General features: G+C 36.1%; 1 pseudogene; it reads left to right on the forward strand.

Annotated features, from left to right (window-relative positions):
* Positions 1–90,558: 90,558 nt before the first annotated feature.
* Positions 90,559–90,816, forward strand: LOC149167062 (uncharacterized; annotated as a pseudogene).
* The last annotated feature ends 53,363 nt before the right edge of the window (positions 90,817–144,179 follow it).

Below are 144,179 nucleotides of genomic sequence, written 5' to 3' on the forward strand. Positions count from 1 at the left end.
TCCAAAGATTGGTTTGTGGTTACCTCGGCCGTATCCTTTAAGGAGCTTTAAGGACAACCTGAGTGATAACACCATATTGGCTAAGGATCCAAGGGATGAGAGCAAGAAAATTGACTAATTATAACAGATTAAATATAGTGCATGATGTTGTAAAGTTTTTCATTATTTTATTTTGTTTGACACGATTGATCCAAAATATAGGTTTAATATTTAACAACCAATTATGTTTTTCTAATTTAGATAATTTCTTAAACACAATACAATGTGATGAAATTTAAGAGAGAGTTGGGGAGGGGGTGGAGAGAGGGAGTGAGACAGTGAAAAAGTTGGAGGACAGAGAGAGAGAAAGAGAGAGTGATGGGGAGGAGAGAGAGTGAGGTGGGAGAGAGGGAGTGAGAGGAAGGAAGAGAGAGGAGAGAGAGAGAGAGAGATGGAGTTGGAGTGGGAGAGAGAGGGAGGAAAGAACAAAGACATAGATAGATAGAGGTGGAGAGAGAGAGGAGTGAGAAGGGAGATATGGAGAGAGAGGGAGGGAGAGGAGAGGAGGGAAGAGAAAGAAGAGGAGAGGATAGAGATATGGAGAGAAGGGGAAGGGAGAGAGATGGAGAAGGACAGGAAGGGGGGGAGATAGTGATAGAGTTGGACGGAAGAGAGAGAGAGACAGGGAGAGTGATTTGGGGGGAGATATAGAGGGAGGTGGGAGATAAGGGATAGAGAGGAAGGAAGAGAGAGATGAGGAGAGAGAGATGGGGTAGGAGAGGGAGGGAACAAGAAAAACATAGAGGGAGAAATGTGGAGAGAGAAGGGGTGACAAGGGAGTGATGGAGAGAGAGTGAGGGAGAGAGGAGAGCGGGAGGGAATAGATAGAGAGGGAGAGAAGGGGAAGAGAGAGATAGACAAAGAAGGGGAAGAGAGAGATAGACAAAGAAGGGGAAGAGAGGGAGAGAGTGTGTGTGTATGTTTGGGGGGTGAGATAGAGAGAGCGAATAAAAAAGAGACAAAAATACAAATATAAATATTATATAATATTATATAGATAACCTAGATCCATATTAACCCTATAACTATCAAGTGCCAAGAGGGACCCAATCTCTCGAGGTGAAAACAATTCCTCAAGTTTTGCACTAGAAAAAAAAGTTTGCACCTTGAGAGTTTGGACCCCTCTCAGCACTTGATAGATCCGGGGTTAAGATGGATGTAGGTCAGTTAAAATGAAATTAAAGTAGTTTTTATTTGATATTATATTATTAAAAAATAATTTTTCCCTTTAAATTAATTTCAAATTGGAACTACATCCAATTAGATTCAATGAACAGATTTTTAAAAAATACATAAAATAATTTGTTTTATTAAAAAATATGTTTTTAAAATTACAAATTATTAGCGATACATAATGCAAAGTTGGCTCACCTATACACCATGTGAGGATGAATAATTGTTTAACGAAGGATAACCTTTCAACCAATCTTTAACAACCTTTCAATCCCCTACCACTTGTCAGTTTAGATTGCTTGACACAATTAAGATGACTAACATAAAAAATTGATTCATATTATTGTAGTACTTGTTAGATAGTTGTATTTTTGTTCTTAGACTAAATTAGTCATTCATGTTAGTCATTTTTAGTTGTATTACTTATTATCTAGTCACATATTTTAACCCATGACTAAATTAGTGATTTATGTTAGTTGTTTTTAGTTCGGTCACTTAAGATTGCTCATTTTTGGTAGTATTTCACTTGGAAAATATGTGATGACTAACCCTTTTAGTCACCTAGTCACTAATTGCTCATTTTCTACTAGTGAAATCTCAAAGTAGAACTTTGAGTTTTGGAGTTAGTAACTTTCTTAAATCTATCCTTTAGGCCATAAAGATCTTCCATCTTAACTACATACCTCAGGATTGGGTTTTGATTCTGATCATTTTTCATTTGCAGATCATGCTCTTGTTCATCTATGATTTGTTCCTCATAGGACCCTTTAGATGTAAGGAAATTAACTATATCTGCATCGGTATTGAATACTCTCCAATTTATTACATTATCGGGAATAGATGGCCTAAATATTAACTCTATTGAGAATCTGTTTGGACTGAAATCTTTCGAGGGTATAATCTTGGATGCTACATTAGCAAGTAAGTTAGCATTTGTGTTTTGCGGTCTTGGAAATGAAGAAATGTTAAAAGAAGAGAAATGAGGAGTTAGGTTTTGGGCTAATGATTGATAGCATTTAAGGTGCTCAGAGACACAATGAATTGTATTTCTTGCCTGCTTCACAATTATTTTAGAATTAGCATAGACTCGCAAATATTTCACATTAAGTCCAATGGCTTTATATAGTCCTTGGATCAATGGTTCATATTTAGCAATATCATTGGTGCACTGAAATTCAAGTCTACGGGATAACATAGTTTTCTCCCCTTGTGGATTGATCAAAATGCATCCTGTGCTTGCTCCGTCTTCATATTTAGAACCATCAAAATAGAGAGTCCAAAACAAAGAATTATTTGAAATTTTATCTACTAAATTTACACACTTGGAAGAATCTGTTTCTGAAATTTTTCCTATTTGAGACACTATGACATTATCTAGAAAGGGATACCTCTGAGCATTAAAGGATCCCAAAAATGGCTCAGCCGAGTAATTTCCAATGATTTTATTGGTGAAGGCAATAGGATCATTACTTCCCTCAAGGTCAGTGACTGTATATTTCATGAACGTTTCTCAGTCTACCATGATTTGGTTTGGTTTACCATTATGTGGCAACCAGATATGAGACCAATCAATTGCGAAGTAATAATGCAATTTTTCAGACCAATACCTACTTAGGATTAAACCATAAAATTCAGGGATATGACCCACTAAAATATTAATTATTTTGGGAAAATTTTGGATTAGAGGAAAGCCTAATTGAGATTGATGTTATTTCTCCAAGTACCTCTACTTTCGTCCTGTCCAATTGAGCTATGTTTACTGTAGATTTTTGAGGTGTAATGTTCAATTTAGTGCACACAACCCTTGGCATAATATTTGAAGAGGCTCCTGAATCAACTAGGCAGTTATGAACATTCCTGTTGAAAATTTTGTAAGTGAGCAAAAATGGAGGAATATGAGAAATAGACCTATCACCAATTAGAACTAAATCTGAAGGATCTACTTTGTTGGAAGATGATGGAGGCTTTCCCATATCGTAGGTAGCTTGAGTAACTATAGCAGATGGCAGAGGAGATACAGGAATTGCTTTTAATTCTCTTAATAAAATTTTCTGTTGTTGTTTGAGTTTAGTGAGTTCATGCAATGAGATGTTTTCTCTAGTCTTTTTCATGTCTTCGACTATGTTGTATTCCACTGTATCTGAGATTACCAATGTTTTGGAAGTATTTGGGGGATCTGGAGGAATAGGATCTATTTGACTAGTCTTAGATTTCTTAGTTATTGTTTTCTCCTTTACAGGAGTAGCAGTTTTTTGTTTCTGATTTGTGATAGACATGTCAGGAGAGTTTTTACTTCTAGTAGTCACTGGTATAACTTGTGCCTCTTCTTAATTTGGGAGAATGAAATCCCAAATTCCATTTAATTCACCTTCTTCTTATGTTTTGTCTTCCTCTTCGGTTTTTGAATCTTCTTCTTCTTATTGATCAAACTCAGCATTTGAAATGGTGTTCGGGGGTTGAGATGCAGAAGGATGATTTCTTTAAACAAGCGGAAAGGTTTCTTGGGGGCAGAGGATTCTGTGATTTGCTTCTTGATTTTGACCATTTCATTAGACATCATTTTTAACACTTTTTGAAGGCCTTCCAGATCGAAATGGTCCTTTGAAGCTTTCTTTTTAGAATCATCTTTAAAGGTTACTTTCTTTGACTTCCTCTCATCTTTTTATGATCTCTTTTCCAAAGTTATAATCCTTGTTTTTACAAATACGGCTTCTTTAATGTTTTCTACAAGGGTAGCCTTATTGGATCTATCTACAAAGATTGTAATATTAGAAGGAAGAGATGATATGTACCATTCTATTTGTACATCTACTACAAGTTTTGAGGCAGCTGGGATTTTAATTAACAACTTGTTAAATCTAGAGTTGAAGTCTTTGATCTTTTCATCTAAATTAGCTTTTAAGTTAGAAATATCATTGATCAAGGATGATATGGTCCTGTCATCACCAAATTTTGCAAGAAATGCTTCCTGAAAAGTATCCCAGTTCCTTATTGAACCTGCTGGAAGGGAAAAATACCAAGATCCAACAGATCCTTGGAAGGTATAAGGGAACAGTCTGATTACAACATCTTCATGTGCAACTCCATTAAGATTCATGGCTAACATAAAGTTATTTAGATGTTCTTCAGTCGGGAGAGCATCGTTAGGATTGTACTTAGGCAACCATTTTTCTGGGTTTGCTGGGAGTGCATTTGGATTTTCAACCAAGACAATGCCAGGATTTGTCCAAGGTTGAGCGAGTTGATTGGGCATAACTTGAGTTGAGGACTGAGAAGATGGGAAGGCCAGTCCAGAGGTAGGTATAGATGGAGAAGAACTTACTACTGGGTTAGTACTGCTAGTAGCACTACTAATTAGAGAAGCGGATAGCTAAGAAGTCGTGGATTGAGTAGAAGTGAATGGATAGAGAGGTCATGTGATCTCACTGGTATCTAATTCAGACCTTGGTGAGGTAACTTTCCTACGTCGTGAAGGGATGGGGAAATTGAAAGGGGTTACTCCATGCCTTTCACTTTGCAATCTAGTCAATACACTGGTTTGTTGTAATAAGGAAGAAACACTTTCTTCAGAAACTTTGGGCCCCTGTGGCTTCTCAACAGAAATGGATATATGTTCCAATTTCTGTATCAAAGAATGGACTTCGGGAGACTCGAGAGTGTAATCTGGGTAAGGTGGTTGTCTTATTACTTCAAGAGATGAGGGAGATGTTTCTACAACTTCATATTTCTGATCAGGAGATTTTGAACAAGACCTAGGGGGTGTGGAAGTTGTGGAGGGGTTTTGACTCTTATGAATGCCTTTTGATTGATCTTTACATTTATATGCCATTCATAGTCGGATGGCCCTCCTTCTAGCGCCAAAATGTTACGGCTTCATATTTCTGCTGCCCCAACATGGGGGATAACCACCTGGTCTAGACCTTAAGACAACTCGTTTTCCGTTTAAAGTGGTGGCTCCGACTGGGGATAATGGGACTAGTTTCCCATTGTGGGTTTTAAGATGAGAGTGGGTGGGTCATGAGTGATTGAAATCAAATAATGATAATCTCAATGATCTATTCTATTATGCAAATCTCTCACTAACTTATTATAAACTAGGGCATTTCTATATGGTATGCGATCTACAAAGATATCTTCTTAACATGTGATAATAAAGATCAATCACGCATAAACAGAGATGGTAACGTATAAGATAATTTCTTTGACTAAATAGTTAGCCAAAGAAATTTATAAAACATATCGCATATATGATGAATTATATATGAAAATCAACAATTTTATTTAGGCATCATATAATAGTACAATTAATGCTTAATCAAAAAGGATAAATCTCACATACAAGTCATGAAAGTGAAGAGTTGTCACTAATTAAATAAAAACAAAATCAATCATACAAGATAATAGTACCATATGTGTGAAGTTCTGCTCATTTGAATAATGACATGGATCAACTTCTTTCTTCAAATCAAATTGTATCACAAGAACACAATAATACATCAACAAAGGAAAGTAGTCGGATATCTAAAAGAAATGATCATGTTCCATAATTTCACCAAAGCCTTCAGAAACTTACAATAGTGCATTTTTTGCAAATGTTTTTGATAAAATTTTGGACCCTTCTCTAAATGCATGGAAGGGTATAAATACTATTCTAACTAATGTGCAAAAATAGATTATACAAAATTTTAGGAGGTTTCAAAAAACCTTCTTCCTAACTAGTTAACTAACTCTAAAAATAAACAATGGCTTGATGAGCAGAACTAAGAAGATGATTTACTATTCTCCAGCTTGTCCTTCAGATCACATATATTGGTCATTGGTTTGAGTTGAGGAGGTGTCTCGAAATGTGTCCTGAGTTTTCTTGCGAAAATCACATTGCTGAGAGGTGGCAACATCTGCTGAGTCGAATGAATTGAGAAGTTAAGGGTCATCATTTGGCTATGCGACTTCACGAGGTATTGCCAATATGAATCCCAATCGGTCTTTGTCAATTTTACGATTGTTTGTTTTTAAGACTCTGCCTTTTCCTGCCAGCGTTTATGCAAAGCACCTAAATCGGGCATTTCTTTTAGATTGCTTTCCTTTACCAGGTTGGTGGCAAACAGAATATGGTTCACTGCCTTGATTATATTCTTTGATATGTCGACTGCCCTTGCCACCACTAGCTCAGCTTTCTTGATTCTTGCGTCCCAATCCATGAAGAGAATGTCTTTGTGTGTCTCCTCTATCTTAGGCAGATTGGATTTCCTTCCATCCTTTGTCTCCTGCCATTCGATGAACTCTGAGATTCTGGTGTTTAGATCAGTGAACTCGGTTCTCTGGTCGATTGCCTTGTCTGTTAGTTGATCGCTAGTAGCCAGATAAGGAGTAATACGTGACATCTTTTGGCAGAAGTGTTCTTGCTGTTTCATCAGGAGGGAATTCAGTTCCAACGCCTCTTTAATGAACTCCTCAGTAGTAGGGACATCCTTATATCTTTCCATGGCTTGCTGTAATTCTTGGAGTTTCATGTTTTTAGTCGATATATTGGCTTCATGGCTTATTTTCAGGACCTCCATGCTCTGTTGCAATTGGGAAAGCTGCTCAGCTGCTTGCCTATTCACACTTTCCTTCTCTACTTCGAGCTGTTGCTCGAGCTATGCAATCCTCTCCTCCTTTTCCCTCAACAAAGTAGAGACTTCAGTAGCTTTGTCCATGGTGGTCGTTGCATATGCTCTTATGAACTGTGACAATCTAGTCAAGTTCTCAACTGGGTCGAAAGGAATGTCCCTCCAAACTATATCCATTGGCTCATTTCCAGGTGGGAGCTCTGGTGTTTCTACCCTTTTCCTTTTCCTTTGTCTTCTTACCACAACCTTGTGGAGCGGGCTGTAGAACACATCAAGTGGCAGAATTTTGGTCACCTTCAAGACAATCTCTGATGTGGGCAGAGCAGGGATAATCTCAGTCTGCTGGGATGTTGTTGCCTACTCATCCATAGGCTGGGACTGCTCGTCCATGGGCTTGGACTGTTCGTCCATAGACTTGGGCTCTGTATCCTCCTGAACATGCAGAGGAGTTTTACACTCCACTGTTTCTTGGGTATTTTTCATTTTGGGAGTGTCTTGTAGTTTCTGATTAAACTGATCCCACTCCTGCTCCAAACTACTACCTTTGACCTCTGAACTAATTTCTTTAGACGGGGTGCTCATAACCTGTTTCTTAGCTGACATCCTGCTGGACTCAGCTATATTATCTGTGTCTCAGGCCTTCCCTGTATCTGGTGTTTTATCAGTATTTATCTGAGAATCTACCCGAGAACTAGGTCCTTCACTATTAACAGTCACACTGGGTGTGGGCTTATCTTCAATTTGAAAGAAGCGCATTTGGATTACTTCAAGCCGTTCATTTCTGAATTTCTGAAATTTATCAAAACCTTTAGGACTCAGGTTCACTCTAGCCCATTCGAACACTTGTTCGAAGGATCCGGCCGACTGTAACAAGTCTTCAAAATTGTTATCATCATGGTTGTATGGCTTGAGCTTTACTACAGTAGTGATGTTATATGCCACCTTGTCTGGATCAAATTTCCTTTTCGGCAATGTATGAAGCCTGAGGGCTTCCATGTTTGCTGACTCCTTAGTAGCATGAACAAAATTTGCTAAAGAAAAAGAACCACACTTGACAGGAAAAGAGGGCCATAATAACTTCTTGTTGTCTTTGATAAATTTAGTTAGGCCTTTTCCCACAGTCTGGTAGGAAATCTCTCTTGCTAATAATTTATCAGAAACATATAAAGGAAGGACATGTGGATCGGCTATGCTGCCAAAAACCCTAATGTAGGTGAACCATTCTTCAATAAAATATTTTCCGACAGCTAGCAGGTCTATTGTGACTTCTTAGGAAACCCTAGGGGATTTCTTATTGAAAATTATTTGATGCAAGGGCAAAACAACAACATCACATATTTTATAGAAGTGGGGTATATAATGCAATTCCCATATTTTCTTATGACTGAGATGGATTGGGTAGGGCTCCTGTAAGGTCCATTTCCAACCCATGGTTGGAAATGTCATGCAAAAACATATGGCATCCATAATGTAGGCACTAAAATAGAACAGAGGAAGGTTGTTTGGAGAGGAGGCTCTCTTCTGTCGATATTTGGTAATGGTGGTGGCTAGGTTATCATGTAGGATGGAGGCCCAATTCATGATGTGGGAATTAACGCAGGCATCAATCAAAGGGATCCATTATATGGAAAACATAGTATTATTGGGTAACCCATATAATCTACATAACATAGTTATGGCATAGTTGTAAGGGTTTGCTAAAGAGGCTATAGGATACATACCCAACTTTTCATATTTGAATTTGATGTTGATCCAGGTATGGGTTTGACAAAGGACCCTTCTAAGACCTTTTACTTTCGTGATGTGTTAAATTGCATTTTTAAAAGAACATAAATGAATACATCTGCATGCTGTAAAGAAGAGGAGCATGACAATCATGAGCACATGAAAACATAAGTCATTGATAACAGAGTTTGTCCAGGAGGGACTACGTCTCTGGGTCCTGGTGTCAAGATGGTGTAGGATACTTCATTAAGTGCTGTCAATAGTGATGATGTACATAAGAGGTGATGTCGCTATCATACAAGGAAAATGCCCTTACATAGGAGTGGCTCCAAGAGATGTTCTGCTACAGAAACTCTCAGTAAAAAAGGACTCCTATCAGTATGACACAAACTCATGCATGATGACCACCTCGCCAACATGGTAGAAAAGGGATCTCAATGCAAACATACATGGTGACAACATGAGTATCCCATCAACATGACAACAAATGGATCTCGAACAAAACATGATGAATCATGACAGCTGTTATAGACATTTTTGTGCCTTACAGCTATAAGCATGAAATGTCCATAATTCAAGGGATCCAAAGTCCCTAAAGATGTTGTTATAGCTCCTAAAGGAACAAGGCCAACCAATGACAGCTTCTTCCAGAAGTTCTCCACCAAAAACAACTCAGAAATAGTCAATTCAGGATCAATTCAGAGGCTCCACTAGCTGCCTGCGTTGAAATACAGAGACTACACTGGCTAGGTGCACTGCAACGTAGGTGGAAGCACTACCAGGGTGCGCTGAGCAGGAAATGACAAATGGCAAGCTCATTCAACGAGGTGGAAAGACCCTGGAAGCTTCCAGAATCTTCTCCAATGACACTTGCCTCAATGAATTCGACTAGTGATGAGTAAGAGGCTCTCAACCTCCAAGTGGAAGCAAGAACTGACAGAGAGAAGCCACAAGTCAAAACATAAGCTGACTCATCCTCTCTGCTTACATCTATATATGGATCTCTCACCCAGAGGTTCAGGGGGCTGGAATTTTGTACTTTGCAGAGAATTGCTGTTGGTTTGAGATTAAGATTAGTATATTGGGTGATTTATGCTTTGTTGGAGGAGAGGAAGGGATTCCTTTGATGGGAGGTAGATGTTGGATCGGAACTCACTTGGTTGTATCTCCTCTTGGACTTTATTATCATATCAATAAACTATTTGAGTTTCTCCTACATGTTGTGTACCAATGATGTTTTGTTATGCTTACATGTTTAGCTTAATCTGATCTTGAGCTTTCTATGAATGTATATCTGTATCTTCATGTAGTTTCTCTCTCTTGTGATCTTGCAGGAATTCAGTGAAGCTGGGCTAGTGAAGGAGCAAGGAGCTGAGAGCCACTGAAGAGAGGAGTGATTGGATCGACAAACTAGTGGAAGACACAGGTTAGTTACATCCTTCTTCCTCATTTACATTCCATAAAGAAGAATATTCAATTAGTTTACCTTGTTTGTTGCTAAGGCACTATCACACCTTAGAGTGGGATAGGGGCATTCCGAATTGGATACTTTTCCCAACAACAAATTGGCGACTCCGCTGGGGATCGTATCTTGTTAGTTTATTTGTGTTTCCATTGTTGTTCTTCTCATAAACTCAGGTGTGCCGAATCGAACTGCATTTGCCATCTTCAAATGCAAAGTAGAGATCTACTGCTCTAGTCCATTCGCTGGGCCTGTTTATGATCTGAACAGCTGATCCACAAGTGCTCTAACAGCCCTTTGTGATAGATCTTAGTCCTCCTTTAAATCATCCCTCTAATTGTACCTAATTGATAGCTTTTATCCAGCCAAAAACTGTAGATTAAACTGCAAACCGTGACCCAAAACCCAGAAACAACTCTCGTTTCTGCTTTAGCGCAGACTCTGTGAAGAGGTTCTGCATTTCAACGCAGGTCCCGTGAAGGATACCTGCGCTGAAGTTCAGTTTCTCTGTGTTGAGGGTGCGCTGATCAGCCCTTGCCTTGTGCAGCTGTGGTTCCCTGCTTCCTTTTGCTCAGTTTTATCTCTGTTCTTGCAGCCTGTTATCAGTCAGTGTACCTATCTGAAACCCCTTTTCTTTGCCTCAATTCCGCTTCAGTTGTATAAAGAAACTGTATTTGTTCTTTGTGTATTTGTTACATCATCTGCAGTTTCCCATTACAAAAGTAAACTAGTCATACTGTCGCCCTTAGATCTGGACCTGTCATAAGTGTCATTTTGATCTTAGGAGTGAGTTTGTTTGCTGTTCACAATTGATTAAGCTTTTACTTTTGTCGTTTGGTTTGAATTTATGCATTTCTAGTGTCGAAACAAGTAAATCATAAAGTGTCGTAATCGTCTTTTTGATTTCGAAAAAGGAACTTGTTTATGTTTTCACTTGAAATCGAATTCAAATTTGTACAACAGCTTTCTTTTTAGGCATCAATATTAAGAAAGTGAAAACAAATACATGCATATGTGCATTTGCATTTTGATAGTTTGCATGCTTTGATTTAGGAAAAGTGCATTTACAGTGTGCTCTATGCTCTTTGAGAAAAGATTGTGTCTTTCTTTTCCCCTTGTAGCTAGGATTTTCATTGTTGAAAAGATATAAAAGCTTACTTATCATCTTTAGACTGCATTTAGGAATTGTACCATACATCTCGTGGTGATCCAAAAAGGCAAACTTCTAAGAAAGATCAACCTAAAATAAATTGAATGAACTTAACAACGCTTTGTAACTTAACGCACAACATAGAGGTCTAGGCTAGAGACGTGTTCTGGCGTCGTAAAACCTGGTCATTGGTCGCCTCACTGATGGTTGGGTGATTCCTCCTGAGAGACGATAAGTGCCAGTACGGATTGTGCTCCCACGTACCGTCGCGTATATATTGGGAGACCCCTATAGGAATAAAACCTTTATCCTTAGGAAGCCGTGTCGGCCGCCCTACTGATCGCAATGCACTGAACACAACATTCGGGAAGATTGACCGCCCGTACCTTAAAAAGTATTCTGCGGTTTTGCGAAAAGTTTGGCACACCCTCTACCTAGAACTCCAGAGCAGTTCCTTTTGGCCTTTTTCAGACTCTATAACGGAAAAAGTCCATCCGAGCATTTGTCACTTCAGGCTCGTTAAAACATCGAAGGCGACTAGAGTCATCTTTTGCTTTTTCTCGACTCTTTAAAATTGAAAAAGCAAGTTGTGTCCAAAGCGTCTAAAATTCATTTAATTCGGAAACACTTTTCCCCTTTTGTATTTTAGTTGATCGAGTAATCCGCAATCGTGGAAGAAAGTCAATTGAAACCCCGTCATTCGCGGAGGCTTACGAGTCAACCGTCTTTGTCTCCGGAATCGAAAACAGTACGGACAAAATGAATTCGTTTAACTGGTTTGAAATCTCCTATCAAAGTTAGAACAAGTGTTCCAACAACATCTGAGATTCTGGTTACTCCAAACATTTCTGGAACCCCTGCCTCTACAGAAGAAGTTCAACAGCCGCGGAGGGACAGTGATACTGATCCTAGTCTGAGAGCAAACACTTGTGTTACTGAACCAGTTCCATCTGTAACCGGTTCGGAGAGTCTTGCTCCTCAAACATCTGTCGCTGTCGATTCAACCCCTTCTTCGGCACCAGAAATATTTTACGGACCTGACGGTCTTCCCCTTCCACCTGGTTTGATTGCGATAGAGGAAATTGTAGAAGATCTGCAAGCAAGTACTCCAACACATTTTGGAGTCGGGGTCACTCTATTTCCTTCGACATCAGAAGTTAGTCTACCACCAGTGGAAGTTCCTGTAGAATCGCTAGGTAATCTTTTGGATAGACTCAAAATGTCTGAAAAACCGTCAACATCTAGGACTGTGTCAAATGATGCAGCGACAACAGAACTCCCTGCCGTCACTCCGACAATGTTTGCCGGCGTACCATCTGTCCTGACTAGCTCACAACCGCTAGAAGGAGTCCATCCAGGGACTATTTCGACAGTGTGGTCCGTTCCTGTTTGTTCCTCCGGAATAATATCCGGCAACTCTTATGTTGAAATTCGACAAATTGATCCATTTGGAGGTCAATTTGGGCAATCCAGTCCCCAAGGGCAAACAATCCCCTTGAGTTCCGGGCTACCACCGTATGGGGGGCAGTATGCCCTTTCATTACCCCCTCCGGGAGGATATCCATACGGGAGTTCTCAACAGTATTCAGGTTATACTGGAGTTACGACAAGTGGTTGGGTACCTATACTACCCCAACAACCAAGAGTTGTGTATTCTATGCAACAATGTGTACCTATGTCGAACATCCCTACAACACCAGCTATTGTAACAGTGTCACAAGTTCAAACGATGCCTGTTGTATGTCAACCTCAGATTTCTCAAGTTGTAATGCAACAGCCCCTTGACCCTGTGACTCAGCCACAATCGCCAACTGGTGGGGCGGCACAGGTCCAAACGGGTACAATTACCCCACATCTTGGTCCAACAGTTAGTATAGCGCAACAGAACATGGCTTCACAACCGTGGCTGGTGCAATACCAACAACCACAATTCCAACAAGTATACCAAAGTTCTGAGCAGCAGATCTTTGCAAACAGTGGACAGCCGTACATTCAAAACGGTAAAATCAACCACTTTACAGTGGCCATGTCCACCAACCGTATCAGTCGTACCAGCATCAACTACATAATGCTGGTATGCAAAGGCCAACTGCTCAGGCAATTCCATCGTACCCTGGGTATTCTTCACCTAACCTGAATCAACAGTTACCATTCGTGGCAACTTTAGAGTTACCTGATTTACACCGGTTAACAAACGATCCAATTGCTTACGCCCCTTGGTGGCCAGCGATTCCTCACAAACTTCCATCAGATATTCCTAAATTTAATGGAAATCCAGGTGAAGACCCGTCGAATCACGTGATGACATTTCATCTATGGTGTTCATCAAACACCCTAAATGATGATTCGATAAGACTTCGCCTTTTTCAGAGGACGTTAACGGGTCCAGCGGCAAAATGGTATATTGAATTTCCTAGAGCTTCGTTCGACAATTTCAGCACCTTAGCCACAACTTTCTTAACCCATTTTCAGTTACCGATAAGGTATGAAACGGGAACGGAAATCTTAACCAACTTCAAACAGACAACGGCCACTCACATATCTGATCATATACATGAGTGGCGACGTCATCGTAGGATGGTAAAAACATACGTTCCTGATCAGCTATTAGCTGAATGGTTTATCAAGTCGTTACTTCCTGCCATAACGGAAGATGTGGCAAAGGGGGGAGTCGTAACGGAAGAGCAAGTTATCGCTCGTGTGCAATATCTAGACTTGGTCTATACTCAGTCTGGCACGCTCTACGACAAAATACCTGACGCCCCTAGACCGGAATTCTCAATTCCTCCTCCTCCTAAATCAAACAATGACTCTCATGCCGGCGATGGCGTGATTGGCACGACAAACGCGAAATCGACAAAGGCCAACTCCAAGAAGGCCCGTAAGATTTCAGATCAAAATGCAAAAGACGAAATTCTTGCTTCGGAAGTAAATGCCGTATCAGCAGATAAGGGCAAAGAAACCAAACAACCAGGAAGCAAGAAGAAGCAAAGCAAAGGGAAGAAGAAGAAACAGGGTGAATCATCTCCTGAAAAAACTTCTTCAAACCCCCCTGGAGATAGGAAACCAAAATATCCATGTCAGATATGTGATGAGGATCATTGGACGAAAGAATGTCCATACAAAGCTGAGCTTAAAAGATTCTTCAAAAGTTCGAAAACCTCAGCAGTGTTGACTGATCCGTTTCCAAATCCAGGGACAAATCTGGTTGATAGTGGAAATGCTTCCCCGTTGCAAGTGCTAATGTTGTCGATTTCGAACCAGCAAAATGATGCTTTGATCTCGACAAGGAACAAAGATTACGGGAATCCGCAGCTGTCGAACGATAAAGGTAAAGATCAACCGAGTAGTTCGACAACAACTTCGACAGAAGTTGTACCACCCATCATTCCTGAATTAACAATAAAACCGCCAAAGGGAGTAGTACACAAGTCGACATTTAATCCTTGCGCCAGAGCAGCGCAGCATTATAACATAGTGGAAGATTTGGCCCAATCGCCATCCGCTATGTCGACTCTTGAAGTACTACAAAATTGTCCATCCCAAAGGCAGGCTTTGTTATCGGCCATTGGTGGGGTTGACCCTAAGGATTCCAATCTTGTATCCTTCGATCACAAAGGATACGATCCTCAGTTACCAGCTCAACTAGCTTTCCTTATCCAAGTGAAAGCCCTCAACAAAACTGTTCATCGAACAATTATTGACGAGGGGGCATCTACATGTATTATGTCGATGAATTACTGGAAAACTTTAGGATCTCCAACCTTGTCGCGATCTTCGACGACATTAAAAGCATTCGACAGAAGGACATATACCCCATATGGTATCCTAAATAACTTGAAGGTTGAACTAGGGGGTAAAACAGTAGAAATAGATGTTGAAGTCATCGATGGGAATCTTGATTACAACATCCTACTAGGAAGACCGTGGATATATGCCATGGCAGCTGTTGTGTCGACCTATTTTAGAAAGATTGCATTTCCCTTTCAAGGGGGGATTACGATCGTCGACCAACAAAACTTCCTCCCCAATGGTTCACAAGTTACAGGAAACATTCCCATGATCCATGGAAGCCCCCATTCGCTTCAGAATATTGGAGTAGGCCTACTAAAAGATCCTATACTAATGGGAACTTTCGCTTTTCCACCTCCAATTGATTTGGCGGAAGTAACGTCGATAGGTACCTGCAATATGATATCTTCCACGAAGATCTCAGAAGACGATATCAACATGGATCATGTAATGGTTTTGTCCCCAAGCCCAATAGAAATATTGTAGCAATCAATGTTTCTAGCATGGGAGGCAAACCCAAATCAACGCTCGTCAAGCGTTTGGATAGATAGGTCTAGAGAATATGGAACCCCTTTAGATCCTTGGTCGCGAGTGCATGGAACCGACGAAGGAATTCTACAATCAATGATGGTTGAAGGGGCCCCATGGAATGATCACCACCATCGTTCCCTTCTTCCTGATTATGAAGAAGATACTCGAGATGACCTTTATCATCCTTCAGTTTTTAAATTCCTATCAAATACTGTAAATACGGTGGATTCCGAGCGAAACTTATCCAATATTGAAGAGACTATAGCCATAAATATCTCGACTAAAACGAATGTTGTAGAGAATATTTATGTCGGCAAAGGTTGTTCTCCTTCAGAACTGGAAATATATAACGCTCTTTTTCGCGAGTTCAGAGATGTCTTTGCTTGGTCATATGATGAAATGCCAGGCATTGACTCGAGTATCGTTGAACACGAAATTAAGATGTATCCAGATGTCAAACCAGTACGACAACGGCTCAGGCAGGTGCACCCCAAGAAAGTCGCTGCCATTAAGGCAGAAGTTGAAAAACTTCTCCATGCTGGTTTCATCTACCCGGTTCCTCTAACCGATTGGGTATCGAATATTGTCCCTGTTATGAAGAAATAAGGGACAATTAGAGTGTGTGTCGATTATAAGGATGTAAACCAAGCTTGTCCAAAAGACAACTACCCTACACCCTTCATCGACCAGATAATTGATGAATGCGCCGGATGTGAAATCTTTTCATTCATGGATGGATTTTCCGGGTATAATCAAATAAATATCCGCCCATAGGACCAGTCAAAGACTGCATTCATTTGTCCGTGGGGCACATTCGCATATCGAAAATTACCCTTTGGTTTAAAGAACGCAGGGGCGACGTTTCAGAGGGCAATGAATTATGCCTTCCATGACATCAAGAACATCGTTCAACCATACCTCGACGACCTTCCGGCTCATTCGCGAAAGCGGACTGATCATCCGCAACATTTAAGAGCGATATTTCTACGTTGCCGACACTACAAGATACGACTCAATCCGCACAAATGTGTATTTTGCGTCAGTTCTGGTCGTTTGCTTGGCTTTGTAGTCTCCAAGGATGGGATTCGTCTCGATCCTTGCAAGGTTCAGGCAATCATCAATTTGCCTCCACCTTCAAATTTGCTTCAGATTCAGAAACTCCAAGGGAAAGAAAACTTTCTGAGGAGGTTCATTCCAAATTACGCAGAACTTGCTAAAGGTTATACACGTCTTTTGAAAAAGGAGGTACCCTTTGTCTGGGATCAGGTTGCGCAAGCTTCCTTTGATGCTTTAAAGGATTCCTTAATAAAAGCATCATTAATGTACGCACCCGATTATCAAAGAGACTTTAACCTGTATCTGGCTGCAGCAGATACAACCATCGCAATGGTTTTAGTTCAAGAAGTCGATGGAATTGAACACCCTATATATTATTTAAGTAGAAACTTAAATGATACAGAAAGTAAATATTCTTATGTTGAAAAACTAGCGCTTGCAGCTGTTCAAGCGATACAAAGGTTTCGACACTATGTCCTCTTTCGGAAAACTACCATTTTGTCTGATTGCAACCCCATGACTTATATATTGTCGCGACAGTTGCTGGGGGGCAAATATTCAAAATGGATAGCAATCCTTCAAGAGTTTGATCTGGAATTTGTAAAATCCAAATCAAAGAAAGCTCTAGTTTTCGCAGAATTATTGTGCGATCTCCCATCGTCGTCCAACGATGAAACATCCGAAGAATCAATCGTGGATGAGAATTTGTTTCTGATATCTACAAGCAATGAGTGGTATGGAGATATAATAATTTATCTCCAAACCCAAAAGTTCAGGCCTAACACCTCTCACTCTGAACAAAAACGTATACGATACCAAGCAAAAGACTACATGATCGTCGGTGATACGCTTTACCGTCGTGGTATCGATACAGTTCTGAGGAGGTGCCTCACCCATGAGGAGGCCGAAAAAGCCCTGAATGAGTGTCATTCAGGCGCGTGTGGGGGGCATCAATCTGGATATGCTACAGCACAAAAAATCTTACGAGCAGGATACTTCTGGCCAACCATGTTCAAAGATTGCATAACCGCAGTCAGAAGTTGCCATGCTTGTCAAATTTTTGATAGCAAAACCAGAAGACCACCCGCACCTTTACAGCCGATAGTTGCTGTTGGGCCTTTCGCCAAATGGGGCATTGATTTCATGACATGTAACCCCACCTCGACCGGGGGGCATGGGTATATTATAGTTGCCGTTGACTATTTTACCAAATGGGCCGAGGCGATGCCTACATTAAATAACACTAGTGAAACAGCTGCCCTTTTCTTTTTCAATCATGTAGTCGCTAGATTCGGCATACCACGGGCTATAGTTACAGATCATGGATCGCACTTTCGCAATCACATGATGGTTGAATTAGCTGCCAAGCTAGGGCTATCTCACGACAGCTCTACTCCGTATTATCCGCAAGCCAACAGACAAGTTGAAGCGATCAACAAGGTCCTGAAGCGTATGTTGCAAAGGATGATCGGAGTTCACAAAATAAGGTGGCACCTAATCTTGTACTCAGCCCTGTGGGCTTATCGAACATCGGTAAGGAATGCGACCGGGTTCACACCTTTCCAACTGGTGTATGGCCTAGAAGCAGTCTTACCAGTCCAGTGCGAAATCTCGTCTCTTAAACTCGCAATTGATCTCCTCCCCGGAACTTCAGAAGAAGAGGCCCGTTTCTTGGAATTAATCCAATTGGATGAAACCCATCGTGATGCCGCTTTGGCTAACGAAGCCCATAAGAAACGAGTCAAGGCGCAGTTCGACAAAAATGTCAAACCCCGTGTCTTCTCAGAAGGTGACTTGGTCTTGCTTTACGACCAAGAATCTGATAAATTGGGAGCAGGTAAATTTAATTCTTTATGGATGGGCCCCTATATTGTTAAACGAGTGTTAGCGAAAGGAGCCTATGAGTTAATGGATTATGACGGAATTCCACTGGCGCAACCCCGTAATGGGTTGTACCTCAAGCGTTACTATGCTTAAATAGTAACCAGTATGCTTTTGTTGTATTTTGTTTTCGCTGAAGTGTTTGTTTTGGTCGAGTAATCCACCTTTTTACATTTATTGCAGATGTCAAACCTTTTGGAGACATGTGTTGGATATGCCGACGGAGCGAGTCGTAGTTCGCGGAACCTGTCCTCCGCAGCCTGGGCCATTTTTGATCCAAGCGGCGAGTTAGTAAGTTTCAGAGGTGTATGTATCGGTCGATCAACGAATAACATCGCTGAGTATAGCGCGTTGATAGAACTACTCTCTGATGCCATCACCCATGGTATATGCCGACTAATCGTCAGGCTAGACTCACAACTCGTAATACTACAACTCAATGGTATATATTCCGTCCGAAATCCAGCCATTTATCGCATGTTTCTAAGGGTTAAGATTTTGGAAAGACAGTTTGATTTAATTCAATACCAGCATATTTCCAGAAACTTAAACAAATTAACTGACTCATTAGCAAACTATGTGTTAGATAGACATTTGCGACATTTATAAAAGAAACACATCATCAATGTTGTACATGTGGATCACATAACTCAACCAGAATAAAACCCCAAAAATCAAAAAATATATATAAGATGTTTATGGTTTACATATAATGTTCTGTAACCAAGACAAAATCGGTCACATGACCCAAAAACTCAAAATGCTAGGGGGCACCCTAGTCTAGTGATGCTCGTGATAGCACGTCACAGCCTGTGCGATCATGTGTAAGAGACGAGTCCATCATCTAGGCACACCAGTAGTATGCCGCTGCAACTGTAAAGGTAACTCGTCGATCCTCACATTTGGAATACCGAGAGTAAGGCTCTCAACCTGCTCCTACATAGCTGTAAGGGTCTCGGCCACGTCAAGGTCATGAAGGATAACCCTCCCGGCGGCCTCTCCTGCTGGGGTAGCATCTGGCACTCTCAGGCGAACTACTGGATGAACAGGACCAACATCTGCATGCACACATGAGTTTGATTAAAGTCTTGATAGAATAAAGCACAAGGACATTATAAATAAAAACAGTAAACAATGATATGGTCGAAGATTTTACCAATAGCACCCCACTGCTCGCCGTCCGGCAGTACTAAATCCGGATCACCCCGGAAGTCCATGCCAACATATGGATACTCGGAATAGACCATCTCCTGACGCTCAAACCACCTGAAGAATATATCGGAAAAAGAAATTTGAGATTGACCAGCATGCCTAGACATGTGGTCAACCCATCTCTGCATGCGTGGCTCGGTAGGAGAAGGCAAGTCGAGTGCAATGTACTGTGGCTGCATCAGTGGTATCTTCTCCAAAGCAAAGGCGGTCAAAATAGAACCGAACCCAAAGTTCTTCAGCCTCCCGTCCTTTACCTTGGTCAACTGAATTTTCATCTGAAGAAGTACTGCATCACACCAGTTGAATATTTTCGGTTGGAGGCACTCCAAGGCATGCTGCATATAAGATCTGTTGGCTACATGAAGAGACGCACTACCGGCCATCCTGCCAATAGTGTACAGGATAGACCTAAGGGACCTGTCAGCAACCTCACGGATAACGATCTTGCCGTCTTTACTCGGCTGAGATCCTTCCCTGCAATACTGGCGGACATAATCTCTCACAGAGTCACTCCCTCGGGCTGAACCTGACAAAGAGATGGGGGCACCCCGCCTCGACAAGCCAGTCAAGAAGTAAATGTCTACTGCGGTCAAGGGGATAGATTTGCCCCTAATCTGGAAAACTTGGTTGATAGGATCCCAAGCATCGAGCAAATACTGCAGTAGGTTGATCTGCTGTCTCATGCTAGAGATGCGGAAGAACTTCAGCAGACCACAGTTCCGCAGCGCGTTCACCGTAACCAGATCATGTAGGGCAATCATGTCCTCTTCTTCATGTTCTCGTTCTCGCCATGTAAGGGTCATTTTGCTCCAATATCTCTGAAAAACAAACATGAGATGAGTTAGATCCTGGTTTTGATGAGAAACAGGCAAAAATTTTCATCAAAAACTGTGCAACAAAATCCTTTTCTGCGCCCAGTGAATCTGCAGAGTGGTCCACCTGCGTTGAAGGTCAAACTGCCTTCATACTGCTTGACATTCAGCACAGGTTTCAAGTGCCCAAGGTGCGCTGATGGCAGAGCGACCCCATCAAACCCCAGGGGCTCAGAAAAACAGGAAATAAAGCACAGAATGCAGAAAGGAAACCATGAAATGAAAGAGCTCAGGTTTAGCTCCTACCTGGTCCAGACGGCACCAAGAATCGTCCACAGAATCTCCCGAAATCAGCTGATGAAAATCAAGGGGGAAGAGGCACCTCCAAAGCTCCAACAAGCCAAGTTCAAATGAAATGGTAAAATGAGAGGTAAAAACACTTTTTAATTGCTTTTACGTAGTTCAAAGTGAAATATTAGTGTTTTAATCTCATTTTCAAGCAAATGTTATTCATTTCTAACTAGTTTGATGCAGCAATTGAAGGTACAGTACTATCTTTGAAAAGGGCAAAGCTATTTATGGTAAAAAATCAAAACTAGACCAGGTTAATCGAGCAGTTTTAGCACATAGTTCATGCTCGTTAAAAAATAAACATAAGACTGAGCAGTGTTTTTCCGCGTTTAAGCTCGTTAAAAAATGAACTACCCTCCAGTAAATAACAACCGTGAATGTAACATTATCAGCCATTAAAGCCTTGGTCGTGTTTGCACCGTCACCTCCACTTTTCCATTGGCCGATCATTCACCTCCATATTGATTGTTTACCCATTTTGAGGAACAGCTGCGAAGAGTGATTTCACTAGCCATCCTTGTGACACTGCCATGATTGGAAAATACCAACCCTTACCTGGAATCAGCTGCTAACCCGCTTTATCACTCGTTCCTCAAAAGACGAGTCTTCTTTAAGCTCTTTTCATTTGACTCGTAAAATATGAAAAGATTGCCGAGTTTTGGCCTTCCAGCTCGTTAAAGTGACCGGAAGTGCTATCCCTCCTATAGATTTTAATCTTTTTGGACCTGAGGGATTATTGCACAAAAAGATCGAGCGCTTGTTTTATTCGGCTCGTTAAAACTATCGAAAATTCATCCCTTCTGTATTATTTTATACTTTTTCGGACTTAAGGGATTAGATGACGAAAAAGGAATTTCGGAGTTAACTTTACGTACCTTTTCAGACTCTCTAAAAATGAAAAGGACCGAGTTATCTTTGTCGTTAGACTCGTTAAAAACATTAATAGCGACAAACTTGTCTTTAGACGAGAACGAGCTTCACTATCGCTAGGCTCGTTAAAACATAGCGATGGGTTTGCCCGAAGGGAAAATTATAGAACAAGCATATGTTATCCTCCTCAAGATTGACAAAAATAAAGAGGTACTGGTCAGCAATGACTGGGGAAAAATTGGGAAGAAACTCAAACAACTTTATTGGTAGCAAGTCGCTCTTGAACATGACACTTCCACTCCGTGCCTGAGTCGGGTTGGGTTGTTTCATTCACCGGTCACATCACCATGGTCTCGCCATACCATCCACTTTTGGGGTAAATGCTACCGATCCATCACACAAGTGTCGCCGATATGTTCAAGAGAAGTCATCCAGAGAAGTCAACCGTGTCCCGTCCACTACCATGCATTATCCTTCATTCTTTCATGACCGCCACCCTGAACCATATATCATCAGATCGTTTTCACCTCCATCAAAATCATTTGCTCCGTTCTGTGTCACTGATGTGGGATACATTAAGGCCCTCCTTTGACAAATCGCTTCTTGTCGACATCAGCTCATTATCCAAGAAGTTGATCTAGGAACACCCCCTTCAGTACTTTGAAGCTTGCATGCCTCAATGGCAAGTTTCTCACTTCCGGCGATAGGTATACATCAATGACCTTCGACCGAAAGATTTTGTGTGGTGTTCGACGCCAAGTCCTTTATTCACACCATGTGAATTGTACTGCAGTACCTTGAGGGTCATTATCATTATCGGTGATTCCTCTCACGCTTGTTAACAGTTTACATCATTGACTGGTAATCAAGTGATGACTTTCCATGTTCGACTTCAGAACATTTCTCACATGGATCGACTTGTACTTAGAGTGAAGATCGGACGAGATTGAAGACCCCGGATCTAGTTTCATCCATCCGGGCTGCAATATATATTCAGGAAAAATAAAGACATTGACATGTACAGCATTACAGCACAGATAATCATCCTACCAAAAGGATGGTGATTTCATCAAAATCATCAGTCTACCATCAGACGATTGTCTGTTCTATGTACAGAAAAATGAATTTATAAAGCTGAGCATGGGAATGCCCGCCTCAGCTAGATCATGAAAACAGTATGAAAAATAATGTATTGTATTGTATCTTATTACAGGTCTCCTCCCAACATTGAATGAACTTCGGATCCTCCTAATAAAGCATTTCACCCGATAAACGGCCTCATACTTTAGGGGGCAACTGTTATAGACATTTTTGTGCCTTACAGCTATAAGCATGAAATGTCCATAATTCAAGGGATCCAAAGTCCCTAAAGATGTTGTTACAACTCCTAAGGGAACAAGGCCAACCAATGATAGCTTCTCCCAGAAGTTCTCCACCAAAAACTACTCAGAAATAGTCAATTCAGGATCAATTCAGAGGCTCCACTAGCTGCCTGCATTGAAATGCAGAGACTACACTGGCTAGGTGCACTGCAACGCAGGTGGAAGCACTGCCAGGGTGCACTGAGCGGGAAATGACAAATGGCAAGCTCATTCAACGAGGTGGAAAGACCCTGGAAGCTTCCAGAATCTTCTCCAATGACACTTGCCTCAATGAATTCGACTAGTGATGAGTAAGAGGCTCTCAACCTCCAAGTGGAAGCAAGAACTGACAGAGAGAAGCCACAAGTCAAAACATAAGCTGACTCATCCTCTCTGCTTACATCTATATATGGATCTCTCACCTAGAGGTTCAGGGGGCTGGAATTTTGTACTTTGCAGAGAATTGCTGTTGGTTTGAGATTAAGATTAGTATATTGGGTGATTTATGCTTTGTTGGAGGAGAGGAAGGGATTCCTTTGCTGGGAGGTAGATGCTGGATCGGAACTCACTTGGTTGTATCTCCTCTTGGACTTTATTATCATATCAATAAACTATTTGAGTTTCTCCTACATGCTGTGTACCAATGATGTTTTGTTATGCTTACATGTTTAGCTTAATCTGATCTTGAGCTTTTTATGAATGTATATCTGTATCTTCGTGTAGTTTCTCTCTCTTGTGATCTTGCAGGAATTCGGTGAAGCTGGGCCAGTGAAGGAGCAAGGAGCTGAGAGCCACTGAAGAGAGGAGTGATTGGATCAACAAACTAGCAGAAGACACAGGTTAGTTACATCCTTCTTCCTCATTTACATTCCATAAAGACGAATATTCAATTAGTTTACCTTGTTTGTTGCTAAGGCACTATCACACCTTAGAGTGGGATAAGGGCATTCCGAATTGGATACTTTTCCCAACAACAACAGCAAGTACATCACTCAGATGATTATGCATCACATCAATCAGGAATCATGAAAATGAGTAAGAAACAAGATCTCACATCCAACATCAAATAGGCATCTGTGTAGCACAATGCATGGAAAAGAAGTACATGAACACACTGCATATACCTCACATCTAGGGGCCATCTGATGAAAAGGATGTCAATATGCTGATGATGTTCGTACCATAGATCTCACGCATCGAATCACATGGAAATGACTTCTCGCACATGAATGCTGACACCTACACTCCACTTAGAAAAGTGGTTGAAAAAATAGAATGAGAAAATGGAAAATCTGAACACACCATCAGATTTGTGGCATCGCATAGTGCAAAATCGACTGTCAAATTTTTGAATTCTGAGAAAGTGGAAATATGGGGCTCAAGGAATCTTTTAGATTCCCCCTAGATTCCTCAAAGATTCCCTCCTCCGCATCCTCTACAAATCTGTAGCTCAGATTAGGAAACAGATTGTGCCATTGGGTTCATGTTGCCGGGAGGTGTAAGATCGACATAAAATTTGTCCAATTTGGACACCGCAAAAATTTCACCCTCTTGAGAATTTTGCCCAATCATGGTTCCGTTTGTGTTTTTCTCAGGTTCATGGTTCCACCCTGCATCAAAAATTAATTAAAAAAATGCCTCGATTACCATGTGCACTCCTCCATCTCCTCCATTCCCCCCGTGCAAATAAAATTTGGGTTTTTATATAAATTAAGGGGTGGATAGAACAAGAAAGTTTGTCTCGGCACAACGGTTAAGTTAAGCAAATCATTGAGGAGGGGTTGGGGGATCAAATCCTGTCCCTCCTTTTTTTATTACATAATGGTTTGTTTAACCAAAATAGGGGCAGGTCTGTCGGTCCGGTGGCCTGCTCCCCATAACTCCCTCCGTCATACATTACCTACCGGTGCGTTTTGATGGCATGTTAAAAGTTGTTTGGAGGGGGCTGTTAGGGTTCATTTAATGGTGGTTGGGTGTGTGAGGGTGCCCGGGAGGTGGGCCGGCCACACTGGCTGGGCGGGTTCGAGCCCCACCACCCTCAACTTATTTATGGTAAGTGTTATGTGGTGGGGCATGGGCCAGTTCCACCGGAGGTGGCCCGCCCACCGCCCGAATATTGTTTTTTAAAATAAATGCGGTTGGGGTTTGGGGCCGACGAGGGTCATGGTCTGTTGGCCAAATTTAAATATATTTTTTGGTATTTTGGTTGGGGGGGGTGGCGAGAGTGGTGGCCCGCCACCTCATAATTATTATATATATTTTTTATTATTTTTAATAATAGGACATTTTTTAAAAATTTGTCTAACATAAGGGTTATTAGACAAATTAAAGAGGCAACAATTTTGCCCATTTGTGGGAGCTAGGTTTCATGCCTTGGTGTCAATCAAATTGTAGGATACTTAATCCTAGCCCATAGCCCAACTTTGACCAGAACTTTGACGGGCTCGTTCTCCCTCATACGAGATCGGATTGACGAACTTTTCACACTGCCGTGATCAGGACGACGAGATCTATGCTCTAGTCCTAGGTCAAAATCATTGTAATCACTTTGATTTTCAAGCGTTCATAAGACCTCTTTGGCTTGTGTGTGTCTCTGGAGCCACCTGGATCAATCCTCCCCACTGAGGAGCTTTTGGTCCTCCAAAAGCATGAAAAAATATCTTCAACTTTTCTGTGCCTTGTTTGCATCACAAGTGTCCTAAAAGGTCTCACTTCCCTCTCCTTCACCCTTGTTCTTCGGAGCCTTAAGCGATGAGCCGACACCTACAACCTTTGCAACCTGTAGTACATTGTTTTGCAAATTACATGCTTGAATTTCATGACCAACTAATGAACCAAGCATCCCATACTTTCCATGAGTTTATACACATACTCAGTGGTCAAGTTTACATCAAGATGGACACAATACCCCAACTAGGAAAACGAGGCCAACATATCATTGTTGCTTCAACAAGTGAGGGAAAACACATCATCACTGCAACACATGATTTACAATAATAAGGCCAAACACTATTTTTTCTCTGACAAGTGATGGAAACACGACATCACTTTCACAGTTTAAAATGAAACTCAAAATAAGACCAGACATCATTGTTGTTGAACAAGTGATGTAAAACACATCAACACTTTTACATTTTAAAATGCAACAAATGATTTACAAAATTATGACCATGAAATGCTAACATATTGAGAAACCATTTTTCACTTATCACTGTGAATGGGTCATCCCCCTGTGGCAGTTTTTCTTGTCGAACAATTGTTTCACCTGGTTCATGCACCGACACTTTGTCTTTAAGGCGCTGCTCTAGATGGAGCTTCCAACATGTGGCTCTTTGATGGCCATTTCTATTGTAGTGACTGCAATAGGTCTTCTTCCTATAGATCTTCTTAACATGTTTCTTTACCTGCTGTTGAGAGGGTCTTTCACGACTCTTCTTTGTATGTACTATTATTCTTTTCCAACACTTAGAAAATGTATGGTTATGTAATCCACAAAAGGTACATGTTTTTTGATTCCATGTTTTACGTTCATCTTTAACCACATTATCATAATTGAAATGAACATTCGAATGTTGAGAGTAGTTATATCTTTCTTTTCCATCTCTGGTGTAAGTATGGCGATGAGAGCTTGCCTCAGCTCTTTCCTTGCCATGGGGTGATGGTGATGTGTTCCCATCATTCTCTTTCCTTGACGATTTTAACGATGTCTCGGAATCATCTAACACCTTTGAGCATTCTCCCTCGGTGTATCTAAAGCCTGCAAATTGAGGGATCTGCACAACCTCCAATGGTTGAGTTATGCCTTAGTTATTAACACCAAGATATTTTTCCTCCTTGTGCCTCGTCCTGGTAAGGAACCTCATGCTTGTCCCTATAATGGGGATCTTGACATCTCCAACAGAAATCATACTATGTGAAGATGAAACTGAAAGGAAATCAACATCTTTTACCTCCTCTGTTGATTTGGAAAGAACTGATGAGGTCTTCTCATCATCTATTGTTGGTGGTTCGCTAGTTGTCTCGGCGCATTCCCCAACTTCCTTTCTGACATACCCAAGTCCTGCCTGACGGGGTAATTCTTCTACTTTGATGGGGTTGACAATGCCTTGGCCATTAACACCCAAGCCTTTTCCTTCATACCCCATTCTCTTCAACAGTTTGGAGCCAATTCCTGTGGTATGATTTAAAAGAAAAAACAAAATCATCATCAGGACACATACATGAATTCAGAGAATTACATTTTACCTCACATGGGTCATGCTGCAACTCTTCCAAGGCATTGTCCTTTTCTTGTAGCTGTCGTAGCAAATTTTCTTTTTCCTCTAACTCTTCATGTAGATGCATCTTCAATTCAGCATTCTCTGTTTGAAGGTTTTGGTTGTTGTGCTTCAGTTCTTCCAGGGCCTCTTCCGTGGCTTGCAACTGAAGCTCCAATCGCTCATTTTCCTATATCTATTTCTGTAGAGTTTCATACATTATTTCCACCCTTTTGGAAATGTTGAGCATGGTCTCATACATCTCTTTTTCATCCTCTGTCGTTGCACGTTCCATTGTTCATGCTTGCAATTCACATCCACGCAAAGACTGCTCTGATACCACTTGATCCAGGTCCAGGTGTGACAAAGGACCCTTCCAAGACCTTTTACTTTCATGATGTGTTAAATTTCATTTTTAAAGAACATAAATGAATACATATGCATGCTGTAAAGAAGAGGAACATGACAATCATTAGCACACGAAAACATAAGTCATTGATAACGGAGTTCATCCAGGAGGGACTACATCTCTGGGCCCTAGTGTCAAGATGGTGTAGGCCATTGCATTAAGTGTTGTCAATAGTGATGAAGTACATAAGAGGTGATGTCGCTATCATACAAGGAAAGTTCCCTCACGCAGGAGTGGCTCCAAGAGATGTTTTGCTACGGGAACTCTCAGTCAAAAATGACTCCTATCAGTATGACACAAACTCATGCATGATGAGCATCCCGCCAACATGGCAGAAAAGGGATCTCAATGCAAAAATACATGGCGACAACATGAGTATCCCATCCACATGATGACAAAGGGATCTCGAACAAAACATGATGAATCATGACAACAAGTACATCACGCAGATGATTCCGCATCACATCAAGCAGGAATCATGAAAACGAGTAAGAAACAAGATCCCACATCCAACATCAAAGAGGGATCTGTGCAGCACAATGCATGGCAAAAGAGGTACATGAACACACTACATATACCTCACATCAAGGGGCCATCTGAAGAAAAGGATGTCAAGCTGCTGAATCTATTTGTACCATCGATCTCATGCACCGAATTGCATGGAAATGACTGCTTTCACATGAATGCTAACACCTACACTCCATATAGAAAAGTGGCCAAAAAGATAAAGTGAGAAAATGGAAAATATAAACACACCATCAGATTTGTGGCATCGAATAGTGCAAAATCGACTTCAAATTTTTGAATTCTAAGAAAGAGGAAATTTGGGGCTCAAGGAATCTTTTAGATTCCCATTAGATTCCTCAAAGATTCCCTCCTCTAGGTCCTCTGCAAATCTGCTGCTTAGATCGAGAAATAGACTGTGCCATTGGGTTCGTGTCACTGAGAGGTGTAAGATCGACATAAAATTTGTCCAATTTGGACACCGCAAAAATTTCACCCTCTTGAGAATTTCGCTTAATCATGGCTCTGCCTGTGTTTTTCTCATGTTCATGGTTCCGATGCTGTCTTGAAGTCTACATGTCAGAGTCAGGAGATCAAATTTTAATGTCCGGGATGTGTAGGGAGGGATGGAGGTACTGTGAGTGATTGTGTTGAAGTCTACATCTCTCATCCTAAAAAAGTTAATGTCAGGACCAATCATTTGGAAGATCTGTCAGGGAGTTTTTTTGAAAGGATGGACATAGGATTTGGATGAAGGAAAAGATTTGAGTCAAGGAGGTACTGTGAGTGATGGAGGTGCTGAATTCTTCATCTTAGAAAAGATAAAGGTTGGAAGGTTCTTGGAGGGCTCTGAGGGATGTTTGGTTGGAAGGTGGGGTGATGGGGCCCCATCAAGGTTGGCCGAAGATTTGAGCCTGCCCTGCTTTCAAATGAGATTTGGGTCATCCGAAAATCTCCATCACTTTGCATTAAAAATTAATTTAAAAAATGCCTCGATTTCTGTGCACGCTCCTCCATCTCCTCCATGCCCCTGTGCAAATAGAAGTTGGGTTTTTATATAAATTAAAGGGCAGATAGAACAACAAAGTTTGTTTGGGTGCAACGATTAAGTTAAGAAAATCGTTGAGGGGTCAAGGCATCAAATCTCACCCCTCCTTTTTTATTACATAATGGTTTGTTTAACCAAAACAGGGGCGGGTCCGCCAGTCTGGTGGTCCGCTCCCCATAACTCCCTCTATCATACATTACCCACCGACACATTTTGATGGCATATTAAAAGTTGTTTGGAGGGGGCCGTTAGGGTTCATTTAATGGTGGTTGGGTGTGTGAGGGTGCCCACGAGGTAGGTTGGCCGCACCGGCCAGGCGGGTTCGAGCCTTGCCACCCTCGGCTTATTTATGGTAAGTGTTATGTGGTGGGGCGTGGGTTGGGTCAACCGGAGGTGGCTTGCCCACTACCTGAATATTGTTTTTTAAAATAAATGCGGTTGGGGTTTAGGGGCCGATGGGGGTCATGGCCCTTCGACCAATTTTAAATATAGTTTTTGGTACTTTGATTGGTGGGGTGGCAGGGGTGGTGGCCCAACACCTCATAATTATTATATATATATATATTTATTTAATAATAGGACATTTTTTAAAAACTTTTCTAACATAAGGGTTTTTAGACAAATTAAAGAGGCAACAATTTCACCCATTTGTGGGAGCTAGGTTTCATGCCTCGAGGTCGGTCAAATTGTAGAATACTTAAACCTAGCCCACAAACCCAACTTTGACTAGAACTTTGAATGACTCGTTCTGCCTCATACAAGCTCAGATTGATGAACCATTCCCACTGCCGCGATCAGGACGATGAGATCTACGCTTTGGTCCTAGGTCGAAATAATTCTGATCACTTTGATTTTCGAGCATTCATAAGCCCTCTTTGTCCTATGTGTGTCTCTGGAGCCACCTAGATCAATTATCCAATACTCTCCAACACTAAATCAGCTTGAAGGGGGTCTGGGTTCTTCTTTGCGAAGTTGGCCATGAATGTCTTGTCATAGATATCCTAAGGATCAAGTATGTGGTACATTTTCTTCAAGTCCTTCACTCTGAACAACCCTATGAGCTCCATTCTTGAATTCTTGAATTTCCTATCTTCAATGATGAGGTTTTCGATCACCCACCTGATCATATCCGTGTATGGGAAGATTTTAGCTCTTGCTCCTATCCTGTGAAGGAAAGAATAAGCAACATCCCTGAATTGAATTCCCGAAGGCCTTGTTGAGTCAGTTGTTACTCTCGTGATAGTGATTTTAGGACGTTCATCCTCAAGCCTATTGTATATGACATCCCAAGCTGTTGCGCCTCCGAAAGTGTCGCAGACTGTATCAGAGAAAATAGAAGCCATCTCTATTAACTCGGATTCAGCAATGCTCTGCTTGCTCTGTTTCTGCATCACCTTCCTTAGTGACATGTCTTTTGTAGTTTTCCTAAAATGGAAAAGATATATCAGCGCAAATGATATCGGGCAATTAAGACTAAAATCTTCTCTAAAATGACTTTGGATCATGAGAAAGGTTTAATGAGATACTTAATGTTAACTACCCATAACTTGGAAAATAATTATCTTTCCTTGAGCCGCTAAATATTTATTAACCTGTCAATTCGTTTGTTTTGATATTAAAACGTAATTATTTTACACGCTTTACCGCTCTTAATCATGCGTCATAATCTTTAAATGGTTGCAATATAGCGTTACCAAATCTGTAAAGTGAAATGCAATTTTGAATATCGCAACATCGCATTTTGCAAATCACTAATGGACATCGTAAGGGCATAATTGAATTACTTGCAAAGTTTGCAAAGTGCGAAGTCCAATTTGCGAAATGACACAGTGATGTTGATTGAGATATCGCAACGGGAGATCTAATCACTCATCACAATTCTTTAAAGGTGTTTTATGACAGTCACATGGAAAAGTACAATTTGCGATTTGCGATGAGGATTTCATCCTTAGGTCGTTTTGCAAGGTTTTTTCTAGGTATTTTCTTAGAGTTAGGTATTATTGTCCTAAGCTTAAAAATTTAAAAAGGGTCCCCATTTATATCTTTATCCCTAGTTATTTTTATTCATAAATGCGTGGTTGTTTTGTAATACAATGCCTATAAAACACAGGCTCTAGGTGACTTAAAGATGGACAACTTGATGAATTTGGAACAAATATTGGTCACCTGAGATGGATAGATTAAAAGAGACACAATCCACAAGATAAAAATAATTATAAACTAGTGCCTTTATATTCAATTAACCATATACTAAATAGAAACAAGTTATCCCGAGCAGTTTATAAATGTGGCAAAGCGACGATCATGAATAATTAAATGTCAATGCCCAAAAATTTATCATCCAATATATTCTAGCAATTAAATCATGTGAAGAATTATGAAATTTAAATGCTAAGCAATGGTTCGAGATTTAAATTTATTTTCATTAATAACCCAGATCTAGAATAATTTATCATTCTTCAATAGTCAATGGTTTTAAAACATTAATCGCACCTGACAATAGCTACCACGAAAGGACACCAAGGAACTTCAGATTAACAATTTAATTATTCCTTAGGTGATTAATTTAATGTGGCAAATGAAGAAATTAATTTTTTAATGTGACTACAAATAAAAAGACCTTAGTCAAATTTAATTTTTTATGGGTCGTAGGCCACATAAAAATAAAAATTTCTTAAATGTAGAAGCTCAGATTCCACTTTTGACTTAATTCCTTAGACATTCTAAAGTCACCAAAATTTAAATTTTTAATTTTTTTTTTTTAATTTCTAAAAAATTTTAAAGCCAAAAAAAAGAAAAACTAATTAAAAAAAAGAAGGAAAGGAAATCAAAATAAAAAAGAAAAAAAAAATGAGAAGTAAAAATAAAATAAAAATTGTGAAATCAAAACAAGACAAAAAAATAAAAAACAAAAATCAAATTTTAAATCAAAACGAATCTAAAAGACAAAATAAAATAAATCTAACCCAAATCCTTAACTAAACAAACACAAATAATAAAAATCAAATTTAAAATAAAAACTTAATAATTTAACCAAAGTAAAAAAAAATCGAATGAGACCAAAAAGAACTAACTAAACTAAAATAAAAATAAAAATAAAGTAATTTCTAAACCTAACGTAATGCATAGAAATGAAAAAAATAAAAAAAAAGGTCGAATGTCTTGTTGAGTTGTGCAGGTCTGATGACAGTGAGGAGGGAGGCACTACGTTGTGAAGGTCTGGCGGCAGAGGCAGCGAGCAGCTCGACAGAATGCAGAAGATGGCAGCGAAGGGGATGGACTGCGGGAATGTTGCAGGGAAGAGGGAGGCGGAGGCTGAGGAGAAGTGCAACGTAGGGAGATGGAGAAAAGATACACACAGTAGGGAGGGAAGCAGAGGAGAGATGAAATGAGTTGCGTGGAGGGATAAGGGAGCTCATTTTTGTAGGCAGAGAGGAGAACGCGGGCTAGGAAGAGGAGAACACAGGTGGGAAAGGGGCTAATGCAACAGAAGGAGAGAGCTATGAGGAGGAGAAATAGATCAAGAGTTTGAGGTAGTCGTGCTTGTAGCAGGGGTGTGGGCGCGGGTTATGTGAGGGAGAGTCTAGGCAGCAGAGGGAGAGATTTCGAAGTCTACAGAAAAGAGAGGATGCAGATCTAAGATGCAAAAAAAACGCAGGAAAAAAGAGGATAGCGTTTTTAGAAAATGATTTTTTCCAGAGAAGAAAAAATCCAGCAAAAAATGGTAGCCAAAAAACCCTTTAAAACATTTCCAGTATACTTCTGCTTCAGATTTCCTTGAAACCCTTATAAAAATGTCCAGATTTAAAATTTGGAACCCTTGGACTGTAAAAAAAAAAAAATTGAATAACATCCCTCAAAAATTATGTTGATAAACCCCAGATATCCAGATCTTACCCTCCAGGGCCTAGATCTGCACTCTATGAAAATTTCTTCCTCAGATCTGTAGCTACACGAAAATAAGAAAACACCCAAATGATATATACAATGATAAAAACTAAAACCCATAAAAACCCACGATAGAAAAATAATTACAAAATTTACAAACTGCAGGCTCTAATAAGCTAGATATATCATTATGCCGCAAAAAAAAAATAAAAAATTAAAGGAGATGCTAACTCAAAACCTTTTGTGTGTCACCAATAAAATCTTATGATAATCCCAAAGCTAATTTAGCTAGGCTCTTCAAGGAATACATATTGGGAGTTGGTTGGTCCAACTGAAAACCTCCCCTAACGCCTGAGGATCTAAAATCAAGATTTCCTTGCAAAACTCAATCCAGTGATTAAAAATAGAGTGAGAAAATAATAATAAAATTGAGACAAATAGAGATACCTTCTATTACGTTCAAAATTTAGATTATTATTCAAACCCCAGTGACTGAGCAAGATAGTTGTACTCAAATCACTCTTTAGAAGCTATCATCAATGACTTTAGAAAAAAATATGCATGAAAACAACACATCTTATAGTATTTCCATGAAGAGTAACACCAACAAAACTTAACCCCAAAGTCTTTCTTTATTATCGAAAAAAAAGATTACACTAAAGCTTTTTGCTAAGCACAAGGCTCAAAGGTCAGATGGTTCGACTGAAAAATGACCTCCTACTTAAAGATAAATCCTCCAACGTCTAGTTTGAGTGATCCTCGTCAAAGCAATTTCGACCATTGATGAAGATTTAAAATTTCTCTTAATCTCATTCGTCGAAATATTTAAATATTTGGGGAAGTTCGAAATTTTAAATTAAATGCATTTAAATTAACTCAAAAATAAAAATTTTGAGTTAGTTTCCGCAAAAATTTGAATCTGACTTAACCCCCAGGGATCAAAGGTTTAAAATTTAGCAAAATAATTAATTTACCTTAGTCCCGGAACCTTTTAAAATTTAATTTTTAAGGACCGACAAATTTTGCCTTTGGAGAATTTAAATTTACCTAGGACCTAGAATTAATTAAATTTATTCCTTAGGATTTTAATTATTTTTTGGCCATAAAATTTAATTAATTAACCTACGAGTGGATAAATTATTTTTCCAACCCTCAAGACACTTTACATCGTGATTTTCATATTTTTTACATTATAAGGGGGAAAACCCATTTGTAATAGACCCTCACAAACTACCCATTTCTGCGACACAAATATAATCCAGTAGACCAAGTAATTTGTAATAAAATAACCTAACCAAATAGTTAGGATTATTCCCAAATTACTTTTACATAGACTCGATCTAGAACACTAGGACTCGCTTATGATCCTAGCGACAAAATCCATTCCATCTTTGGGGTATAACTTGAGGAAAACTCTATCAACCATCTACGAACAGATCATTGAGGCAAAAATCCTCCCAGAATGGAGATCGTCACTAAAAAAACAGGTTTACCTAGGTCGTTACATACATGACATGGATCTGCTCAAACTATTTACATTATACAAATGCAGAAAGGGTTTACATAAAATCCTAGAATTCAAGTTGGTGATGATAGCTAGACAGCACAGACACATCGATCAAGTGTTATACCTTTTGCAAAAAAAGGAGTTGTACTGATATGGTTTGTTGAAACGTAGTGGTCAACATCTGGCTCTACTTGGGGACACATTGTTGCACTAGAGGAATGTGAGAATCCATAATCTGCATCGACACAACACACATTATAACATAAATAGCGTCCATCCAAAAATCATCATATAACATTACGCACAGGAAATATATAAGCTCTGCATTTATTAACTCTTCTAATAACACAAAAAACGCAAATCTAACTACAAATGAAATACTAAAGTAACAGGTTATAAGGTTAGCAATACAATACAAAGATGCCCCATAGCATCAGATGCATTCAAGGTAGTGCATACTGAGAATTTGCCTACTTTCAAGAAAATATGTTGGTTGTTTCTCAAATGTGCCATGTCCAATCTTGCACACAGTAGGACTTTTTCCGATCCAAAAATCAAGCTGCTCGCAACGATCAGATGGACGAAACCTATTTCTCATTCTCTTTCTCTTACGCTTTTTCTTTGTGGCAGGCTGTGATGTTGATGATGATGTGGGCGGCATATAACTTCCTTCTGGATTCGAAAAATGCTCATATTGAAAATTTGGAATGTTCAAGACTTTTGTGATCTGGGCTTCTTTATGAACCTGATTTGTTATGACTGGTGGATAAATCATGTAAGAATCAACCTAGTTCTTATCAATTTCCATTTTATCTAGGTCACCTTCAATCAACCACTTTTCAATGGAACAAATGACCTAATCATAATAAGATGGAGCTTGCTATAGCAGACAGGGAGGCTTATGATCTGTTGACGTTTCCTTGTTTCTTTCATCCTCTTACTGATGCTGAAATTTATGTACTTGTATTTTTTCCATTGTTATGGCATCCATCTGGTTAGAGTGTTCAACCTTCATAGCACTAACTTCCTTGGCATGGTTTTCCTCCATGTCCAATAACCTATTCTGAATACAAATCTGATCAGCTTCCATGTCCTTCATAATTTTATCATTCTTTTCTTTCATGCCCATGAAGCAATTTTGCATATGGTTTATCTCTTTCTTATGATTTTCTTGCATTGTTAATTTTCAGTTGATATCACTTCGCTTATTGTCAAGATTGACGATTCTGATTCATATTATTGTTCATTTAGATTCAGACATAGTCGTGTGATATTTCTGAGTAATTCTTTGATTGATTTGGTTATCTTAGTTTCAGTAGTAGATTGTTGTTCATTTTGAGCGATGTTACCATAGATCTTAGAGATATCATTAATCAATTTCCATGATTTGCTTACATAGATCAATTTCTTCTTAGAGATCATTTATTGTTATATGCTTGCTTGTTGTTCAACTATCATTTGTCGTTCAATTGAGATTGTCATTTAATTAGGATTTGTTGTTCAATTCGGATTTGTTATAGATTATAATTGTTGTTCAGTTGTTGTAGTTCCCTTTCTTGATTGAGTGAGTTAGTCTTAATTCTATTTGAAGGTTGTCAAGTGTGATTCTTTGCATTCACATTCAGATTCATTTGATTTTGGAATAAGTTCAATAGAATTGTAGAGTGTGTTAAGAGTTCGTTCTTCCTTAGTTATTTCTTTCAGAATTGTGTGGATTGAGATGAAGAGATAGTTATTAGTGATTGCAATGATTTACCATTAGATAACCTCTGAATTCACTGCATACATTGTGATGACACTCTTGAGATAAAAATACTTACCTTGGGTTGACAATTAATGTAGGAATTAAGATTGCCTATAAAAAGACATCTTAGTGAGCTAAGAGCCTTTATATTCAATTAACCATAGACTAAACAAAAACAAGTTATCCTGAGCAGTTTATAAATGTGGCAAAGCGATGATCATGAATAATTAAATGTCAATGCCCAAAACTTTATCATGCAAGATATTCTAGCAATTAAATCTTGTGAAGAATTATGAAATTTAAATGCTAAGCAATGATTCCATATTTAAAATGATTTTCATTAATAACCCAGATCTAGAATAATTTATCGTTCTCCAATTGTCAATGATTTTAAAACATTAATTGCACCTGGCAATAGATAAATCACTACCACGAAAGGACACCCAGGAACTTTAGATTAAACATTTAATTATTCCTTAGGCAATTAATTTAATGTGGTAAATGAAGAAATTAAATTTTTAATGTGCCTAAAAATCAGAAGACCTTAGTCAAATTTAATTTTTTATGGGCCATAGGCCACATAAAAATAAAAAATTCTTAAATGTAAATCTCAAATTCCACTTTTGATTTATAGCCATTCTAAAGTCACCAAAATTTACAATTTTTAGATTTTTTATGTTTTTTAAATTTTTAAAGAAAAAAAAAAAAAAAAAACAAATAAAAGGAAAGGAAATCAAAATCAAAATAAAAAAATCATAAGTAAAAATAAAAAATAAATGTGAAATCAAAACAAGACAAAAAATCAAAATCAAAAATCAAATTTTAAATCAAAACAAATCTAAAAGACAAAATAAAATAAATCTATCCCAAATCCTAAATTAAACAAACACAAATAATAAAAATCAAATTTAAAATAAAAAATGAATAAATTAACCAAAGTTAAAAAAATCAAATGAAACCAAAAAGAACTAACTTATCTAAAATAAAATAAAAAATTAAAACCTAAACCTAACCTAACACATACAAATGAACAAAATAAAAAAAGGTCGAATGTTTGTTTCAGTTGTGTAGGTCCGATGACAGTGAGAAGGGAGGGACTGCGATATGAAGGTCTAGTGGCAGAGGTAGCGAGCAGCTCGACGAAATGCATAATATAGCAACGAAGGGGATGGGCTGTGTGAATGTTGTAGGGAAGAGGAACACGGAGGTTGAGGAGAAGGGAAGCATATGGAGATGGAGAAAAGACCCACGCAGCAGGGAGGGATGCAGAGGAGGGAGGAAATGAGGTGCACGGAGGGATAAGGGAGCTCATTTTTGCAGGCAGAGAGGAGAACATGGGCTAGGAAGAGGAGAATGCATGCGGGAAAGTGATTAACGCTGCAGAAAGAGAGAGTGATGAGGAGGAAGAGCAGATCAAGAGTGTGAGGTAATCGGGCTTGTTGCAGGACTATTGACGCGGGTTATATGAGGGAGAGTCCAAGCAGCAGAGCGATATATTTCTAAATGTACAGCGAGGAGAGGATGTAGATCTGAGATGCAAAAAAAACACAAGAAGAAAGAGGATAGGGTTTCTAAAAAATGATTTTTTTAGAGAGGAAAAGCCTCAACAAAAAATGGTAGCTAGAAAACCCTTTAAAACATTTCTAGTATATTTTTGCTTCAGGTTTCCTTGAAACCCTTATTAAAATGTCCATATTTAAAATTTGGAACCCTTGGACTGTAAAAAAATAAAATTTAATAATATCCCTAGAAAATTATTTTCATAAACCCCATAGACCTAGATCTTATGCTCCAGGGCCTAGATCTGGACTCTACAAAAATTTATTCCTCAGATCTGTAGCTGCACGACAATAAGAAAACACCCAAATGATATATACAATGATAAAAACTAATACCCCGAAAAACCCACGATAGAAAAATAATTATAAAATTTACAACCTGCAGGTCTAATAAGGCAGATCTATCATTATGCCGCAAAAAAAATAAAAAAATAAAATAAAGGAGGTAACTCGAAACCCTTCGTGTATCACCAATAAATTCTTATGATAATCCTGAAGCTAATTTAGCTAGGTTCTTTTAGGAACACAGATCGGGAGTTGGTTGGTCCAACTGAAAACTTCCCCTAATGCTCGAGGATCTAAAATCAAGATTTCCCTACAAAACACTATCTAGCCATTAAAGATAGAGCAAGATAATAATAATAAAACTCAGACAAATAGAGATACTTGCTATTGTGTTCAAAATTTAGATTATTATTCAAACCCAAGCAACTGAGCAAGATGTCTATACTCAAATCACTCTTTAGAAGCTATTATCAATGGCTTTAGAAAAAATTATGCATGAAAGCAACATATCTTTTAGTATTCCCATGATGAGTAACACCAAGCAGAACTTAACCCCAAAGTCTTTCTTTATTATCCAGAAAAAAGATTACACTAGAGCTTTTTGCTAAGCACACGAGTCAAAGGTCAGATGGTTCAACTAACAAATGACCTCCTATTTAAAGATAAATCCTCCAATGGCTAGTTCGAGTGATCCTTGTCAAAGTAATCTCGGTCGTTGATGAAGATTTAAAATTTATTTTAATGTCATTCGTTGAAATATTTAAATATTTGGGGAAATTTTAAAATTTAAATTAAATGCATTTTAATTAACTAAAAAATAAAAATTTTGAGTTAATTTCCCCAAAAATTTGACTTTGACTTAACCCCTAGGGATCAAAGTTTTAAAATTTAGCAAAATAATTAATTTACCTTAGTCCCAGGACCTTTTAAAATTTAATTTTTAAGGACCGATGAATTTTGCTTTTGGAGAATTTAAATTTACGTAGGACCTAGAATTAATTAAATTTTTGGCTTAGGATTTTAATTAATTTTTGGCTAGAAAATTTAATTAATAACCTACGAGGGGATAAATTATTTTTCCAACCATCAAGACACTTTACATCATGATTTTCATATTTTTTACATAGTAAGGTGGGAAATCCATTTGTAATAGACCTTTGTAGACTACCCATTTTTGCGACAAAAATATAATCCAGCAGACCAAGCAATTTGTAATAAAATAACCTAACCAAATAGTTAGGATTATTCCCAAATTACTTTTACATAGATTCGATCTAGAACACTAGGACTCACCTAAGATCCTAGTGACAAAATCCATTTGAGATTCTGGGTAAGACTGGAGGAAAACTATGTCGACCATCCGAGAATGGATCGGTGAGACAAAAAACCTCCTAGAATGGAGATCATCACTAGAAAAGTAGGTTTACTTATGTGGTTACATACATGACACAGATATGCTCATATTATTTACAGTATACAAATGTAGAAAGGGTTTACATAACATCCTGGAATTCAAGCTGATCATGATAGCTAGACAACATAGACACATCGATCAAGTGCTATCCCATTTGCGAAAAAAGGGGGTGTACTGCTATGGGTCGTTGACATGTAGGGGTCAACAGATGCTTCATGTAAAATTGAAATAGAACTTAAATATTGTTTGATGATAAATAAAGGCTCTACAATTAACAAAGAAAAAATAAATAAAAATAGTCTAAGAATCATTTCAAATACTCTTCATTGTTTAGGATGTTTTTGTTAGTATCGCAAGAGTATTTAGAGATACTGATGTTTAAAGACTATTGTTTGATCTCATTGGTGAGCAAGAGGAATAATCATGGAGTTTTTTGTCCTATAAATAAGGTATACTAGCAATTGTACCAAATGTTGCAAAGGAAATGTTGTAAGGCGGTAGCTAATGGAAGAAGAGTATAAATGAAGAGAGATGTGAAATGTAATGTGATCTAGATGTTGTCTAGTTTGTAACTATTTATGTTGAAATATAGATTGATGTATCTAACAACAAGTAATAAATTAATTTAACTTTACAATGGGTTTAATTTGACTCGAGAAATCTCAACTCTTAAGATGATTTAGATAGTTTTTAAATTTTCCTTGGATATACAAAGGGAAGAAATTACTCTTGTGGGTGAACTCTAATGGTTACATGGTAGTTCTAGAGTGAAAATTGTAGCTCCTATGAGATATGTAAGTGACAATGGCTTATTTTTCAATGTATATTCCTTGATGACCAGATTAGTCCATTTATTCCTCTCGAGTATCAAATTTTATTATCTACATATTGAAGGGTTATCTATCTATTTTATGTATTATTGTAAAGATATCAATTGCTCAAGGCCATAGGTTCCTGATGAAATATCTCCCTCCAAACTGTACATACAACTTTCATCAAATATGGCTTTCCACATTATTATATCTGCATATATGAGATATATTATTTATGCATATGATCCAGTTTACTCTTCTTTCTTCTTTTATTACAACAATTATATATATTAATAACTCATGTTGGCTTTTCTCTTTTTCGAAGGAACAATGTGAATTGGAGATCCTTGATCCCCATAATTTTTCTCATTCAGGGACATGGTTAGACACTAAACTCTCTTTTAGCTACTTTGAATTCTACTCTTTCTAGTGTGTATAAGTGGAGAAATCAAATGTTGTTCCAAGTTTGGAGGTCTCAAAGAAAGTGTTACAAATCTCATATTTTCTTCTAAATCATCTTCAAACATTTGTAGTTTCAATGTTGTTTGGCCTTTCACATCAAAAATTATACTAGTGGATCTTTTCAACCTAGATGAAGCAACATGATGTATATATATGCTCTAAATACTCTTATTTATTTTGTATCATTTTCAACATTGTTGATTAAAAGACAAATTTTAAGGAGTGTGATTTATTTTTTGGAGGAGCGGGTCTTTTTGTTACCCCATGGTTCCTGAAGTTAGATTGACCCTCTCATTATGTATATTAGTAAGATGGCCATTTATGTTTTCCTTCTAGATTTACCTTTTCATCTTTGTCATTTATTAACTTTGAAAATATCAAGAATACATTGGAAATATTCAGAAAACCTAATCTTGAGCATAGTAAGTTGTGTCTTTATACATATGATCATGATGTGATGAGATGAACTAGTGTCATTCCCAACAAACAAAACATCTCTAGGGTTACTTTCACCAAACACAAGCTCACTATAAAAGGATCAAAGGACAAAAATCAAAATCAATACACTAACAATCTTGTCAAAAACCTTTTTTAATGATATAGATGATAAACTCACATAATTTTTAGACATTAAGATCAACCAAGGATAATAATGTCTATTCCAAACTATAGATTAAGGAATAATATATTACCTTAGAAGATAGAGAAGAAGATATGATTGTGGAGCCTTCACTATCACGAGGAGCACTGGAAAATGAACCACCTCTAGAAAAGATGAAAGGACTTGATGAATCTAAGAACATTCATTCTTATAAGGAATTAGTAACTCATTATCACTTTGAAAAGTAGAATTTGAAATTATAATTAGACATTGTAGAACCTTCTCTAAGGTGTGGCATGAAGTTAAAATCAAGAAAGTGAAAAGGGTGTGACATGAGGGTAAAATGTGCTAAGTATAAAAAGGTAGGATTAATGATTGTTTTTCAGTGGTATATAAATGATTTGTTCATTAGATTAGTACTATTAAGTGAAGTGTATACATCAAAAATGTAATTTTCATTCAATTTGTGAATAAAAAATGATGAAAATGTAATTTCTATTTAATTTAAGAATAAAATATCTTATCTTTTCTTGGGAAAAATAATAAATTAAGATGTGAAAAAAACATTATTTTGAGAAAAGAATAAATATATTCACAAATTTAATACAAATTTTATATAACATTATTGATGGAAATTTTAAACATATAACTTTAAAATTTCTGACTCATTTTAATACGGAAAGTTAACATTTTAATATGAAAATTTGAATACTCATTTTACTACGGAAAGTTAACATTTTAATATGAAAATTTGAATACTTCAAAATTTCAAACTCATTTACTATGGAAAAATGATAATTTAATATGAAAAATTGAATAAATCATGGAAAAATTTGATTGTGATGGAAAAGATATGGTTTCCCAAAGTTTCATTAACCAAAATGGTAATTGTCTAATTGTAATGGGAGAGAGAAGTTCCCTTAATCAAAATGGTTGTCCAATTGTAATGGGAGAGAGGTAATTGTTGCTCATAGAACGTATTCTTTGATATTGGAATTTTTACCATATAATTTTGTATTTAAAAACTTTTACCCATTTTAAAATAACCTAAATTATTAAAATTTCGAAAAATAAGTTTATCAAAGTTCAACATTTTGTCAAAGTGATCCCCCTAAAACCCCACCGTTCAAGGAAGCTGTCTGAGAGTGATTCATTTCTCTTGACAGGTTGAATTTGGGAGACATTGTGTGCACGATAATCATTTCTCTTGCAACTCGAAGTTGAAACCCATATATATTCGTCGTATGTAGTTCTGTGTGGAAGCATGCTTGATTGTGTTGCATATATCAAACTCCTTGAATCTAGGCTCCAACCTATACTGGTTAATATTATTGTTCTCATGAAAATGGCAGTGCAAGGTATGTATGTTAAGCAAAGAGATTTGCCTTCAAATCTAATTCAAAAATTCATTCTAAGATGTTAGAAGGCATACAACATTTGCAGGTGAGTGGAAGGAGGGCGAGGAAATCTCAATATTGCATGCAGTAGAGTACGAGAATGAATACATGATGAATTGCGCCAATGGTGATGATGTTAAAGTCATGGACGAACAAGTCATACAATATTTCTTTCTTCACTTGCCTTCCACATATTAAAATCTTTTGGGTTTTGTCTTTCACTACACTTGTGGCTCTAAATGTTTATTTCTCATTTTTTTATTTAACAGGAAGATATTTTTTCAGTGCTTGGAAAAGTCTACTTTTCAGTGGAATAAATGAAAATAGATATGGAGACAGACACATACATAGAGATAGAGGAGCAAGACATAGACACATAGATAGAGGAGCTAGAGACAGACACAGAGATAGTGGAGCCAAACCTGATTTGGTATGAGGAGGACATATAAGTAGACAATGCAGAACAAGAAGAATCCAAGGGGAGACAAGAAAGGCCTCACTGGTGGAGTCATCATCTCAATAGGGAAAGAGCGTTGATGGAAGCATTCAATGCTCTGTAAATATCTTGCAATCTCAATGTCGGCAAATAAAAATACACAATATTCTTCATTTTGAATCTGAATGTCGTAGCCTTTATGACATAAAGAAATTAACTTTATAAACAATGTAAACTTTGAAATGGGAACTATAAACTCAAAACGGGAACTCTGGCCAAAAAGCCCCGAAAAAACATGAAAAACAGTGCTAAAAATGAAAAGTGTGTACACTGGAACTAAGATTTATTTTTTTTAGGGCCAATTTTGAACATGCTTTAAAAGTGGCAGTGAAAACTAATTTTTTGTGCAAAAATTGTGCAAAAGACACCCTGAAAATGAAAAGTGTTGATATTGGAATGATGGCTTTTTTTTTAGGGTCAATTTTCAACATTTTTAAAAAATGCCAGTAAAATCGAATTTTTATGTGAAAAAATTGTGCAAAAAATACCCCCAACACGAAAGTGTGCTGGAATAACACTTTTTTTTCTAGGATAAATTTTCAACATTTTGAAATAATGGTGTAAAAGATTTTATCATGACTCCGAAAAACATTAAATTTTCAAAAGAATAATGAAAACATAAAATTAAAAATAAAAACAGAAATTAAAACAATGAAAAAAAACAAAAACAAAAAAGTTAAAAAAATCGCAAAACTTAAATAAAAATATATATTAAAAACAAAACATAAAATTGAAAAAAAAAAATCAAATATACAAAAAGACCCCCAAAAAAAGAACAAACATAAAAAAATTAACAAAAAAAAATCAATCATAAAAATGTTGAAAAAAAACAAAATTAACCTATAAAAGATAAGAATTAAAAACTAAAAAAAAAATTAAAAAAATATAAAGAATGAAATAATAAGAAAAACATATTTTCCAAAAAAACTACATTTTTTTTTATCTAGTAAACCATAAAAGAATTAGAAAAAAAAAATGAAAAAACTATAAAATTAAGTAAGTAAAAATAGAAAAATTTTAAAAAGCATATACAAAGATAAAAATTCATATTAAAAAAAAAAAAAAAAAGAAAACGAATATTTTATTAAAAAAAATTATAATTTTGACCAATCTAACCGTTTCTATTCAATTATGACCTGGGTCCAATTGGGTCCAATATAGCCATTTTCTTCCAGTCAAACCTAACCATTGGAAAATCTACCATCCCTATTTAACATGGAGCCTTGATCTGATTCTTTCAACTTGTCCTGATGATGAACCACACTCATTGGTTCGAAATGCGTCAACAAAGATTTTATGATGTGATTTTTCCGAAAATATTTCTATAAACTTAAAAAAATGCATTTAATATTTTGAAACAAATAATATTTATTTATAAAAAAAAAAAATTAAATGTCTCCTTTTTTTTTTTAACAATGTTAAAAAAAATTAAATCGAAATTTTAAATTTTATATTTTTTAATATAAAATTTAAAATGGCTCTTTTAAATAAAAAATATGTTTTTTTTTTGAAAATACGTATAATTTTTTTAAATTTTAAATGTTTGTTTGTTTGTTTTTTTTTTTTAATATATATATATATATATATGTTAAGGTTTTTTTTGAAATGTTTTTAATCTTTATTTTAGCAGTTTTTAAATTTTTTTTTTATTTTTTTTTTAATATTTTTTTAAATCTAGTTTGTTTTGAATTTTTTTTTTTTGTTAATGTTTTTTTTTAATTTTTCTATTTTTACTTACTTAATTTTACAGTTTTTTTTCCTCAAATTCTTTTATGGTTTATGAGATATTTATTTATTTTTTTTACATTTGTTATGTTATATATATATATATATATATATATATATATATATATATATATATATATATATATATATATATATTTATGTCAAAAAAAATTGACATAAAAAATTTTAAAGTGTAAAAAAATGTAACATTTAAAAAAAATATCCATACTTAATACATTAAAAAATTTAAAGTGTCAAAAATCGTTAAATTTGGAAAATAATTATTTACATTTCATAGATTAAAAAAATTAAAGTAAAAAAATAGGTCTTTTAAAAAAAGGTCATGATGTAGAATCACCACTTTTTTAAATCAACATGTAAATCACTAACATTCTAAAATGTAATGTACATAAAAAAAATTTAAAGTGCCAAAAACTATGCTCTAAACAATATGTGTGTTCTGCATTGCCCCTTTTCAAAATCCGGTCACTTTTTTGCTATCTCTACGAAACGGGTAACAGTGTCAGTTCTCGTTTCAAAATTTACATTTTTTATACCATTTTCTTCCATAGATAAGATCAACCCAAGGAAAAGTACTTGCCATTCGTTGGTCATTAGGGCCTCTCAAAAACGTTTGGTTCAAAGTATGAATTTCAAATTGAGTCACGAATTAATGGATGTTGCTAGAAAAGTGAATTACCTTTATAACATGTTCTTCCATGGCTAAAAGTGAATTTCAACATATCTTCTCTGTAATGTTGTAGTTAGATTAAATATGTAAATAATTTCATATGTTTCAATTTTGACATAAAGATAAATTACCTATATAAGATTTTTTTTCCAATGCTAAGACTAAATTTCACCATAGCTTCTCTGTGATGTTGTACCTCTATTAAATATGTAAGTAGTTTCATATGTTTTACTTTTTCAATTGAGGTAGGTAGAGACATATACGTGATTTTTGAAATTTACTAGAGCGTTTATTCTAATAAATTGTCTCTTATTTTTAATATTTTATCATTATAAGATTTAAAATATAATGATTTATAACATTAATTTTCAAAGTGCCCAATCTAGAAATTTGCTTTGAATTATTTATTTTTGAGTTTCTTTCCATCAAAATGGTTACTCTGTGTTTAACAGAGTAAAAATAATTCTGTAAAGATTAAATAATTTTCATTACATACCTTTTGATTCCATTATGCTATTTGAAAAGGTATGCCTTCTGGCCATGTCCATGTAAACATAGTGGAATCCATTGGAGATGTAAAACAAATGCAAAGAAGAGTGAAGTGAATAGATTTAAAGTGAAAATTATGTGATCAGAAAACAATAGTGGCATTCGTATTGTACACATGGAGCAATGATGGATTATTTTGTATTAACTGTGTTAACTATGTTGTAATTGGATTGTTGTCATATTTGTTCATTTACTTTTATTTTTGCTTGCTACAATCGAATTCTTCATTACTAAATTAGATCACTTAGAAAAAATGGACTATTATGTCATGACTGGACATAAATTATAGATTAAGATGAAGAAAGAAATTGATTAATAACTAGCTCTAGAGGGTAAGTAAAAATATTTTAAACATTTTCATGGAAATAAGAATGTACGTAATTCACACAAGCTTGCTTCAAATCAAAATTTAAGGCAATGTTTAATCCTACAGGAATTTTCTTTACAAGTTTATCTCAGGTTAAAAATTCATAAAGCAAGAAAGGCAATCTGAAATATGATTTCATTATGACTTTTGTAGATGCATATATAAAGGCTTTAATGTACAATACATTAATATATGTAGGTTTTGTTCGAATTGCTTTTTTCCAAATCTCAAATGTGTTCCTTAAATTTAAAACTTGGAAATCATATAACATGCTATGGTAAAATAGAACAATAATTCATTAATGAAACATGTATTATTGTAGATATTCTACAAATTTCTCCTGATATTTATTAATATAATATCAATTCGTTAATGAAACACATATTATTGCAAATCTTCTACGAATTTCTCCTTATATATTTTATTTCAAAAAGAAAGAAATATACTTCACGTCATAATTTGTTTTGAGAACAAATGTTGTAGTAGCTCAAATAAAAGCTCTAATAATAAATATGTTAGTGTTATAATAAATATGTTTGAGTAATTAACTCAGAGAAATTATTCTATCATAGAACTCGAGTATTAACTCTAATGTGGTACCTTTGTTTCCTGCCTTTTCCTTTTTTAGTGTTCACCCAAGCTGCTAATGATGAGGATGCTCAAAAAAATTCAAATTCTGGTCAAACTCAAACTCATCTACCGAGTTCCAGTTGGCTAATAAAGAAACTCCTTCATTGTCAATGTTGTTGGGACAATCTGCAGGCACGGTGATCATCAATTGTTAATTTAAAACAGTATTTTATAGGAGATAAATTGCCAACGCAACAAAGTGAAAAAGGTGAAGGGAACTTACAACTTTGGTCTAGATGGCCATCTATTTTTGAAATGCGATCAATATCTAAATCATCTATACCGTCCACTGATGATGAATGTGAAATACTCATGTTGTCTTTTGAGTAGCTTTCTATGAATTGCTGATATTGATTAGTTTCGAGGATTGAAAACTTCATGTCCTCCTCACATTTATCATTTTCTTGAACTCCTTTTTCATGACTGTCCCCCTGTGCCGAAGAACCTCCTTCATTGACAATTCAGTTGGAACAATCTGCAAACATGGTGATTACCAATTGTTAATTTAAGATATAACTTTCCAACACAACAAGGAGAAAGAAAAAATAAACTTATAGTGACAAAATTGGTGTGTAGGTTGGTTATAAACTAAGCATAGTGTAATTGTCACGAAGTTGCAACTGAAAACAAGAGATTCGTATGGATGAATCTTGGTATTCAAGTCTATCACATGGAGGTTGTTTGGTTTGAGGTAAAATGAGCGAATTTAGATAAAGGAAAACCTAGTAGAAATGGTGGTAGAGAATATAATTATGTATTTTAACTAACTAGTACATGTTTTCAATCTTATGGTAGACATTATTTCAATCCTATAACACCAAAATGAATGGCCCAAGATGGAGCAGGTGGCATGGGAGGGGAGTTCTTCTCAAATGGAATGCCTTATGACATAATTATATATAAATAAGGTATATTATATATATAATACCATGAGTAAAACCATGGCGTTTGTATATTGAAACCCCAAATCACCGAGTTAAGTTCACTAGAACAACCCTAACTATTTGTAGACTTAAAATGATTTTCTAACAACTATCTAACCAATTCCAGATTTGTCCAATCAAATAATTTTTGTGGGAATGAGTATGTATTATCCACATTAAATATCTTTTCAAGTATTTGTCCTTTATCTTTATTTGGGATAAATCTATCCACAAATACAAGTTTCCTTCTCCTGCAATGGAGCTAGATCGATGTTCCCATGATGAGATCTTCAAAAGGAGAAAGAGACTAAGAAATTGTCTAGAAACTTTCCTTTCAAGCAAGAGGTCGTTCTAGACATTCATCATCCAAAGGTGAAAATACTAACCACACATAGGGTGGCGGATAGCATTAATAACTTGAACCATCATGGTGCACACTCCTCCCCTCCCCTGTATTGTTAGACACCTAATCCTTGGGTTGTGATTTGGGTTACGTTGCATTAGGGTGATTAGTTATTGAAGTTCAAGAAGCTTGGAAACTGAATCAACTGGTTTCATGATTGTATTTATACATGTATATTTTCATCATTCTTTGAATTAAGTTGAATTCATTTTCCACCATTTTGTGTCTAACAATGGTATCTGAGCAGGTAGTTCATCTACCTTGTTGATAAGTTCAGTCACAAGTTTTGTAGCCTCCCATAGTTGAGCCATGACCTTGACTTTCTAGAGCATAATTGTTTGAGCATTTTTGCAAGTATTAACCCCCTGTAGTACTTGTATGAAGAATGGATGTGGACTTCGAAGCGACATAGTTGGATGTCAAAAAAAAATCCATTAGTTTGTGAACTTTTCTGATTAGCCTTGGACCAGACCAGTCACATACTTTCCACTTTGTGATGGTGATATCACAGAAGGCCTACTCGCATTTTATGCCTACTTCCTAGAAAATAAATTCTCTTTGTTTGTCGCAGAGGCCTCCAATTTTGATCAGCTGTAAATATTATCCAAAGATTGAGATCAGGTCTATCTTTAGTCTTCTTCTTTATGGAATTGCAACATTAGCGATGGTTTTTGTTGAATACATGAGCCAGATATCCAAAGGAATTAACTTCGTATGATCATATGATCATCGTTTTCAGGGTTTTTTCCTTTCTTCATCCATAGCAACACATATATCAAGTTTTTGTGCCTATCTATTCTTTTCACTATAAATATCATGATATATTTTGTTTTTGAGGTTTTGTTTGATTTCTGGATGGTACAAAATTTGACTGTTGTCGAGATACAAAGATTCCATTCAAATTTGAGCTTATGTAGGTCAAGTAATCATTGAGGAATGTGCTTCTCTATGTTTTTATTATTTTTCTTTGAATGTAGAAGAAATTTGAAGATGAGCTATTGCTTGATTGTTGGTGGGCTTACAATCCACCCACAGAATGTACCTTGCATTTGAGCTCTGTAATGATGCGAGTTACTAATATATAGAGTTCTCTCCAATGGAAATATGTGTCTTGCTTTGTGTTCCTTCCTTTTTTGGAGAATGAGTGATTTGATTGAATAAATATGTTTTGTTTTGTGGAAGATGAAAAATCCTACTCAAAAGTCCAACAGTGGTGTTTAAATTTATGTTCGACATTGAAATCGTAGAAAAATGCAGAGATGTGTTTGTGTATTTCTTATGTAATGCATTCCTGTGCCTTTGGCCAAACAAAACATATTAATTGGCCTTTTATATCTACATTGTATGAGTCAATGCTTAAGTTCGGAGTCATTTTATTTGTGGGTCGTTGAAGTAAATTTGTATGATTCTTTGTTGAGGTAATTTTATGAGTTTTTATCATTGTGTGCAAAGAAATTCCAGCATTGGTTCGAAGTTGTGCACAGGGATTTGTATGCAGTAGAGTATGCAACAATCTGTGGTTTTATTGAAAGAATAAATAAATTCCATCAATTAAGGATCAGTTAAGTCTTATGTTCTTTTCAATTGGTGAACGTGATTTCTCCCAAATGAAAGTCCAGCGGAAATGAAATGTGTTCATCTTTTCGACTCACGATGTGTTTGGATTTTCGACTCTCCATCCTCTCGAGTGAAATTTAGCAAACATAGTAACATCAGTGGCTGGGGTGAACAACAATGACTGCTCTCATGAGGCCGTAGGGGGCTTCAATTTGGTCACTCTTTTATTTATACATTTTACCCATGTTCATTCTGTTTGTGGTTACTTATTTTCTTATCTTGGGAGGTACTGCCACTTGGAGTTATAGAGGCATCAGTGGGCGAGACACTTGGAGACTCTCCATTGTGATAAGCTCTAAGGCATTTTGAAATGGTTAGATGAACTAGTACAAAAGTTTAGAGGTCAAGTTATTTGGATTTTTGAATTTTTTTTTTTTTAAGTGAATAGCATTGAGTGTTATTTTTGAGAAGTAAATAATTTTTGGTGGCATATTTTATTGGTCCAATTGGTTGAATAGAGTGAAAGCAGTGGAAAAGAAGTTTTTTTTCTAATTTGTATAAGGATGTATATTCTCAATTTCCTCCCTCAATATTTTGAATATCATACCAGATGATATTCATCTATTACTTGAATTTGTATTGTTAGTGTGTGCATGATTGGTTGAACTCGATACCCTGTTAGATCATTGTAAATTTTTTTATTATTGGGTGTGTTTTCGTTGGTATTCGACACCATTTTCAAAGTTGATTGCAATTTATTCTTTGATAAGAAGCTAGAGAAAATGGCCAGACTCAATGATTTGCTACAATTATTAAGAAATCTAATGTTATCTTCCATTTATAATAGTGACGAGGTCATCAAAGACATGCTCTCTGACATCCAAACATGTTTGCAAAATTCTCAAAGAAAATTTGAATTCTTGGAGCTAGAGTCGCAGTTACAATGAGATGAACTTCAGAAGAAAAATTGTGATTATGAACTGGTGTTTGCTCAGAACAACACTTTGTTTGAGCTCGATTCTAATCTACAGTCAGGGATAAATCAAACTATTTCAAGAGAAAATTTGGATGCAGTCGAAAGTTCTGATGAGAATCCTGTCGTTTCCAAAACTTTTATAAGATTGTGGGAAGAGATTACGCATAACAAACACATAACTAGTTTGGGATATAACAAATATGTCCTAGATGTATATTTTCATCTTCCTGATTTTTCTAAACCTATACAATTTCAAAATGTTATCTTTCTGGATGGTGTTGTTCCAGAACAAATTGATCAGTGCCAACATTGTAACAGAGTTGGACATGTGAAAGATCGATGTTTTTATCTTCAACCATGTGAGCGTTGTGGGATGCACAATCACTATTCAAACAGATGTTCTAGAAATAAGACTATTGCAAGAGAGAAACTAAATTTTGGATGGATTTCTTCTTGGGATTGGTTGAAAACAACTAAGAATATTTATAGGTCATACCACAGGATATGTTCAAGAGTTTTGACCAGCTTTGCAGTGATGAAGAATACTTCTCACCTTGTATCCGACAAGGGGGGAATATTGATGGTCTGCTACAGGTTCGAAGATGTCAAGCAAGCCTAAGTAAGAGATCCACTGAGCCACAACCTGCCAAAGTTTTAGCCAGAGAGACTTCAATTTTCTCTGAATGAGTTCTTTTTAAACGAGCACTTCTATATTTAGAATTGTTCAAGGAACTACATTGATATTTCTAGAGTTGGTGGTCACCTTAAAACCACATTTTTGGCTGTTCTGAGAACTGCTATAAAGTTTTAGAGTTGGTGTTAGTTGATACCATTGTCGTTCAATATTTTTGAGGTTGAGGGAGTAAACACAGAGGACATCATAAAAACAACTTTGGAAGATGGGATCTAGCCCTGCCAGCTTCAGAGAGGGATCTCTCTATAAAATTTAGCTTTGTTTTATGTAAATTTTAGGTGAGTTATTACCGTACTGATTGTTTTGATTGGATTGTTTGGTTGATTAAATTGTTACAATTCCATTGGGATATGGAGTCTAAAGATTAACTGGATTTGCATCAAACTTTGAAGGAGTTTCATAGGGTAATATAAGTTGTACTATTTGGATCTTTCAGAATATTAAATGGATTGTGAAATAGTTGAAATGTAAGATTCAATAGAAATTGAGGAACAATGAAGAATTCCTTAATTTGACCTCAGAAGAAAACATATAAATTACTAACAGCTAGAATAGGGTGCTCTAAATAACATATCCTATTCATCACAATTTCTGTTATGTAATTAAGGTTTCAAAAATAACAGAGAAAGAAAAAACAATGATCAAACACATAAACTGAAAAGAAGAAGAAGAAGAAGAAGAAGAGAGAGAGAGAGAGAAACATCACCATTTTCTACACCACATGAATCCTATGAAAATGTCCCTGTATTATTGATGCTTCCAACAACTTCAAAAAATTACAATATGCAAAGGAAATTATATTCAATAATTAACATCTCTTCAAATGATGAAGTATTTATAAAAATTCTAAACTAAAATATCTTGAAAAAAATTCAAGCTTTTTTACAAATATCTCAAACTGTATTACACAAATAGAACTAAAATATAGGACATTCAAAACTAATGAATCTACTTGGCACTATCTTTGTGGATTTTTGGTGACAAAGAAGAGCAATTCAAATTTGATAGCAACTCTTATTTGATGAGGTGGCATCCAAGTCACTAATTGTTTTTGAGCTTTTTCCTCCCAAAATTCTGAAAAATAGGGTCCTGTAATACCTTTGTATATCCCAAACCATAATAGTTGTTAGAAAACTGAGAGAAGTTTTTGTAAATGATGATGTTAAAAACAAAATGTCTTTTAGTTTTTGAAAATTCATTTCCACCTGCTTGTAAACTTCATTTGAAAACACTAACACAAAATAGGGAAATTTGGGAAAATATACCTGCAAAAATTCGTCCAAATCTCCCAAACCATAACATTTGTTACAAAATTGAGAGAGTTTTTTTGCGCATGAGGATGTTAGCAACAAAAACCTCTTCCTAATTTTTAAAATTCATTCTCGGTTGTTTGTAAACCATGTTATAAATTACTATGTTTTTTTTTTTTTTTTTTTTTTTCACTTCTGGTTCACGAATACCATGGTCAGTGGTCCGCTACGTCCAGGATCGAAAGTCTCTAGAGTGGACCCCACCCGAAGGGGGTCACACCCCTCGGCCATCACAGACCTAACCCCAAGGGCTTTCGGGTTTCGACCCTGTGACCTCCCATTGGCAAGGCCCCGGCTTGACCGATTGAGCTAACCCTTGGGGCTTTATAAATTACTATGTTGTATAGGGAAAAAAACATATGACGTGGAGGCGGGAGGTGACATGGAGTGGAGGCACATGGTTGGTGGAAATATGATTAGGTGGCACAATAGGAGTGGAATATGGGGAGGGACATGGCAGGTGGACATTGGCGCGAGAGTAATAGGCGGAGGACACGTGGCAGTAGTGAAGTGGCAGTTGTTTTACCGGGAAGGAATTTAATTAGACAATGGGTATGGAGACATGGCAGGGATAGGAGTTGTGGAGGTGCAGGTAGGGACAATGGAAGAGGGATTAGGGGGAAGTATTTTTCGAAGGAGGTAGGGAGCGGTAGGTGGTATAGGCTGGGGGGTGCGAAATGTTGAGGAGCGAACACGCAACCGTAGTACTTGTAGAGTTCGAAGATTGTCTTACCATGACATCCCTTTTTCCTAATGATCCTCTCTTTTCATATATATTTACCACCTAAGTAAAGCCATATCCACTAGGTTTTGATGAAGGTATGCAATAATATGTCTTCTTGTTCATATTTAACTTTATACCCTATTGTTTTGTTAAAGTTTGCAATTGGCTACCAAATAAGTCTATTTCCACAACTAATCCAGGTTTCTATAGCTGTCTCCATTGTTTGCAAGGTTCCAGAGTTCTAGGTTAGTAGCGAAGGGTGTGAATCGATAGAGGATGGATCCCTTCCTATCCCCTCGAAATTTTTCGTTAAGATAAGCGCAAGAGATCATAGCCAAATTCCAAGTCAACTGTCGGATTAATGCAGAACAGAATCTGAGTTCGATCGAAACCTTATCATTTTGCTTTCGGAATAGCAAAATGAAGGTTTAGCGATATAATTTTAGATAAGATAGAGATATTAGGCTTGAATTACTCATGCAGTTATGCCAGAGACCTGTTATAAAACTTATGGCCGCACTGTGATTTGGGTACGCATTGGATGATGTAATTTTGAACAGTTTGTGAATTCCCTTTGAATAGAATTGGTTTTGTGTGTATGCGTTGTGTTGATTGAAATATATGAATTGCTATGTGGAGGGCCCCTACAAACAGTGACAGGTTTTAATCAATTTTTAATACGATTTCCTTTCATTCTTCAAATGCTATGTTTTGTGTGAAAATGCAGCATAATGATTTCGCTAGCGAGTTGTTATTTTCATAACTACTTTCATTTGCTTTATACCTAGCTTAGTTTGTTATTTAATTTGATTTATACCTGGTACAACATGGTTACTTCATTTGCTTATTATCTAGCATAGTTGAAGTGTGTTTATTTCATAATATAGATGTTTCTTTGAATAAGTAAAAGAGTGAGAGTTCTCTCCTAAACAATTGAGTTTAGACAGTATTTCTTCATAGCTGATAAAATAAGTTTCTTTTTTTAGTTAGTGAATTAGAAGCTGCAGCATAAATATTCGGGATCAAAAATCCCAAAACAATCTAATACAAGTAGGATCACTCTCATATCATCTGCCTACTAATTAGATACGTGTTAACTCCTAGGAAACTTAGCCAACATTTTTAAGAATTACGACACTAATATAATTGACAAACACTACCTCCATATCCATATTATGTTTAGATCCTAACAAATACATAACAACCTAATGAATAAATTCTAATCACATATTGTGCACCTATACTTCATCAAGCTACGCACTGTGGTTGACAATTTATGCTTGACAATTCAAAGACATTGAATTAACCAAATATTTTGGTGTCATTTCCGGGGAAGTAAGAATAGAAGTTAAAAAATAAAATTGGAACATGATATGCATAGGGATAGAGACTCTAGAGGTAGATTTATAGGGAGAGGAAGAAGTTCAATTCCCACAAATCCACTCACTCCACCTAGACCTCGAGAATCCACACTGCCTACTCAAACTCGAATTCCTTTTAGAGGTCGACAAAGGCTACCAGAAATTTCAAGATTAGAAATCCAATCTAGGACTCCACCCACTTCTTCTACTGAAGCTGTAATTGAGGAATATCCTACATCCCCAACTACAGGAGTAATCCTTCTATCCTCCACTGATGAGCAAATTTTGGGAGAAAAATTAGAAGTTCCTAGTGAAGAAGAGGAATTGGAAACTTATTCTGAGCAACCATTAATAGAGGAACCAGAAATATTAGAAGAACACTATATTAGCTCTGAAGAATCTATCATGGCTGAAGAAGGGGAAGGAGAAGTACACAATGTCCATGGTGAAGAAGATAGGATTGGAGGAAGAGGAAGAGGAAGAGGTAGAGGTAGAGGAGTGGGTAGAGGCAGAGGAAATCAAGATCCTTCGGGATTCCCTATTCTTGATGAAGATACAACCCTCACAATGAAAAATATATCACCCTCGATTCTTCCTAATTTCCACAGGAAAATAAACGAAGATCCAGAGACATTTCTCTTCGAATTTGAAGTATTATGCAGATCATATGACTATCTGCATGATGCTCAAAAGTTAAAATTGTTCCCTGCCACATTAAAAGACTCAACATTAAAATGGTTCATGAGTCTAGGAGTGCATTCTATAACAACATGGGGACAAATGAAAGAGGCTTTCTTAGGCAAAAATAGAGATTATTGTATGCCTAGTAACCTTAAAGATGAAGTCTTCAAAATGACACAAAAAGAAGATGAAAATCTTGAAGACTTGGTAGAAAGGTTTGTTTATAATGTTAAAAGAGAAAAAATGGATAATTTGGATGAAGAAACCTTAAAATCTCTCTTACTCAGAGCTATTAAAGATGAATGGATCGATCTCCTTAACCTAACTGGGAAAGGATATATTTCCCAACTACCATTCACAAATATTTATGATTTATGTGTACATATCTCAAGGGGTAAAGCACGAGTTGGAAGGAGTCCTAGAGACCCTCTCTTGTCAAGAATTAACAAATCTGTAGCTGGGACAGTTAGCAGGGAAGAAATAGGAAATTTTCTTGACACCTTCAAAACAGATATTTTAGGGAGCCTAAGTGAGCAGATAGACACCCTTAAAATACAAAACAAGAAAAATTCTGAAAATGTTGCATTATCTATCTTCTGTCCCAAATGTCAGAAGAAACATGCTCTAAGAGAGTGTCCCTTAGACTAAAAATCCATAGAAACCTGTGTCATATGTGTAGATAATCATGATACGAAGGAATGTCCATCCTTACTAGGTCTTAAGGCCGTACTCAATGATGAAGGAATCTCAAAACCAGTAGATCCTCTCTACTTTATAGCCAAAAGACCATGGCAAAACCCCCAACCAAATCAATCACAAGGATTTAGACCACAACAATTTTCCGAGTCTTCACGAAATAATTGGAATTCAGCCTGGCAACCTTGGGCTCTGCCACAGTCACAACCTTCGAATCAAGGATGGAAAAATCATTATGGAGCCTATGCTCAACATCAATAGTACTTGCCATATTACCTTCCACCACAAGTCTTACCCCCATCTAATCAAATTCCTCAAGCTAATCAATTTCCAAAAGTTCCAGTTCAGAATCATAACCCACAGCTTTCCCTACCATTTCCATAAAAATCAAATCAACTACCCACTTAACCACTTCTGAATCCTAATAACAAAATACCACAACAACTAGTGTACAACATGGAGGGTCAGAATCCTAAAACTTATGTAATAACTCCACTAGACATAAAGAATGTCCAATTAAGGTCTAGAAGAGTATTACCAAGAAAACCTCCTGTTGTCATTCAAGAAACAACATCCGGTCCTCAAAAACACAAAAATCGATCAGAAGAAGGGGCGACTTCTCTCCCTCAAAAAGAAAATAAACAAGTAGAAGAAATTCCAATAAATACTCCTATCATAGAACAACCCTTGATATCAGTTAAACCACCTTTCCCAAAAAGTTTGAAAATCGATGAAGGAGTAGAGAAACAAATTGTCTTTCTTGATTACAATATGATGGATGAATTGAGAAATGTTTGTATTATGATTCCCTTATTACAAGCCATAAAAGAAATACCATTTTTTTCAAAAACAATTAAGGAATTAAGTACACAAAGATCAAGGAGAAGAAGAAAATATATAAAAAGAATTCAGTTAGTAAGAAAAATTGTAGACATTATGATGGGGAAGTCGACAACTCAAAAATATTTAGATCCAGGAAGCCCCATTGTAAAAATTAACATCAATGGAACCGAAATACCAAACACATTAATTGATCTAGGAGTAGCCATAAACATAATGAGTAGACAAGTTATGGACACACTTAGGCTTCCGAACCTTCAGTACACACCAACCTTATTGAAATTAGCAGATAAGTTTGTTATTAAACCAGATGGTGTGTTGGAAGATGTTTGTGTATCCTTAGTTTCTTGGGAATATCCTTCTGATTTCATGGTCACAACACCCAAGAATAATTGAGGAGGACATCCATTAATTCTAGGAAGGCCTTGCTTGGCTACAGTTGATGCTTTCATCAGCTGTAGATCAGGTGATATGTTTATTTCAGATGGAAATTACACAAAGAAATTTACATTATATACCCCTGCAAGACCAACAATAGATACAGAAACTGACAATGGATAGAATATGAAGAAGATATGCAACCTACTTTTGCTACTGAACAAGTAAAGGAGGAAGACCAACTTTTAAATTTAGTGGAAAATAATGAATCTTCCTCACATTATGATCGTAATCGAAATGAGTATCTCTCATATAAACAAGTATCATTTATTTCCATGGAAAAATTTGGGAATTCCTTGATAGAAATCTTTCCAGGAAAAACCTTGAATGTCAATAAAAACCTAGAAGAAGTGCAAAAGGATCAATTGATATAAATTCTTCAGAAACATTCTTCTGCTTTTTCATGGGAATACATTGACATGAGAGGGATTGATCCTAAAACTTGCATACATCATATCTAAATTGAAAAAAATGCAAGACCAGTTAGACAACCTCAACGAAGAATGAACCCAAACCTAAAAGAAATTATTAAGGAAGAATTGCAGAAACTATTAAATGTGAATTTCATCTATCCAATATCCAACATTCAGTGGGTTTCACCCCTAGTAATCATTTCTAAAAATAATGTAAAATGGAGAGTATGCATCGATTACAAGGAATTAAACAAAGCAACATTAAAAGACCACCTTCTGTTACCTTTCATAGACCAGGTCCATGGGGAACTTATGCTTACTAGGTACTTCCCTTTGAGTTATGTAATGCTCCAGCAATGTTCCAAAGAGTAGTCCTCGACATTTTCTCTGACCTTATTCATGATTGTGTGGAAGTGTACATGGGTGATTTCATAGTCTATGGGAATTATTTCAATGAAGCATTGGAAAATTTAGAAAAGGTATTAATAAGATGTAAAGAAACAAATCTCTCACTAAGCCATGAAAAATGTTTCATGATATTTAACGAAGGAATTGTTTTAGGTCATCATATTTCAGGAGATGGAATCAAGGTAGACTCATCTAAAGTTGAATTCATTTATAATTTATCAGTGCCAAGTTGTCAAAAGGATGTTAGAAGTTTTCTCGGTTTTACTGGATACTACAGAATATTTATAGAAAAATTCACAAAAATTGCATCCCCGCTCTTTAAACTACTCACCAAAGACTGTGAATTCAGTTGGGATTTCAAATGTCAAGTTGTCTTAGAAACTTTGAAAAAGAGAATTTCTGAAGCACCCATCTTAAAAGGACCTAACTGGAAATTGCCTTTCCATATCTCAACAAATGCTTCAGATTCAGCCTTAGGAGCTGTGTTAGGACAAAAAGATCTTACTCCTTATGCAATCTATTATACCAGTAAAAATTTAACTCCTACAGAGTTAAATTATACTGTAACCGAAAAGGAGTTTTTAGCTGTAGTTCATGCCATTAACAAATTCAGACATTATATAACTGGCTATGAAACCTTTGTTCACACAGACCATTCTGCCATTAGATACTTAATGAATAAACCAGTCACCAATGGAAGAATAACTAGATGGCTCCTACTTTTACAAGAATTCAACATAACCATTCTAGATAGGTCGGGAAAACATAACACAATTGCTAATTTTCTATCTAGAATACAAAATGAAAACAATGATCAACCCATAGAAGATAAATTTCCTGATGAATATCTTTTTGCAGTATCTACTAAATCACCTTGGTATGCAGATATTGCTAACTATTTGGCCACAGGAAAAATGCCATTTCATTTATCCCCTAGAGAAAAGAGAAGAATAGTCCACAATAGCACATCCTATTCATGGATAAATGAAGAATTATACAAGATAGGACCAGATCTCATCATTAGAAGATGTGTTCAGGAGGACAAAATACTGAAGATACTAAAAGCTTGTCACGATGAGCCATGTGGAGGACATTTTTCTGACAGGAGAACTGCTTACAAAATCTTTCTTTTAGGATATTATTGGCCTTCCATTTTCAGGGACACCAAGGAATATGTTAAAAGATGCGACAGTTATCAAAGAATGGGAAAACCTACTCTTTCAAATGAAATGCCAATGCAACCACAGGTACTTATCAACCCATTTGAAAAATGGGCACTGGATTTTGTTGGATCAATCAGCCCACCTTCAAAGAAAAAAGAAGTATATTTTGGTATGTACTGATTATGTCACTAAATGGGTAGAAGCTAAATCACTTCCTTTTGCTACTGAAAATGCTAAAGTTTCATTTCTTTTTGAGGATATTTTTACTCATTTTGGTGTCCCAAGAGAAATTGTAAAAAATCAAGGGACACAGTTCACATCCAGACTAGTGCAAAAGCTTGTGAACCAATACAAGATAAAACATCAAAAGTAAAGTCCATACCATCCATAAGCCAATGGACAAGTTGAGTCCATAAATAAGGTGATTGAGGCTATCCTTACAAAGACTGTACATCTACACAGGAAAGACTGGGTGGAAAAGCTTCTAGAAGCTTTATGGGCCTACAGAACTACATGGAGGAATACTACAGGGCATACTCCCTATGAACTTGTTTATGGGAAGCAAGTCTTACTTCCAATAGAGTTCCAGATCCAGACCTATAAGATAGCAGTCCAGTTAGATCTTGACTTGTCAGAAGCCCAGAAGCAAAGGATGACACAACTAAATGAGCTTGATGAAATCAGATAAGAGGCCTTCCAGAGAACTAGCCTAGTTCAACAACAGAGGTTAAGATGGCATGATAAGTACATTAAAGAAAGGAAATTTCATCCGAGAGATTGGGCATTTAAATTTGATTCAAAATTCAAAAATTTTCAAGGAAAATTCCAAACCCATTGGCTTGGACCTTATGAAGTTGAAAATGTCCTTGACAATGGTGCAGTTAGAATCAGGACTATTGATGAAGAGAAAACTCCTTTATTAGTAAATGGACATCGACTCAAGCTTTAACAGAAACCATTAATGAAAGAGGAATTTCTTAAAATGTTTCAAGATAATTCAGAATTGAATATGGTCAAGAAGAATTCTTCTTATTTTCCACCTTAGAAATGTTTACTTAGTTTTCTCTTTAAAAATAAAAAAATTAAATTAAATTAAATATATATATATATATATATATATATATATATATATATATATATATATATATATATATATATATATATATATATAATAAAAATTTGTATAAACATGAAAACCAACATGTTGTTGGCATGTTTATACAGAAAATTTAAAGTGAAAACCAATTTGTTGGCACTTCAAATTTTCTTTTCAAAAAAAAATTAATAATAAAGTTCATCTATTAATGCCTTCTTTCTCTTAGCTGTAGAATCAACAACATTCCATAGCTTGGACAAGTTTTCGCAGCTAAGACAAGTTTCTACAACCCAATAAATTTTTGAAGTCTACAAAGATACTTGGTGATTTGGATTAAAGGAAAGCTGACAGCAAAGTACCTTCAGGAGATCAAAGGACATCAGATAAGGTTAGAAAAAGAAGATCAAAGGTGTGTGCTACTTTAATTTAACAATAAGGAAGGTTATATAACATATATGATTAAGAAGATATAGTACTAAAATGCAATCATTATAACCTAAGGGTAATGCCCGCCTAACAAAATATCATATGCCACCACTTAAAAAGTCATGTCATGACCTTATTCCAAATATTCCGAAGTAATTACCAAATCATAAGTTTAAATGCGCCTAACGGTCGAATTCATCCCTATAATCCTTATGATAATCTATCTGTTCTTCCCTATTCTTACACTCCTCTAAACTTTCATAGCCACTCCATCTTTCCACCATCTAGCAAACCCTACCAGCTCCATTTTCCTGTCAAGGTAGACAGTCTTCGAGGCAAAGCATCCTTCGGAATGGGGATAATTGTTCGAACTGAGCCAGCAGGGAAGCAATTCTTGGAGGGGTACCCACAAACTAGGGAGTTGCTGCAAAGGAGACAATGGTTGCAGTTCATTGAAAAATTTAACGGCTTCCACAGGGAAGTAACCAAGACATTTGCATGCTCATTTGATGGAATTAAAGCTGAAATAGGGGACATTAAGCTCACAATAACAAATTATATGATCGCTGAGGTTACCCAGATGCCAAGGAATGGAGAAAAATGGTTTAAAAATAGGGGGGTTGATAGCGAGGATTGGAAGGTCTTCCTCGAGAATCCGAACATGGACACTACGGTCTATAAGAAAGGTATTCCCAGCACAACTCTTAAAAACAAATGGAGAAACTTATTGCTTGTGCTTCAGAAGTTTGTCACTTGTGAGGGTAGGTTTGGGCAAATGTATTTTTATCATTTTAGGATGATGATGCACTTTCTTGAGGATCATTAGATGAACCTCCCTTATTTTCTCTTACAAAGTCTCAAGAAAATGTCGACAAACGTTCAAAATAAAAATCATTTTATTGAAAACACCATGTACCATCACGACTTAATCAAAATATTGGTTGAATTTCATCTCCAAAGTATAGGGGATAATTGGGAAAGTTTCCTGGTGAGAAACCACTTTGAAGCAAAATCCCCAGAAGAAGCAAGTAGCAGTAGGGCCCTGAGAGGAAGGAAGAGAACCATATAAGTGATAAGGGAGCAAACACCTCAGACTCAGACATAACTGTTAGAGGAAGAGCTGCCTATAGTAAAGATTTTTCAGAAAATGAAGAGGGGAAACCTAAGAATAAAGAAAGCCAACCCAAGTAAAGAAGAATTCTCACAAACTAAGACCCCTCCTCTAGAAGAAAAATTAGAGAATAAAAGGAGGAAAGTACAGAAAATACAAACCCCAGGATTGAGGAGGAGCACAAGGTTGAGCACAATCCCACAAACAACCTCAAAAACTACAAAATACATTAATCTTGAGGAAAATGAACCAAATGAAAAGGAGCCAACTGAAAATGAGCCAACAAAGAATGAGCCAATAGAGAACGAGCCAATAGGGGATGAGCCAATTGAAAGCCCTGGAAATTCTCCAAAAGGGTCACCAAGATCATCACCAAGAGTATCACCACAGCCTTACAGCTCACCTCTAAGAAGCCCAGTGCATAGTCCGGGTATTGATCCTGCTCAGCAGGAAATATATGATTATATAGAGTCATTGGAAAGAAAAGGGACAGCAACAAAGGAAACAATTCAGAGCCCTGGAGAAGGGAGAAATCAGGTAAATGAACAATCAACCTCAAACATCTTAAAGCAGGAGATCTTTGAACTAGAAACATTGAATCGGTATCTCAAAAATGAGAATCAAGCATTGAAGACACAGAGTGAGATCCAGATTGCAAAAAGTGACAATCTGATCCTTCATCTAAGCTTGTGGTATAAGAAAAACAAAAAGCTGAAGAAGGAAAACAGAATTATGCAGAGAGAGATTATCAGTTTAAAGTACAAAATTCTCATGAGAAAGCCTAGAATGCCGATCACTACCAAAAAGAAGAAAACAGTGAAACATGGAGATGATAAGCAAGAGGCACAAGTGACTGACAAGGAAGAAGTGTATGAGGACATACTCCAGTCCGGGGGAATGTAGAGTCCGAAGATTGTCCTACCATGACATCCTTTTTGCCTAATGATCCTCTCTTTTCCTATATATTTACCACCTAAATAAAGCCATATCCACCAGGTTTTGATGAAGGTATGAAATAATATGTCTTCTTGTTCATATTTAACTTTATACCCTATTGTTTTGTTAAAGTTTGCAATTGGCTACCGAATCAATCTGTTTCCGTAGCTAATCCATGTTTTGTAGCTGTCTCCATTGTTTGTGAGGTTTTGAAGTTCCAGTCAATAGCAAGGGGTGTGGATGGATAGAGGATGGATCCCTCATGGATCCCTTCCTATCCCCTCGAAATTGTTCATTAAGATAATCACAGGAGATCACAGTCAAATTCCAAGTCAACCACCAGATTAATGTAGAACAGAATCCGAGTTCGATTGAAACCTTATCATTTTGCTTTCGAAATAGAAAAACGAAGGTTTAGCGATATAAGTTTAGATAAGATAGAGATATTAGGCTTGAATTACTCATGCAGTTATGTCAGAGACCTGTTATAAAACTTATGGACACACTGTGATTTGAGTGCGCCCCGGATGATGTAATTTTGAACAGTTTGTGAATTTCGTTTGAATAGAATTGGTTTTGTGTGTATGCACTGTGTTAATTGGAAGCTATGAACTGCTATGTGGAGGGCCCCTACAAACAATGACATTTTTTAATCAATTGCAATATGATTTCCTTTCATTCTTCAAATGCTTTGTTTTGTGTGAAAATGCAGCATAATGATTTCGCCAGCGAGTTGTTATTTGCATAAGTACTTTCATTTGCTTTATACCTAGTTTAGTATGTTATTTAATTTTCTTTATACCTAGTACAACATGGTTATTTCATTTGCTTATTATCTAGCATAGTTGAAGTGTGTTTAATTCATAATATAGATGTTGCTTGGATTATTTTGTTTGAGCGAAAATTGAATAAGTAAAAGAGTGAGAGTTCTCTCCTAAACAATTGAGTTCAGACAATATTTCTTCATAGCTGATAGAATAAGTTTCTTTTTGCACTTAGTGAATTAGAAGCTGCAGCATAAAGATTCAGGATCAAAAATCCCAAAACAATCTAATACAAGTAGGATCACTCTCATATCATCTGCAAACTAATTAGATAGAGATTAACTCCTAGGAAACTTAGCCAACATTTTTAAGAATTACGACACTAATATAATTGACAAACACCACCTCCATATCCATCTTAAGTTTAGATCCTAACAAATACATAACGACCTAATGAATAACTTCTAAGCACATATTGTGCACCTGTACTTCATCAGTCTATGCACCTTGGTTGACAATTTATGATTGACAATTCAAAGACATTGAATTGACCAAACAGTACCTGATGGGGAATACCACCTTTTCGGACCCCCCCCCATTCCCCCCTCCCCCCGGCAGTAAAGCTAGGATGGAGAGGGGGGGGGGGGTGCGAAAATAAATGAGTGTCATCAATCCAAAAGGTAGGAGGATCCCGATGCATTTGATTGTGGCTTCCTTTAACCATAAGCGACAACAAACTTTTATCGTTTTCGACTCTTATGACATGAGCAAAAAACTTTGGTTATAATAGATATTGCATCTGAACTTTCGATAGAGACATAATGAACTCAAATATTAGGATTGCATGTAAAACTAACCACATTTTATCTTTAAACAAAGTCTTTCGATAGAAATCACATGAGAGAATTTTTTTGGGCAACGTGTTTCGAACCAACAAGTGTGGTTCATCATCAGGACCAGATGAAGAGGCAGACCATGGCAAAGGCTTAAATAAAGAGCAATGTAGAGACATAATTTCAAATAACGGCTATATTTGAACAATAATGTTTAAATTATAATATTAATTTATTAGTATATTAAAAACAAATATTATTAAGTAACGGCTATATTAAACAGCTAGTTTTTGAAAAAAATATTTAAATAATGATGTTATTTCATTAATTTATTAAAAATATTAATAGGTAATGGCTATATTAAACGGCTATTTTTTGAAAAATAATATTTAGATTAATTTATTAAAACCAAATATTACTAGTTCTTGAAAAATAATATTTAAATTAATTTACTAAAACCAAATATTACTAGTTCTTGAAATATAATATTTAAATAATGATATTAGTTTATTAATTTATTAAAATATTAATATGTAACGGCTATATTAAATGGCTAGTTTTTGAAAAATAATATTTAAAATGTGATATTAATTTATTAATTTATTAAAAACAAATATTAATAAGTAACCGCTATATTAAAGAGCTAGATTTTAAAATAAATAAATAAATAATCAAAGTCAAACTTTAAAGGAGGGGAGTCAAACATTATAAAAACGAGTGAAGACTTTAATCAAGACAAAATCATTTGATAAATAAAATAACTATTGGAAATAAAATAAAATAAATTAAAAATAATTAATGGAAAATAAATAAAATAAAACAAAAATATACACATTTTATCTTTTTGACCCCTTCATGGAAATAATTTGGAGGATGAAATATTATTGGGAGTCAAAAATTATAAAAATGAGTGAAGACCCTAATCGAGATAAGATCATTTGATAAATAAAATAACTAATGGAAATAAAATTAATTAATGGAAAATAAATAAAATAAAACAAAAATATACACATTTTATCTTTTTGACCCCTTCTTGGAAATAATTTGGAGGATGAAATATTATTTACAACATTTCAAATATAATAATCATCATCTATAATCAAGTGACCATATAAAAATTATAGGACCCTAACAGTGGCTCCAGTTAGGGATGACACTTCTTGGTGAAGTGTCAAGGACATTGTAGACTAGTAACCTGATCCATTGGGCTGATCCCAAATCTGCAACCTTCTTTGTCATAAAAACCTCTGTGACTGAAAATCTTCAAACTAAAATCAAACCCATTCTGCAAACTAAAATCTGAAATACACACTGAACTGAAAGTTGTACTGCTATATGAAACTAAAATTGACAATAATGCTTGAAAAGATGCTTAGAGTACTGAGCTTATTTACACACTACTACCTACTCTACACTGCTGAAAATTATGCTGAATCAAATAATACAAAAATGCCAATGAAGCCAGTCAAGTAGCTGCTGAAACAAGTGGGCCGCTTGACTGTTTGTTAGCACAATCAAAAGGATATCTTGACTTTTTTTCCATAAAATCAAAGTTGTAGATTGCAATGGAAACTGTTATTGGATCTAGTCATGAAAACATGATTGAACACTTGATTAATTAGTTTACCTTGTAGGCCTTCATTGACCGATTGAGCAGGGAAAATTTCATCAGTTGTATTCTCAAGGCTATACCCTGATTCTCACTGTTCAGTGTCAGTCTTATACTCGAAAACATAACTCTCAGCAATATGCAAATCAAAAGGCAATACAATCTCCTCTTGTTTTGGAGAAGGAAGATTTTCCAAGAATTGTTTAGGATCTCAGAAATTATAGGACTGAATCTGATAATCCAAAAGTTCAATATCCTTCTCGAATCTTTCAACAATTAACTCAAGAAAACAAATTTTACCTTCAGGAGAAATTTTTCTCGTTTTCAAAGAACGAAACACGGTTGTTGAAAAATCTTCATCAATTTGAAAATCAGCTAATTTATCCCTAAATTTTTTTAAAACTTCACAAGACAGAGGATTTTCCACATAACCTGTCATCTTGTTTAGCAAGAAATCTAATCAACTTGCAGTGGAGTCGCCATGAGTTTTCTACAAATCTGGATTCTTTGACAATGGAGTTGCCATGAAAGCTTTGAGCTCTGGATACTGTGATAAGGGAGTCGCCATGCAAACTTTGAGTTCCGGATTCCTGAAACATGGAGTCGCCAGGTGAATGATACAACCTTATTGTGTCTGATCACTCTCCACCATTAGTAATCAGATCTGGAACCTGATATGCTTTTCCTAGGAACCTAAAATGTTTAGAGTTCCCTTATATGGTCGCCACTATGTTTTTGTTCTGTATTTTTGAGGTTGAGGAGGTAAACACATAGGACAACATCAAAACAACTTTGGAAGCTAGGATCTAGCCGTGCGAGCTTCAGAGAGGGATCTCTCTGTAAAATTTATCTTTGTTTTATGTAAATTTTAGGCTAGTTATTACCATACTGATTGTTTTGATTGGATTGTTTGGTTGATTAAATTGCTACAATTCCATTGGGCTATGGAGTCTAAAATATTAACTGGATCTGCATCAAACTTTGAAGGAGTTTCACAGGGCAAGCTAGGTTGTACTATTTGGATCTTTCAGAATATTAAATGGATTGTGAAATAGCTGAAATGTAATATTCAATAGAAATTGAAGAGAAATAAAGAATTCCTCAATTTGACCTCAGAAGAAAACATATAAATTACTAACAGTCAGAATAGGGTGCTTTGAATAACATATCCTATTCACCACAGTTTCTTTTATGTAATTAAGATTTCAGAAATAACAAAGAAAGAAAAAATAATGATCAAACAGATAAACTAAAGAAAAACATCACTATTTTGTACACCACATGAATCTTGTGAAAATGTCCCTATATTATTGATGCTTCCAGAAACTTAAAAAAATTACAATATGTAGAGGAAATTATATTCAACAATCAACATCTCTTCAAATGATGAAGTATTTATAAAAATTCTAAACTAAACTATCTTGAAAAAAATATCAAGATTTGTTACAAATATCTCAAATTGTATTGCACAAATAGAACTAAAATATAGCACATTAAAAACTAATGAATCTACTTGGTGTTGGGCTCTTAATTTGTCATTATTATTACCACTACTTAACATTCATTTCATCTATTTCCACTATTCTTTTATCATATTATTTACCATAATTTATTATATAATTCCATTTCATAATGATTTATGCTCTTGTGGATAAATAATATCTGATCTCATTTATTTTTAATAATTAATGATTATTATGCATGATTTTGATTTATTCATTCATTATAACCTCACTCATGATTTTAGCCTCCAATATCTCTTCTAGATTGCAGATTTGGTCTTCAACAAATAATTAGATATTCCAACTCAGAAATTCGCTAGCATAAGAAGTGACAGTCTTGTGTTGGACATTTTGCCCAAATGAAAGCAAATCTGGAAAATATGAGACATGGGTTTTGTTAATAACGGACCAAATCAGTTTCCCACTAGGTAGTTTTTAGAATTTTGGTTTGTATTAAGAGAAAATCAAGGTTCTTCGAAGGACATATTTGTAGATTTGTTGTTGCAGTTGTTTTCTAGAATTTCCCAAATTGTAATAACCAAATTCGACTTGTTCCAGCTGAATCATGATGGATAGATCTCTCAGATCTCATCTCAAATATTGAGATTAGTTTGTTGCAAGTTTCCTTTGGATGTTTGTATATTTAAAAGACACAATTCAGAGAGAGAGGGGAGCTAGCTGATGTAAGAATTGAGCCTTGTAACAATGGAACTCTTGTTAATGAAATTTCCAGCCTTCTGATATTTTTCTCAATATGTGAGTTAAGCACAACCCTGACCAGGGAGTTGGGCCCACTCTTCTGATCAGGTGCTGTGCGTGTGTCCTTTTTATGTATATTGTTTTACTTGTTGTATTTTCTTTATTGCTGTTACAGATTTCCATAGATTGTTGTGAATGCTTTTCTTTCTGCAATTTAATTTCCATTACTGTTATAGCGATGTTTTCATTTCTTAATCACAAACCCTTGATTGATGTAGATTGTAACCTTACGCCTGCATATACTTTGCACATTACCTTGAAAAGAGTATGCACTTGGATTGATGAATTAATGTAGGAATCGAGATTGAATAATTTGTTCATACTCAGACCCCAACATTTTGGCACCATTGCTAGGGAAGGCTAACAAGGTGCAAGACACGATCTATATCGACCAGAGGGTCAATCTCTCATCCTGGGGAGAGAAGGAGTTTTCTCACTCTACTCCAGGTCCTGAGCGTAGTCATTTATTTGTTTTGTTGTTTCTCTTTTGTTTTTTTCCGTTTTTATCTTTAGGCCCAATCTCTCATCCTAGGGAGGGAATGGTCTTTTGACGCCCTACTCCAAGTCCTGAGCTTAAATTTTTCCTGCATTTTTTTTTGTTTTGATTTTGGAAAAACTAATCTCTTGTCTTGGGGAGGGAATGGTCCTTTGACGCCCTGCTCCAGGTCCCGAGCTTTAGATTTCCTTGTGTGCATTCTTTTCTTGTTTGGTTTCTTGTCCTGGGGAGGGAAGGGTCTTTTGACACCCTGCTCCAGGTCTTGAGCTTTATATTTCCTTTCAAATTATTTTTTTTGAATAACTAGGAAGAAAAAGGTAGAAATTTGAAGAAATCTTATCATTTCACTCAAGTGGTGATGTAAGCACCACCCATTCCACTAACAAATTGACAGGAATATCTGAAGGAGGAACCTCAAAGTAGCACATGAAGAACATCTTCTATTATGGTAATAAATGACTCACATTGTTACTTTTGAATTCCCTATCAGCGATCTAGGAGGAGTGACACAAATGCATATAATTCCTCCATCTTCTCTACCAAATTTTCATGGGTTGGATAATGAGCACCCAGATACATTCTTATTTTAGTTTGAATTACTTTGTAGAGGATTTGATTATTGTAATAATGATCAAAGGTTGAAAGTGTTTCCTCTCACTCTAAAAGGAGTAGCTCTCCAATGGTTCATGAGCCTTGGTGGGAACTGCATCAAAACATGGGAAGACATGAAGAATGTATTCTTGGAGAAGTACCAAGACTATTGCAAGGCCAATGAAGATATTTTTAGTGTGATACAAGGTGAAGATGAAAGATTGGAGGACTATTTGGAGCGATTTAAATACAACATTCAGAAATCAAAGCATAAGCATTTGGAAAAAAAGATCTTAAAAACACTCATTCTTAAAGGAATCAAAGATGAAATTTTAGAAATCTTAAATCTGATAGGAAAATGTGACGTTTTTCAATTATCATATGATGATGTTTGTGATTTATGCATAAGTTATTCAAGAGGAATATTCAACGTTGGTAAGAATTCTAAATAATTTTCTTCTTTCCTTTCCAAATCTGCTACAAGAACAGGAGATATAAGAGATGAAATCAGTGATTTATTTGAACATTTTAAAGTTGATTTTATTAGCTCTCTAAATTCACAATTGCATGTTTTGCAGGTTAAGAAAAGTCAAGCAGAATTTGAAGAAGTGATTTTTCCTCAATGCCAAAAGGAGCATCCCATGGATAGTTTCTCTTTCTTACCTGGGATGAAAACAACATTTCCAAGAGATGGAGAAGCTACAACAATTTCACAACCATGGAAACCTTGGCCTACATGTATGTTTCAAAACACTTCCTCTCCATTGTCTTACTTGCATAATCTATTATGGAATACTCATGTGCTAGGGCAGCCATTCCAATCTCAATATAACCCCCATCAATCTTATCCACAAGTTTGGCATGATTCATCCTATGATTACATGACTGCTCTCCCTCATCTTGTAGCACAAAAATATCATCCATATTCTTTTCCATGTTTTCAAGAACACCTTGCTTGCATATCAAAATCATCTACACATCCCAATCAACTACATCATCAAAATCCTCCATGCCATACACAATATCCTGCTCAACTCATTCCACACCCTCACCATAATAAACCAATACAACATGCTTACAGTATTGAATTGAAAAATTTACCTACCCTTCCCACCCAAACTATCTCGCATACACAATTGCAGAAAACTTATATCAAGATTGGAAATGTTTCAAATCCAAAAATTGTAGAAGTTATGGAAGAAAAGGAGGTTTCTTCTAGTCTATGTCAACAAGTTGTTTTAGAAACTCAAGAACTTCATGATATGACAACTATGGTAAATCAAGAAAGTAAATGATATATTGAAGATTGGTTTCACTCCATCAGTTGTTCGCAGCGTCACTCCATACTTCAGCAATTTTTGACACCATATTTTCAAGAGAAGTTGGTCTCTCATACTGTCGTATTTATTGACAGACATTTTTCAAATTCGGGTGTGTATACACTTGAGGCCTTATTTCTAAAATGGCTCCATTGGAAGTACTCTTATACGTAAGTATGCTTTATTTTTCAAGGTAGAATAGGTTAGTGTAGAAAATAGAATAAATAAGTATATAAATAATTTTTGTTATATGTAGAACGAGTTGTGTTTGTTGCAACTTGTTGAGTATATCAATATCAATGATAGATATTTGAATTTAATTATGTATGTAGATGTATTATGTTGAAAAGCATATTTCTACAAACACTCATGATCATTTTGGGGAAAAAAATCATATATTAGGGCGTGTGGGCTTGATAAAACAACTGAAATCACAGTCGGTACAGTCATGTTTTGAGGAACAAAATGGGCATATTTTCAAAACATGTTTCTACACTAAGTAGCCCTTTATTTCTGATTTCTAATCCAATTTGAATCACTCAATTTGGATTTGAAATGAAAACGTTATGACCAAAACAATGACAGTATCTCGAGTAGGCAGCTCAGGAACAGAGTTGGGATAGTCCATTTTTGAAGGCCTAAATGACTAGATTTTTGAAATCTGTTCCTATGGTATATCACGCTATTATTATAATTTACAATGCAATTTGAATCACCCGATTTCGATATCGTATGAGAAAGTTATGACCAAAATACTGACTGTCTATTGTAAATCAGCACCTTTAAAACTCTGTTTTTCTGACTGTTCCTTCGCACATTTGACCCATCAATTCTTCATGATTTCAAAAACTGTTTCTATTGGATATAGTTACATGAATCTAATTTAATATCCAATTTGAATCGGTTCAATCTTTCATCAAATGAAAATGTTATGCTTAAAATATCAACTATTGGTCTAAGTTGGGAAATCGAAAATGACTCTATTATGCAGGTTGTTCTAAGAAAATTTGACATATCATATCATGGAATTTTTAAAACCTGTTTCAATTGGAAATATACCTATTAATTCACTTTCATTTGACTTTGGAATCACGCAAATCAGACAAAAAACAAAGAAGTTATGATTAAAATATTGTTGGTTAGTATGGTTGGCCACCATTGCCCCACAGGTAATAAATTAACTCTACTTCATTATTTGTTTTCCATGGATTTGTTTTATAGAGTAGCTACTTGTTAATTTTTTTCATATTTATTGGATTTAGAGATCCTGATCACCTGTCTTCTTTGATGATTACATGTTTTATTACAGGCAGACGCTCATTTTTTGCAAGTCTGAGGAGAATAAAGGAGGTCAATTTGTTTTTGAACAAGTGATTATTGAAGGTAATGATAATGAAATAATAGATTTTCATTCCATCATATATTAAGAAATCTAATATAATATAATTTTGATTCATTCGAGGTGCCATGGAAATTGAGCATAAGAGTTTGTTACAAATTATTCCTGTTATTTCTCACCAACAACATGAAGAATTTTTCATTACCTAATGGATTCATAACAAGAGAAATGGAGAATTGATTTCCATTTGAAGATCCAAGTCATTTTCGCCATAACATTTTTCCATTCATTTACCATTGATAGATTGTTGTTTATGGAAACAGATTGATATTCTCTTAGGAACAAAATTGTTGTAATTAAAATCATAGCCGTTGCAACTTGAACTATTTATTTATTTACTATTTTTCAATAAAAATTTTGTTTCTTTTCTGATTTATTTTATGATGTTGTTTTTTTTCTCAAAATAAATGAAGGAAGTTCTTAGGTTTCATGATGTCTCCGCATATTTATCCATTTGTTCTTGAGTCTTATCAGTATATGGTTTCCTCAGATCCATTGGGTGTTGATACTCTGCCACTGCTGTTACTCCCAAAAATTTTCTAAGTGTCGGATGCTATTACTCCTTGGATGCTGTTACTCCTTAGGTGTTGTTACTCTGCCATTGCTGTTACTCCCAAAAATTTTCTAAGTGTTGGATGCTATTACTCCTTGGATGCTGTTACTCTGCCAATGCTGTTACTCCTTGGATGTTGTTACTCTGCCATTGCTGTTACTCCCAAAAATTTTCTAAGTGTTGGATGCTATTACTCCTTGGATGCTGTTACTCTGCCAATGCTGTTACTCCTTGGATGTTGTTACTCCTTGGGTGCTGTTATTTCACCAGTGTTGTTACTCCGCTAGTGTTGTTACTCCACCAGTGTTGTTACTCCACTGGTGTTGTTACTCCGCTAGTGTTGTTACTCCACTGGTGTTGTTACTCCGCTAGTGTTGTTACTCCACTGGTGTTGTTACTCCGTTGGTACTGTTACTCCGCCAGTGCTGTTACTCCGTCGGTTCAGTGCAGTTACTCCGCCAGTGTTGTTATTCCGTCGGTGTTGTTACTCCGTCACTGTTGTTACTCCATCACTACTGTCACTCCGTCGATGCTGTTACTCCGCCAATGCTGTTACTCCGCTGGTGTTGTTACTTCATCGGTATTGTTACTCTGTTAGTGTTGTTACTCCATCGATGTTGTTACTCCGTAGTGATGTTACTCCACCAGTGTTGTTACTCTGTCGGTACTGTTACTCCATCACTGTTGTTACTCTGCCACTGATGTTACTCCACCAGAGCCGTTACTCTGCCGGTGCTGTTACTCTGTCACTGTTGTTACTCCATCACTATTGTTACTCCGCTAGTGATGTTACTCCACCAGTGCTGTTACTCCGCTAGTGCTGTTACTCTACTGGTGATGTTACTTCGCCAGTGTTGTTACTCCGTCATTGTTGTTACTCCATCGGTGCTGTTACTCCATCACTGTTGTTACTCCGCTAGTACTGTTACTCTGCTGGTGCTGTTACTCCGTCAGTGTTTTTACTCTACCAATGTTGTTACTCCATCGGTGCTGTTACTCCGTCATTATTGTTACTCCATCACTGTTGTTACTCTGTCAGTGCTATTACTCTGCCAGTGCTGTTACTCCGCTAGTGCTGTTACTCTGTCGGTGTTGTTACTCCATCATTGTTGTTACTCCACCACTGTTGTTACTCCGCCGGTGCTATTACTCAGCTGGTGTTGTTACTTTGTCGCTGTTATTACTCCGCCAGTGCTGTTACTCAGCAGGTGTTGTTACTCCGCCAATGCTGTTACTCCCGAAATTTTTCTGAGTACTCAGTGTTGTTATTCCTTTGGTGTTGTTACTCTTTCAGTGATGTTACTCCTTTAGTGCTGCTACTGTGTGGTGAAAATTTTTCTAAGTACCCAGTGCTGTTACTCTACACATGTTGATACTCTGCCAAGGTAAGTCTTCAGGTACGTCCCTAATCAACTCCATGTATTTGATTGATGTTTCAATTATGACCGAGGACGGTCATATCTTAGTTGGGGGGAGGTGTTGCATTTGATAGAAAATGTATTATATTTAATATCAATGATGTCATGTCATCATTGTTATTAAAATTTCACGTCAACTCATACATCTCACGATTATTACCACCATAATTCATAACAATCCGTAACCCCCACTTATCCAAATGCATTGGAACTTGAATCATGCACGACGACATTAACTTGGTGAATGGGGAAATACATTTAATTTTCTAGGTCCTCTTTGACATAATGATTGGGTAGTCAATTTATCTTTGTTTATCTATAAACATAATTTTATTTTTAAGGAATAATTATGAAAAGATGATTTCATCATGGCAACTTTCAACTTTCCTAATTTTTCAAGTCCCTAATTTTGTAAAATTTATGATGAAGACCACAAAATTGTACTTAAATCTTTCCATCACTATCTAATGAATTATTCCTCAAACCCCAATCTTAACAACGCAAAATATATGTATCAACAATCATTTCAAGGTTATTAGTATTTGAAAAGAAAAATTACCCGAGTTGAAAATAGTTACTACAAAACGTTTTACGCCATCCCTAGCTCTTAAGGAGCTGGCTTGCCACCCCATCTATTAAGTGATCTTTTGTTGGTTAACAATAACCATAGTTAAATTTTAAAACATAAATAGTCAACTAGAGGATAGGAGGTCTCATCACGAGCCGACCTACCATGATCATAGGTCCTAATAGAGTGACATTACCACTACTGGTCACCAAGTCGGGGTAATGGCCTTCGGTCATAAAATTGAAAGACAAGAGGTCTCATCACGAGCCGACTTATTCACTTTTGTTAGTTCTCATGAATGGCATTATTATTAACCGGTTACCAAGCCAAAAAAATGATCTTCAGTAGACATCTACGTAAATTGAAATGCTTTTGTAACTATGTACTTATTTCTAATAGATGGGACACTGGCATCTCAATGGGTTAAAAAGTCATCCCTGTCGAGGCTATGGATGCCTGCTGGAAAAAATGGCCATGCCTATGGTATAAAACTTAATTCAATACTGTGATCTACTTGGTTACCTTGTTTTCTCAAAACTAACTGCCGATAAAGCCACCGTTGCATATATAAGGTTTGCTAGAACTCATGGTTCATGGGGTAATATTTAATCAGTGCTTAGATAGTGGTGGTTATGGTTTATATCTATTATTGAGTCATAAATATTTACTTTACATGTTAGGGATGAAACTTTTAGGATATTTGATATTTGACATTTTGTATCATCTAATCTATCATTCCTTTATTCTACAAGTTTCATATCTTTAACCAAAGATAGTTGTTTTACCCAATCAATCTCTATTCAATCTTTGCTTAACAACACTACTATTATTTTGGGGAAGGATGAAGAGGCCTAATTCTGATTTTGAATCCTGATGAATTACTAACTGAGGATACTCACGAGATGTGCTATAGAAATCTTGATGACAGGGAAACTAATCAGTTTGGGGGAAGGAAATCCTACTACACTTTTTGATTACTTTCTTTGAGCTTGCATGACTTCCACTTTCCACATCACTTACACAAGCTCAACCTACATTAGCTTCAACAAATTTTAATCCATAGATGTCATTCCACGTTATTTTGTTGAAAGTAACAATTGAGGTGAAATAACATGAATGTTTGATTTATTAAAAGTTTAAGAAAATGTCATTAAAAAAAAAAAAAAACCATTGAGCATTATTCACTCATATTTTTGAAACCATTATTTTCCCTACTTTATACAGAGTTATTGGGTTGCATGTGGGCATGCAACATATTCAGTTTGGGGGAATGCTGGGCTCTTAATTTGTCATTATTATTACCACTTCTTAACATTCATTTCATTTATTTCGACTATTCTTTTATCACATTATTTACCATAATTCATTATATAATTCCATTTCATAATCATTTATGCTCTTGTGGATAAATAATATCCGATCTCATTTATTTTTAATAATTAATGATTATTATGCATGATTTTGATTTATTCATTCATTATAACCTCACTCATGATTTTAGCCTCCAAGATCTCTTCTAGATTGCAGATTTGGTCTTCAACAAATAATTAGATATTCCAACTCAGGAATTCGTTGGCATAAGAAGTGACAGTTTTGTGTTGGACGTTTTGGGCAAATGAAATCGAATCTAGAAAATCTGAGACATGAATTTTGTTTAGAACGAACCAAATCAGTTTCCCAATGAGCATTTTTCAGAAATTCGGTTTGTATTGAGAGAAAATCAAGGTTTTTTGAAGGACATATTTGTAGATTTACTGTTGCGGCCATTTTCTGGCATTGCCCAAATTGTAATAACCAAATTCGACTTGTTCCAGTTGAATCATGATGGACAGATCTCTCAGATCTCATCTTGAATATTAAGATCAGTTTGTTGCAAGTTTCCTTTGGATGTTTGTATATTTAATAGTGGAACTCTTGTTAATGAAATTTCCAGCCTTCTGATATTTTTCTCAATATGTGAGTTAAGCACAGCCTTGACCAGGGAGTTGGGCCCACTCTTCTGATCAGGCGTTGTGCGTGTGTCCTTTTTATGTATATTGTTTTACTACTTGTACTTTCTTTATTTTTGTTACAGCTTTCCATAGATTGTTGTGAATTCTTTTCTTTCTCCAATTTAATTTCCATTATCATTACAAGGATGCTTTGATTTCTTAATCGCAAACCCTTGATTGATGTAGATTGTAACCTTGACCCCACATATACTTTTCACATTACCTTGAAAAGAGTATGCACCCGGATTGATGCATTAATGTAGGAAACAATATTGAATAATTTTTTCATACTCGGACCCGAACACTTGGAACTATCTTTGTGGATTTCTTGTGACAAAGAAGAGCAATTCAAATTTGTTAGCAACTCTTATTTGATGAGGTGGCATCCAAGCCACTGACTGTCTTTGAGCTTTTCCATCCCGAAATTCTGAAAGATAGGGTCCTCTAATACCTTTGTATATTCCAAATCATAATATTTGTTAGAAAGCTGAGAATTTTTGTTGTAAATGATGATGTTCAAAACAAAAATCTCTTTCATTTTTTGAAAATTCATTTCCACCTGCTCCGGAACTGTATTTGAAAACATTGATGCAAAATAGGAAAATTTGGGAAAATATACCTGCAAAGATTCATCTAAATATGCCAAACCATAATAGTTGTTACCAAATTGAGAGAGGATTTTGTTCATGAGGATGGTAGTAACAAAAACCTCTTTCCGATTTTGAAAATTCATTCTCAGTTGTTTGTAAAATATGTTTGAAATTACTGTGTTGTATAGGGAAAAAAACATAATTTAACTGACCATGAAACAGACATATGACGTGGAGGCAGGAGGTGACATGGAGGTGGGGGATGATGTGGAGGCACATGGTTGGTGGAAATATGATTAGGTGGAAGAATAGGAGTGGAATATGAGGAGGGGCATAGCAGGTGGATGTTGGCGCGAGAGTAATAGGCAGAGGATACGTGGCGGTAGTGAAGTGGCAGTTGTTTTTTCGGGAAGGAATTTAATTGGGCAAAGGGAATGGAGACGTGGCGGGATAGGAGTTGTGGAAGTGTCAGGTAGGGACAATGGAAAAGGGATGAGGGGGAAGTAGCTTTCGGATGGGGTAGGGACCAGTAGGTGGTATAGGTTGGGGGGGTGCGAAATGTTGAGGAGAAGACATGTAGCCGTAGGACCTGGTGGGGAATACCACCTTTTTGGACACCCCCCCCCCCCCCCCCCCCCCCCCGACAGCAAAGCTAGGATGAAGAAGGGGGCCGAAAAAGATGAGTGTCGTCAATCTGAAAGGAAGGAGGATCCCGATGCGTTTGATTGCAGCATCCTTTAACCATAAACGACAAAAAAATTATGTTGTTTTTGACTCTTATGACATGAGTGGAAAACTTTGGTTATAATAGATATTGCCATCGAACTTTGGATAGAGACATAATGAACTCAAATATTAGGATTGCAGGTAAAATTAACCACATTTTATCTTTTTTACCCCTTCTTGGAAATAATTTGGAGGATGAAATATTATTTACAACATTTCAAATATAATAATCATCAGCTATAATCAAGTGACCCTATAAAAATTATAGGACCCTAACAGATACCTTGAGTTCTCCCATTCGTTTGTGGTTATCGTTGAAAACCATTTTTTAGAGACATTTAGCTCTTGGCTAAGATGCATTTTTTCATTTTGAGCTCTCATTCTTGGAATTTGATACATCCCTTCGGATTAAGTGGGGAATTTTAGTCACCTAATCCTCAGGTTGTGATTTGGGTCATGGTGTATTAGGGTGATTTGTTATTGAAGTTCAAGAAACTTGGAAATTTAATCCAACGATTTCATGATTGTATTTATACATGTATATTTTCATCATTCTTTGCATTAAGCTGAATTCATTTTCCACCATTTTTTGTCTAACATGAATCCTTGAGTGTCGTCCTCCCATGCATCAATTTTCAAATTTCAATTTCAATAGTGTGAGATTGTAGCTAGCAGTGTTTGTAAGTTCAACACCATGAGACCATAACTAATGGTGTGAGACTATAACTAATTCCATTGTATCCTCCAACACCCTTCTCCTCTGCATGAATTTTCATTTTAATTGAAATTTTAATGGCATGAGACTGTGAGAAGAAACATGAGACTTTAATTAAATCCATTTTTTTCACTTATGTCATGGCATTATGTAATTTTTTTCCTTCATAATTCCTTGACATTATATAAAATTCATATTATTTTCTTCAATTTTCCAAAAACTGTTTTAGAGAAATTCTCTCCAGTTGAGGTCTTTGTTGGTATTGAGTTTTCAAATCTTTCTTATGTGTATAATTTAGTTGCATTTCAAACATATCAAGTACCATCTCGTTGCATCATTTGGAAACTCTACATAAATATTTCACCAACATTTACTCTATTTGACACACAACTCTTTCCAGTAATCACTGTTATGAAGGCCATTGCAGGTATCTGCTTTTAATTTATAGCCATTTGACTCGTGTTGAAGATTTTGTATGAAAAAATTACCAACAAAAATTTACTCCTATGACATAACTCTTATCAATAGTCGCCATCATCCAGGGTAGTGTAGTTCTTTGTTGGAGATTTGTAGTCTTTTGATTCTTGCTAAATATTTGGTTTAGACACGACATTTATTGTTGGAAATAGATTGTGCCTTTATGTGTCAAGATTGGCCCTATCACTTGAGCTAACTTATCTATATTCATGAGAAGATTGTCCCAATTATGTAGAATAAGAATATAGAACCAAAGCGTTTTCATATATCTAAATGAACTAGTTAGTGGGGTCTAGCTTGGATGGATAAGGCAAGCTAATCTGCCTCCACAAGATTGTTTCATGTGGATGGACCAGGCGCTTCTTGAGTGACTTTGACAACTTAAATTTTCCACTAGGATTGTAACATACAAACTCTGTGTTTGTTTGTTAGTTGTTTAAAGTATAGTTAGATTAAATTTAGAATTTGAATGTATTCAAGCCCATTACCCTTTTAATTCTAATGTAACTCACTTAACAGGAATAGTAAATATAAGATTCTATGGAAGAGAAATGCAAAGGAAAAAAATTCAAATGCGAAATTGTACCTTTTGGAGACAATACGTACTTAATTTCAAGTAACTTAAAATTATCATTGATATTAGGTGATCCAAATAGGATTTGGAAAAAATAAAAATTAAAATAATTAGTACACTTTTCATTCTAGCTATATAAATATTTTTTTTACCTTTCACTTTTTGTTTGTTGTATGTTTTTATCTTGGTACTTTACATCCAAGGCAGTACCAATCTTATTTCTAAATAGTTTAGTGAAAAAATATTAAGACTTTATTTATTTTTCATAAAACTCTTAACTAATTGTTCCATTTGATCAAGAATAGGTCTAATCCTACAATGGAATCAAGGTTTTACCAAATTTTCTATTCTTATGGAAAGATATACATATCCAAAGCAATTTCTCTTTTAAAGTCCAATTCAAAAAACACATCAATGACATGAACCACAATTACATTTCCAAATCTGCCTTTGTTGAACAATTTTCTATCTCCAAACATCTGAAATGCTTCGACCAAACCGAAATCTTGGCTATAGATCCTCATTACTCTCAGCATCATTCACTAAGCTCTTGAAATGGAGAAGCATCATGACAACATTTAGAGTCAATATAGTTATAAACTTAGCCAATCCTAGAATTCCATCATTCATCATCTTGATCACTAACCTACTTTTTTTCAATGTGATATCTAGTTGCTTATTTCTCTAGAATTTTAATAGGTTTTCCTTCACATTTTTTTTTCAAATTTCTAGTGGCCTTAGCGACAATTTAATTTATTGCAATGACTTTCTAGATCTTTATTCTTAATCTCCTTTAAAAAAGAAAATAGTTATTTTTCATTTTATTGATTTAATTTATATATGTTCTTAAATAAGAATAATACTCCTATGCTTTATTTAATAATTTAATCCATAAATTAGTTAATTTATTATTAGTTTAATTTCCTAATTCTTACTTATTATTCTTAATATTTTTATATTTTTTTATTAGGATTAATACTCCTGTATTTTCTTTTATTTGACTCCATATTTCAATTTGATTATTTTAATTCATCTCTCCATCTTTTCTTCTTTTACTTTTATTGGCCTCATTTCTTCCTAATGTCTACCAGTTGCTTCAATGGTCCACTCTTTTTCCTCTCCTTTATATTCTTATTTTTTCTCTCAACTCACTTCATACCCTATTTTTTTATTTCTAGTGTTTTCCATGATGATGGGTGGAGGGTCCTATAAAATGTTGATAGTTTCAAATCTTGGCATACAATTTATTCCAAAAGACTTTCATAAATAAAGAATTTTGAAAACATGCCAGAGAGGAATGGAATTTTATTTGTATGTTGATAATTCCTTTCTTGTAGTGTGGTTGTAGGCATACCCTCATAATGAGGATTTATTTCTTTTATGGTGTTATTGTAGTATTTTAAGGATTACATTTGTATACTTCTTCAAGAACTACAAGGGGGGCCATGGCCTTTCCTGTGTTGTAGTGGTAGATTGAAAAAAAAATCAGAATTTTCATGCTACTACAGTCTTCCCTAGGAAAGTGGAAATTTGATTGTAGTTTTATAGATATTGTGAATGAAGTTCAATTTCTTCAACCAAATTCTTTAGATTGTGCTTGTGGAATTTTTATGTTTGATGTTGTGGAAACAATATTCAAATGTACTCCTAACTTGCATTTAAATTCTTGGGAAATACTACAAAAGAATGTTTTGTGCTTTGAAGTTGACCTATAGATGAAGATTATGGATCAACAAGGCATTGACTATGTGTGAACCACTAATAAATTATCACAAAATTAGCTAAGGCTTGTGGAAGCCTTTCAATGTGAGCCTAAGGTTGTCAGTGTTGATCGAAGGATTGAGCAAGTCTATTAATTTCAACCATAGATTTGATGAGGTATATGATGAATACTATTAATATTAGCTAGCCAAGATTTTGAGCTTAGAAAGGTTCAACACTAAGAAAAAGTTAGCATTGGTTATACATCTCACCTTATACTATAATTGGTCTTAACATTAGCATTAGTTAGAGCAACATCTTTGACACAATTCCTAAGGCTTTTTTAAGTTCTTAAGGTTTAATTAATGTTATAGTTTGACACCTTAAAACCTTTGGAAATGTTAAATTATCCACACCCCCCGCCCTCCTACCAAACACACACATATGATAGAGTGGTAGTGTATATTTGTCTACTCTATGTAAGCATGATATAATACAAAATACAAATAATATCAAATGTAAAAATTTATATTTTTTTAGCTTATGTTTTTAATAGTACATGCATCCACATGTAGACCATGGGTCTCAAAATTTCAATCAAAGTGTGTGTCTCTATATCACCATGGTTGAATTTTCAAACCATCTGAAATGTGGTTGGTTTCATAAGTGTTGAAAATTTCAAAAAAATGGGAAATGTTGTTAATTTTTCAAGAGTTGAAACTTTTGCACTATGCGACATGTGGTTGGTTTCACAAGACTTGAAAATTTTGTATGATGTGAAATGTGGTTGGTTTCTTAAAACAAAAACTTTTGCATGATGCAAAATGTGGTCACTTTTGAAAGAGTTGAAACTATCACACAATGTAACATGAAAATTATATTGCAAGTTTGAAAATGGAACCAAATTGGAATGTGTTTGTTCGATGAAATTTTAAAACAATGTAGAATGTGTTTGTTTTCACAAGAGTCAAAACCTTTTCTTAGTGCAACATGAGAACTGCATCTCAAAGTTTGGAAACTTTTGTTAGTGTCCATTGTTGTGTATAACATGTTTAAATAAGGGATAAACCTACCATAAAAGAGACTAAGCTACCATTAAATATTTTCATTTCTAAATAAGGAAAAAAGAGAATGGCATATAGACCTCCATCATCCTCGTTATAAGTATATGAGACCTACAATTCACATTCTAAAGCTTTGTTTTTCTTTCTCGAATGGCACATTTTTTTTTTTTTTGAAATCCTTATGAAAACTTATTAACTATATTCGCTCATTATTTCTATTATTAGATGAATGCATCCTTGTGGAGTTTATTATGAATTCAATGTATCCATTCATTTTTATTTTTCAATGAGATAATGCATAAAACAATAAAAATTTTGGTGTGTGGAATACTTGGTACTTTAGAGTAAACCAAAACGAAGAAATACGTTGGAAGTAGATTTAGGAAACCACCATGAATCCAAGACCTATGACCTCATGAAGGAATATAAACCAAAGGTATGAAGCACTAATGAAGGTTATCCAATGCACTTTGCAAGTTTAAAACCTAAAATTATGAATAAAGAAAATAAAGTTCGGGGGCTATTTATTACTAGTATTGTAAGCTAATATATTGCTACAGTTTCATATTTCATATTGATATTATCGTTGCAACACGCTCCTCCCACATCTACCCAAGTAATTGGCCAACCAGGGTAAACATGTTACAAGAGGCTACTATGATCTGATTCAACCTCATGGGTCACCTTAAGGAAGTGGAATGACAAAATAGAACTAAACAAACCATCCACACATCCTACAAAACCTCCAGGAGATACCCCACATTTCCAGGTGACTAACCCCTAAGGAAACTCAACAATTAAAGGACCTAGAGCTGCATTCGCTCCCTTGACAAGCCCTCCAAGTGACTAAGGGTCCCAACTACTCTCATGAGCCTACCTATGTGCGACTGTAACCTTTCTTTGCCAGTGTTATGCCAACGACTATGAGATTTAATGCTAAATTCTAGGGCTAGGACATGGTCAATACCCAAAACTTCATGGAACTCATAGAAATAAAAAGAAACACAGAGATAATGATGCCAATTCAAATTCTTAAACAAGGGCTAGACTCGACCCCTACTATCCATGACAAACATTTCATCAAACATGTCACAAATATGCATCCTACAGGTCATAACAACATATCTGATTATAAGGGTCTTATATTTATATGAGAATCGCTAAGAACCATTGGTGCCTTCTCACATTAGCTACATTATCATATGATAGGTCACATATTCATTTCTCATTCATTTACAAATCAAAACATGGTGAGAACCATCCATTTTTTACTGTCAGAAAGCACCTTTATAGAAAGCATATAAACAAAAGAAATAATGAGGATACAACAATCATAAATTCCACATATATTCCAGTAAATTTTCTCATAAAATACCAAGGAAATAAACTCTTATTAATGAATTTAAATCCAACTCGGTATGGGACTACCACATTCCACTCGACCATAGATTGGCTGAGCCATTTCTCTCTTCAGCCAATCAATCACCATCATGTCATATTCCAAGAATGAATGTGGGACTCAAACCAAAAGAACCAACCATGGCTTCTCGAGGCTAAATCACCTCACCCTCATCAATAGAATCAAGTTTTACTGCAATCCCCACTAGATCACTAGTCCTTAAACAAGCATGGATGCCACCAGATTTTTCCACCTACACCGTGAGGAATTTTCCTGTCTCCTAGTCTCTAGGATTTATCGCAACCCACAGTCTGATCCAGGGGTCATTAGGTCATAATTTAGACACCACCCTCCAAGCTTTACCGTATATCATGCCATTCACTAGCAAGGATTCCTAGGCATGATTAAGGGCAACCACCTCTAGGTTTTACCGCATATCCTGCCATTCATGAGTTGAGGATTCCTAGGTCCACTTTGGCACACAATTCGTGGCTTTACCGCAACCCCACATTCTACTTCAGGGGTCACTAGGCCAATGTCTTTACTGCAATCCACAGCTTGGCTCAGGGATCACTAGGCCATGTGTTCTTTCATTCAGAGGTCCACCTCACTCAACTTCGAATCCATCCAGAAATCCAGCTCAACCAAAACATGAGAACCCCATATCATGATGGCTATCTAGAAATGGCAAGGAGAGGTTGAAGAACATTTTCAAACCTAGCAAAACCCATGCCCATGATAGAAAGAGAAACAATAACACACACGCATAACGATGCATGCCAAAACTACTAAGGAAATCACACATGCAAATCGATACCTACAAATAATCTCGTTGTAGTTGCTTGATCCTGATCTTCCTATTATTCCTATTTTCCTTCTTTTCCTTTCTTGATCCAAAGTTGAAGTGCTCCAAGAAAACTCCAAGTGTCCAAGAGTGTGTGAGAGAGAGAGAGAGAGAATAGAGAGAGAGCTCCAAAAATGAACTGAAAAAGAGGTACCAACTGATCCTTAGAAGCATTTTTCTTAATGTGGCCTATATTTTCTTCATTTTTCCATTAATTTCCTTTATTTTTATCCTCACATGCAACTTGTGACCTTTCACTTTCCTTTTCTCCTATTTTTCATTATTTTCATAAATGAATTTCCAAAAATTCCATTTTTCCTTTCCAAATCCTTTCCCAATTTCCTTAGCCATAATAAACCAAATGAGCACCCGCACTAGGATGTTTTTGGCCAACATTCAGCTTGGAATAAGTGTCCCATAACTGTGGTTATTATTTTTCCTTTATTAACTTTTATTACATGGAAGTTTCACCAGGGTTGTTATAGTTGCTTAGAATCCACGTAAAAGTTTTATTTTATGTATCATTCCAGCTTATTTTATGTATGTATTCTTTTGATCACTACCAATTTCATAATATACAATCACATGGTGCTCATTTTTTCTCTTAGCTAAATAGATTCATCATGTTATACCCAAGGAAAAGGAACAAGAAATAATTTATCCTTCAATGGACGAATAGCCATTGCTTAATTTTTTCTAGTATCCACTCAGTTCAAAATAATGAAGCGTTATCAAGATCATCCTTATCACATAAAGGAAGTGACTATGTATCCAATGAAAATATGTTAAATTTTCATGAAGATGGTTTAATGTAGATGGATTAGAAGGTGTTCTCGATTAAAAAATGTCATGGTATTGTTGAGTCTCAAAATTGTCTTCCATTTTCATCGATATTTCCATCATTTCATGTCCATTTATCCTTCATCTCATGACTATCTATCCCTAAAACCCTACATCAAGTAATCATCTTCACAAACATATGGGTTAGAATCCTTATTTTCCAAAGTTATTTATTTTAAGCATTATAAGTGAATTAATTATTAAAAACTAGGAAATTAACATAGTTTCCTATACCTATATATGTGTTATGAGTTTTGTGACATGTGTAGGCTTATTTGGAGGTTCTAGAAGGGTCTTACTTGTCCTCCCAAGCACAAATTAGAATTTCAACTCAAGAGGTGGACCATATTCCAAGGAGAAAGATCATGGAGGTCTTTATGAGTCATAGGATTTGTATCTAATATTTAGGGATAAGTTGAGACAAGTATGGATCTATTAGATATTTAAGGGATCTGCATTTATTGAGCAGATAACCCTAACTCATGTATAAATAAGAGGTGCATCCTTCAAAGGAAGCCAACAGTTATTAATTATTCATTAGCATTAGATTTATGATTGTTCATTCAGCATGAATAATATCATTTTCTCCAAAATTATGAGTTATGAGTGTTGTTTGATTCTTAAGGTGTGATAGTTGTTCATGTGTGCTCATTGAGGAATGGAAGGATCCCCATCAACCGAAATCTGCATACAATGGTAACATAGTTTGATTTTTGTTATTTCCTTTCTGCAAGTATGATTTACTTTCTGCAAGTATGATTTACTTTCGCAAGTATGATTTCATTTCCTAGATTTGATTTGATTGTCATTAAACTGCTTGCTTACTAGTTATCCTAGTTTTCTTGCTTGACAACTAAATCACTAGTTGTTATTTACTGCTTTCTCACTAGTTGTTATTTACTTCTTTCTAGATTATCATAGATTTTCTTCTTATAGTTGTTCATGGATTAGTTCTTTTTTTAATAGTTTAGAAAGGAAATGGCGTTCATAAATTCCACCTTTAGAATTTAACTTCCATCCCTAGAATTTAATTCATTTTTCTTGCATGTGTTTTCTTTTGTAGTTTTCTTCAGTTATAGTTGTAATATGCATTTCCATTCTAAACAAACTTTCTACAACAGTTTCATTTGAGTTCCAATATATTTTTGTTTGATTCTAAGTTTACAAAACCCCCAGGTTGACAATTTAAATGACATGGATTTAGCGTACAATTAAATTGCCCTACATTTTGGCGTCATTGCCGGGGAAGCAAACTTATATGTAACTAAGTTAGGAGGATTGTTTAGGAAGCATTTTCATTTAGGGTCATTTTTATTTAGGATTAATTGCATTTACACATTTTTATTTAAGTTTATTTGCATTTTCATATAGAAAACATAGAAATAAAACACAAATCAAAAACCCTCATTCACTATAAAAAATAAAAAAACCTAATAAAAATCCAATTTCAACAATATGTGAAGAGCTTTGTGCTATGACAGTTGAAGAAGATCAAAAACCTAAAGATCACATTCAAATTTGGTCTCAACTAGTCATTAGGCTACAATTTTTAACATCAAATCTTTATGATCATGTCCAAGAATTCACTAGGGTTTATTTTTCAAACTTGGATATGAGTTTACTCATGATCTTGTTATGCAAATGGATGCATTGGAAATTCTCTTATACTTAAGAGAATGTTTCATTTCTTTTTTTTAGAATAGGACTAACAAATAAAAACAAGTTTTTGTGATTTTTAGGATAAATTTGCAATTTTGTGGTGCAGTAAGAACCACCCATTTACTAACCCTTGGCAGGAAAATTGCAATAAAACAAGCGATTGTGAACAAGGAGCACAAGCGAAAGTTAAAGAGCGATAATTTCAGGTGTGATCAATTCTTTTCCTTTTATTTTCTGAATCCAAATTAAAACAAAAAATAAAAAAACAAAACAAACAAACAAATAATAATAAATATAAAATAAAAAATAAAAAAATTGTTTAGTAAAATAAATAACTCAAATCAAATTTAATTTTCTTTTGATTTAAAAATAAATAATAAAAGAATTGAAAACAAATAATTTTTTTTTCCTTTTTTATTGTTTCTTTTAAAAAAAACATATATATTCATATATTTCAAATTTCAAAAATGAAACAGATATATATATATATATATATATATATATATATATATATATATATATATATATATATATATATATATATATATATATATATATATATATTATATAACATGTTTGAATTTCTGTACATAAACCAAAAAAAAAAAAAACTGCATAAAATCAACATGCACCTATGTTCTTGGCCTTGAACTAGATTTTTCAAATAAAGGGCTAGGAATTAGATCTCAAGGGTTTGCACTGGTTTATGATCACCTTGAAGTTAAAAATGAAAAATTCAAAATTTCCAGTGCTGAAGCTCTGGACTTTTAAGGTATTATCCAGCCTTGAGAATAAGTCGACGATTGATGTTTGCTATAAGGACGAGAAGAAGAAATTATCTCCTAAAGAAATTTCTTCTATGATCGTTACCAAGACGAAGGAGATTGCATAGGATTTTCTTGGCCAAAATGTAAAGAATGTTGTGGTTAATGTTCCTGTCTATTCCAATGACTCATCGGTGACCAAGGACGCTAGTCTCATCACTAGCTTAAATGTGTTGAGGATCATCGATGAGCCCACAGTTGTTGCCACTACTTATGGCCTCAACAAGAAAGCCACTTCTACTCGAAGAAAAGAATGTGCTCATATTTGATTTGGGAGGAAGAACATTCGATGTCTCAATTCTGATGATTGAAGAGGAAATATTTAAAGTCAAAGACACTGCCAGAGATACTCACTTGGGAGGTGAAGATTTTGATAACAGAATGGTGAATCACTTTGTGTAGGTTGAGTATGGGCTCTATATCACAAGGGCACGAATATAGTTCAATGCTCTTAGTGCTAGTGAGTTGGACATTGGAGGAGAATGTTCATGTCCGTCGCTGGCCAAAATTTGATCTAGAAACTAGCCAATTAATCTAGCCGAGATCTCTGGCATCTAGACACAATTATGGTTCCTTATTTCTCAAATTTCTAGCCCAGATTCTGCTTGATTTTCTAGCAGATTTGATTTTCTGAGATTTTGCTTGATTTTCTGGCAGTTTTGGATGCACAGCGCAAAAATCCCCTCACATTTCAATGGCATTTCCATGTCTACATTTCGATCATCACTATGGGCATTTGTGCTTCTGGCATTCTTGTTCAAAGTTTATGCTGAGGATGAAGGACCACCAGAAATGAGCCAGATTTCAGATGCAATTTGGGATGGGGCTGAAGGTTTTTTTAGGACTCAGTATGGTACTATTTCAAAAATGGTAATTTTGTTAGCATTTGTTATCCTGGGTATATATCTCTTTCGAAATACCACTCCTCAGCAGGAAGCATCTGGACTTGAAAGGTCAACTTTAGCATTTATCACTGTAATTTCTTTCCTTCTTGGAGCCTTGTGTTCGGGTATTGCAGGCTATGTTGGCATGTGGGTTTCTGTGCATGCAAATGTTAGAGTTTCTAGTGTTGCAAGGCAGTCAGCAAGAGAAGCTTTACAGGTGGCTACTCATGTTGGTGGCTTTTCAACTATCATTGTAGTGGGCATGGCAGTTATAGGAGTAGCAGTTCTATATGCCTCATTCTATGTATATCTGGGGGTGGATACACCGAATTCAATGAAGTTGACTGAATTGCCTCTTCTTCTAGTTGGTTATGGATTTGGGGCCTCATTTGTAGCACTTTTTGCTCAGCTTGGAGGAGGAATATTCACAAAGGTTGCAGATGTAGGTGTTGATCTGGTTGGGAAAGTGGAGCAGGGTATTCCTGAAGACGATCCACATAACCCAACTGTCATTGTTGACTTGGTGGGAGACAATGTTGGTGATTGTGCAGCTCGTGGTGCAGACCTTTTTGAAAGTATTGTTGTTGAGGTAATTAGTGCAATGATACTTGGAGGTACCATGGCTAAGCGATGTAAGATTGAAGATCCATCTGGTTTTATTCTCTTCCCTCTTGTTATACATTCATTTGATTTAATAGTATCTGCATGCGGAATATTTTCCATCAGAGGTACACGTGATTCAAGTCTAAAGTCACCTATGGTTTTGATCCCTGAATGTGATGGTGTGAGGATTCTATCGATTGTTGTCTCTGCAAGGTTTGTTGTGTTGTGTGTTGCCACACTTTGCGGAGCTCAACATATTCAACAAATTTGTTGTGAATTGCAGCCAAAACTTGTAGATCTAACATCGGTGGTGCAATCTCTCGACAGAAAAAATGACAACATCTAGGTGCCTTGCAGACAGGAAATGTGTTAAGTTTCAGAAAAAAAAAAACCCTAAAGAGGGGAGTTGTGCCTGAAACAACAATAAAGAAAGGCAATTTGTATCCAGTGGGGCCAATTGTGCTTGGTTTCTTTGTCTTTGTTGTGATTGGATCATCTATTTTTCAAATTATTCGAACAACATCCAGTGGTGGCATGGCTTAGAAGTTGTGAACTATTTTTGAAAGTAGATAGATCGAGAGTTCTCTATGAATGAGAGGTTCACCTCTTATAAAGGAGCGAGCTTTCTTTTGTCTATTTCAAGTTTGCAGACACAAGTCTCTAGGACAGTCTTGCTAGTGATACATTTTGCCAATATTCATGTAGTGAGTCAACAATTCCAATATGGAATTTATGCAACGTATGCCCGACTCTACTGAATCCATTTTTAAGATTGGAAGCACATCACCTAAAGCTTTATTATATGATGCCCTAGATCACTTTGACAGGCGAAGTGCAAAGGCTGATGAGAACCTCAGGTTGATTCGTTCCTCCCTCCCTGAGGCAGTGGAAACATGGACAACAAACATTCCAGGGCAGAGAATGATTGACCATTTTTCTTTGCTTATTTTTTTGAGATTCTTACTTTCATTTAGATTTATCAAGTTTTATTCGAGAGTCTACATTCTAAAAATTTGTAATTTGTTTTAACAAAAAAGACATCTCATCATTGTACAAACAAATCTATACAGAATGATAATGTTTCTTTGAGTCTTGTAGATAGAGCAACAAACAAGACTATGGCCTCAACATTTGAAGGTAATAAATTTCTGGAAATTTCTCCGTTGTTTTTATGCAGATAAAAAAAAATACTTTGCCTTTTTAATAAAATTTGTTTACTGCATTTTCCAGTGTATTTTCTCATTTTTCTGGAGAAGGTACTGATTAATTCAAAAATTGGACTGATTAATTGTTCATAACAAAAATTCATAAGTTGTGTATACCTAACTATCCATGCAAGATTTTTAGATGCAGGAAATGCACAATTCTGCAGCTGAAAAACAATTATGTAACTAAAAAACAATTCTGCAGCTATGTATTCAATTCAATGATCTATTTGTTGACAATGCATTCTAATTAGAAATTCATAATCAGCATGCCATATTATCTGCCTACTTCATCTTTCACATCAGCATCATGTTTCCATGTCACACTCACACATGACTATTTTCACTATTTCACAAAAATTTCAAATAAATTTATCATACAACATCGATTTTCAAGGATTCAAACATTGTAAGAAATATCTCGATGAGATATACAAAATAAGAAAGCCTTCATCAAAATTTGAAATAGTAAAAGAATGAATAAATTTCTGACAAGACATGACAGGTAACTTAAGGCACTAGTTTTGAAACAGGTAAAAATTCATTTGATTTTCTTTCCTGAATTTGTTTTATAGTACCAATTCTCATTTTTTTGTGTAAATTTCATAAATAGAGAGATTTATCACCTCTCTCTTTTGATAATCTTACATTTCATTGCAAAAAAAGTACTAGTTTTTTTTGCAAGTTCCAGGAAGATAAACAGATGACCACAAGCAAACAATGTCTCTCAAAGACCACATTTCTTAAGAACATGATTAGAGCAACATCAAAGATGAAATATCCAAGCATGAGCACATGATTTTGGATAAAGAATTCAAAATCAGATCCATCACACCATTTCAAAACCTTTCAGATACCAGTCTTACCATTTCATTCCTACTTATTCAATCAATAAAATCTTCACCTCATTTTCCATCATAGTCATTTTCCTGCCTTGCTTTCACTAACTTGTAACTAGATAATAAAACCATTTATATCCCTTACAAATTTGATTCATTTCATTTCCTTTTCGTTTTGTCAAATAAACCTTGATCCATTGCAAAAATTTTCATCCATAGTCCTTCAAAATCATTGTTTTTTTGCTCGTGTTAGATGATGGAGGATTCATTAAGGCCTCCCTTCTAACAAGTCTTGGCCTATCGACATCAGCACATTATCTAGGTTCAAGGCTAGATTCCTTATTAGTACCTTGAGGCTTGTATGCCTTAATGACAAGTTCTCTCGCTGACAATCATGGGAATACATCAATGTCCCTTGATCGTTGGATCTTGCAAGTGGCTCGACATCAGCTCATCTATTCACACTTCGCAAGATGTACTTAGGTACCTTGGCACTCATTGACATTAATGGTGAGTTTGCCTCACATTGGTTAATGAAATTCATTAATGGCCGATAATCCAATGACTTCTCTTCATGCTCGACATCAACACATTTATTCGCATGACTAGAATTGTACCATCGAGTTTTGTAACGATTGAAGACTACATCATTTCATCAGTTTGCAGTAGGAATCAATTTGTAACAGTAGCAATAAAGATCCCAATCTTGTCATCAGCACAAAAAGAACAAAGAAGCAGATCAAATTCCTTTGTTTACATACTCCATGATCGAACATCAGCAACCACACTCTTCAGTATACACAACTCATCCACATTGAAGGTAAGTGAAGGTATGTTGTTTTCTAATTTTTAGTCATACAATTCCTTAAAAGCTAAAATTGTAATTTTGGAAAATTCATCACTCCATTTATACTCCCTTTCTCATATTATCATAAACTGAAAACACCTTTAGTTGGGGGGAAGGGACATCAATTCACATTTACATTTCATACACCATCATACATTTTCATTTCATTCCAACTCACATATTCTTCCCAATCAACTATTGTTGCAGTATGATTCCAAAATATTATATGCTTTGCAAATTATCAATTCATTGATAGTTACTAGAGGACTTGAAAAGAAAATTCTCAATTTTTTCATGTATTTTGATGCAACAAAAAAATAAAAGTATTGTTACACAAGAACCAATACTCAAAAATTTTCGGTTGTCACACAAGAACCAACCATCAAAAATATATGTTGCAATCAAATATATTACACTTTGCAAAAGAGAATATGATAATGCAAAGTTTGAAGAGAATCCATACAAGTCAAAGCTCATAAAGAAGAAAATCATTTCAAAAGGATCAACTTATGGATAAATGAATCAATGCAATAGTTGCATGAGGACATGCAACAACTTCAGTTGGGGGGTATGTTGAGTCTCAAAATTGTCTTCCATTTTCATCCATATTTCCATCATTTCATGTCCATTTAGCCTTCATCTCATGACTATCTAGCCCTAAAACCCTACATCAAGTAATCATCTTCACAAACATATGGGTTAGAATCCTTATTTTCCAAAGTTATTTATTTTATGCATTATAAGTGAATTAATGATTAAAAACTAGGAAATTAACATAGTTTCATATACCTATATATGTGTTATGAGTTTTGTGACATGTGTAGGCTTATTTGGAGGTTCTAGAAGGGTCTTACTTGTCCTCCCAAGCACAAATTCGAATTTCAACTCAAGAGGTGGACCATATTCCAAGGAGAAAGATCATGGAGGTCTTTATGAGTCATAGGATTTGTATCTAATATTTAGGGATAAGTTGAGACAAGTATGGATCTATTAGATATTTAAGGGATCTGCATTCATTAGCATCATATTATGACAGCGTGAATAATATCATTTTCTCCAAAATTATGAGATATAATTATTGCTTGATTCTTAAGGTGTGATAGTTGTTCATGTGTGCTCATTGAGGAATGGAAGGATCCCCATCAACCGAAATTTGCATACAATGGTATCATAGTTTGATTTTTGTTATTTCCCTTCTGCAAGTATGATTTACTTTCTGCAAGTATGATTTACTTTCTGCAAGTATGATTTACTTTCCGCAAGTATGATTTCATTTTCTAGATTTGATTTGATTGTCATTAAACTACTTGTTTACTAGTTATCCTAGTTTTCTTGCTTGACAAATAAATCACTATTTGTTATTTACTTCTTTCTCACTAGTTGTTATTAAATTCTTTCTAGATTATCATAGTTTTTTTGATGTCTTCATGCTTGAAATCATATATAAATATAGGAGGTTGAGTAGTGAGTGTTTCCAATAAGTACTCTGAATACTCGAATTCACAAATATCGAAACAATTGTGGTACATGGATGCCTAGATATCGAGATAAATATGGTAGCTAGATACCTATCAACAATAGTTATCCAAATCATCAATGTTGATGGATTCCAAATTGGCATACTTTCAATACCCACCTGTAATGTTTTGTATATCATTCTTCCACTTTACATCACCTCCTTGTGAACTTTTCACCCATTATTACCCCATTTTTGGTGTAGGTAGGAATGATATATTTTTTCCAATTTTATACTTTATCCATTATGTTGTAAAATTTTCATCTTTCATACTAATATTTTCATAAAAGAGAAAAGGGTAGTGGATGTAACTCCTTCATGTGGCTGCAACTTCTCCATGTTACTGCTACAGTAGATGTAACCCCACAAGCCATGATAGGAAGAGTGTTGTGACTCACTTCCATTATGTGATTGAAACACCTATACAATGCTACAACTCTAGCATGATCACTGAAGTGAGTGTTATAACTCAGCCGCGACCAATGAATTTGCTACAACTCATGAGTTTCTTGACTGTGTGTTGCTACAACTTTCATAATTGCAACTATGGTGGATTACGCCAGATCGATGTTCAATGCTCCATTTGTATCACCAACATGTGTTTCTCATGATGGAAGGTGACAAAGGCAAGTTGATTACCAAATAGGAAGGAAAAGTAAACTACCAACAACTCCTAGCTAATCTGAGTTAGCCTTTGCTCAAATTGTACTAGATTCTAAATGTATTGTTGTAACAAGATGTTCAGACTGATTCCCTTATTCTGGTCATCCAACTTATCACTTGGTTTAGAAATTAATCTTTTTTATATAAATACTTAACTTCCTTCAATCCCAAAGGGGGAGAAAAATGAAGAATTATCTTTGAGTATTGTACAATTTGTTGTTTCTTGTATTAGATAGATTCCTCTATTCCATTTTCTAAATGTTTACCTTATGATCGTGTGATTGAATATTTCACAGTACTCTGCGTAAGGAGGTAGAGTCGCCTCCTTAGCTTGGTACTACTAGGTAGCATTAGTAGGTAGCTTAGTCTTTACAATTTTGATTAAATTACAAATAGTTTACATTTTTTTTATTCCATTGATTGATGTTTCACTATAACTCTGTTAATTTCCTTTTGCTGCAACTCGTACTTTCCTTTTGATGCAACATATATAATTTCCTTTCGATACAATTTAAATATTTGTTAATGTTGTAATTACATTACTTGCTTCATGCTGCAACTCCATTTTATGTATTTTTTGGTAATAATGGGAGGGTTAACACTTAGTTGATATATTTGTGCATTTTTTGGAAAATCTAGCTATTGCTGCAACTCCTATTGTTGCAACTTTCCTGTAGCTTAGGTTTACTCTTTTTTTAGCAATATCTTATTATTGAGAATTATATCATGTTTGAATATTATTTTTCCGTTGTTTTCTCATCATACATTACATTCTAGGAACATTCCATTGCATCTTTGTAACAACAAATCAAGAATATCATTATACTAAAACATGTCACTTTTAGTAATTGGTGTCTTTTATTTTCTGCAAGTGTGATTGGATTTCCTTGCAATTTACTTCTTGTAAGTGTGTTTTATTTCCTACAAGTGTGGTGGGAACCATATTTATATCTGCCTTCATAAAGTATTTTCATCAAACCTTAAGACTCCTGTAGAAATAAATCACATCTAAATATGACATAATTAAGGAACATCATCATCATAGAAAAAATGCATATAAAACACCACATCATTCACCATCACATAAATTTCCATATGAAATAACATTGTTCCTCCCATAAGAAGTAATATCATAAAAAAATGTGGCACGATCAAAATATAACATGTTGTACCAAAAATATAATGTTTACTGTAAACATAAATATGTTTTCATAAATTCCAACTAAACAATAAAATTCAACTATAATATCAAAATAACTTGGAACTTCTGTTGGAACTTGCCTCATATTATTTTCCAGCACTCTTCTCTCCTCCTTGTACCTCTAAAGTGCATATATTGGAAGCTGATATCTCTCTTGTCACTAGTTTCTAATGCACTCGTATGGGAATGTGCATATGTGTCTTCAGAAGGGGAACATGCAAGCTCTGCAAATAAATGAAGTTTTCCTACTACAAAGTGAGTAGATGAATGAAAAGGATGATTAGTGTGAAACTTCATAGCCTACGAGAGTGCATAAGGTGCATGAGACATAGCAATCATAGGAGGAACTATAGTAGGCCAATCATGTGCATAACCAGATGTTGGTATAATAGGATTAGGATCCTAGCCATCATGTTGGATGGTCTTCTATTGAGGTGGTTGAGGCTCCAGGATTTCCATAATGATGGGATGAGGTAGAAGTATATTTTGCGAGGCATGTGGGGTTGAAGCATGAGGTGGAGTTCCTCCAAGACAAATATGGTTAGCTTGAGTTAGTTAGTTGAACTCCTCATAGTCCACACCAAAATGTATAGAAAATATGATCCTATTTTTTTTTATTTTCTCTCCATGACACATTTTTCCTCCTTCTATGACCGCTTCGGTCACCCGAGAACCTATGCTAAAGAAACTCATTGTCACAGTAGCCAAGAAAATCTATTATGCAATCATTAATCTCAAAATATTAGCATGCAATTAGTAAAGTGAAGTCTTGTTTGATATCTTGTTTATGTAAATGTTTGAGTGCTTGACAAACATACACTGGGAAAAATAAAATATACGATAAAGGAATTGATCATGCATGCAAAAGGTACTATGTTATCCAACTAAATATATTTTGTAACATGTATCATGGTAGAGAGGAAATCATGTCTGGAGGACATGCACTCATGCTAATAACTAAGACAACTCTTTCTTTTAAAACTTACAAGAAAAAGATGGAAACTATAGCACATTCTGACTTTATAAGTAAACAAAGTCACTATCATAAAACTAAATGGTAACATTTCACTTTAGAAAGTATCCAAATTGATAAACATGCAAGAAGTATGGTTGTTCCATTGATCTATTTACAACTATAGCAGTGTGTTGATGGATCTCAACATTGAAATTTTCAAAAAAAATATATATATATAATGACAGACAAAAGGACGAATCCATGCATGATGAATCAACTCATTATATCATGATCTATCAACATAGAAACATGGGCTTCTGTCTTTCCATGTCTATGTAAATAACAATGGGTATTCATATGTGTAATGGGAAAACATATGCATGTGTTTCACTGGTTTTAACACATCATAGGGAACTTTTAACTTTTTGGAGAAATGAAGTATTCTTGGTGACCCCTTGGTACAAATGAGAATGAGTGTAATATTTTTTTATGTCAGGCACTTGAAAGAGTGTACACATGCTTAATTTGTTGAAAGGAAACACATGTTATACTTCTATTGAGCACTTTAGGCAGACAATCAAATTATTGGTTTGAGCCATGCGATGCTGAATTGGTGTTGGGATGTCAAAAGTGCTAATTATGGTGAACTATGAGGATGAAAGAATGCTAACAGAGCCAATTCCTATATTTTATCGTAAGTCCCAGATGAGATGAATATGTGATTCAAAGCTTTTCTTTCATGTGCTTCTAATTTCTTTCAATATTAAGGTAGGAATGGGGGATGATATATATATACATACATATATATATATATATATATATATATATATATATATATATATATATATATATATATATATATGTATATGTATATGTATATATCTATATACATATATATATACATCTGTATATATATATATATGTATGTATGTATATGTATATAGATATCTATATATATATATATATATATATATATATATATATATATATATATATATATATATATATATATATATATATATATATATGTATGTATGTATATGTATATATATGTACATATATATATATAGATATATCTATATATATATATATATATATATCTATATATATATATATATATATATATATATATATATATATATATTTATCAACCTAAGACATGGAATGATGTCCTATAATAGTTGGTCCATGAGAAAGGGGACATAAAATTTCCCAGATAGTGTTGATGTCAAAGAAAATTTGTATAATAGAGTGAAAAAATGAATGATATCAAAGAGTGATTTTTTACCACAGTGAAATGCTCCAATAGAATATACCAATAAGCTCTCAATATGAGTAAAATGAATTGTATAAAAAAAGGGCATTCTCCATATGACTTAGCAAGAAAGAGAATAATATCCACCACTTGACAAGGTATGATAGGGACAATAAAATCCTTGGTGAAACCAAACAAATTTTTCTTTGGTCATGGAAAACTTGATTCATGAACTATTTTATTTTGGACCCCGAGGTGGAATTTTTACTTGCAATAGGTAACACATGGTGGGACACCATGGTACAAATTCCTTCCTCTTTATCAGTTAACTACAATTCTTAAAATGATAAGACAAACCTAGGTGATTGTATCAATACTGTGAGAAAATTGGAATCAAATGGGTGATAAAAACAAAAATAAGAAGGTATTCACATGGAATATCCCATTGAGACCATGACAGGGATTAAAAAATGAAATGTGTTAGTTCTTCAATTTACACAAACTAAAAATGAGCTATCTTAATTTATTGAAGATTTTCCTATCCATGAAAAGAAAGACGAAACATGGGGAAGTAATAATAGCGAGTGGCATGATGAAAATGGAGTTAACCACTCACAAATACATTAATAAGAATCATACGAAAACTAAACTCATTAGAAGAAGGCATAATTCATCACTTTCTAAGCTGGTAACACTTACATACCTGAACTAACTTGCTTAAATTCTAGCAATAACAGTATTTTCTCCAACAATTTAATAGACCAAGTAGGGTTTCAATGAAATTCATGAGCTATAAGATGCAGGGACAACTCTAATTTTTGTGACACAATTTGTTGGCATTATGATTCAAGTGTTGTCCTTGATGGCAACTCACTCAGTGGATGGTACAGGTGCTCAGAGGTTAGTACAGGTGATGGCAACTTAATCAGAAGACAGATCTCAGTACAGCATGCCAAGGAAGCTCATACACGCTGTTTCGTTAAGCCCAAGTCGCGTGTACACGCTAGTTCGATTCAGAAAAAGCGCGTGTATGTGGAAAGGTTCCTTTGGTTCATGGTGGTTAGTCCTTGGAAGTTGTGCCTATGATTTCGGACCATTATGTCTCGACGGGCGTGTTGATCCCTAGTTTTAAAGTTGATGGTATTGTGTTACTATGGTTTTGGCTCTTGGTATTGAGAAAGGCCTAAGGCTATATAAGGAGAAGAAGATCATTAGGCAAAATCATCTTTTGACAAGGCATGAATATCTAAGAGAGAAAGAGATCTGATATGCAGGTTCTGAGTTGCATGATCTAAGCCAAGGAGAGATCACATCGGTTAATGGAAGACTAGATCTAAGGATAGATCGGGATCTAATGGTTTGAAATGCACTATCATGATATGGTTGATTATGCGTATTTCTAGATCTGCATATTGTCGCAATGTTACGTTCTGAGTCTAACTAATGTCTGGTACAGCTGCAAATTGAGAAAGTTTATTTTTAGATCTGTACGCAGGTTGGCTTCGGTAAAAGAGCGTGTATACGCGGGTTCTGCTCATTAAAGTAGCGTATATCTTTTGAAGCTTGATTTGGGTTTACAGTGGGGTCTGACTGTTATTGCAGAGTTCTGTAGTCTGCTCTGTGTTCTGGTAACTGGTGATTGACAGGGTTCAGTGGTTCAGTGATTCAAAGTTTGGTTGTTTTATGCTTCAATGATCTGTTGTGGAAATTGAATGAATTGTGGTCTTCAGATTGTAATGTTGTGCTTCAGGAATATCCAAGTCTGAAAATGTATGAAAAGTGATACCTGGAAGAAGGAAGATTGTAGGTCAGCACCTACATACTAGTATCTTGGCTAGTACAAGAGCAAAGGGGGTTGGAGCTCCCTTCCAAGGAAGTTTGGAGAACGAGAGAAGGTTGAAGCCTTCTGCAGGTTGTAGCCTGCGTACTGGTATAAGGCTGCACCAGTACAAAAGATTGTAAACTGAAGTTTCATATTAAGAAAGATAGAGACAACTTGCAGCAGGTGGTTTTCACCCACATTGGGTTTCCACCTTATATCTTGGTGTTCATGTGTGTGGCTTTTTATCTGTTCTGTTATACTGCACATGTTTACTGTTAATATGATGAATAATGTCCTGATGCACTTAATTGAAGAATAAGCTAACTAAATTGTGAGTTTTCTGCTTATACGCTGTTTTACTTCGTCACAGTAGCGTGTACACGCTGGTTCACTTAACTGAAGTAGCGTATATGTTTCTGGGCATTTGAAAAGTTTGATTAATCTGATAATACTGATTCACCCCCCCTCTCAGTATTATTTCCAACAATTGGTATCAGAGCAGGTCCTTCAGAGAAGCTTGATCGCTTGAAGGAAGATCATTCATCATGAGCAACTACGAGAAAGAAGCATCAATCAGGCCACCGGTTTTTGATGGAACAAATTTCAATTATTGGAAGGTAAGAGTTACTGCATATCTTCAATCTCTTGGTACAAAAGTTTGGGACATTGTAGAAACAGGCTATGCTTTTCCTTCAGCTACTCCTACAGATCCAGCTGAGAAAAAGGCATATGAAACAAATGCAAAAGCAGTCAGTACTCTATTAGGAAGTATATCTCAAACAGAATTCATGAAGGTCATGCACTTCAAATCAGCAAAAGAAATATGGGACAAAATGATCACTAGCTATGAAGGAGATGAACAGGTAAAGCAAGCTAAACTTCAAACACTCAGGATTCAATATGAGACTCTCAAGATGTATAATGATGAAAGTGTGGCTAATTATTTTCTTCGGGTAGATGAGATTGTTAATTGTATGAAAAATTTGGGTGAAGAAATAAGAGAAACTATAGTAGTTCAAAAGATTCTAAGATCTTTATCCCCCAAGTTTGAATCTAAAGTATCTGCAATAGAAGAAAAAGAAAATCTCCATGTTCTCACTATGTCTCAGCTACATGGAATTCTAACCGCTTATGAAATGAGAAAGGGAGGTCCATCTGACAGAAGGGAAGCTGCTTTAAGGCATCAGGAAAAGAAGATTACTATGAAGCAAGCCATGTTCCAGAAGAAGAGGAAGAGAAATCAAATTTTGTCAGAAATCTTCAAAGGGGTTCTGGAAGGTTCAGAGGTAAGCTACCTTTCAAATGCTTTGCTTGTGGGAAAGTAGGTCATTATGCTGCAAAATGTCCTTATAAGGATAAAGGAAAAGAACCTGCTAGATGGAACAAGAAACAAAGTGCAAATAGGAAAAGCTACTACACCCATGAAGATAGTGATGGCTTATCAAACAGTGATGAAGATGAACAAGGTAATAAATATAAGCTGTTAATGGCATTTGAAGATGATGATTATGAGGATGCTATAGATGTGGATAATCTCTATAATGAAATCACTAGACTCAAGAGAGGCATAGAAGAAAAGAATGTGATCATTGATACTTTGCAATTTCAAATTGATGAAAAGGAAAAACATCTTGAAAAACTAGAAGGTGAAATTGTTGGTCTCAGAAAAGAAATTGAGAAAACAAAAGCTATTAATCTTAAATTTGTCAAAGGATCTGAAACTTTGGATGAGATTATCAGTGTGCAGCGGTCTCCTCTAAACAAGACAGGTTTGGGCTATAATGGAGAAACCTCTCAAGCATCCACCTCAAAAAGTTATCTTGATGCAGCAAGAGGAAATGAGCGGAAGAACAATGAAGATAATCAGGTAAAGCAGGGACGAGTTACAAACAGAAACTATCAGGGACAATCCTCCTTAAGGATGAACAAAAGCTACAACCAACCACAGGTAAAATCTTCTCAGTTTGGCTCAAGAATAGATGAAAATAGAAATTACAATCAGTTGGCTGGTAGATTCAATAACCGCAGAAGCTTCTTCAATGGACAATGCTTTTCTTGCCACAACTTTGGTCACAGAGCAGCTCAATGTGTTGCATATAAAACAATCATGACTAGGGAAGCTCAAAAACAAAGAAGTATGACAGGGATTACAAAAAGGACCTATAACAACTTTTCGGTGCTTGAAAATGAAGTTGAATGTTCTATTTGCAATAATTTTGGTCATAAAGACTCTGAATGCAGGAGCAGGTTTCAGGAGAAAAAGGAACAAGCCACAAGCACCAAAACATGGAGAATAAAGGAACCTCAAACAGAAAGATGTGGGATAGCATTTTATGCAGAAGGACAGGAAAATCTATGGTACATTGACAGTGGATGTTCGAAACATATGACAGGTGATAAAGAAAAACTTGAATCTTATTCTACTTTAGAAAAGGGAAAGAAAGTTTCTTTTGGAAATGATACTCCTGCAACTATAAAAGGAAAAGGTATTGCTCCTTTGAAAGAAAAGGTCAAGGCTGGAAATGTTTTGTATGTTGATGGATTGAAGCATAATCTTCTAAGTGTCAGCCAGATGTGTGATCAAAAAACAGAGGTTATTTTCAGATCGAATGGATGTCTTGTTCGTGATCTTGATACAGGTAAAACAGTTCTCAAAGGCAAAAGAACTCCAAATAATCTGTACATATTTGAAGAAGGACAACAACAATGCTATCTTAGCAAGGATGAAGAGCACTGGTTATGGCATCGAAGGTTGGGACATCTAAGCTTCTCACAAATAAGGAAAGCATGCAAATATCAGGCAGTTCGCGATCTTCCAGATATCAAAATTCCAGACAACACCATATGCAAATCTTGTCAGTTTGGAAAGCAGACCAGAACTAACTTTCCAGAGAAGGAAGGATCAGCTAGCTTGCCTCTTGAGCTAGTCCATACAGATGTATGTGGTCCATTTAGGAAAAGGACACCTCGAGGGGAAGAATATCTGATATTATTCATTGATGATTTCTCAAGGTTTGTTTGGTTAGGGCTTATGAAGCACAAAGATGAAGCATTCGAAAAATTCAAATCCTTCAAAGCATTGGCTGAAAATGAATCAGGACACAAAATCAAGTGCCTCAGATCTGACAGAGGTGGGGAGTTCACATCAAATGAATTTTTTGATTTCTGCGATGAACATGGGATAAGAAGAGAATTCTCTACAGCTAGAACTCCTCAGCAAAATGGGGTTGTGGAAAGAATGAACAGAACTATCCAACAAATGGCTCGTGCTATGCTCGATGAATCAGGTACTCCTGCAACCTTCTGGGGAGAAGCCGCACATGCTGCTGTTATCATTCTTAACAAAACAAATGTCCGAGTAAACAGCACTCAAACACCTCATGAGCTTTGGAGTGGTAAAACTCCTTCCGTGAAGCATTTCAAAATCTTTGGGAGCAAATGTTATATTAAGAATACTGATGAGCAACTTGGCAAACTTGAACCTAGAGCAGATGAGGGCATTCTTCTTGGTTATTCTCCACATAGCAAAGCATACAAGTGCTACAATAAAAGACTTGGCAGAATTGTTGACAGTATTGATATAGTGGTTGATGAGAAGGGATATATTCCTAGGCAAGTTCATCATGAAGAAGATGAAGGTTACTCTCAAAGGCGAAATGATGAAGAAGAAGAACCTCAAGAAGAAGAAGAATCTCAAGAAGAACCAGAGGAGCAGACAAGAATAGAAGAGAAGACTCCATCCAGATATGTCCAAAAGAATCATCCAGAAACTCAGATTGTGGGGCAGAAAGAAGCAGGAGTACAAACAAGAAGGACACTTGCAGAAGCTTCAAGCTACTTGGCTCTACTCTCCTCCATTGAACCACAAAATGTGAAAGAAGCATGCAAAGATGAATGTTGGGTCAAAGCAATGGATGAAGAACTTGAGCAAATCGAAAGGAACAACACTTGGGAATTAGTTCCTAGACCAAAAGATAAGAATGTAATAGGAACAAAATGGGTCTTCAAGAATAAGTTAAATGAAAATGGAGAAGTAATTAGAAACAAGGCCAGACTTGTTTGTAAAGGGTATGCACAGCAAGAAGGAATAGATTTTGAAGAGACCTTTGCTCCTGTGGCAAGACTAGAGGCCATCCGAATGTTCCTTGCTCTCTCAAGCTTTCAAAACTTCAAGGTATTTCAAATGGACGTGAAATCAGCCTTCCTGAATGGAGACTTAGAAGAAGAAGTATATATTGAGCAGCCAGATGGGTTCATTCTTGGGAATGATCCAAACCTTGTATGCAGATTGAAAAAGGCTCTCTATGGGCTCAAACAAGCTCCAAGGGCTTGGTACTATCGGTTGGACAAATATCTTCACCAACAAGGCTTTTCAAAAGGATCAGCAGATAGCAATCTCTATATAAAAGTTGAAAATAACAAATTGCTAATTCTTGTTGTTTATGTAGATGATATTATTTTTGGCAGCAATGAAGAGACTATGAGTCAAAACTTTGCCTTGGTTATGCAGAAAGAATTCGAAATGTCACTTCTTGGAGAATTGACATATTTTCTTGGATTGCAAATCCAACAAAATGAAGGAGGTATCTTCTTGTCTCAAACCAAATACCTCAAGCAGATCTTGAAGAAGTATGGCATGGAAGAGTCAAAACCAGTATGTACACCCATGGTTACAGGATGCAGCCTCAGTGCAAATGATGAATCAGCAGCAGTCCACCAACCCACTTATAGATCCATGATTGGGAGTTTGCTTTATTTGACAGGTACTCGACCAGATATTACACATGCAGTAGGAATGGTTGGAAGATTTCAAGCCAACCCAAAGGAAACTCATCTTCAGGCAGTCAAAAGAATCTTCAAATATCTTCAAGGGACCCAAAACTATGGCTTATGGTATCCTAGAAATACAGATCTCACTCTTCATGCTTACACAGATGCAGATTGGGCTGGAAGTGTGGATGATAGGAAAAGCACAAGTGGAGGTGCTTTCTTCATGGGTTCCAGATTAGTATCTTGGTTCAGCAAGAAACAAAGTTCGATTGCCTTATCTACAGCTGAAGCAGAATATGTGGCTGCAGCATCTTGTTGCACACAACTTCTTTGGATGATGCAGACCTTGCAGGACTTTCAAATCACTTGCACTCCACCTGTCTCTATCTTATGTGATAATACAAGTGCAATCAGCATTTCAAAGAATCCAGTCATGCACTCAAAGACCAAGCACATACCAATCAAGTACCATTTTCTTCGGGAACAAGTGCTTGAGCAGAAGGTCAAGTTGGAGTATGTTCCTTCTAAGGAGCAAGTTGCTGATATTCTCACAAAACCACTGCCCAGGGAAACTTTTGAATATCTCAGACAAAAGCTGGGAGTAGTTAATGCTTCATCCTGTTGTTGAAATTTGTTTGTTCTACAGAAAAGTTGGTATACGCAGGTTACGGAGGGATATGAGCGTATACACGCGGATTCATGGTGGGTAAGTCGCGTGTATGCTGGACGCTTGTTGCAGAAAGAATATCCGCGTACATACGCTGTTTTATACAGGATAAAACGCGTATATGAAGTTCTGAACAGCAAGGGAAAACTCTGAAGTTCTGAACAGCAATAGGAATGTCAGAATTATTCAGGCACAGTTTCAGGGAGTGCAACAGGCACAGGTTCAGGGGGAGCAGCTCAAAAGTCTCATAAAGCATTGTTGGCATTCAGATGTTTTTGGTTGTTGGTTTCAGGAGAAGGAGCTCAGAAAGAAATTCTAGTTGCTGATCTAACAAGATGTTTATCAGATGCTGCTGATGTCTTTCCTAAGTCTTGGTCTAGATCTGTTGTCTCTATGTCATGTATCTCTCTTGTCTCTTTTATGGTGTCAAGGTCATGTAACGGCCGTTGTTGGTTTCCCCACTATGCCTGGGATGAATGCTGTAATATAATTGGTTGTTTCTGATATGTTATGGTTGTATGTATTGAGTCCTTTGGTGATAGAAAGGTCCCATATGGTGTATAAGTCTTGGTTCTTGTTGAAGAACATCTTTTGCAGATCTGGCCTACTGTCAAGGGGAGCACGAGTCAGCACAGCCAAGCAGAAGTATCAGCATGTCCTCAGGGGGAGCATAGCCCTTTGCCCTTGATGTCAAAGGGGGAGAGTAACTTGGTGTGGTGGTTGCCATCAAGTTCAAAGGGGGAGATTGTTGGCATTATGATTCAAGTGTTGTCCTTGATGGCAACTCACTCAGTGGATGGTACAGGTGCTCAGAGGTTAGTACAGGTGATGGCAACTTAATCAGAAGACAGATCTCAGTACAACATGCCAAGGAAGCTCATACACGCTGTTTCGTTAAGCCCAAGTCGCGTGTACACGCTAGTTCGATTCAGAAAAAGCGCGTGTATGTGGAAAGGTTCCTTTGGTTCATGGTGGTTAGTCCTTGGAAGTTGTGCCTATGATTTCGGACCATTATGTCTCGACGGGCGTGTCGATCCCTAGTTTTAAAGTTGATGGTATTGTGTTACTATGGTTTTGGCTCTTGGTATTGAGAAAGGCCTAAGGCTATATAAGGAGAAGAAGATCATTAGGCAAAATCATCTTTTGACAAGGCATGAATATCTAAGAGAGAAAGAGATCTGATATGCAGGTTCTGAGTTGCATGATCTAAGCCAAGGAGAGATCACATCGGTTAATGGAAGACTAGATCTAAGGATAGATCGGGATCTAATGGTTTGAAATGCACTATCATGATATGGTTGATTATGCGTATTTCTAGATCTGCATATTGTCGCAATGTTACGTTCTGAGTCTAACTAATGTCTGGTACAGCTGCAAATTGAGAAAGTTTATTTTTAGATCTGTACGCAGGTTGGCTTCGGTAAAAGAGCGTGTATACGCGGGTTCTGCTCATTAAAGTAGCGTATATCTTTTGAAGCTTGATTTGGGTTTACAGTGGGGTCTGACTGTTATTGCAGAGTTCTGTAGTCTGCTCTGTGTTCTGGTAACTGGTGATTGACAGGGTTCAGTGGTTCAGTGATTCAAAGTTTGGTTGTTTTATGCTTCAATGATCTGTTGTGGAAATTGAATGAATTGTGGTCTTCAGATTGTAATGTTGTGCTTCAGGAATATCCAAGTCTGAAAATGTATGAAAAGTGATACCTGGAAGAAGGAAGATTGTAGGTCAGCACCTACATACTAGTATCTTGGCTAGTACAAGAGCAAAGGGGGTTGGAGCTCCCTTCCAAGGAAGTTTGGAGAACGAGAGAAGGTTGAAGCCTTCTGCAGGTTGTAGCCTACGTACTGGTATAAGGCTGCACCAGTACAAAAGATTGTAAACTGAAGTTTCATATTAAGAAAGATAGAGACAACTTGCAGCAGGTGGTTTTCACCCACATTGGGTTTCCACCTTATATCTTGGTGTTCATGTGTGTGGCTTTTTATCTGTTCTGTTATACTGCACATGTTTACTGTTAATATGATGAATAATGTCCTGATGCACTTAATTGAAGAATAAGCTAACTAAATTGTGAGTTTTCTGCTTATACGCTGTTTTACTTCGTCACAGTAGCGTGTACACGCTGGTTCACTTAACTGAAGTAGCGTATATGTTTCTGGGCATTTGAAAAGTTTGATTAATCTGATAATACTGATTCACCCCCCCTCTCAGTATTATTTCCAACACAATTAAGGTCAATTGGTGACCTCCTTGCCAACTACCCTCATGTAGTTGGAAGCCCTCAGAAGCACCTTGTGATGTGGTGCATGTCATATGACATAATTCTGCCAACCCACCACCTTTCCTATGATATTATATTTACAACTTTGTGGCATATTACATGCGACATGCCTGCCGTTATACAAAAATGTTTAGGATATATCATCTTTTGCAACAAACACAACCCAAATGTTAACTACTCTAGAAACCTTATATTACTACATAATATGTTATGCGACTACCATGGTAATATTTGATATGTTAGACATTGAATCGTATGTTCCATGGTATGTGTTGGACTCAAGCTATACAATGTATTGTGCATCACAAACATTAATATAAACATTGCATAAGATGTGTATAGCTCATACATTAAATCATAAAACCTTTGCACACTTCATCTTTTATGTTATGAAATACATCCTCTAAGGTTTAACATACAGGTACTATGTAAGGTACTTGCAACCCCACCCACCCCCACACCCCCTCCCCCCCCCAATTTTTTCTCTTGTCATTCTTACAACATGAGTACCTAAAAGGCATAGAATTGATCATGAAATATTTTTTACAATACTTTGGCAACAAGATTTTTCCTAAAGAAATACTATGTCATGTTGTAGCTTTCATTTTCACATGATTATTGTGCATGTCAAAGAATGTTGTAAGAATAAGAAAACCTTCAATCCACATGTAAATTCAAACACATATACTCCATTTAATGATCCTTGTAACACCATATGCTTTTATGAAAATATAAGACTGTAAAATCATATCATATGTCATCTTCTTATTGTTCCAAGGGGTGGGGGGGCCACCTACAATGACTTAAGAAATTTTTTATTTTATTGTGTTATTATTATGCCTTTGAGAGGAGGAATCGTGATAGAGTACAATGGTTTTCACATTTTTGGGAAGGTGACTCATGAATTGGTCATGAGTTAACATATGGTGACTTCACATGAAGGATTGTATGTAATAGGATATCACTCAGAATCTTTGGGATCATGTAGTAGATGGAAATTGTAGTAGTGAGAAAGGTTAGTCAAGTTTCCATGCAGGGGAAGGAGGTAGGGGGTGAAAGTAAAAGGGACTAGGCATGACTTGTAATTCTTCTATCAAGAGGAAATAATGGGGAAATGATGAGCAATATAGAAACATCATCTTGTGCACCAACAAAGAGATATATTGCTTTGATTCTTAATAACTAATCGGTCAGCTAAAAGGAATTAACACAAGAATTTGCAAAAAACTGTAACATCTACCAATATTATCATAATGGTCTACAATCGAGGAGGAAAATTTTGTACTCAACAATTTTAAGTAAAAATAAAAGCTAAGCAATGAAATTGAAATGAAAGTAATTCAGGAAGAAACAAAAACAATAACAAAAACTCGAAGGAAATAAAAATTGTATGTATAAAAAAGTATAGAAATGAGATTATTTCGTCCTCTATCCATATTAGGAGAAAGAAATTTGTGCTTAATGCTTGCTTTATTTGAAGTACGAAATTGGAAACTCATATGTACATAATTTTTTTTTTCTAACAATAATGAGATGTGTGACATGTTCAAAGTACTTAACAGGAAAGATGATATGAGTAGGAAATAATTTTTCTAGATCTTTCCTGATTGCCATTTCAAGTGGAGGATTAATAGGTTTTTGTGTTTTCCTAACATTATTGTCATTTTTCTCTATTGAAATATCACATTGGAGATACTAGAGTGAAAATTGTATGTATATTTGTAAGACAAAGAAAATACATTCTCAAACTCATGAAACAAAACATAAAATATTTTTTTAAATATTTAAAACATTGGAAACCAATTTGTAAAACCTTTATGTCTTCTAGGATTCCAATATCCAAAATTATGGTTTCACATATTTTTCTTTTCGATCTCTTTTTATGTTTTGATTTATTGTTTAACACATTGATAGATGAAAAGGAACTTTCTAGGGTTGAAATCCCTTTACGGTACTTATTGTCTTTGAGCGAAATGATTACCTTCTTATCATAAGAATGACCATGGATAAAGAAGAAAATGGTTTCATCATCTAAAAACACTTGCCAATCCGCCTCACCATTTGGGAGATGAGGCTGATATAATTATTATAAAATGGAATTGTCCCTTTTAGGTAGAATTTATCTTTAAGGAGTAGTGACATATACAACTTGGAAATCAGCTAAGGAATTCAATTCCTACAAACATGAGTAATTTTAAAGGAAAGTAACTTGGAAATTTTCTTCTAAGAAGCTTGTGTATATCACTTAATTAAATTATTTTAAGGAGAATGGACTTTATAAATTAGATTTACAATAACCTCAGAGTCACCAAAAGTGGTCACGTGTTTAAAACCTAAGCGAACAGATTTTTCTATACCTAAAGGTAAGTTCTCAAACTTATATGCAACATTATTTGTACATTCAAATTCATGTCTAAATTCATAGTGATGCATATTTTCAAGAGGAGAATATATCACAATTTCGATTCCATTCCCTTCATTTGAATGTGTACCATCAAAGTGAATATGCCAAAATTGATCATCTTGATCGGGAGGAGGAGGAGGAGGTCATTCTTCCTCAGTGAAAAGAGAGTAAACTCATAGGTCTGCTTCAATATAATTCACATGGGGTTGAAGTAAATTATTATATAAGGTGATATCCTCCCTTCCCTCAAAACAATAATATTCTTACCATATTTAGGGAGGGTCATATGAGTGCCACCTTATAAAGAAATATATCCACCTATTCTAGTTTCTGAGTCTCTCCCTAGAATAATTGAATGGTTACTAAATGGCATGTCCATTACTTCTATATTACATGTGGTCATGATTTTAGGATGTGCACAAAGGACTAAGGTGACATCCTTAATCTTTCCAATAGTTACTTGTTGAGAATTGTTGTAGGTGACAATTTTCTTGGGCCTTTCATTCGAGCATTGAAATTCTAACTCCTCCATGATGATATTAGGCATAATTTAGGAATTTACTCACCATCAACTAGATAAAAATGAGAAATATTATCACTTATCTTCATAGAAACTTAAAAAGGAGGGTTTTTAACAAAATTTCTTGAGTTATTTACAACAAAGGCCTTTTCAGGAGAATCTTCTTCGGGGTGAACCTCGAGGAAATGGACAGAAGCAGCCATTTTTCCTTCAAGAAAATTCTTTATGTTTTTCTTTCTTGGGAGTGGTGACCATATCAAGCAATGAAACATCGAATTTAATGTTATCCATTTGATTTAGGATATTAAATAGAGGTATATCCAAAGAGGAAGGGGTGGTGTAATTTACATTTGTACGCTAGGGTGTAGCATCAAGGAATTTTTAATTACAAGAATTTATAAAGGGTTGATTCTTAGAATTTATAGCTCTAAATTAAATCCTTGTCTCGACCAAAATTACCCCATTATCATCATCCCAATCCTTATTTGCAATCGTGCGGTCAGTTCTCTTACCCGAAATTATCTCCTAACCATTTCTTTTAACTTCATAGGTTTCTTCATCATGATATTCTTTACAGAAGTTTCACTATAGTAAAGAAAGAAGAGAATTTGGTTGATATGTTTCAGAAGGATTTCTTATAAGAGCTAAGGTGGAAGCCTCAATGTGAGGTTGTGCTACCACCTTCTTTTCAAAAGATATCAAATGGCTTCTTGCGTCTTACATGAGTTGAAGGAAAGTAGATAATTAGATTGGTTAGTTGAGTCTTCAAGTGGAAGGCTAGTTGGACATAACTATTATTGATATTCCATACATATTTTTAAAGCATACCCCAAATTATGACATTTTTCTCCTCTAACCTATGGCGCTAAGCAGGAGGCAAAGTACTATAGTAATGTATCATGGAAACTTGATTTTGTGGCCTGGTGATCTTAGGTATTTGATTATATAATTTGGTGAATTGAAGATTAAATGATTTAATAGTTTCACCTTTTTTAAAGGTAACATTATTATACTCCCAAAGGAGATCAACGAGGCTTTGAAGTTGGCTATAAGTAGATTTTTAGTGACAGAGATCCATGTAGGTAGAGAAGTCCTTAGGAGGAAGTTCAAAAAAGTTGTGTGTCACCTTTCCTTCTAAAGAATTGACAAAAAAAACACATGCATGTGTCATTATCATTAGCGCAAATATTATGAGATATGTTAGAGAAAACAATTAGATGTACATTTGTAGTAATGTTACTTAGGAAAATGATCTTTAAACTTAGGTAATGATGTATTGCTAGGCATTAAATTTCATTAGGAAGGTAAATGCCCAGGAGTGGCATTTGCATCTTCTTCAAATTGAAATAAACCATATTTCTTGATCACCTTGACAAAGTTGATAATATATTGCATTGGATTAAAAGATCAATATAAAATACCAATTTGAATGGATGATGATGCAATTGATAAGACTACATAACAAAGGAAGTATATTGGGATGAAGACTAACTTACTAACATGACTCTATGAAAAGGAGAGGTTATTCTAGAAGAATAAATGAGATCCTCATAGAACTTAATGTGAGCTTGAGTAGAAAGGATATATTTTCATCTTTTCATTTCATCTAACAATTTATATTCTAGACTCAAACCTTTAATTCTCCTTGAAGAACAAGGTTCATTGGTCATAAGCCCGTTACCTTTTAGAAACAAGATCTCGGATATGCCTTTCAAGGGCTTCTCTCCATTCCTACAAATCAATATCTTCAACTATGACAACCCAATATTTCTCCAATTTGGCAACAGAGTCAGAGTTATCAAGTATGAAATTGAACAATGAATGAGAAACACTTCCTTGGTTATCTAGAGGATTATTGAGGTTGAGATGACTCATAGAATGTATGGTTAGGAGGGAAGGAAAAGTTGCATAACTATAGATTAATTAATTGAATCCCTTGGGTTCGATCCCTGATATGGTCACCAAAAAGAGGTTGATAGGTGAAGTTTTTTTATGCTTCCTGACAACTCCCTTGAATCGCACAGGGCTAGTGAGATAATTGGATAATTCCCAATGATTAATTCCCTTAGTGTACTGACTATATTTAGATACATTAAACTAGTATGCTGAAAATAAAAATAAAAATGGAAACTACATGAAACATGTAAATTAATTAAATAAAAAAAATATGTACAACATGTACAATATATGACAGTAACAAGTTATAAATTTAATAGTAAAAAAAAATAGGAAGAAAAATTGTGGGAACATTTATAATAATACTCCATCAGCCATGAGACCATCCAAGTATGTCATGAATTGACATAAATTAGCCACATATTTTAGTACAAAATATTAGCAAATCTACTTGGAAGTCTCATGAAATATGAGTAAAATTTTTAGAGAAATATGCCAAAAAATTGAAGGTTGCCAAATGTTAATTTATTAAAAATGAAAGAGTACAACTAACTTCTTTGGATGATGATGCAATTGATGAAGACTACATATCAAAGGAAGTAGATTTGGATGAATACTGAGTTACCGACATGACTTTATGAAAATGAGAGGTTATTCTAGAAGAACAAGCGAGACCCTAATAGAACTTAAGAGGATCTTGAGCAGAAAGTATATATTTTCATATTTGCATTTCATCTAACAAATTATATTCTAGACTCAAACCTTGAATGATCCTAGAGGAATGGGGTTCACAGGTCATAATCCAATTACCTTTTAGCGAAAATATCTTGAAGATGCCTTTCAAGGGATTCTCTTTGTTCCTACAAACCAATATCCTAAGCTATGACAACCCAAGATTGCTCTAATTCGGAAGTAGAGTCGGAGTTATCAAGTATGAAATTGAATAATGAATAATAGATACTTCTTTGGTTATTGAGAGGATTATTGAGGTTGAGCTGACTCATAGAATGTATGGCTATGTGGGAAGGAAAAGTTGTAGAACCAAAGATTAATTAATTGAATCCCTTAGGTTTGATCCCTAGTATGGTCACCGAAATGATGTTGATAGGTGAAGTTTATTTTATGCTTCCCTGACAAGTCCCTTGAATTTCATAGGGAGACTGAGATAATCGGAAAATACCCAATGCTTAATCCCCTTAGTGTACTGACTATATTTATATACAGTAAACTAGTATGCTAAAAATAAAAAATAAAAAAATGGAAACTATATGCAACATGCAAAATAATTAAATAACAAAAATATGTACAACATGTACAATATATGACAGTAACAAGTTATAAATTTAATAGTAAAATAAAATAGGAAGAAAATTTGTAGGAACATTTATAATAATACTTCATCAACCATGAGATCATGCAAATATGTCATGAATTGACATAAATTAGCCACATATTTTAGTATAAAATATTAGAAAATCTATTGAAAAATCTCATGAAATATGAGTAAATTTTTTAGAGAAATATGCCAAAAAAGTAAGGTTTCCAAGTGTTAATTTTATTAAAAATGAAAGAGTACAACTGATTGTTTTGGCCAACTCCTATGATAATTCAGACCAGAAATATATTTTGAAATATCTAGGATGTTAAATATTCTTACATAGACATTTTAATAACAAAAATTAAGCAAAATAATATGGTTGGGCTAACTTGGACCTCTCTAATTAGATTGAATCAGTGAATGTTATAAAATAGTGTGCTTGTTAGCACTAACATAATACATATCAGACCTTGTAGCAACATTAAATGGTGCAAGAAAATAAAGAGAACGTTGATCAAATTAGTCTAAAACTAATGTGTTTTCTCCCTCCTTATCACTCCAAAGATTATGTTGTCACAAAAATAGGTAATTTCTTGTACTCAAGTTAAAATTTATCATGGGAAAATGAAAACCTAAAGCTTATGCATACCTAACCTTGCTATCTTTTCCATCCCTCCTATGTCCTCTAGCAAATTATGTATGCTCCATGGGAAATTAGAGGATATATCTATTTTGTAATTAATCTATTCATTAAGTTAACTTTTCTTCTTGAATTCTAGAGAGGAGATTTTAGAAGGAGTTTTTAATTAATTTTAATTAATTATGGTTGGTGGGACCCCCCTTTTATATCTGTCTTCATAAAGTATTTTCATCAAACCTTGTGATTTCCATGGAAATCAATCACATGTAAATATTACATCACTAAGGAACATCATCATCATAGAAAATATGGATATAAAACACCACATCATTCATCATCACATAAAATGTCACATGAAACAACCTTGTGCCTCCCATAAGAAGCAATATCATTGAAATATATGGCATGACCAAAAGTAACAAGTTGTCCCAGAAATATAATATATATTGTAAACAAAAATATGTTTGGACAAATTCAAACTAAACGGTAAAATAGAACTGTAATATTAAGATAACTCAGGATGTTTGCTGCAACCTGCATCATACTATTTTCCTCCACTCTTCTCTCCTCCTTGTACCTTTGGATGCATATCTTGGAAGGAAATATCTCTCTTCTCAGTTGTTTTTGATGCACTAATATGGGAATGTATAGATGTGGCTTTAGGAGGGGAGCGTGCCGACACTGTAGATAAATGAAGCTTGCCTACCATAAACTGAGGAGGTGGATGAATGGATTTATTGGCATAAGAGGAAATAACCTACATGAGTGCAAAAGGTGCGTGATAAGTATAAATTAGAGGAGGAACTAAATGATGATAGATATCGGTCCAATGTGTATAACCAAATGTTGGTTTAGCAAGATTGGAATTGCAACATCATGTTGCATGGGCTATTGTTTAAGAGGTTGAGGGTCCATGATTTCCACAATTTTGGGATGAGGTAGAGGTATATTTTGTGAGGCATGTGGGGTAGGGGGTTGAGGTGGATGACCTCCAGTATAAATATTTCTAGTTTGATATAGCCAGTTGAACTCCTTAGAGTCCATGTCAAAATGCACAGAAAAATTGATCAACTTGTTTTTATTCTCTCTCCAAGACGTTTTTTTCCTTCCATGACTTCTTTGGTCACCACGACACCCTCTACTAAAGATACTCATTGTGCACAATATCCAATAAAATATACTGTGAAATAATTAATCTCAAAATGTGTGCATGCAATAATTAAAGTGAAGTATTGTTTGATACCTTGTTATATGTAAATGTTCGAGTGCTTGATAAACATACATGGGGAAAAAATAAAATATATAGGAAAATAATTGATCATGCATGCAAAAGGAACTATGCTATCCAAGGAAATGTATTTTGTAACATGTATCATCTAATAGAGGAACTCATGGTTGTAGGACATGCACTTATGTCAATAACTGAGACAACTATTTCTTTTAAGACTTTACAAGAAAAAAGATCAAAATTGTAGCACAATTTTACTTTATAAGTAAACAATGTGACTCTCACATAACTAAAGGGTCCCATTTAACTTTTAAATGTCTCAAAATTTATCAACATGTAAGAAGTGTGGATGGGCCATTAATTTATGTATGAATATAACAAAGTGTGGATCGATATCAACATTGAAATTTTCAATAAAAGAGAGCTAGAATGAGGGATAGAAAAATGAATCCATGCATGATAACTCATAATTTATGTCATGATCTAACAACATAGAAATACGGGCTCTTGTCTTTCAGGCCTTTGTAAACAACAACTGGGCAAATCAACTAGTAGTCGTATGTGTAAAGGATAATGTATGCCCTTGTTTCACTCCTTTTAAAATAGTAAAGGCAATTTTTAACTTTTCAAAGAAATGAAGTAATATACATGGGCCCTTTGTACACATAAGAATGATTATAACAAGTTTTTATGCTGGGAGTTAGAAATAGCATACACAGGCTTAATTTATGGAAATGAAATACATGTTATACTTTTGTTGAGTGCTTTAGGTAGGAAATGAAATTATTTTTGAAATCCAGGGGATGAAAGGTTGGCGTTGGGAGGTGAAAAGTGTTAATTATGGTGGACTAACAAGATGAAAGAACACTAATAGAGCCAATCGTTGTATTATGTCATAAGCCCCATATGAAATGGCTATGTGATTGAAAGCTTTTATTTATCATGTTTGTACTTGCTTTCAATGTCGAGGGAGAAATTGAGGCTTGGTATACATATTTTTCTTTTGGTCTGAGACAAGGATTGATGTCCTATAATAGTAAATCTATGAGAGACATTAAATCATAAAAAATTTGCACACTTTATCTATTTTTTTATGAAAAACATCCTCTAAGGTTTAGCATATAGTACTATGTAAGGTGCTTGCAACCTTCTTTTCTTCCTTTTTTGCTTGTCATTCTTACCACATGAGTACCTGAGAGGCATAGAATTGATCATTAAATATTTTTTAAAATACTTGCGAAGAATTCTTTGGCTAGAGGAATACTATTCAATGTTGTATCTTTCATTTTGATATGATAAATATGTGTCAAATAATGATGTAAGAATAAGAAAATCTTCAATCCACATGTAAATCCATACACATATACTCCATTTAGTGCTCGTTGTAACACCATATGCTTGTATGAAAATATAGAACTATAAAATAATGTTAGATGTCATCTTCTTATTCCTTCAAGGTGGGGGACCCCACCTACCATGACTTATGAATAATTTCATTTTAATCCATTATTATTATGCCTTTGAGAGCATGAATCATGGTAGAGAGAAATGGTTTGCACATCTTTGCAAAGGTGACTCGTGAACTTTTCATCAGTCAACAAGTACAAATCTTTGTATTTCTTCCAAAAACACATCACCGAACTACTTTAAGATAGGGTGATCCTCAATTCTAACCTTGCTACTCTTTTCCATGTTGGTCACTTGGACCACATATAGGGTACATTTCTAGTTGCACTTATTTACTTGTAGCACTAAGATATGCTTGACAAAGATAAACTTCCTCACTCCTTGAAGAATCACTTATTTTCCTTCATTTCTATGGATTTCTAGATCCAAGTTGGATCATTATATTTTCTATCATCCATATCTATGCTTTTAGAGTGGAAAAAGTTTAGGAATCAACAGAGGACCATTTTTACTGGTGGGAGCATTTTGAGCCATAAACGATGTTTTATGGGGGGTAAGACTTTTCTGCCTTATCCCAACCACACCCCAACCCATTCTTTCCATATTCTACATGTAGATACCTTTTTAATGACATAAGAATCGCCTCAATCAAAGTCTGCATGCAAACATTAGGCCACTCAAAATTTGACCTTCCTGCTTTCACCACCATAATTCAAGAGGATACCAGGTTAGCCCCCATTATTCATGGAAAAGGGGTTAGCCACATTATTATGATGAAAAAGAATCTATAAGAGTAAATATTGTAACTTTGGTTAATAATTGAGGTATTCATACCTAACCACTAGTAGGTTACTAGGTTGTGTTCTAACCAGGCCACTAGGAAGAAAAGAAGTTCCATTCTCTCGAGGGCATTTGTTCCATAGACGAGAAAAAATAGATAAGATTGATAGCAGATAGAGTGGACACAGATTATTTTTTCACTGTAGTATCCCATAGGCCATGGACCATACTTCTTTATACTCGTAGCCATTTTCTATTGAGAGAAAGAGGGAAAAGCGACCTCACCTTCCAGTTGGGTTTTCTCCCAAAAAGGTTTCTTAGGTCATATCTTGTGTCAAATCATGATTGTGAGTATTTATTTCAATGCTCTCTTTTTTTTGCATAATTCTAATTTTCATGCATACATAATTAAATGTAATCTAAATATCAAGAAATCTAAAGAGAAATAAACTCCTAATAGTGCAGATATTAGACTTTTAAATATAGTTTTATCATTTTTGAGAAGAATCTTCGGTGAAAATCACATAGAGATAATTTTGTCGACGCGTTTCGAACCAACCAATGTGGTTCATCATCAGGACAAGTTGAATGAGTAGATCTTGCAATGCATTATAAATAGATTGGGCAAAATATCCAGGTAACGGCTAGAATCATGACAGCTCGATTTGACCGGGAAATGGCTAGTTAGACCAAAATTTAATTAATTTTTATTTTTTATTTTTTTTCTATAATTCAAATCAGTTAATTCGGTTATTAATTTTCTTATTAAATTAAACATAAATTGACAATTTTATAAATATATATTAAAATAAGTGAGTTAATATACTATACTCATAAATAATCGAGTAATTAAAAATAGATAATAGTTAACTATATTTAAATAAATATAAGTTAATTATATTTTAAATAAAATATTAGTTAAAGGGAGATTTAAATCTTAAAATAAATTAATTATAAATCAACGAGGTTATATAAATATTAGTTAGTTGTATAAGCTAAAAATAGAATATTCTATAAATAGTTAATACTATTTTAAAATATAAGCTAAAAGGACAAATAAATAAATAACTAAGTTTCATATTCATAGTCAAAGAGTATCTTGATAAAAATATTAGATAATTACAATATTACTTAATAGTTTTAAAAAATAAATAAATAAAATAAAAATACCATAAATAAATAAATAGAAACATTAAATTTAATTTAAGAATCAAAGAGCTTAAAAAAAAAAAAAATTTAAAAAAAAAAAAAATTAATAATAATAATAATAAATAAATGGAAGTTGGAGGAAAATGGAACTCGCTCTGCAAAACCCTAGGCGTGAGAGGCTGAATCCAGGCATTGTAGCGGCACCTCTGCTAAGGTATGGGGCAGCTCCTGGTATTGCAATGGCGCCTCTGTGAAGGTATGGATCTATTGCCGCGGCTCTGAAAGATGACGACTATGCTCACTAGGAGAATGATCGTGTGTCGTCGGTCATGGAGCCAGAAGTCGACGGTCACACGATTGGCAGGGGCGTTCAGTGGGTTTTAATTGGGAGCCTCGGCATGGGGAAGAGAGTCTATGCCAGTATGGTTTTCAAGCTGCTAAATGTGCCTCATATATCCATGGGTAATCTCGTAAGGGCGGAGTTCAGAGTAGAGTCCTCTCTCTCAAAGCAGGGTTTGGCTATTTCTGTTTTTATGAGTGAAGTCGCTAATCTGATCAAGTTTAAAAACCCCAGATCCACCATTGATCAATCAGATCGGGCTCTCAATAGACAGATCGGCCATGATCTTGCAGGTCTGACACCCCGGATGGAAAATCGCCATGGCAGATCTACTCTCGGAAGCACAAGAAGCCCTGGCACTGGGTCTAGGCACTTCATTGACTCTTTTCAGATCCAAATTTCTCAGCCTACAGGCAGAACCATCCTGCAATGGGTCAGTTCTTCAGATCTGGTGCTAGATCTCAAACTGGATCTAGAACGGCGGATCGGGATCCCTTCAGGCCTTCAGAGACTTCTCTTTCAAGGTAAACAACTTGAAGACCTTCTTCCCCTCTCTTCTTACAGCATTACTAGGAATAGCTCTTTGGTGGTAACCCTTCGTCTGAGAGGAGGTGCAGCGGGACAGTCAACCTCTGCTCGTCCCTTCTCATACAAAGTTGTTGTACACTCTGAGAGCCCCAATCCCCTGGAGGCCCTTAAACCTAAGCCCTTTTTGGTTGATAAGATAGAAGAAGTTCCCTCTGTTGAACTCAACCATGAAGATCTTGCAACCCAACTTCAAGAATTTGCAGAAAGAGCCATCATTTGCAGATTTAACGGACTGTGGCCACGATCTCAGGATCTTTATGCATGGATCCATGCAAACTGGACTCATCATTGTAAGATCAGTTTCTGTTCAAAAGGTTACTTCATTGTTCTATTTGACAATAGTAAGCATTATGAAAAGGCTTTAGAAGAAGGCCCTTAGTTCATGGGAAATGCGAGGCTCTTCTTGACTCCTTAGTTCCCAGATTTTGATCCAGCAACTACAGTCATTACCAGGACACGTGTATGGATCAGGCTTCCAAACTTACCTGCCCACCTATGGCATACTCGTGTTTACAAAGCTATAGGCAACACCTTGGGCAGGTTCGTTATGGGAGATTTATGGCGGGAAACCAAAGGTCTCTACTCATATGCCAGAATATGTGGAGTTAGATTTGAGCAAAGGACTTCCAGACCAGATCAATCTCAAGATAAATGACTTTCTTTGGTCCCAGATGCTAGATTACGAAAATACTGCATTCCGTTGCCACCAATCAGGGCACTTGCAGAATGCCTGCCCATCCCGCTCGGCAAAAAAGAATAAGGATAACCTCTCCAAGTCCAAGTCCAAATGATGGGCTCCTTGCTCTCCACCTCCAGTCGTGGACTCTGATTCCTCTAGCTCTGAAGATGAAGGTAGCGATGCGGAAATGGATCAAGCCCCTCATTCTGTGGTCCCTTCCACTGTTGGTCCGGCGCAGTCCTCCGATACCGCCACCACCCAGAAATGCATCCACTTGACCTCCTCCTCTGATTCAGAAAAGGAGGGCTCCCCTATGGAGAACCCCAATCTTCAAGTTGTTATTGCTCATTCACCACACGACGGTTGGGTCAAAGTCAAAAAAAGGAAAGGGAAAAAGCTTCATGTTGAAGCTTCTACCCAATCTGGGTAGAATTCAGTCTTTTCTTGCTTCCAGCGATATGTTGTAGCTTCTTGCTTGTTTCACTTCTTCTTCGGAACCGAGGTTGATAGTCCCATCATTTTCGGTTGCCGGTTTTCTGCCTCTCTTGAATGTATCTTCTTGTACCATATTTTTGATTAATAGATTTAGTCCAATTCAGAAAAAAAAAAAAAAAAAAAAAAAAAAAAAAAAAAAAAAAGAAGTAAAAATAAAAATAAATAAAATAAAATAAGAAATAAAATAAAATAAAATTAAAAAATAAAAAATAAAAAATAAAATAAAATAAAATAAATATAAATATAAATATAAATAAATAAATAAATAAATAAATAATAATAATAATAATAAAAAATAAATAAATAAACTACCTATTGTGACAAACTATCTAGTGGAACATGACTGATAGTTTATGGTTCATATTAGTATCAGAGCATGATTATTTGGATATATTGTGGATATTTACAGTGGATCTAGATATTCTAAGCCAAAAATCATAAAACCCTAATCATGGCCAACAAATCTATGAATAACCCTCTTAATAATGCAGAGGAGAGGTTTTCATGCTTGGAAGCACAAGTCATACATATAAACCGTAATGCAAATCTCCTAATGTTGGCCCTGAGAAACAAGCTTGGGCTATTTAGAGAATATGGGGGTTATAATGTAGAGGACAAATTAGAGGGAAGATAAGGAGATGAGAAATAAAAAAAGAACCAGTTGAAGAAACAAACCAAAAAAGATCAACCTAGATTGAGTGATGTGAATCATTCATATAAGTCTGTATTCAAAATGGAAACAAAAGTTGATATTAAGCCATACCAAGATGAAATCAACGCTTTGAAGATAAATCACTAGTTGTGGAAATTAGAAGCGTATTTCATTGTCCATCATATTGAGGAAGAACATAATATTTCATTTGCGGGACATGCTTTGAGTTAGTGGGGAAGCTACGCGAAGACCTTCGGGTTGGAGGGAGATCCTCTAGTGACTAAGTGGGAGTGTAACCACCTCCTCCTAGATTTACATAAATTTATAAGCTCGTAAGGGTAAACATGAGATGAGTTTCACTATGAGATGACCCAACCTCCAAGTTCTAGTTATGGAAGTGGGGCCAACACATTAACACGTATAGACATCCTACAGGGGCTACAAATCAATCAGGAGCTGAACAACCACCCTAGTTAGTCAATCTTTGAGTTGGAACCATTCTTCACTAACCTTACACCCCAACTGCATGCACAACAAGGAAAGAGTGTAGTTACGAGGCCCCAACCAAACACACAAGCCTTCTTCCATGCGGTTATGACCTATGTTGTCCAATTTCAATGCCAACGGTTCCAAGATTTGAGCCAATTTTTCACGGTAGCCTCCATACGACTGCCCAGAACTGCCTGTCACTTTTTAGAATGAAATGAAAGGAAATGACAAGTATGATCAATCAAAACTCAAGAAAGAACTTGACCTAGACATGCTTAGTCCATGACAAACATTTCATCAAACTTTGACAAACATGTAAGCTACAGGTCATGAATGCATATTTGATCATAAATTGATAATCTTTATTTGAGAAACACTAATAAGGTTATAAGGCCTATATATCTAGCTGCAATAACACTTGTTAGTCCATGCATTCAAAAACCATTCAATAAGTTATCAAAACATGATAGAATCCATACATAGAATACATCATGTAACCAACAAATAACCAACATAGAAACCATGGTAAATCAACCATAATGCCAACATAATAACCAGTACAAATGCTCACAAATCACAATAGGAAAATAACATTCCAACCAAGTCATGGACTTTCACGTACAACCCAACCATATATTGGGTTGAACCAAATCTCTCTTTCAGCCAATCACACCTACACCATATTCTAAGCATGAATGTGGGATCTCATGGAATAAACTAAAACAAAGCTGAACTAGGGCTTCTAAAGCCCAAACTACCTCAACCCTCAACCACAGTGATTCCACCACTATGGTTCGGAAATCACTAAAATTAAACAGATCGATCTCTACCAAAGATGTCCATGGTTCCAACAACTAGTAACTCAACCCACAACCTTACAGGGCTCTAGATTGTTTGTTCCAACAACAGATCTAGGGACTAGTAACTCAACCCACAAAGGGCTCCAGAGCGTATGTCCCAACCAACGGATCTAGGAACTAGTAACTCAACCCAAGTTATTCCAGCACGTCTTTTACAAACCACAGTCATTGGGAACCTAAGCACCAATTAGAAAAACAATTGGAAATCTCAGAACACCATGGACATCCAGAAAATGGAAAGGAAAGGCTAAAACCATTGTTAATCCAAGAAAATATTAATGGCAATAATAAAACATAACTAAGGAACCACTTTCATACACCATGCATCCAAAATAAACAAGGAAATCACACCTGCAACCTGTTACTTGCAAAGAAATATCTGATGTAGTTGTTGATCCAACTGTCTCCCTTGCTCTCCTTTGCTTTCATTTTCCTTCTTTCTCCAAATATAAGTGAATAATAGAGTTCTCCAAGCATTCTCCAAGAATTCTCTTAGTTTGCAAGTGTGTATGAGAGACTGAATGAAAGGAGAGCTCAACTCAACTGTCAAAAAGCTATAAATTGATTCTCTAATGTCCTTTTATCATCGATCTCCCTATTTTCTTCATTTTCCTTCATTTTTCCTCTAATTTCATTTGCATTCAAATGTGTGTCTCTTCACCTTCATTTTCTCCTATTTTCCTTTATTTTCATAAATAAATGCCATTTATTTCCATTTTTCCTTTGCTAATTTCCGTAGCAATTAATTAATCACAAGTGATGCCCACTATAGTGTTTTTCCCAACATTTAGCTTGGAATATGTGTCCCATTACCTTGGTATTATTTTATTTACATGGAAAATCAATGAGGGGTTGTTAGAAACCCCTCCCCCTTGGGGGGACACCATCCTTGGTGTTTAATGACGCTTATAACCAGCAAAACATGTTGCCTATGGATATTTATAATCTAGCGTGATGTAGTATTTACATCATACCAAATTGTTGAAACCATGAACACCACACTACTTATTGGAGCTTTATAACACAACTTGATGCAGTATTTACGACATATTTCTTATTAGATCTTTATAACACAACTCGTTGCAGTATTTACAATACACATATGCATATGTAAATATAAACCAAAACACAAAATCCAAATACATCTGCTCAACCAACAAATAAATAAGGATATAAATCATACATTTGATCATCCATCTCCCATGTCGCTTCATTGGGCCTAAAGTGCTTCCATTGCACTTTGACTTGCTCAATTGCTTAGTTCTAGAGCATGAGTTGTTTCCACTGCAAAATGCACTGAGGTTCTAGATGGAATTATCCCTCTGGTTCCACCTGCAATATAGACAAGTCAATCACATAATCAAGATCTTGGTCATACTTCTTATGAAATGAAACATGGAAAACATCATGCAATTTCACTATTGGCGGCAATGGAAGTCTATAGGCCATTGGTCCAATCCTCTCAAGGATCTCAAAAGGCCCACAATACCGAGGTTCTAACTTGGCACATGACCCAATCGTCAAAGAGCTTCTCTTGGGCTTGATGCACAAATACACATGCTCCCTAACCCAAAACTCCTTGAATTTTGTGTGTTGATATGCATAACTCTTTTTCATGTCTTTTGCTACCATCAAATTCCTTCTAATAACTTGCATCTCCTATTCCATCTCAGCCAACATATTAGGTCCAATAAACACCCTGTTCACTGGATCATTCCAACTGATAGGAGTATTACAACTCCACCTATAAAGAGCCTTAAATGGACTCATCCTCAATGACTCCTGATACCCATTATTATATGCAAGCTCTATTGAAGAATGTGACTAGGTTCAATCTTCATAAATCATTTTTGAGTCATAATGAAATGTATTTATCAAAAGAAAGAAGAAAAATATTAGTATTATTGTTATGACTTATTACGGCATGGGTTTCATGCTTAGGTCATCATGTTTTAGGTCAAAGTCTCCATTGAGGACTTCTAGGATTTATACTAATTCTTTAGAGTCATTTTCCACTTAAAGAGACCCTTCTTGGGCTTTTGAATCATGTAAAAAGATTTATTATTAAGTCATAAGTTATTTGTCACCTCCACACCAAGTCGACCTCAAGGATATCAAGTTGACCTCAAACAAGGTAATTCAACCTCACTTGAAGCATATATATTGGAGCAGTTTGATACATTTGGAGGATACTCAAACACACAAGCTTGATTTACAAGAATAGGCAGCTAAAAAGTGCGAAATTGGAAAAGGAGGAGGAGAATTGTAGGGAAGTTCAAGATCAGAGTTTTCGGCCATCTATCTCTCACATGTGTGAACTTTCTAGGAATATCGAAGTATCTACTACTAAATCAAAGTTGTTGCTTCCAGTTGGTGCCAATTGTTTCCAGGTCAAAGTTGTTACTACTAGGTCAAAGATGTTGCTTCTAGTTGTTGCTGCTAGGTCGAAGTTGTTTCTGAAAGGGTTATCATCTATAGAAGGAAGAAAGGGTTGACTTGGTATGGGCGAAGTTTGTGTCTAGGTTAAGAGTCTTAGATTATCTCATGAAAATATTGAAGGAAAAGTCGTTGACTATGTTTTACCCTAGATTAGGGTTTTTCCCTGGCTGTCCACTTATATCTAGTGTCTTTGATCTTCATGCAATTGTTTTGGTAATTTCTTGATGAACCAAGATAAAATAAGAACACAAGAAAGTTAAGAAGAAAATAATAATCTCACAAGTAATTATCAACATAAAGAAAATCTTTCTTCCTTTATTATTTTATAACATGGTTTCAAAGCTAAGGTGAAGAAGAAGGAAAAGGGCAGCTTGAAGATCTATTAAAAGGATAATAAGGAGTTTTAAGAATTTTCAATAAGGCTCATCAAAAGGATCATATAAGAAGTAAAGCCTACCATCTTCAAGGACAATGTCTAACTCAATGAAGGGAGAAAAAAAATTAGAAGGAGCATCTAACTACAGAGCATGGAAGAAGAGGATAGACCTCATCCTCGAGAAGAATAAAGCATTGGATCTAGTCAAAGGAAAAGTAAAGAAGCCTACAAATGAGTCAAGTGATGAAAAAAAGGAAAATTTCATAGAAACAGAGATATTGGCCATGACACTAATGGTGGATGGAATAAAGGATAACTGCATCCCATATATGTTCAACATATATTTTTCTCAAGAGACATATGAGGCATTATCCAAATTATTCAAAATAAATAATCTTGGTCAAATAGCAAGTCTTAAGGATGAACTAAGATCAATAAAGATGAAAAAGGAAGCCACTATGGCATCCATCTTTGTGAGAATAGATACAATAAGATATGAACTCCAAGAGATTGATGATATAGTACATGAAAGGGATATTGCAATCACTACACTTCTAGAATTACCAACATCTTGGAGTGCCTTCTTATCAGGTCTCAGTAGTTGGAATGAAACTCCTACACTCAAACAACTATGGAACATGTTAGGTTCCTATACCAATAGGAGTCAAAATTTTTGAATGGATGAGATTAAATCTGTAATATGTACATACCTTTTCTTTCTGCAAATGTTTTCCATATTCAAAAAAATAAAAAAATAAAAAAAAGTAAAGAGGGTATGTCCTAAAAGAAAAATCAAAGGACAAAAAGAATAAAAAGGTCAAAAAAGATGAAAAATGAACCCCAAGAAAGAAAAAGACCATGAAAGTGTGCAAGTCAAAATGCCACTACTATTTACTTTTGATGCAGAATAAAAGATTGTGTGCAGCTTGTTACCTTTGCCACAATCCATGGATGGTCAAAATGTTTAAACTTGGCTATTTCATGTTTTCAATTTTATTCTTAGAGATAGAGAATAAAATCTGACCAAACTATTTAATTTTGGCAGATAAGTAGATAGGTAGAGTAAAGAAAAGGAGCTCAATTGTTTAATTTGAGCCCTTGGATGTTATAAGATTAGACTTAGATAGATTACTTTTGTAAAAGGAAAACAAAAGTTTTGATAAAGAGTTTGCCAGCTTAAGTGCACCCTAATAAAGAGAAGTAAAAATGGTAGGATGAGTAGATGGGTAAGTAGTGTTAGTGCCTAGATTTACCTTAGGCTGAGAAAGGTAGGATCCAGGGCCAACATCAAACCACGCTTAACCTGGTAGCTAGCCCTACCAAGTCGGGAGAGGGCTCTCTCCGGGTCAATCTCAGCAAATTATAATCAATGAGGGCTTGAGATGACTAATAGAAATACTCATCTTAGGCTAGGTATATGTGTGCAAAAATTTGTTTGAATAAAATGATGTTTTTGTTGGCTCAGATGGAGAGGTCGATTTTGGGTGCGGGGATTGAGGTTCAGTCTTGCAGAGATCTCAATGGGGCAAGGTAGGCAATTGTTTTTGGCACTTAAATTTGAGTGAGATGGAAGGATTAGACAGGTGAGGAGCTGAAGAGGGCAAGGAAAGCCATGGATCCTCTCCAAACAGCTGAAAACATCAAGAAACTAAAGCAAACCTCAAGTAGAGCACTGCAATTTCAATGGATTCTACTTACACTCTTGTTTGTTTAGTTAAGAAGAAATAAGATAGAGAATGGCATACAAAACACATAAGCAAATTCACAATTACAAAAGAAATCACTGTAACATGACAAATTGCCACATGGATCCCAAAGAGTGCTGCAAACCTTGATCTCAATTCCTTAGCCAAAATGCTGATATGAATGTACAATGAAGCTCAAGGCTTTCTCAAAAGTCCAACCATGCTAATGACTGAAAAACCACATAATATATACAAACCATAGCTCATCCTAGCCTCTAGGGGTCAAGCTCACATGTTTAGGAGCTATTTCAATTAATTCTAGACTGAGAACTAGAAATCAGGCAATAGAATAGCATGCCTCTAGAAACAAGGGAATTGATTCATTCAGTTTCAAACAACTTTTAAACTAATGAATCTATCTCTATAAGTGAAAATTTGACTTATTTACATCATGATCCATCAATGTATATTACATTACATCACAAATTTTCCATTAAGAAAGTGAAAAAGTCAAACTGGCCAAAGCTGGGCGAAAAACAGAGTAATACTTCGTCAAACTGGCAAAATTTCCTGTATGCGCCGCGCCTGATTCTCTATGCGTAGCGCCTGTTTGGACCCACATTTGGAGGCCTTGCCGGTGTCCAAATTAGCTCCAAGTGTTCTTGTTGGAAAGGTTTACCTATGTACTTTCCAACCCAAGTGGAATTTTTCAATTTGGCATCCATTTGCCCCTCCAAAATTTAGTTTTCCCAACACTGCTTCCTGTGTGTCAAAATAGGGGCAGTGAGGTCATTTTTTGAGTGCTTTTGACGTTTTTGAGGGCTCAAAACCTATCCAAATTTCTTGGACATTGGTAGGAAAACATAATTTTCCATGCCAAATCTGAAAATGCTGAGTTTTTGTCATTTGGAGGCTCCTAGCAAAAGCGAGCGCAATGTGATGTGGCGCATAGGGCAGAAAACCCTTTCTTTTGTGCCAAAATTTTCAAAAATAAAAAAAGTGCCTCAAATTTTTTGAAATTTGGGCTGAGTCTTCTCCATCAAACATCGTGTTGGACCAAGGAAGCCTCAGCCAATATCTGAAGTCCTTCATGCTCTTTTTGCCTCCTTGATGCTCTCTTCAACTTTGCCTTTAAGCTCCTGATTCTAGCTTGGCACACCATGTTCCTTGACAAGTAATGATATGACAGGTTTCTCAGCATATTCTTCTCATTGATGGCCTTTTCTAGCTTCCTCTACAAGTGGATATTGGCTCTTTCAAGCCATGACTCCCGATCGGCATTAACCTCCTGCTCAAGTGAAGTGAACTCCACCCTCCTCCTTTGGGCAGCTTGGCGATTCTCCCGAATGTTTTGCAATTCCATAATCACTTTTTGGTCTTCAAGCTGCTTATTCCTTTGCTCCAGGTACTTTATTGTCCATTGGGCTCTATCCAAATTGATGGACAAGGCATCAATGTTTGCCTACTGCTCTTGAATGATTTCTTTGAGATTTGTGCTTTGCGGGCCCATATCAGTATCATCACCCTCAATGAGAATGAAATCAGTCTCATGCTCACCTGATGGTCCTTCCTCCTGTAGTGGCCTCTTGCCTTTGTCCTGAACCTATTGTGCTGATGACGGAAGCGAGGCCCCTTCCACCCCGGGTGGAGATAACACTCGCTTTGCTGCTGCAAACAACTATCTAGTGCCCTTCTGATAGGTGATAAACACCAGCATGCTAGCGGTCTGTGTCTCATGACCCTCATGCTGATAAGAAGGTCCACTTGTCTCATGCAAAGCCTCTAAAGGTCCCTGAGGAGCTGTGAAAAACTCACGAGAGATGAAATCCTCCCAAGTAATGCCCTGTAAGCCAAGCTGATGAATGACCACAATTTTAATGAGAGCAAAATGGTAAATACTGTTGAACTGTTGCTGAGGAGTCTTGTGCTGCACTAGGGTGGTCATCTTCTCTATGTTTTGGCACATGAAGCAAGGGATGTTCATCATCCTTACCCCGGTAAAATGCATCAACATCCTAATATGATAAGCTTATAAATGTGAAAACCGGCCCTCACAGTTGAAATACCTCATGATCAATTCCATCAAAGGAGCATAAGCATCTTTGAGGTACCAAAAAGGAAAAACTATCCTAAGCTGTCTCAAATAGCCGAGCTTGATGTATGGTTCATAATGTTGCTGGTCAATTTGCTGCCTCTTGTTCCATTGCTCTCCAATGTTAGGAATATCGGTTGCTAGTGAAATAGATTCTGGTGTTAATGTGAAAGTGACACCAGCTAGAGTGGCTTGACCATCATGTAAATGCAATACAAACAAGTGAGCCAACTCATGACGAAACTAACTGTTAGCAACCTTCTCACAAAATTCATAGCAGGATTGATGTTGGAAATAAGAGATGGCAAGAGGGCAGGCCTATAATTCAGCAAGAGTGGTTGGTTCTTCTCTAATATGTTTGCCACCTCTATGAGGCCTCCTGGGTGCATGTACCTCTGCAGGTGAGTCACTGTGTGTCTCCTCTTCATAATCATATGAGGGATCAGATGCCATGTCTGCTAGTGGATGGACTATTTTGGAGCTGTTTTGATGTGGAATAGGTAAGCTGTGATGATGTGTTAAACTTTCTTGAACTGTCTTGATGATATGTTTTGACTTTTGCCACCAAGGGAAAAGTGATACAAGGGACTGTGGAGGGAGAAAATAGTGAGGGATTTAGGGACTGTTGGGGTAGGGTTTAATTAGGGAAATAGGGAATTAGGGAATGATTTAGGAGTTTTTGATATAGGACTAGAGTTTGGGAATTGGAGAGTATTTGGGAGTTTGGGAATTAGAGAGTATTTGGGACTTTGGGAAAGGGGATTTGGGATATGGAATTAGTGAATATAAGGGTGTGTGAATTTAGGGAATAGGGAAATCAAGGGAAAAATGGAGTAAGGGAGTGATTGAGGGAATAGAAGGATGGAATTGGTAGCAAAACAGTCAATACTAACCCTAGGCAGCAATTTCCTTTGAGAAATTTCAAGAGATAGGGTTTGGTTTCTTTTAAACACTCACCATACAACAAACACCATAAAACAACCACCAAATTTGGATGAAAAGCAGTGACAGAGGGTCAACCTACTTGGACAAGTGATGATCCACAAGTTTCGGGCGATTTGGAGCAAGTTTTTGAAGTTTTCAGGCTTGCCGACTGTATGCGCCGCAGCTGTGCAATTTTGAACTGGAGGTCGAAGCCCAGTGCGCCGTGCCTGCTATGTGCGCTGCGCCACCTGCCCAGTGCACTGCGCCTCTGTCTTGGAGCGATTTTCACCAATTTTTCTCACTTGCTCACCACCACGACTTTGCCTTGCTTCCACTTTGTCTTGGAGTGCAAATGAACTTTTCAAATTGAAGGAATGACTTATAAACAAGGAGCTTTTAAATTTTTGGCTCATAAAACCCATTTTCACAATGTTTTGAAAATGACTTTGTATTTTACTCTGTTTTGAGCTTTTTCACTTTATTAGAACTTGTGATGAACTAAATGACTTGTGCTTTGTTTGTTTTACAGGGGTTTGGAGCTACTGGGGCTAGGGAAAGAGACTAGGGTTACAAGTGGAGTGATTTATATATGAAGAAAATAAAATTACATAAATTTGTACCATAAAAGCAAAAATAATTTGTTTTTCCTCAAAACAGAGTTTTGAGGAAAGACAAATCTCTAAGCACTTGATGATGAAATTTATTGATGCTGGAACCTCTTCATGTGCCTGCTGGTTGTTATTGGACACTTTGAAACACCTTTTGATGAAACCGTAATGAAACCCTAGACCTAAATGACAATGAAACCCTAAAACAAAACCTTTGCAATCTTTAAGACAAAAGATGACTGTATATGCTTTGTAATGAACAAACATAAGCCAGTAGGTAGATAACATGAGGGAAACTATAGGAAAGCCACTACCGTCAAATGATCGATGTGCCTAATGGAATGCAGCTGACTGAGCGGGACACCTAATATGCAATGCAATAAGAGGATTTGATCTCTAATGGAGGAATGAAGATACGGACACTAACATTGGCTCCAATGGGGATGGTAGCTCCTTGGAGGTGCCAAGAACTACAGATCTCTGGGAAAGCAGGCAGTGCCTTCATCCATTGGGCTATGGAGTCAGTAACTTCGACAAATCAAAATTAAACTCTTGACTCAATGACTCAATTTCAGGACTGAATGTGACTCAATATTGACTCATTTTCAAGACTGAAATTGAATGAAAGACCTGACTCTATCAAACCAAACCAAAATTGAAATCAAACCTCAGTTTTATAGCCTTCACCTCGAGCCCCAAACTGAAGAATGAAAACAGTTCACACTTGCAATGAAATTTAAACAAACCAGTATATACAATGATGAGTAGGACAGCAGAAAACATTTCACAAATAATACCGTTTGATGAGCCAACTGTTGACCGGCCCACCAGGATAGTCTTCACCATTTAGCTCTTGTAAAAGGAAAGAATTCTGGCCCCGATGTGCAGCAATCTTGTACGGTCCTTTCCAAAGATTTTCAAATTTGTCATGCTTACCTTTCTCTTCATTCCTTGCATCCCATTTCAGCACTATGTCTCCGATTTCAAACCTATCCACCTTTGCTTTTTGGTCATATATCCTCTTGATTCTTTCCTGCAGCTTGGAAGTGTTCTGAAATACCTCCTCTCTAGTTTGCTGCAAATGTATCATTTGATTGATTCTCCGCTGTAAACTATCATCTTCGCTGCCGGCTTCTTGCAGAAGTTTGACCATCGGGACTGCCAGAGAGGTCGGGAAGACTGTGTCCACACCGTACACAAGCTCAAAAGGAGACATGCCTATAGATTTCTTTTGACTTACCCTATCTTCCCAAAGTGCATTGAACAACTTTTTATGCCAACTCTTCTTGTTAGTTTCCAGCAGCTTTTTGATAATGTTGACAAGAGATTTGTTTGAGGATTCCACCAATCCATTGCCTTGTGGGTAATAGGTAGTCGAATGCCCCAAAGTGATTTGATACTTATGACAAAAATCAATCATTCTTTTCGATTTAAAGGCTGCTGCATTGTCAGTGATCAACTTATTGTGATAGCCAAAATGAGACAAAATGTTGTTTTCAAGAAATGAGATAATTATCGAATCGGTAGCTTGCCTTGTGGGAATTGCCTCAATCCATTTGGTCAATTAGTCTGTCACTGTGAGGATCCACTTATGCTGCGCTGAAGAAGAAGGATGGATCTCACCAATGAAATCCAAACCCCACTGTTGAAATGGAGCACTTACTTCAATGGGCTTGGGTGGTAAAGGCTGCAACTTCCTCTTACCTTGAAAAATCTGACACTCGTGGTAGGTGGCCACTATTTTGTACACATCAGCAAAAAGACTTGGCCAATAATATCCTGCTCTCAAGATTTTATTAGCTATTGTTTTCCAGAAAAGATGGCCTCCGCAATCTCCCTTGTGAAAATCTTCCATAACTTGTTTTGCCTCTTCTTCCACTAAACAATTGAGCAAGGCACCACCGGGATCTTTCCAATAGAGTGCACTATTCATGATACAAAACTTTGCATCTTTCAATTTCAGTGTCCTACTTTTGTTCTTAGCCATTCCTGGTGGTGATGACAAATTTTGGAGTACATAAACAATGTTCGAATACCAAGGAGAAAGAAGGAAAATTTCTGATACCTAAGCAGGCAGATTCTCTTCATCTTCCTTGGACATAGCAACAATTAGATTAATGTCCAAGGCATGCAGATTTGACTCAGCCATTAGTTTAGCCAGCCCCTATCCTTTAATGAGCTTTGTCGGTTTGATTTCCACGTCATATTCTAGCAAGGCAGCAATCCATTTGCCTCTTCTCCCCTCCGGATCTGTTTGCACTAAGACATCCTTAACAACAGCATTAGGGACATAAGAAAGGATGTGAGAATGCAAAATATAAACCCAAAAATCTTTCAATGCTTTTACCAACGCAAGGGCCTGTTTTTCAATAATATTATACTTCAATGCCGCATCCCTTATGGTTCTGCTAAAGAATGCAATTGGTTTCTCGAGCTGGTCTCTTTTCTGCATCAAGACCGCTGCCATAGTATGATCTGAGGCAAATGAAAACAAAATAAAATCCTGAGTATAGTCTGGGCTAATCAAAACTGGAGCTGAAGAAAGAGCTAATTTCACCAAATTAAAAGACTTAACTGCTTCCTCGGTCCACCTTACTGCACTATCCTTTTTGAGCATGTTTGTGATTTCTCTTAAATGTTCTTCAAGATTGGGCACAAAGCGATGTAAGAAATTTATCTTACCATTGAAGGATTGTATTTCTTTCTTACTTTATGGGAAGTCAATCTTTCGAATGGCCTCCACCCGAGCTGGATCGATGCGGATGCCCTCCTTTGAGATAATATGCCCAAGAAGCTTGCCTTCATCCATGCCAAACAAACTTTTCTTTGGATTGAACGAGATGCCATACTTCCTACACCGCTGAAAAACAATCTTCAAATGATAGAGGTGATCTTCATCTGAATTAGAGAAAACTGTTAAGTCATCAAGATAAACAACCACAAAGACATCTTTTTCATTAGCAAATGCTATATCGCCCGCTGAAATGTTGCACCAGCATTTTTCAATCCAAAAGGCATCTTTGCATAATGAAAAGTTCCCCATGGAGTGGTGAACGCTATTTTGTCTCTATCATCCTCATGGACCAGAATTTGGTTATAACCCGAATAACCATCGAGTAGTGACATCCATGATGCTCCAACTACTCTCTGAAGTATGTGATCCATCTTAGGCAATGGATAGTTGTCCTTCAAGGAAAATTTGTTCAGATTTCTAAAATCAATGCATAACCGTATCTCACCTATTTTCTTGCGAACGGGCACCAAGTTTGAAATCCAGTCTGAAAATCTTATGGGGACTATGATACCAGCTTTATACAACCTATTCACTTCCTTCTCGATTGAGGGCAGCAGCTTTGGATTTATTCTTCTTAGCTTCTGACGAAAAGGCTTTTGATTTGGCTTGATCGGGATGACATGTTGAATTATGCTTGTGTCATATGCCTTCAAATATGAATAATCCCAAGCAAATACATCAGTAAAAGAGGATAAAAAACTGATATACTTTGCTTTTACCTGTGGAGGCAATGCCTTTGATAATTTTACCATCTTGGGATTTTCAGCTGATCCAATGTTCACATCCTCAACTCCTTTCTCAGTTGGCAACAAGCTCGGTTTTCAGGCCACATCATCCTGATCAAACAGCTCCTCTAAAGGTATTAGACCTTTAGGAATGATGTTGTCTTTGAGCTGAAAAACTTCCATCTGATTGACTTCCATATCCGCATCACCATCATCATACTCCACATCAATAGAAGTGTCCTTGAATTTACCTTTATTTTGCAGAAATTCATCGATCTCATCATCATCTTGAAACACTTGCCAATAATTTTGATTGTTAGGGACAGCTGGGTGATGCTTCACGTGAATCTCAAACTTGTTGTTTGAATTCATCAGAATTTTCAAATTACTTGCTGTTGTTGCAAGTGAATCTGCAATGACATTCTGAGCACGGGGAACACAAGTTATAGTATAATTAGAAAATACTTTCAAGATATCCAACACCGCATTGCAGTAGGCCCGCATTCGAGGATGCTTAGCTTGGTATTCCCCTTTCACCTGCTTGATAACTAACTCAGAGTCGCCATACACTGAAATCCTTTTAGCATTCAATTTTCTAAGAACTTTCAAACTGGCAATTAAAGCTTCATATTCAGCCTCATTGTTTGAACAGTCAAAAGCTAGTTTATAAGAGCAGACCCTTACATTGCTTGGCACTTTGTTTGGGGTGAAAACAGGGCTGCGTATCCAAATACCAATTCCAACACCTTCCCTTCCTACCGTGCCATCAAAGTCCATGCTCCACAGGCCTGTTTCATCCTCTTCCAAATGCTGAAATTCTTTTTCTTTTCCTTGCTGTCCATCAATATGTTGCTGCTGTCAAATGATTGATTGCTCAGCGGTACTATCAAGTGTTTGCCTTCCTTGTTTTAAGACTTCTCTGAAATTTTCAGTGATCTCGAGAATGTCTTCTACTTCAACTATTTGGCTATTTACATCATTAAAGCTATCTGAATACAAAACAAATGATTCTAGATCAATATGTACATAGTTGATTGGATGATTTATCGGTTTCTCCTTGCTAGTGATCATGTACTTCATTTTCTGTTCCTGGTATAGTTTCCTCATCTGACCGAACACGGGTATGGTAGCATAGGAGAAATCAATTTGAATTGTCCCTTTAATCTTTGCTCCCCAAGATCTAGAAAGAAGCATGCCAAATCTAGGAGGTATATCCGCCACCACCACATCCATCAAAACATTTTTAGCCGGAATCTGATCCAAACTGACCACCAAATCCTTGATAAGACCAATGCACCTTACTCTACCGGAATCAAAAGAGTAAAGGTCATGATATTTTCTAGTGATATCCAATCCCAATTTCTCCATGATGGCCTTAGGCATGAGATTATGAGAGGCTCCGGAATCAAACATAGCATTATGTAACACAAAGTCATGCACCCTGAGACTGATATAGAAAGGAGCAACATCACTATCTTGGGACTGACCTTCCAATGCTGGCCCAAAGATCAGCTCGGGACTGTCATCCTCCACGTTTACCATGTTGGATGATGGATCTAAATTCAAAATTTTAGACACCTAACCTTTATAATTGCTGTTCTTCATCAACTCAGTCAAAGGAATGGATATTTTCAACTTAGCAATTTCATTTTCTAAGTTAAAAACTGAGACTTTTTCCACTTCTTTCGCAGGAACATCTTTCTTTTCCGTTTTCTCCTTTGACACATTTGGCTGATTGGATCTTTCACTTGCTGATGTCGTTTTGTTGGTGTTAGGATCAGTTGTCTCTTTTCCCTTTTTCTGCACATTAGGAGGATCATTCTTTGATGCTGTTGCCTCCTTCCTTTTCTAAATTGGATTTACAGGCACATCCCTACTTCGGAGCGAATATTATCGCTGCTAAGCTAACAAGGCATTCATATATCCTCTTTGGTATTCATTAGACTCTTCCTCAAGAACTGTCTCATTTGCCAAAATGAAATTTTCTTCCCTCTGTTCAGCTGAATTCTCGGAGTACTGCTCATCTTCAATGATGAAAATTGGCATATCATCGAGCATAAAGAAATGATTTTCTTCTCCAATCACATTCTCCTCTTCATCTAATTCCGGACCATGTACAAAATTCTGTTGTAGAGGTGTCTGCACTTGCTGTTGTGCTGCTTGATCTTGGGCTCACTGCTCTCTTTGTTTGATCCTATATTGTGGCTACTGCTGCCCACGGAAGTTAGGATTTCTGACTTGTGGTTCAGACTTGTTAAGTTTCATCCTATCAAGCATCTGCTCCACCTTTCAAATCACTTGATCTGACGAGGAAGACTCTTCTTTTATTTTGACTTTCTTTTCAGCTCTTGCTCTAGCTCTCTTGGCAAGCAGATTTGCTTCAACGCTGACTGCAATCTTCTGCATGTCTTCCAAAGTGGCCAGATCTCTCTCTCTTAATTGATAAGCCATATCAGTATCAAAACTGTCCGAAAACTTAATCAAGGCTAGCCCCATGGGTGGCTTTATATGATCAGGAATTGCATTGTAAACTGAATTGAATCTAATACAGTAATCCTGAACAGACTCACCAACATTCCGCTTGATGTGCTCATATTCAATAACGATCTAAAGAGGATTTTTCTTCACTTCCCAGCGGTCTAAGAATTGTCTCTATGGATTGGCCAATGTAGTAATGCTTGCAGCCGGCAAAGCCCTGAAACATTTCCTTACTTCACCACCAAATGTTTGTACAAAGAGTCTCATTGTCACATTTTTTGCATCAATCTCATGAAGATTGAAGAAATCCGTCATTCTGTCCACATGTTGCTAAGCTGTAACACTATGAGGAGTGCCATCAAACAAAGGAATTTTACTTTGATAATCGAAGGGCATGTCATCCAAATTTTGAGGCAATACAAGAGGTGCAAAATGAGCAGCCATTGCTCTTGGTGGATTTGCAATCGGTCTTGGAGATGTTGGGGGAGTGGGTGCAGCTGATGTATGGGGGGTATGAGGAGGTGTATGTGGAGGCGAAGCAATCTTGGAGGTTTGAGGAGTAGAAGGAGTGGATGGAGGCAACACTACTGCAGATTTTTTATCAGAAACAGTAGGCTGCACAGGAATGGTAGGAATGAAAGGAGGTTTGGTGGGAATTCTTGAGCTAGATGCAATTGCAGATGACCCAAGGGTTGTAGAAGCAGTCTCTAAGAAATCAGCAATATTAGAAGCCACAATTGAAGTTTGGAGCTGATTCAAGATATAATCGTCAATGGATTTATTGGCCCTTTCAGTTTCAAGATTTCTAATAAACTCAGGATTTAAGGCAGTTGAAGCAACAACGCTTTCAGATTTGGTTTCAAACAAAGACAACTTGAACTGCTCATCAAACTCAAGATCCTCGAGATACTCAAAGCCAACAGGACATGATTGAGCTTTGAACACGGGAATCACAAAACTTCCTTGGCGAAGGATTCTTAGAATAAGATTGGGATTTTTGTACACAGGAGGGGGATCAGGATCCGGATTTTCTCTAGTATGTCTTCTGGAAGCCAGTGTGCTATTATTTCCAGGAAATCAAATGGACATTAACAACTTGTTCAGCCTATCAAATCCTAAACTTATCATCCAAAAGCTTAGAATTATCAGATGTACTCGGGTGATCTGCAAGTTAGATATTCTGTTTATAAGACTAGACCAGAGATTGACTAAAGTAGCATTTATCTACTTGTGCTGATGCAAAGCAAAAGTGTTTCGAATGCTACCTGGCTAATCTTCAGGCTCCGTCTGTAGTTTATAAAATTAAGAACACTAGCAAACAAACAATCTATTCCCCAGTATGGTCGCCACTATGTTAGTGCCTAGATTTAGCTTAGGCTGAGAAAGGTAGGATCCAGGGCCAACATCAAACCACGCTTAACCTAGTAGCTACCCCTACCAGGTCGGGAGAGGGCTCTATCCAGGTCAATCTCAGCAAATTATAATCGATGAGGGCTTGATATGACTGATAGAAATATTGATCTTAGGCTAGGTATATGTGTGCAAAAGTTTGTTTGAATAAAATGATGTTTTTGTTGGCTCAGATGGAAAGGTCGATTTTGGGTGCGGGGATTGAGGTTCAGTCTTGCAGAGATCTCAATGGGGCAAGGTAGGAAATTGTTTTTGGAACTTCAATTTGAGTGAGATGGAAGGATTAGATAGGTGAGGAGCTGAAGAGGGCAAGGAAAGCCATGGATCCTCTCCAAACAGTTGAAAACATCAAGAAACTAAAGCAAACCTCAAGTAGAGCACTGCAATTTCAATGGATTCTACTTACACTCTTGTTTGTTTAGTTAAGAAGAAACAAGATAGAGAATGGCATACACAACACATAAGCAAATTCACAATTACAAAAGAAAGCACTGTACAATGAAAAAATGCCACATGGATCCCAAAGAGTGCTACAAACCCTGGTCTCAATCCCTTAGCCAAAATGCTGATATGAAAGTACAATGAAGCTCAAGGCTTTCTCAAATTCCAACCATGCTAATGACTAAAAAACCACATAATATAGACAAACCATAGCTCATCCTAGCCTCTAGGCTTCTAGCTCACATGTTTAGAAGCTGTTTCAACTAATTATAAACTGAGAACTAGAAATCAGGCAACAGAACAACATGCCTCTACAAATAAGGGAACTAATTCATTCAATTTCAAACAACTTTTAAACTGATGAATCTATCTCTATAAGTGAAAATTTGACTTATTTACATCATAATCCATAAATGTTTATTACATTACATCAAAAATTTTCCATTAAGAAAGTGAAAAAGTCAAACTGGCCAAAACTGGGCGAGAAACAGAGTAATACTTGGTCAAACTGGCAAAATTTCCTCTATGCGCCGCCCCTGATTCTCTATGCGTAGCACCTGTTTGGACCCACTTTTGGAGGCCTTCCATGTGTCCAAATTAGCTCTAAGTGTGCTTGTTGGAAAGGTCTACCTGTCTACTTTCCAACTCGAGTGGAATTTTTCAATTTGGCCTCCATTTACCCCTCCAAAATGTAGTTTTTCCAACACTGCTTCCTGTGTGTCAAAATAGGGGTAGTGAGGTCAATTTTTGAGTGTTTTTGACCTTTTTGAGGGCTTAAAACCTATCCAAATTTCTTGGCCATTGGTAGGAAAACATAATTTTCCATGCCAAATCCAAAAATGTTGAGCTTTTGTCATTTTTAGGCTCCTAGCAAAAGCGAGCGCCACGTGGCATGGTTCATAGGGCAGAAAACCCTGTTTTTTGTGCCAAAAATTTCAAAAATACAAAAAGTGCCCCAAATTTTTTGAAATTTTGGCTGAGTCTTCTCCATCAAACATTTTTTTGGGCCAAGGAAGCCTCAGCCAATACCTAAAGTCCTTCATGCTTTTTTTGCCTCCTTGATGCTCTCTTCAACTTTGCCTTTAAGTTCTTGATTCTAGCTTGGCACACCATGTTCCTCAACAAGTAATGATATGACAGGTTTCTCAGCATATTCTTCTCACTGATGGCCTTTTCTAGCTTCCTCTCCAAGTGGATATTGGCCCTTTCAAGCCATACTCTCGATCGACATTAACCTCCTGCTCAAGTGAAGTGAACTCCACCCTCCTCCTTTGGGCAGCTTGGTGATTCTTCCGAATGTTTTGCAATTCCATAATCACTTGCTGGTCTTCAAGTTGCTTATTCCTTTGCTCCAGGAACCTTATTTTCCATTGGGCTCTATCCAAATTGATGGACAAGGCATCAATGTCTGCCTGCTGCTCTTGAATGATTTCTCTGAGATTTGTGCTTTGCGGGCCCATATCACTATCATCACCCTCAATGAGAATGAAATCAGTCTCATGCTCACCTGATGGTCCTTCCTCCTGTAGTGGCTTCTTGCCTTTGTCCTGAACCTGTTGTGCTGATGATGGAAGTGAGGCCCCTTCCACATCGGGTGGAGATAACACTCGCTTTGCTACTGCAAACAACCATCTAGTGCCCTTCTGATAGGTGATAAAAACTGGCATGCTAGCGGTCTGTGTCTCATGACCCTCATGCTGATAAGAAGGTCCACCTGTCTCATGCAAAGCCTCTGAAGGTCCCTGAGGAGCTGTGAAAAACTCACGAGAGATGAAATCCTCCCAAGTAATGCCCTGTAAGCCAAGCTGATGAATGACCACAATTTTAATGAGAGCAAAATGGTAAATATTGTTGAACTGCTGCTGAGGAGTCTTGTGCTGCACTAGGGTGGTCATCTTCTCTATGTTTTGGCACATGAAGTAAGGGATGTTCATCATCCTTACCCTGGTAAAATGCATCAGCAGCCTGATATGATAAGCATATAAACGTGAAAACTACCCTCACAGTTGAAATACATCATGATCAATTTCATCAAAGGAGCATAAGCATCTTTGAGGTACCGAAAAGGAAAAACTCTCCTAAGTTGTCTCAAATAGCTGGGCTTGATGTCTGGTTCATAATGTTGCCGGTCAATTTGCTGCCTCTTGTTCCATTGCTCTCCAATGTTAGGAATACTGATTGCTAGTGAAATAGATTCTGCTATTAATGTGAAAGTGACACCATCTAGAGTGGCTTGACCATCATGTAAATGCAATACAAACAAACGAGCCAACTCATGATGAAACTGAATGTTAGCAACCTTCTCACAAAATTCATAGCACGATTGATGTTGGAAATAAGAGATGGCAAGAGGGCAGGCCTGTGATTCAGCAAGAGTGGTTGGTTCTTCTCTAATATGTTTGCCACCTCTATGAGGCCTCCTGGGTGCATGTGCCTCTGCAGGTGAGTCAGTGTGTGTCTCCTCTTCATAATCATATGAGGGATCAGATGCCATGTCTACTAGTGGATGGACTGTTTTGGAGCTATCTTGATGAGAAATAGGTAAGCTGTGATGATGTGTTAAACTGTCTTGAACTATCTTGATGATATGTTTTGACTTTTTCCACCAAGGGAAAAGTGATATAAGGGACTGTGGAGGAAGAAAATAGTGAGGGATTTAGGGACTCTTGGGATAGGGTTTAATTAGGGAAATAGGGAATTAGGGAATGATTTAGGAGTTTTTGATATAGGACTAGGGTTTCGGAATTAGAGAGTATTTGGGACTTTGGGAAAGGGGATTTGGGATATGGAATTAGTGAATATAAGGGTGTGTGAATTTAGGGAGTAGGGAAATCAAGGGAAAAATGGAGTAAGGGAGTGATTTAGGGAATAGAAGGATGGAATTGGTAGCAAAACAGTCAATACTAACCCTAGGCAGCAATTTCCTTTGAGAAATTTCAAGAGAGAGGGTTTGGTTTCTTTTAAATACTCACCATACAACAAACACCATAAAACAACCACCAAATTTGGATGAAAAGCAGTGACAGAGGGTCAACCTACTTGGACAAGTGATGATCCAAAAGTTTCGAGCAATTTGGAGCAAGTTTTTGAAGTTTTCAGGCTTGCCAGCTGTATGCGCCGCCCATCAAACCCAATGTGCTGCACTCAGTGAGTGCGTCGCGCCCGTGAAATTTTGAACTGGAGGTCGGAGCCCAGTGTGCCGCGCCTCTGTCTTGGAGTGATTTTCACCAATTCTTCTCACTTGCTCACCACCACGACTTTGCCTTGCTTCCACTTTGTCTTGGAGTGCAAATGAACTTTTCAAATTGAAGGAATGACTTATAAACAAGGAGCTTTTAAATTTTTGGCTCATAAAACCCATTTTTACAATGTTTTGAAAATGACTTTGTTTTTTACTCTGTTTTGAGCTTTTTCACTTTATTAGAACTTGTGATGGACTAAATGACCTGTGCTTTGTTTGTTTTGTAGGGGGTTGGAGCTACTGGGGCTAGGGAAAGAGACCAGGGTTACAAGTGGAGTGATTTACATATGAAGAAAATAAAATTACATAAATTTGTACCATAAAAGCAAAAATACTCTGTTTTTCCTCAAAACAGAATTTTGAGGAAAGACACATCTCTGAGCACTTGATGATGAAATTTATTGATGCTGGAACCTCCTCATGTGCCTACTGGTTGTTATTGGACACTTTGAAACACCTTTTGATGAAACCCTAGACCTAAATGACAATGAAACCCTAAAACAAAACCTTTGCAATCTTTAAGACAAAAGATGACTGTATATGCTTTGTAATGAACAAACATAAGCTAGCAGGTAGATAACATGAGGGAAATTGTAGGAAAGCCACTACTGTTAGATGATCCATGCACCTAATGGAATGCAGCGGACTAAGCGAGACACCTAACATGCAATGCAACAAGAGTATTTGATCTCTAACGGAGGGATGAAGACACTGACACTAACAAGTAGAAGAATGGTTGTAGAATTGTGATGATTGATTAGATAAGATCATATTATTCACCTTCATCATCAAAGTTCTAAGTATGGATGAAAATTGAGCATTTATCAAAGCACACAAAGTCAATTGATTAACCTCCCTCATTCATTACATTTTCCACTTAACTAATTTCCAAGAAAAGTCTTAAAGTACCTAAAATCTTAAGTTAAAGGGGCTCAGAGCATTTCTCTGACTTCTGGAGGGACCGGACCCTCGGCCCAATAACTTATAGGTCCTAAGTACTAAAAGTCCCCTCATAAGCATTCACCCCCTTCAAATTCACTCATATTCCCCAACAAATCCCTTTTCCCAAGAAAAACATCATTTTCCTAAGGAAAAATCATTTTCCCCTAATAAACCCCTTTCTCTAAGGATAAAACTTTGTTATCCTAGAAAAAGTGATCATTCCCCCATGAAAAGACCCTTTTTCTCATAAAAAACCAAAAAACTACTTTAACCTAAGTATAATGTTTGTGACAAAACAAAAGAACGAAATGCATTATACTTAGTGTTTTATTCA

Source organism: Pinus tabuliformis, chromosome 5_1, assembly GCF_031772625.1.
Source record: "Pinus tabuliformis cultivar Carrire ecotype Pingquan chromosome 5_1, CPIR1, whole genome shotgun sequence".
Lineage (NCBI taxonomy): Eukaryota > Viridiplantae > Streptophyta > Pinopsida > Pinales > Pinaceae > Pinus > Pinus tabuliformis.